Below are 106,363 nucleotides of genomic sequence, written 5' to 3' on the forward strand. Positions count from 1 at the left end.
CTTCAATTCATGTTTAAGCTCGTGACAAACTCCAATTTTGTAATTCCTGCTTATCCAATAAATCGATTTCCTTTTATTAAATTCACTTTGTCAAGTTTTAAACATCTTCAAACAATATTCAGTGACTTATAGAAATTGTACAAAAAATTGTACTACTATCTCTTTATTGATTAGCACACGAAATACATGTGGATTTACACTTTGCAATACAAAAGAGGTTTTTCAGAAATTTCATCCTTTAATGGAAAAATATTTTAATTTCAAAATTCTTTCTTTTTATACTAATAGTGGTGGAGAATTTTAGAGCCTTGACTCATACCTCAATTCACAAGGAATTGAACATCTCCTTGCTCCTTCATGTATACCACAATCATCATATAATTACTTGTTACCATACTATATATTTAATTAATCGTCTTCCAATATCAACTTTACAAATTTCAAAAATTATTTCAAGAAAAACTCAACTACCACTATTTAAAAATTAAATTTTTGGATGCTTATATTACCCATGGCTCAAGTCATATTCCAAAACTAAGCTTGACCCAAGATCTTCCCTTGCGTATATTTGGATTTATCTTTAACACATCATTGTCACCAATGTTATGACCCATTAGATAAAGAATATTTCTGTCTCATGATGTCAAATTTGTTGAAAATGTGTTCCCTTTTAAAACAATTTTCCAGACTCTTTTCGCAATACATAAGACTACAATGGGATCACTTATTGCAAGATCACTAAGCTCTCCCAACACAACAAGTCTAACCTTTCGCTCAAAGCCCCAACACCAACTTACCCACACCAGTATATATTCCTCTAACACACAATGACACAAATAATCCAAACATCAGCCCCCTCCTCCTTCAGCCCACCCAATACCACTGTTACTAATCCTCTCCAGCCCATGCCCATTGGACCACTTTGCCACTCAAGCCAAACACCAATGGTCGATGCACCTTCTGTTCCACCACCTATTTTACCTTTAGCTCCTCACTGAATGACTATCCATTCACAAAACTAGATTTATAAGCCTAAACAAATTTTTGATTACATGGCCCAAGTCTCTCCCCCTCTCACTCCCCAGGCATAGAAAAGCTTCAACAACGGTAGAGGAGGTGCGCTCTTCGGCGTCCCAATCGCACCTTCCGAGCCATCGCTATACGAGCTGCAACCACCCAATCATCATCTGCTTGAACAACCAGAAGCGCACAACCAAGAGTCTTCCTCAGCATGCAAAGAAAAACACATACCCACAAGCAAAACACAAGAAAATTTGACATATCTGAAAAGAGGTCTATTTCCACTGAATCTGTCCAAGCTTCAACAACACAGAAAAAAAAAACAGATTTATGAATATCCTCTCCAAACTCCACAAGATCTGCTTCAAAAGCAACAAAAGTATATACACCATCCCCCGATATGGGGAAGAAATATGGGAAGAAGACCCACTCTCCAAGTAGAGGACGACAAAAGGGGAAAGCCGACTCTGAACGGCAAAAAAGGATAAGAGTTACTCCCAAAAACCCTCTCCCTGTTCAAAAAAAATAAAAATAAAAAAACCTCTAGATCAACCCAAAACCAAAATCTCAAATTATAGAAAAAACCAAAATTTTGATTTCTGTAACAGGAGCCAAAAACTAAAATAATAATAATAATAATAATAATAACAATGGAGGCAATATTAACAACCATTTTTTGAATTATTATTACTCATTACTACAATTGTTCTAATAAAAAATATAATGGCAATATTAGTAACAACTGAAAGTGTAGAAGTGTTCATGGAAGAGGAAGATTGTTCCACGTAAAGTATTTGTATGTCTTTAACTGGAAATATTTCAACTAAAATAAAATTAATTGCCTCTTTCAGCAGCAGCTTAGACTATAAGTCTTCCAAAACTTTGATTAAATATGTACCAACTCTTTCTTTGTATAGTCGGTCTAAACGAGGTCTCAATACTGGCAAGAAATGGATAGCAGCTCAAAAATGTTGGATGATGAGCTAAATACAGGTGATGTGGATCCTCATGGAAGCTTTGGCCTATTGGAAGGCAGATCTTACCCTACAATACAAAATGGTCATACTGCCTAATGCAGTGAACTAAAAATCAGTCCTTTTGAGATCTCAAGTGTGCAACTCCGTACCAATGAATGGCCGATTCATAGAACCATTCTAATCGGCTACCACTAGGCCTCTGAATTTCTACGTATTTTTTTATTCTTTTTGTCCTGTATACGATATCTCTCCCGTCGTTCTTCTCTCTGGCGCTTTCTTGACAATTGCTCGTCCTTGGCTTTCTCTGCTTCGTATTCTTTTCTCTTCTGCTCTTCCTTGAGCTTTCGCTTCTTCATCTGCAAAACCACATATTAGGCGTCAGCAAACTGAGAGTGCACTTAGGAAGGAAACAACCACTGTCCCAGACAAAATATAATCCAAAAAAACAAGTAAAAAATGAAGCTATATATATCACATATTTTTCTTTAATAGATTGTAAAATCCATGTAAATATACATTTTATCATTTACATCCCTTGTTATTTTCCAGCACAAGAGATGCAAAAATTTGTTTTTTTTAATTGTTTCCAATTGTTTTTGGACAACTAACGATGCACTTCGAGTGGGTTATTTTCAACCTTACTGGAAAAGAAACAAGCATTTTTTGGGACTTGGCCGAAGCTACCACATATCTGATTTTCTGATTCCAAGTACATACCTTCTCCTGTCCAATCATATGAAATTGCTGAACAAGAGTATGAAGTCTTTTCTGTCGAGCATCCATGACAACAGCTCTTCTATTTTCAAGACGTGGCCGTTTTCGACTTGGTATATCTTTTAGTTTGGATTCAAATGGAAGTGCTGCCTGTAATGATTTGGGTGGCACTAATGGGTTGAACTTCCTTGGCTTTCTTTCAATAGGCTGTCAGAGAAAACAAACAAAACATTACTAAACAAAATCAGAAATAGCAAACAATTGAATCTTTAACTGAAGGGAAAAAGGTGGATTGTAAACACCACCACCTTCAAAAGAACAATTACCTTGTACAGCGAATCCTTGTTAATAGGAACAGGAAGATTGTGTTCTCTCCTTAATTCAGCCACTGTTTTCATTCCTTGCCAGGTCTTATCACGAGGTTGCAATGAAGTGGTCAATGGGTTATAGAACTGAGGTACTTCAACTTGAGTCCATGCACGCAGAAAAACAATGTCACTCATCAAAATCCTGTCCTCAAACGTGCACCGGGCAATTCCTTCTCTTGGTGCCCCTCCCTTCTTTTTGGGTTGGTTACCTATCTCATCTTTTGCAGCCTGCCCATATTGAAATCAGTCAGAAATTACTTCAACCTATACGAAAGACTTGCACATTCACAGCATCACTTGTAAACACGAATTGTGTATAAAAGATGCTGGTCAACATGTTACAAAAATACACCAAGACATTCTTTTTTGACAACAGATAAAAAAGTATACATTATCAATTCAAGTAACTGCAGATATGGATATAAGATCAAAAGAACATATTATCTGCATATAAGATCAAAAGAACATATTTACCTTTTTCACCTGCCCCCGGATTCCACTGACAGTTCGAACAGAAGCACCTTCAAACCGAGCTACTTCAAGATCTGAAGTAAACATATTTGTGATCAATGCAGTCTTCTTGAATATTTTACATGGATAACCAACCAGTTTGACTTTCTTCATTATCTTTGCTGCATGATTGAACTCAAGTACAACTGCAGTCGCAGTTATCCGAAAGGCTGCCTGAAATTCAAACAAAAGCAATAACTAGAGTAATGAAGAGAAAAAAGGAAAAAAAGGGGAGAGCGAGAGAGAGCAAAAGCAGCAGAAGAAGCAACCAAAAATAACACCCAATAAACGGACCATTTTCAACATTAAGCAAACAGTTGAGTCCTAAAAGAAATATAAATAAGCACAAATCTAGAAATCAACTGACAAATATCACTAACTTTAGTTTAAGGAGTCTCTAACAAAGTCTCATAGCTTGATGAGAGATTCCTTAAAACATGTCAAACAATAAAGTTTACCATATTATAGCAACATCTTCCTCTCTTATCTTAATCACACTATCAACTTTAGGTTGTTTAATGACTTGTTTTAACTTGCTCACCATATTTAGTTTCCTGTCTTACTACCTTCGTTCCACAATAACTGTCGGTTTTGAGAAATTTTTATCTAAAATTATATGTCACTTTGAGAATTTCAAGGTAACACTAATTTTTATTTTCCATATATACCCTTACTAGTCTTCAAGTTACTTAACACTAATATGCGAAAAAAAAATAACCATCTAAAGGGTATTTTAGACAAATTATTATAATTTTTTCTAAAATTAAGGCTATTAATTAGTCTTACTAGTTTGGGTGTATAAACCTTAAACGACAGATAAATTGGGATGGAGGTATTATTTAAGAAAAACAATATATTGTATATAATACACACACACATGCATACTCTATATACTATACATGCGCACAAACATGTATAAGAGATAGATATTTTTATCTTACTTCTGTTCCACAAATATTTGCAATGTAATGCTCAAGATTTGTTTAAATAAAAGACAAAAGGTCTTTTTAAAACAATGTAAATGAAGAATATTTACAATATATTTATATATCATAAACATAATTTTTCCTGAAAGTAAAGAATGAATCAACCATATATATTTCATGCAACTCGTTTTCAATTCAGATGAGCATCCATTACAATTAAAGAATGCACAAATCCAGGTGAAAGATCAAGGGTGTTTCCCCTCTCAAGTTCTCTAATTACAAATGGAAATCCCTAAAGATATTGTAAACTGATATTCTTCAAAATTTAAAACACCAATATATCCAAAACCTGGTAAGCCAAGCAATCCATACCCTTCAATTAAAAAGGGTAAACTACCCTCTCAACATGCAAAATTGTATGCATCAAGAAAATAAAGAGACAAATAGTAACCTGATCGTTAGATAAATTCTGGACAGCAACTACCCCTGTGTTGGGAGGGGCAAGAGGACCCCAGAACATCGCAAGACAATGCATGTGTTCTGGAGTGTACTTGAGCATGCGATGCCTTCCATTGCGATCTTCAATTGCATAGACAGGTGTAGTTTGGTAACGCCTCCAACCAATAGACACAATTATAGGATCTCTGGTCTTCAAAACCTTCCTATGCCATCTGTGCCGTTTTAACCTTGCCTAGAAGAAAGAATTAGGCATTTATGGCATGTAAGTGGAATTAGAAAGACAACCATCAAAATTAAGGTACGATGAACATTTCTTTTTTGAAGAAAAGAAATAAAATTTCCTTCCAAAATAAACTTGTATTTACTATATAACAAGGATCAACATAATACATGTTGCACCTCTCAAAGACGATTAATTTAACTGGAAAAGAATATCATGAACTTTCAATTTTAAAACATAAAATTTTCACCTGATTCCAACTATTATTTGTTGAGCAGTTTAGGTGATTAGTTATTTTCCTAGCTATTGCATAACTACTTCCCCCTCATTTCCAAGGAAAAGAAGAATAGAAAATCCATCATTAATTTTATTTATTCCAAATTTCAGCATTATTGTGTAACACATCATATTTGGGAATTTGAACAATTAAATCATCAATATTTAATTCCTAAATTGGCAATCCAACCAATTGCAGGACCCTCTCCTTGAACAAGCATTAATTTCCACCAAGAGTGGGGAAAAAAGTATCTAACACTAATATATCACCCAACTGTTGTGAAAATGATTCCATAAAAAACAGGAAGGCAGGAAATAAATAAAAATAAAAGTAAGAACTAGTATTTTCTAACCTGCATATATCCAACATTCTCTTCGGCAAAACCAATTCCTCCAACCAGAATTGGGTGGCATGGATCAAAATGTTCAACCATCTCAAAAGGAACATCATGAACCTCTAATCTTAGATAGGTCCCTGTTTGGAAGCCCTCAATGTCTAATCTAGTTTCCTCATCAAGGTCATTGAGTTCAGCAATATTCCTTTGTTTACGGAGTTCAATCTCCTCCTTCAACTGGAAGAAACAAGAAAGATAACATGCATAAGTTACCATTTACAACCTTAATAAGAATATCATAACTCCAACATGCTCCAGAACACTCACCTTGTCAAAAAATCCACTTTCATTGACTTGGTCCCGATGAAACTTGGCTCCTTGTTTCTCATCAACCTCCTCAGGTGGTTCAGATCCATCATACGTAAAATCAAAATTAAGGTCACAAATATAATATACTAAACAACATGATAGATACCAACAGAAAATGAACTGTTGACATTAAGCTGAAAAAAAAGAAAGAGAAAAGCGGAGGGGGCAAGGAAAGAAAAAAAGAACTTTTGTCTTTAAAATAAGAGTGAAATATTTGCAACAATTACAGTATAAAGATATTTAAATAAAGGATATTGAGCATCAAATTTGGCACGAAGTGCCAGCTTTTTCAGTCGCCGTTCCTCTGCTGCATGATCCTCTTCATTCTCAACAGGCTGACTGCCAGATTCATATCTCTCACCCGTTTCCAAATCTTCAAAGTCACCATAGATATCATCTTCTTCTTCAGTGTTTGTCACAGAGGATTGATTTCTTTGGGCAGCTTTTGACCAGTCACCCGTGACAAAACGATCACGAATACTTTCATAAATCTCTTCCTCCTTCCAGTTTTTACGACCAGCATACTTTGTAAATTTGGAGCAATCCTCAGTGTTGATGTTTATACCATCCGATCCCTCTTTCAATTTCTGCAGTACATAAGCCAAGAAGCATAATGTTGATCAATTTTAATAGGAAAATGCACCTAATTATCCTCATTATAGGGAAAATTTTATTTAAAAGAAGAATACGAATCTGAAATGCTTAGGCCTCAAGTAATATTTCAAACCTTATTCCCTTCGCCTTTCAGCTTAAAAAAGTCGTCTCCATCACTTTCCTCATCATCAATACTGTCCTGCTTTTCAATAATGGCAGCATTTGGTGCAGAAGTCCCATACACAAGTTGCATGAGATTAATATTTTTTCTCAAGGTAGTCCGCTCAACCAATGACTCTTTCCACTTTGATACATTGCCCAGGCCATCTTCTAAGAGAGTTAAATAAAAGATATTAGAAATTTAAGGAAACTCACAGGAGACAAAACAAATCACCAAATTACTAAATTGTTTTCATAATCAATAACTCTTTAAATTCAGTAAAATCCTTTTATGCTCCAATAAATATGCATATTACCCATCACCAACTGTTCTCAAAATAAAGTAAACTGCAGTTCACAGCACATGCATAAATAGTAGTCTTTTCTTAACATGTGTTCCACATTGTTTATACTTCTTGTACATATTTATAATTTAATTTTGATAAATAATTTTCTAGTAATTATTACTTATTATGTAATATTATTATATTTATTCTCAATTCAATTAAAATTAGCCCTTCATGATCATAATGTTTAAGTACTATAAAGTTATTACTAAAAAAATTTATGTACACATGCCTTACCCATTTTTATTTTTTATTCTTTAATAATTCTATGTGCTTAAAATATACTAGTCCTTAAAAATCCAATTAAATTTAATTATATATTATTATTATAATATAAATTATTATGAACACTTCAGTTTATCTCACTATTAATTAACCCTTCTCACTTTGATAAATATGAGATTAAAGATTATTAGAGCTCTAATCTAATTCCATTAATATTCGAAAATACTAATAATAAATTGTCTTGACATTAATCATTCCAATTTTCTCGGAGCCTTTTTTGTTGTTATTTAAAAATTTATGTTATAATTATATCAATTATCCAACACTTTTTATTTGTAAATGCACATCATTAAATTACCATCAACTCAATCTTAATTTCAGTACATGTTTATTTAAATAATTTCATTGCCAATTTTAAGTTCATGTGCTTATTTCATCCATTCATCCAAATAAAAATCAATATAAATGTAGTTCTTTTAACATAGTTCATTTAAATTACAAGTTATCATTTGAACAATATTCAACTTGTATTAAATGTATAATTATATTTATTAAAACACTTTTTAAATGATAATAAAAGGTAATCTTGACATTATTTTATTATTGTCACTAAATAATAATTTAATTGCAATTTTAAATGTTAGTAATTTTTCAAATTCAATACTTACCACCACAATAAAGAAGTAAATTTCATAAATTTTTAAAAAATAATAATAATAGATATTTATCTGATTTTTACTTATATTATAAATTCTTTTACTGTAAATAAATATAATAAAGCATAAACAAATTGAAAATGAATATTAAATAAATTAATTTTATAATAGTTAACATCATATATTATAAAATAATATCAACAAAAGCTTATACATAGAAATTCTTAATTGTAGCATTATTAATAATGCTATAGAAATTTTAATTGTCCGTAACTCTATTAATAATGTAATTTATATTATTTTTTATTACTTAAATTTATATAATAAAACAAATAAACAATTTTTTTTATTTTTAAAAGTGAAAAACAATACTCATAATTGAAGAAATATATGTTTAGAGTTTTAATTATACAAGATTCTTTTTTAATAATAAAGTTATATTGTTAATTTAATGCAAATTATATTTTTTTCCATAAAATTTATATTCAAATAGGAAAAAAACTCTAATTAATTAAATTAAAATTTTTTCTAGTAATAATAAATTCTTCTATTTCTTTTTCAACCAATCAAAATAAATAGCTAATTGTAATTATCAAATTTAAATGTCTATTATTCGAAATCTCAATATTCCACCCTCCCCTCTCTTCTACTTTTATATATATTATAGATAAAGCTAGAAATAATTCTGAGCATTTGCAGAGACATGAGAAAAATGGTACCATCTGTTCCTTCATCCACTCCATCCTCCTCTGAAACATCTGAATCAGAATATTGATTATCCTCATCATCATCTTCACTCCCATCATCAGAGGCCTAAAGTGATGATATAATTAGAATCTATGAGAAGTAAACAAAAGGGTTTTGCATTCTGCACAACTAATGCAGCAACAAGCAATGTATCAATAATGCTAAGAGAAAAGAGGAAATTGTCCTAAGGCATCTAGTAAGCGGGATACTATCTGAAAATTGAACAGATAGTTTCACTTGGAAAAAAAAATACTGAGCTATATTTGGTTTCTTCTCCAACAGGAAAACACTCCACAAAATTGCAAATGAGCTTTTAATACAGAAAACATATAAACCAAGCAAAAAAACAGGTACAAAGACATTTGGGGGAAAAATTGCCTCAGAAAGTAACTTGGATTAGTAAAACTCAAAAGAAGAGAAATGAGCAAATAACATCAGCACAGTCATATAATACTATAGCACAAAACAGCAGTATTACATGTTAGTAGTAAAAATGTTCATATTCTCAAAGCGTATAAATGTCGTTATATAAATAAATATAGATGTTGCACAAAAGAAACAATTCAAATGCAGTGAGAGGGAAAAAAAAAACATTTTATTAGCCCATCCTCAGTTGGATCATAGTTCTTCCTAGAAATGTAAATAAGTAACAGCAATGATTACCATCAGATCCTGATCATCCATGTCATCCCCAAACGTAGCTTTTCTTCTCAATCTCCCATCATGAAACTCCACTTGTTCCTTCAACCGGTCTTTGAGGCTAGTTTGATGGTTTGATGCATTAACATTCCCTCCATCAGAATCTCCATCTTCCCCATTTATCATAGCATCTCTTTGAGTAAATTCATCTTCATCAAAAGACTCTGAACCTTCCGAATATTCAGTATCACTTTCTTCTCCAGACCGATCAGGTTCAATTTGATTCTCAAGCTCATTCAGCTCAAAAGGCTTTGTATCATCTCTCTGCTCTTCATTACTATCACTTACATAAGTCTGAGTATCAGATGCAACAGGAGGATTCCTGCTGAAAAGGGTAATAAAGCTATTCTCCAATTTCTCATCAATTGAATACTTTGTGTTCTGCAGTGATTTAACCAAAACCTCACCTACATCTTGGTCCTTTCCTGCAAGAAAGAAGCACAGACTCTCTCAGAAGTGCAACTTGGAAAAGAAGAACATACATGTTGCTTATTATTATTTCCAAGAGGCAGTATCACTCAAGCATAAATAAGATAAATGTCCCCAAAATGATGAGAGGCATGTCAAAAAGAAAAATGTAACAGAATATCAACTCAACTGAATAAACAATTTGACACAGCTTCAACCAACAAAACTGAAAAGACAATAATATAGTAACAGATTATGGACCTTTGCGTTTTGTTCCCCCATTTTCATCATCAACTTTAGAGAATTGAACAAAGTGGTCATTTATGTTTATATACACAGCATCCTTGTCATACAGCAGATCCCCAAGCCCAGACATGGGTGCATAAAATAGTTTTTCCTTGTCTCTCAATCCCTTCTTTTTGGCAGCTGATGGTAAAGGACAAGGGTCAGCCAAGGCTGTTACACCAGCCAAACTGTAATCACCAACACCAGCAATATGCACCTGATTCACAAATTGTTTATTAGATTATGATGTGAAACTTGAGAAGAAAAATAGAGACAAACACATTGTACCAATATATTTAACTTAAGACACAAGAAGTTATCATTGTTTTCCTACACTGCCAAATTAGTTGTTCCACCCAGCTGAAGTAATTTAATCCAAAAACAAATTTCAAAGCTTAATCCCAGCTTCACTAGCCTCCTGAGATTGGCTAATAGACATTCAACTGCATATATTATTCAAGACCATAATCAAAATTTTTCAAGATCCACTCTACCATGAACTAGTCTTTACAAATCCAAAAGCATAGTAGAAGCATAGCGGACTTATTATGTCTTAACCAACACAAGTCATTTTAACAGTCGGCAGCTCTCTTTCCCTAATTCTGGAAGTCACAGCTTCAAAATTTCCATTCAATCTTCTTCAACATCCTGCCTTATATTCCCATCAAGTTTTAATATCCTAAATTTCAGATAAGGGAAAGCCTCTCTCTATCCCTCCAGAATATGCAGATCCATGTTTGATTATGCATATAAACTGTTTTATATAGAGGAATTATTCAGGTCATAAATTGCAGTTACAGCTTCTCGAATCAGTATCTGGCCAATGGTCAAATCTCCAAAATCACACTAATAGAGCACTCTTGTATTTAAATTATATTCTGTTTTCACCTTTAGCCCCTAAAACTTTAAACTCCGCAATTAAGAGAAAAAAAGTGCAGAAAGGAAAATACCTTAGTCCCCTTCTTCAAGTTACAACCCCGTAAATAACCATAAAGAGTGACATTCCTATCACATTTATTGTTCATATGCACTCTTTCAGGAGGAGTCACATCTTCAAAGCGATCTACTAAAACATATGGGTGAGAAGTTCGCCAAGATAATGGATGAAACTTCATAACAGAAATAAAGCGAGCAAGATTTTTAATCTCGGTCGTAGAGTACCTGTTCATTCAGAACAACAAAGACCAGGAAAGGGAATAATCAGCTTCATAATACCTAATGGAGGCGATGTTAATTTTCACAAAGCAGTATTGCACAATCCAAAAACTGCAGCACAATTGGAAACACTTACTTCCCATTATTAAGACCAGATAAATAGAACAATTTTGCCCCATCATATATTTCTGTCCAGAAACGATGCTTGAGCCTCTGCTTTGTTTTCTTAAGTTTCTTCACATCCTTGAATTTATCAAGGTGAGTAAGGACTCCCATGACCTTTGGGAATCCATGAACTTGCAAAATATTAAGAAATTCAAAAGTCTCCTACAGCAGAAAATAGATACACGTAATCAAAATCCTTACTTTTTGATAGGTCATAGATAAAGCATGCTTCATCTTGTTCACAAAATGATACATAATAAGGTGAAGGAGATGGCAGAAACTGAGAATCTACACCAGAAAATCATAAGCAAGCAAAATCACAATCTCAAAACATAGTAAAATCAAAACAACTCTAGTATTATTCAGTGTCTAAATATGCTGTTTGCCTATTTCATCTGTTTACTCAAGCCAACAACTGAAGTAAATCTCGGAAACAACTTCAGCATTGAAATGTTTGTCACGGACTAAGTATCTCACCATTTCAAAGCCATAGCTTCCATCTATCAACAGCAAAGCTAGATCTGCAAATTTAGCAGCATCAATCATGCCATTGATGTCATTTGGACACTCCACAAACTGAACCCTCCTTTGCTTACCTAGACATTCATAAATTTCACATGTTAGCAAAACAAAGTAATCTTCAAACAGAAATACTTTTAAAGAACCCTTCCAAGTTTCACTCAAGCAATTATTGATAAGCAAAAAAAAACACCTGAGACTACGGTAATGGGGCCTCGAACCTCAGGTAAATTTTGCTTCGTATAATGCTTCATAAGACCTTTTATCAATAGAGACTTGCCAACCTGCCACCAAAAGTTGCACCAAAATGGCATCATCCAAAAAAATATAAAATATAATATTATGTAAAATTAGATATGTGGATTATGATAAGAGACCAACAATTTCATTTCTCCTCCCTAGAGCCTATCAACAATTGCAATCATGCAAATCAAAATACCCCACGACACAACACTTCTTTTCTAAAATAAAAAGGCAACTTACAACAAACGATGAAATCAACCATCACCATTTCCTCCCTCCCCAACACTCTTCAAAAGAAAGAAGAGAAATTGTAAAGTTCACAACAATTGCATCAAAATCAACACTTGATGACTTGCTATGACATTGTCTACAAATCATAACCAACATTTTGATTTCTATGACACCAAGAGTAAGAATAGTTAATCTATCAATCAGCATAATTTTTCTACTAACACTATCACACGTAGTTCATAGGCCATAATCATATACCTGGGGCGGTCCATGAACAAGAACAACAAATGGAGGTGGTTCACCATAAGCCCTATCAATAGTTGGCACATGAAGCCTGCGCTGCTCCTTTTCTACAGCTCGTGACTGCAACCGCTTAGCTTTCACAGTAGAAGTAAAAGCAAATGCCTAAACAAAACATGCATCAAATTAATTAACATACTATTCCCCTGTCAAGTTTTGCAGTGCCTTAGTAAGAAAATTACGGACTTGAAAAAAAAAAGAAAAAAGAAAAAAGAAACAACCTTAGGGTTTTGCTTCTTTTCCTCGGTTGAGAGCTTCTTCTTATCAGATTTGGCCTTCTTCTTTGGACCTGCTTGACGAGACCGATGAGCCTTATGCTCCTGGTCCTTGCTACCACCATCTTCGGCCATAGTAGCAGCTCAACAAAGAAAAGAAACCACTAATGTAGCCTAAAATGAATAAAGGAAAAAGAAGCAAGTGGTTAGTAAGAGAAAGAGAAAAAAAGTGTATCCATACAAATCAATCAATGTAGTGGTGTGTGGTTGCTGGTCGGCAAGGGCATTCTGCGGCAGAGACAACGAACGTGAAACAAAAAGGAAAGGATAACGATTAACCGAAGTTTGCCGCCGGGCTACACCCGAGAAAAAAGGCGGTGATGATGACAGCACGAGCACAATAGATAGAGAGGAAAGACACAGAGAGAGAGGAAACCTAGTTCTGAAGCTCAGTGTAACTGGAAAAAAGAAGCATAAGCAATTAAAAAGATAACATGGAGATAGTGTTGGTAGTGGCGGCAGCTATAGTGTGGACATCAAAAGATAGAGTGTGAATAATCAAATCCGCAAAGGTAATGGTAGGAGCACCAAGAGCACATCACCATTTAGTAATGGCACCGATTAGGATACTCGGGAAATTCAGATACCCAAAGCCAACCAAAGCCAACCCATCCACACAAATCCAGATGAAACCAAATGAAAAACCACAACCCCAAATCTCGACCACAGAGACTTCCCACACTAACCCAAACGAAACCACAAACCTGCGTTGTGACCGTGGGAGACGTAAGCAGCGGCGAACGAGGAGGAGGAGCAGCAGCGGCGAGGCAAGAGCAGTGTCGAGAGAAAGCAACGGCGGCAAGAGACAAGCAGTAGCAGCGAAACTGGAGCAGCGTGACTGAGGAGGAGCAGCAGCAGCGCCCACGGCAAGCGAACGAGAATTTGCGACTTTAGGTTAGTTTTATTCTCCTGTAATTCTAAATACGTTTGCGTAATAACCAAAAACTTTTCAATTTATTTGACTAAATTAAGGTATTGTTTGGGTGGAATGCATTTTCGAGAATTAATTTAATTAGGTCTAAGAGAATTAACTTAATTTTCCCTTCATAGTTCCTTAAGAAGTTATAAGAAAAAAAAATCTTTATTGCTCCTATTTAATTTGAGTTGTTAAGAATTACAACTCATATGATCATTAAATTTAATAAATTTTAAATACTTAAGTCTTTCAATTATCATTTATAAAACATATTTCAATCTTTAACAAAATAACAACCATAATATTAACTATGTTCTGAATTATCAATCTAAATTATCAATAATATAAAATTATTCAGTGCTAGTATTTTCTCTATTCAGTGCTAATATTTTCTCTACTCAATCGCTTATAGAGAGCCCATCTTTTCCAATATATTTCTTATCTTTATATTTAGGGCGAACAGTATTCGATTTAAATCGAAATAATTGACCGAATCGATTAATTTCGAAAATTTAGTTCAGTTTTATTTTTTATTTGATTTGGTTTGGGTTTAAATTTTTAAAAAATCGGTAATTTCAATTCGGTTCGATTTTAGACAAAAAAATTTCAATTAAACCGAACCGAACCGAATTCACTTATACTACATCGTTTTCAATAATTCCCTTATTTGCCATAAATCTAAAAGTTGTTTGCCACAGAGGTTCACGCGCAATCACACTATCCATTCCATGCTGCCTCACCTCACAGTGCCTGTGCCTCTAACTTAGAGCTCCATCCACCACTTCTAGCGGTGCTTCCACTGTCCACCATCCAACCTCCACTCTCACTCTCCTCCCGGCGGCATTGACTCGGCTAACTCGGCTAACTCGACTTGTCGCTCTTCACTACGTTGCGGCTGCATGACTCAGTGATGCCGACTCCTCCTCACCTCAATCCTCTGTCGCTCTCTAGTCTCTCTCTCCATGCAATCGTCGGCGCCGCGTCGGCCATCGCTGCTGTCATGCACTACCGTGTGTTGTTGTGTCGTACATCTGCGTCGCTGTCGTGCACTGCCGTGTGATGTTGTATCGTACATCTCTCTCGCCCCCAGCCCTTGGTTGTGTCGTACATCGCTGTTGTTGTGCACTGCCATGTGCTGTTGAACTTGAGACAACTGTAGAAGGTAAGTAAATATTTTTTTTCAAAAGTGTATTGAGTCACTATTGAGAAAACTGTCGTGTTGGTTGTATAACTTCCTTGTTTAAGGTAGCTTGTTAGATGTCCTAGCTTTGTTCTTGTCAGATTTGATTTTATTAGATTTCCTAGCTTTGCTCTTGTTTGAGGTAGCTTGTTAGATGTCCTAGCTTTTTTTACTAATCTGTTAAAGAGAGGGTTAATAAAGTTTCAAGCTTTTAAATTTAACATCAACAGTTTATAGTCACCATCAATATTCATAGAGTTGCATTCATGACTATCCCAACTTAACCCACATTAAGGTTCTTGGCTGGCTCACTAACGTTAGGAGTACATTTCTGCAATATGATTGAAAATATAAGGAAAAGTTATACATTGTGCATAGAATAGCTCCAATAGATGCAAGGAATTCATATACAAGTATCACAAGGTTTTTGAAAAAAAGAAGTTACGATGTAACAAGAGTTATTTCCCAAAGTTTAGATGAAACAATCATGAAATCCTTATTCCTTAGTTTATTTTAGCACTAGAGAAGATTTGCTTTGCTTCTACATTTTTCTGAATAAAAATTCTTTTATTTAGATTGATTCAAAATGCACTTTAAAAGGCACATTATGCACTTTATATTGTCAATTCATATTTGGAGAACATGATTTGGAATTGCTTCAGAATATCCTGAAATGAAATTCTAAACCTTATTTCATCATCTTTTACAGATAGTACTGCAATGGCTATACGCATAAAGCATGAGCATTAATGCCCATAGAAATACAACAAATGATTAAACAAATAAAATTATTATTACCATTTGAAATCCTCATAGCTAGCCCAAAATTTGAAAGCTTCATTTGCCCAGATGTTGTTAGGAGGATATTTTTAGGCTTTATGTCTCGATGTACAACACCCACATCATGGCAATATTTGATAACTGAAATCAGCTCCCTTAGTACTAGCGGCATGATGCTTTGAATATTACCCTTCCCTAGCCATCTAGTCAAGCAACCGCCCTCCAGAACAAAGCTCCATCACAAGATAAAAGGATTTTTGAATCCTCATATGCTGCCTTCAAGGTTACAATGCCTAGATGACCCAAAAGGTGCTGCATCATTTCCACTTCTCGATGCACAAGATCCTCACCCTTGCGCAAAATTTTGCATGCAAAGTCTTCTCCAGTCACTTTTCTTGTACACAAAACTACATATCCAAACTTTCCTTTCCCAATTGTTGTTGCACCCAAATCATACTGTTGCTCAATTTTACAAATGGATTAACATCTCAAGTTAACATCCAAACTGCATTATATAGTCTTAGGTTAACATCTCAACTTATTTTCTTCAATCCACATCTTATGTGTACATTAGATTTCATTTAGTGTTATAATTGACTAAGATTTATAATTTATTTATTTATAGATGGATCAACGAGAACCATCAAATCCTACATCACAACTTGCAGTTGCTTCGAGTAATATTGAAGCTGCCGAGACAACATTCAAAATGAAGAGGAAGAGTATGAAGCCAAAATCAGTTATATGGGACCACTTCACTAAATTTACTGATGATACGGGAACTCAAAAAGGCAAGTGTAACTATTGTAAAAATGAGTTTTATTGTGATCCAAAAAAAATAGCATATTTGCACTTAGACATTACATTTCTGCATGCATAAAAAACCCTCAGAGTGTGACTACTAGACAATCACAATTTTCTTTATAATCACTTTCTTCTAGTACACAAGAGAGAGGGGGAAATTATCAATTAGGCACGTTAAGTAGTTGACATTTTGATCAAGATGTAGCTAGACTTAAGTTAGCTAAAATGACAATTATTGATGAGCTGCCATTTATGTTTGCAGAAGGGGAAGGGTTTAAGGAATGGGTTGAATGCATACAACTCAGGTTTCGAATTCCATCCCATTAGACTGTTTCAAGGGATTGTTATGACTTATATTTAGAGGAGAGGAAGAAATTAAAGAGTTACTTTCAAAAATCTAGTCAGAGAATTTGCATTACCACAGACACATGGATTTCATTGTAAAAAATTAATTATATGTGTATCACTGCACACTATATTAATGATAATTGGATACTTCATAAAAAAATTCTTAATTTTTGTCCAATTGAAAGTCATAAGGGTGATGATATTGGCATGGCTGTTGAGAGTTGTTTACTTAATTGGGGAATTAAGAGAGTATTTACAGTGACTGTGGATAATACTAGTTCAAATAATGTGGTTGTTACATATTTAAAAAAGAAAAATAATTGTTGGGGATTTGGGATTTTAAATTGCAAATATCTTCATATGAGATGTATTGCCCACATAATTCATTTAGTTGTGGTTGATGGATTGAAAGAAAATATTGAAGTAGTAAAAAGGGTTAGAGAAGCAGTGAGATATGTGTGACAATCTCTTGCTAGATTGCAAAAGTTCAAATCATATTGTGAAATGGAGGGGATTCAAAGTAAATGTCATTTATCTTTGGATGTTTCCACTAGATGGAATTCCACCTATTTGATGTTGAGAACTGCGAAAAAATTTGAAATTACATTTGATAGATTTGGAACTATTGATCCATGTTATAAGCTTGATCTTGTGTCTGATAAATAATATGATGGTGTGCCTAATAGTTTGAATTGGGACTATATTAGAAAAATTATAGATTTCTTGGGTCATTTTTATGATTTTACATTAAATATTTCATGTTCTAGATATATCTGTAACGGCCCGGAAATCGGACTGCTACCGGCGCTAGGATCCAGATCGGCTTAAGGCCGCCGGGACCCGTAGCAAGCCTAACATATCTCCTGAATACCTGATAAATCTCATACATGATCATACATATACATAAAAATTTAAACTTTTTCTTTCATTTACCAAGCTTAACCTGTGCATGCACAACTCATAATCATAAACCCCACACTGGAGCCCTCATCAAATGCTCCGATGGGTGACATATCATACATTAAGCTTGGTTTACATAAACATCATTAAAACGTTTCATTAAAAAGATCATGTACCAAAAGGGGATTAACATACATTAGGGCCAAGCACAATTCTATCTTCAATACAATTCTTTACATTACATCATATTATAATATTTTACAATACATGTCCACATTTAGCTATTATATAAAACATGACTTCTAATCATGGTGACTTCCTGGTCTAGCCCGTACCTGCAAACCTGGGGGATTAAGGGAAAGGGGTGAGCTACTAGAGCCTAGTGAGCAGAACTAAAAACTGTTAAGTAAAACATGCCATCATGAAATGCATCACATCACAGCAAATCACATTAAGGATGGACTTGTCACCTATAGCCCTCTACACATCTAATAGTGCCAGAACGTAGAATGGGTCCTGGTCTTTCACTTAAACATAACATTCCAAGGTGCCAAAACGTAGAATGGGTCATGGTCTTTCTCTTATACTGTGCCAGCGAACGTAGAATGGGTCCCACTGGACTTTCATACCGTATCATATCATATCATGTCATCTCATCTCATATTGAGGGCTAAGGAGCATCCAATATCCATCCACATCATCATCATATTATGCAATGCAACATATTCGTGAATTCTAATGCAACAACCTATAATAACATGGCATTCGTGATGCATGATCATGCTAAAAGTTTCATTAATTTAAAAGCATAGTTCTGTTCTACTCACCTTAGACTGACTCTGGAGAAGCTAATCTCTCTGCTGGGGGCCTCGGTTCCTCGGGTCCGAACCTACACAGGTGGACTCAAATGAGGGACCAAACATAGACTAACATGACTCTAAACAACTCCCCAAAAACCCTTAAAACACCACAAAGTCATGCACCTTCGGCAGCCGAACCTTCCTCCAGATCCGAAAGTCATGCACCTTTGGCGGTAGGTTCGGCGGCCGAAACTCCCATCCAGAGCCGAAAGTCCAACTTTCGAGGGCAGGGTTCGGCAGCCGAAACATGCTACCACAGGCAGGTTCGGGGGCCGAAAGTTCCTTCGGCTGCCGAACCTGAGTTCTCCCAAAGTGGCAGAACTCAGCCATTCTATGCACATTGCCTCCTAAACTCTTCCAATCATGCATTTAGCTATTCTACAACATGCATACACATGCAAACAAGCATAGAGGGGTCTCAAACTATCCTAAACCCCAACAACAACACATATAACATACATTATCCACAAACTCAACATAAATCCTATCAACAACCAACCAACCCCAACATGCATCTCTACCCCCTAAACCATCATAAAACTTGCTTAAAACATACAAGAATGGTAGGATCTAAGCTTACCTCTTGAAGATCGAGAGGAGAAACGATCATTAACTTTGAGGTAGGAGAAATCTAGCTCCTTGGGTCTCCAAGTTCCACAATTTGATCTTAGTTCCAAAAACTTCAAAAACCAAGTAAACACTTGTTAAAACTTGAAAGATTTGAGGAAAATCATCAAAACCAACCACAGGAGAGCATGAACTCACCTCTAGCCGGAAATGGGGAAGAAACTCGCCCATTTTCGGCCATGGGGCTTCTTATAGGGGCTGGCCAGGCCACCTTCGGAAGCCAAAGATGCCTCCAAAACTCATGCATGTTCGGGGCCGAACCTGGGTTTCCCTCTATGGTCGTTTTTATTCAAAACTCAATTTCTTTCTTACTTAAAATCATAAAATACATGGAAATATTTTATAAAAACATGATTTTACCCTTCTAAAGGTTTCCGACATCCGAAATTCCACCGGACGGTAGGAATTCTGATACCGGAGTTTAGCCGGGTATTACATGTCACTTCCAATATTTTTTTGATGAGATTAATTCAGTTGATTGTTTATTACAAGAGTGAAAAATTAGTGATGACCTAACTTTATCGAATATGGGTGAGAAGATGAAAGTGAAGTTTGATAAATATTGGGGGGATCTTGATAAAATGAATAAACTTATTTATATTGCGGTTGTGATGGATTCTGGATATAAGATGAAATTTATGAGTTTTGCACTCTCTGCTATGTATAGGAATGAAAAGGGTTTGAATTTAACACAAAATAAAATCAGTTGTGTATGAGTTGTTTGATGAATACAAGAGAATATTTGCTAATGAAAATGCAAACATAAATGATGGTCATGCACATTCAATTGCAATTGAAAACTTGGATGAGAAAGGATTAAAAAAGAGATCAATGATGAATTTAGGTAGTCAATTTTTGAAACATAAAATTAAGATTAGAGAAACTAAAAATAAGTCAGATCTAGATTGCTATCTTAACGAGAGTATTCAAGTGGTGGATGAGAATGATGAATTTGATATATTACTTTGGTGAAATCTTAATTCTAATAGATTCTCTATCTTTTTCCATATAGTTAGAGATATTTTAGCAGTTTCTATCTCTACTATTACATCAAAATCAACTTTTAGTACTGGGAGTAGAGTATTTGACCCTTTTAGGAGTTATTTGACTCCTAAAGTTGTTGAAACTTTAATATGTGCACAAAATTAGCTTTGAAAATCTCATTGTCGTAAGTCCTTTAAATAACAAATAACATATATGAAAAGACTTGAAGAAGATATGTAGAATCTTATTTAATTTCTTATATTATTATTGGCTTAAATATTTCATACTTGATAAATATTAAATTTTTTCTCTTATCTTTTTAGTGTTTGCAAATTGTGAGGTAAGTAGCAGAACTAATGAAAACAGTCAAAATACCGTCAATTTGGATGGTTGATATAAAATGAAATGATTTTAAGGTAGATCTTTTTTTTTCTTGTTATTATTAAATTGATTCTGACAACTTTTTATAACTATTCTAATATTTTTTATTCTTGCAAGTGAAATATCAGTTCAAATTTGAAGAATATGGTGGTTGAAGACTTGATCGCAAAAATGAAGATGTCTTTGTTGTTTAATTTTATGCTCGTTCAGTCATTTGGATCATGTAAGTTTGGACTTTTAGATTATATAACTTTCTTTATATTTATATTGGACTATAAACTATATTTTATATCATGTGTAGAGCGAATTATTATAGTAGTAGACTAGAGATGTTAAATTTTAGTTTTTATATTGTTTTATGATTATTATTGATTTTTTATTTGTAAAAGTTAAGATTAAAACACTCCAATTGAATCTTATAATACTAAAAATCAATGATAAAAAAATAATGAAAAGTTTAAAAATCGTTCAACCGATCGAACCGATTGAATCAGATTAATTCGATTTAGTTATCCTTCTTATTCGGTTTGGTTCGATTTATATAAAATTCTTCAATTTGATTTTCGGTTATTTCGATTCGATTTGATTTTAAACTGAATTGACCAAATGCTCGCTTCTAATTATTATCATTAATCAATTTGATTTAATTTTACTGATTTTTTTTATCAAAATTAAACTGAATAAAAAATAATCGAAATTTTTAAAAATAAAAATCGAATCAAAAAAAATAAAAAATTAAATTAAAATTTTAAATTAATTTAATTCGATCGATTTTTTCAATTTAAACCGAATACTACTACTCATCCTTATTTTTACTTATTTTATGTTAGAAGTTTATTTGTACTATTATAAAATTTAAAGGATTATTTATCCTCAAGAGTTTATTTAATATAATTTTTAAAAAGTAAACGGCTCAATTGATATGTTTTAATAGTTAAAAGACTTATTTAAATTTTGAAAAAAAAATTAAGAACATGCATTAATATTGACTTATACCACTATAGGTTGAACATACACTTAAACTCATATACTAATTGAAATTAGTCCATTGAAAATCTAAATTAAAACACTAATTTATTGGACAATTGACAAATAAAAATTAATTATATATAATTAAAATTAATTACACATATTAACTTCCATTTGTTTGCATAAAAAAAACTGTGATTTATCAGTCACAAAGACTTTTATATTACTTAAATTAAAGTTGGAGTTGGAGTTTTTTATTATAATTTAAACTTTATGTATCATATTGTTACATACATTTAAGTTGATGTACCATAATTGTAATTTACCCTTTCAGCTCCTTTTATGCTATGTGTTTAGCTGCTCCATCCTCATATATATGTGATTTCTTTCTCATTTTCTTACAAAACCAAAAACTTAGAACTTGTAAACTGATATGCTGAAATTCAGAAAATATAGGATTTTACAATGTATGTGTGAGATTGATTGGGGAAGATCACGTTCCTTCCTTTTTATACCTTTTCCTCTTGTCTGCTAGTGATGTCTAATTGATTTTTTGCTACAGTGACACCTGTGTCTATCACTCAGACCCGTACGTATGACGCGTCAGAGCACCCTTTCATGTCAGGCGGCCATTTAATTTCTCTCGGTGTGCATGCTGTTAAAACTGTGAAATGACTGTGCCAGTTATTCTCCCTCACGTCACATCTCCGGACTGGATTATTTCCTGTTGAGTCTGCGCTCATAATCTTTTCGGCCTGCCCCATGTGTCCGGACTAGGACTTGTAGTAGTGGGTCAGACTCTTTAAGACTGGCCAGCTCGACCTCAACCCCAATATAAGAAACCTGGCGGTTATCACAAACCATACATTTTTTCCTTTTTTCCCTCCTCTACTTGAATAATATCTTCTCCATAAAACAAAGCTTCAATCTACAAAGAAATTAGCAAAGGTAAACTAAATAAAAAATAAAAAAAAATCTTTACTTGCACTACATTTCAAATATTTAAATTAATCATTTTATAAAAAAATCAATTTAATTGATTTATTTTTATTAATTTTTTTATTTAAAATGAGAGAAATCCTTTTTTTTATTTTAAAAAATGTATTTTAAAATAAATTGAAATTATACTTAATTTTGTATGAATTTTTTTTAATTGTAAAATGAATAGTTTCAAGTGAAATGGTCAAGGGTTTTAAAATAACAAATTAACCCCAATTAAAATTTGAGGACTTAACCGATTACAATTAAAAATCAATGGCTTTATTTTGACTTTTGAACTAATTTATTTATTCAAATTTAATTTATTAATTTTCAACACTGTTAGTTAGCGCCATTAATTTTAAATATATTTGACTAAAATTAGAAATTGAGTAATTCTCAATCTCGAGCTTGGTCAGTTGGCTGCCATGCCGTGGTTTTAGCCGGTCATGAAGGCCTGTTTGGTCCTGAGGTGGCGGTGACACTAGGTTAACACTAGGTGGCGGTGACACTAGGTTAACACTAGGTAAGCAAGGGAAAATTTTTGTTTGGATGAATAGAAAATTGAGAGAAAAGAAAATATTCAAAAGAAAATAAGGTTTACAATTCATTCCCATACGTGTAATATGCCTTTAATGCAATTGAAATTAGATTTAATTTATTATAATTTTTTATTTAGTTTGACTTTTTTAAAATTTCTAATTAAAAAAAATGAATCCACCCATTCCATTTTATCTCTTGGAGATATAATTTATATTTTTTAAGTTATATAGTAAGTATTTTTTTTATTACAATTTAGAAAGAAACTTACTTTAATTAATGACAACGTTTTGGTAACTTGACCCAAATTTCTCTTCGCGGTCTTTTCCTCTTCCTTAAACCTAATTTCTTTTTTTTCCATCCCATGGAAGATGATATGCGACTATCGAGAAAGAAAAAAATGTTGTTATATCTATTAAGAAATCTAGAGATATTCCGATCGTCACTTATGATTTCTATATGGTGGAATGTTTCTCACATAAAATCCAATCAATTTTTAGAATATACAGACATATTTGGCAGATTTATGGCGTCAATTCTCGAACAATTATTGCATTGAAAGATTTGGTTTATAGTTACAAGCCGAACATTTTATTTTTGATGGAAACAAAAGCTTTTAGTTCTCGTATAAAATTTTTTCGTAATTTTTTATATTTTGATGGTTGTTTCTCATTTAATAGACAATGATTGGGAGGAAACCTTTCATTAATATGGAAGAGTCATGGATCTGTTTCTGTGATTGGCTTTTCTTCAAATTTTATTGATTTGGTTATTTCGGAAGGTAATGTTCAATGAAAGTTTACTAGTTATTATGGGTTTCTGGAATCGTAACGACGACGTCAGTCTTGAAACCTTATTCGAGTTTTATTTCGTAGAAGTTCTCTTCCGTGGTTTTATTCGGCAGACGTTAAGGATTTATGCTCGAGAGATGAAAAAGAATGAGGAGTATCTTTACGAAATTATCTTATGCAAGGGTTTAGATAGACACTTGATGAACATCTTTGCTAAATTATCTTATACAATGATTTAATTTTGAATAATTGTAAATTTTATAGAACTGATATTTCTGTTAGATGGATTCGTCGTAATACTACTCTAATTGCTCATACTTTGACTAGAGAATCTATCACGTATAATTGTTTCTCTGTTTCAGATGATATTCCTCTTTGTTTGATAGAATTTTATTAATACAATCAGTAGTTTTGCTTTCAAAAAAAAAAAGAAACTTACTTTCTAAATGAATTAATTTATATTATAAACATATTTATACTAAATTCAATTTCTTAAAATATTTTTTAAAAAATAGTATTCGATCGATTCGATTCGGTTCGAAAACTAAAATTTTAGTATTTATAAAAATCGAATTGAATTGATTTTGATCAGAAATCAAATCGAATCGAATCGATTTGATTCAGTTCTATTCGATTCGGTTTGATCAGTTTGAATTTTTAATAATTTTTTTTATTTTTTATACTTTATTTTTAGCATTTTAAAATTTAATTGAAATATTTTAACTTTAATATATTTTTAATATATTATTATCACTAATCAGTTCGATTCAGTTTGATTTTTTTATTAAAATCAAATTGAACGAAATAATAAAAAATTTTAAAATTAAAAACTGAACCGAATCGAAATGAATAAAAAATTAAATTAAAATTTTAAATTAATTTGATTTGATAATTTTTTCAATTTAAACATAATATGAACTACAAATAAGGGATAAATGGAAATGATTTCATCTCTAATGCCCTTTCTACTTGGAAAATGTCATTAAGCTAAAAGCAATAAGCAAATCTTTGTTAAACTAATAATAGAAGTGAAGACAATAGAATAGATTTAAAGGTAATCTTATGTTATCCAGCTCAGAAGAAATAGATAGTTCGTAGTCAACAAATTGGAGACATCTAAGAAATAAAATAATGAGGAAGAAAGAAGAGGAGAAAAATGAAAAGGAACAAAAGGGTTCCATACCCAACAAAGGCAAGTCAAACTTCAAAGGGGAAATAAACAAAGACATTGGTAGCTCAGTTTCTTAACTGCTTACAAATGGTTTCACATAACATCAATACTTGAAACAAACAAAAACATTTAATAAAAAAAGTAAAAGAAATAAAGAAAAATTACTATTCAACCAGTAACCCACTACATCCATCTTCGTTTTTGGGGATCAGTAAGGACAGGCTGGAAGGATCCAAAACCTCTATAACCCCACTTCCATTATTATTTGGAGAGCTACAAGATCAACCCACTAGTATTTCTCTCTCTTTATGCTCTCTACACTACAAATTTTGCACAAAAAACAAACCATTAACATACAATTCTTCTTTTTTCTTCTCAAGGGGAGAGAAAAGAAAAAAGAAATTCAAGTAAATAAATAAAGGTTGTAAAAAGCAGGAAAAGGAAGCAGCCTTGTTCTTCTCTTTCTTTTTCTTTTTGTGGTTTGTATAATGTATGTATATTTTTTCAATTGGTTTCCCCTTTTCTTGTGGCCACTGCTAAGCATCTTTTCTCCACTATTCCTGTGATTTTGTCTCCTCATCTCTCTCCAATTCTTTCCTTGTTGGAATAGAAATTCCCCTGTTGTTATTCTTGCTTTGGCTTCGTTCTTCTTCTTCTTCTTCTATCTCTTACTGTTCTTCACCTATGGTTTGCTTCTTATTTGCTGCCTATCTTCTTTTCTAACCATTTGGGCCTATGATCAGTAAAGTCTAAGTTCATTTTTCTTTTGTTGGGCGGGGAGGGTTTCTTTTTGTTTCCTTTGATTTTTAATTTAAAATTTCTCCCTTTACAACCTGGAATTTTGCTGCAATATCATTTTCTTGGGAATTTACAGTGCTAATCATTTCTGGGTTGCGTTGATCATACTGTAGAATTCAGTTTTTTTTTCTCAGTTACCTCTCAAGACTGGGAAAATTTCTTCATATCCTTGAATTCAGTTTATCTCTTGTTTCTTGTCTGTCATATTCTTTAACAGGACCTGCTTCTTCTTGATTCTCGTTTCCAGCAAATTTCCTGTGGACATTTTTCTTCTTCTGTCTCAAGTTGTTGAATTTGCTGTTCCATGTTAATATTGTTATTAACAATTTTAAAATTCACTTCAAATAGTCTAAATTCCTTTACTTTTCTGTGATTTCTTGTTCCTTCTTCAGTTTTCTTGATTTTATAGTGATTTCTTGAATTATTTTTTTCCTTGGCTTTTTGTTTCAATGGGAATCTGTCATGGAAAACCTACTGAGTCCCATCAACACGAATCCAACAACGCTACACTCTCCTTTGAAACCGACTCAGAGCCCCCAAATTCCCACACCAGCAAAACCTCTAACCCTTTCTACAGTCCAAGTCCCTTGAGAAGCCTCTTCAAGAACTCACCGGGAATATCAAGTGTAAGTTCCACTCCTTTGCGCATTTTCAAGAGGCCCTTTCCACCTCCTTCTCCTGCAAAGCACATTCGTGCATTGCTTGCTCGAAGGCATGGCTCTGTTAAGCCCAATGAGGCCCCTATCCCTGAGGATAATGATAGTGATATTGCTCTAGACAAGAATTTTGGGTTCTCCAAGCAGTTTGCGAGCCATTATGTGCTTTTTGAGGAGGTGGGGCGTGGCCATTTTGGTTACACTTGCTCTGCCAAGGCCAAGAAAGGCAGCATGAAAGGCCAGGATGTGGCTGTCAAACTTATTCCTAAGTCTAAGGTTCAGTTCTCAACTTCTTATTCCCTGTGATCTTTTTAAAGCAAGTACTTTTTTTGCAAAAGAAATATTGGATTCTGCTTTTATTGATTAATTGGAAATTTTGGAGTCTTGAATGATTTATATTTTTTAACATATCCAGAGATTTAGGTAACATAAAAGGTTTCCTTTGTTTCTGCTAAGATGCCTGTTTCAGTTAATCGCCTTTAGGTTTGATCTGGAAGGCTTACACTGTTATTTATCTCAGAAGTCCTTAATTTTCCAACAATACATTTAACCATTTACAACTTGTATGTCTTCGTGATTGATTGACTTTCTTTAACATGAAAGGCAATAATGTATTGTTGGATGATTGGTTTCATGTGAATACAATTGTCTGAAGTCAACATATGATGAACGGGAATCCATGCTCTCAGTTAGTCATATGTCTATGATTTGTTTTCAGCTTAGCTTGTATATAAATGACTTGGGAAAACAAAAACTGTTTGTTTTGTTCTCATGGAAATGAATAATTTTTTGCAGATGACCACTTCAATTGCTATTGAGGATGTAAGGCGAGAAGTGCAAATATTACGAGCTCTAAATGGACATAAGAACCTGGTACAGTTCTATGATGCCTATGAAGACGATGATAATGTCTATGTTGTGATGGAGTAAGTTTTGCCTCAATTTCTTTTCCCTTAAAAGGAATCTTCTTGTGTTATTCTTGCATTGATATTACAATCAATATGTTAACTTTCAAGTTATGATGTAGTCTTGGATTAAATTCGTTCATTTGCTATGTATATTCACAGTAAGATGCATGTGATTACCAGTTGAATCTTTGTATATATGCATATGACATGTCAAATACTCAAGCTGACTCAGTTATGAGTTTTTGTCAAAATTATTTTTGAGGGAAAATCTACTTAACATAGCTTGGTCAATGATACTACTATCAGTATATAATTTTTGTGGAAGAGAACAAGCCACCCAAATGGTTTATGATTGGTCAAATTATAGATTCTACAGGCTTATAATATTCATAGGAACAATTTCTTTTTAGGGGAACCTGCAAAGGTCTTTGGATTACCTGGTTGTTTTACTGTCTGTGCATGTTCGGTATGATGCAATTGAACATAGCATAATGAAAAGAAATGTATCTTAGTTCATTTCTATTGAATTTTTGTTTGATTACATTCATTTCTTTCCTAAGATGCACTTCTTCAATTCTTTTGGCATCTGTTATCTTTTGAAGTTGTAAAGTACATCAACTAGTTTGATGGGTTTTTAAATTGACCATAGCATGATTTAGAAGATAAAATTTGGAGCTTATCAACTATCTGGTTTATAATTTTTTAGGTTGTGCAAAGGTGGTGAACTATTGGATAGGATACTAGCAAGGTAATTTGCTTGAAATACATTTTTCTTTATTTTATACCTTCTGCTTGTTCTCTGATGTTCTAACTTGCTGTCTTTAACTCATGTTCCAGGGGTGGAAAATACTCCGAAGATGATGCAAAGACTGTTATGGTTCAGATATTAAGTGCAGTTGCCTACTGTCATCTCCAAGGCGTGGTTCACCGTGATTTGAAGCCAGAGGTAATTAGTTCATAGAAATAATTGTTTTTGTATGGTACCTTAACTAAGAAATTAAGCTTTTAATCATTTTTTTCTCCTCGGATTTTGCATGAAAATGATGATACATGGAATTTATTGGCTATCAGCATGGAAAATAATTTACAAATTCAAAATGTATTACAGATGTAGAAAGGTAGGAAAATCTTATGATGACATATTCTAGTAGAATAATTCATAATAAATAGTTTGGGTGGGAAGTGAAGAATTACATCGTTTTTCACTATAAATTTGACAACTTTGAATGCAATTGGTAAAATATCCCATTGTATTGGATCTTTAGTGATCCTATTACATTATGTACCCCTGAGAGGTTTTGACTTTTGACATTGATGTCTTGTGTCCTGGACCTCACACAACTTTCCTGCTGAAGTCAGAATTTTTTTTCCCTTAGTGTAGCTACGCCTGTCCTCGATGCCACTTGTCTTCCTCCTTCCTCTTAGTATATAGCTTAGCTACTTTCTCAATTCTATATATGAAAAAGGTTTCCATACGTTCCCGTAATTTAAACTCATGACATCTAGGCCACAATAGAGCAAGCTTACTATTACCTCAGGATTACCCCTTTTTTCACTTTTCTGAATCAAGAACTAGATGCATTAATCACTTCACCAATATAGCTCGTGTACTTAAACTAATGATAGTATATCAAAAGTTCTCAACTATTATTCCACCAAATTGCTTTTTCTCTTGCACGGGCACATTCCTATTTCTTCTAATGGTTATGTCATGTGTGCTGTGTTTTGCATCAGAATTTTTTGTTCACTACTAAGGATGAGAATTGCACATTGAAGGCCATTGATTTTGGGCTCTCTGACTATGTAAAGCCAGGTAAGAAATGCTACTTTGAGCCCTTCCCCTACCTCTGGCCCTTCCTTCTCTTGCTCACCTTTTTGGTTGCAAAGTGAATTGGAGCTTAATTGTTAGATTCTTTTTGCAGATGAAAGGTTGAATGATATTGTAGGAAGTGCATATTATGTAGCTCCTGAAGTTCTCCATCGATCATATGGGACTGAAGCAGACATGTGGAGCGTTGGTGTAATCGCTTATATTCTACTATGTGGCAGTAGACCCTTTTGGGCACGAACAGAATCTGGCATCTTTCGAGCTGTCCTCAAAGCGGATCCAATTTTTGATGATGCTCCTTGGACTTCTTTATCCCCTGAAGCAATAGATTTTGTGAAGAGGTTGTTAAACAAGGATTATCGTAAGAGACCGACTGCTGCTCAGGCCCTAAGTAAGTGCAGAAATCAAATTTTTGTTTCAAGTCCTGATTTAATCACCAATTACATGATTAAATAGAATATAAATTTCAACAATATTTAAAAATTCTAATGTTGCGTGAATTTTTGTGTTAGGTCATCCATGGTTAGCCGATCATCATGACATGAAAATCCCATTGGATATGATAGTTTACAAGCTTGTAAAAGCTTATATCAGCTCGTCTTCTCTAAGGAAGTCTGCGCTGGGGGTAAGTTGTCTATTATAGTGAACAAATAATTCAAAGAAGACTTGTAGTGACTGATTATCAAAAATGGACTTGCTCATACTGAAAATACTAAAATTATTCATGACATTAAAAGAGTTATATGCATGCATAGGCTATTAATGGTCTGGGCTCTCGAGGTAATCCAGATGCATCCATTTCCGGTCGTGATAGGTTTGTACTATTGTACAGATACCCATAAAGCAATGACTAAAATCAAGTGAAGTTTGTTAACGTTATAAATTATTAGTTCATTTAATGCTAACCTTCGGAGTAGAGAAGCGCTGTTGTGTGTTGCATTAATTTCCTTGATGTAAAACTCTGATCTTCAAAACAATGACTATGCTAACTATGATTACCATGACAGGCGCTGGCGAAGACATTGACTGTAAACCAGCTAGCTTACCTCCGAGAACAATTCATGCTGCTAGGGCCGAGCAAAAATGGGTTCATTTCTATGTCAAATTTTAAGACGGTGCACTCTCTTTCTCTCCATCTTTTGGGCTTTGCCACTCGGCAGATGTATTTTAGGCATTGTCTCATGTCATTCTGAATAATGTTGGAATTAACAGGCAGTAATAAGGAATTCCACAGATGCAGTGAAGGATTCAAGGGTTCTTGATTATGTTAGCATGGTAGTGCTTCAAAAATACTATTTGTTAATTTAAATATTTATGGCTCAACTTTTTGAACCTTTCTATGGTCTAACAGTCTATTATTGTCCATTTTCAGGTTAGTTCACTTCAATATAAAAAATTGGATTTTGAAGAATTTTGTGCAGCTGCCATTAGTGTTCATCAACTAGAAGGAATGGATTGTTGGGAGCAACATGCAAGGCTTGCCTATGAGATGTTTGAGAAAAATGGCAACAGACCTATTATGATAGAGGAACTTGCCTCAGTATGCTCTGTCTCTCCTCTTTCTTTTCTTTTGGTGTAGTTCTTTGTCTCTAAAATTTGTTCTTTTACATCACTTTGTACCTTAAATTTCTATCAACATGGGCAAATGATTAACGGGAAGTAGTGAATTGTCTATACATATTGGTGCAAGTCATCACCAGAAGAACGAGAAATGGCTGAGGATGGAAATAATTATTAAATCTAAATTGCCCCAGTTTTGACTGTCATCTGATAGGAATTGTTTGATTTAGATAGTTGAGTTGCAAGTCATCCTTGTAAAATAAGGTTGATCAGTAAAGGACTTTGGCTTAAAGTTTCTGATCATGCACACTCTTACATCTTCCAAACATACAGCACTGCTAGTGATCCATGATTGAACAGCCAAAAATGAATGTCATCTTCAGTTTCTATACAGTTTCTATACAAGTTCCAAAGATTATTATTATTATTATTATTTTTCGTCTGCATTACAGGAGCTTGGTCTTAGCCCATCCGTACCGGTTCATGTAGTTCTCCAAGACTGGATAAGACGTGAAGATGGCAAGCTAAGTTTCTTGGGGTTTGTCAGGCTTCTTCACGGGGTTTCTTCCCGCACATTTCAGAAAGGTTGAAATACCACCTATACAGAACATTTTATTTTTTCCATTGCCTTGGAGCTCCTTGACCTGAAAAATTGCAAAGGGGCTGCAATGGCATGCCCAGTTTTACCCAAAACAAGCCTGTGTTATGTTGACAACTATTGAGGGTTTCTGCAAGTTAAAAGCATTAGCAGTTGTGGCATGCCTTTGCAAAATGGAATCATTTTTGACATGGTCTCATGTCAAGTATGTTTTTCCTCCATTTTGTCCTTACATATATAAGGTTTTCGTTTTTCCTTTTGGTATGGTGGTTGTCACTGGGATTGGAATATTGTACAGAGGAGAGCAGATCAAAATGTGTTTTTAGATTTAGCAAAGGAGAACTGAATGGAGTCTTTTTCTGGGTTTTGGTTTATCCCTCGTGTATCCAGTCGCACTACTTTTTAGTAAGTTTTGGTCTGTTCTGCATACTTGAAATTATCAATTAATCTATATTCTGAATTTCTTGTGATTCAATTCTTGTTTTCATGTTCTGCACTCATTTACAGTAGGAATTTTTTTTTTTTTTTTGAATTCTATTTATAGGAAAGGGCATATATCACTCTCTTTCGCTTAAGATTATATGATTACACGCCTGACATTTTGTACATGACAATTCTGTTACGATTTTCTCAACTTATTGAGAATTGAACTTTCAACAAGTCATCGATGAGCTTTTTTTTTTTTTTTTTTATCTATACCAATTAAATTACAAACAAATATATATAACAATCTTTTGAGAAAATTATCTAAAATTCTAAATTTTATTAAAAAAATTTTTTGATACGGTCTGAATTATTTAAAAATATAATTAAAATGATTTTTTAATATTAATACAAGATTACTATTTGAGATTGTGATATCTTGATTTTATTTTTAAATAATTTAGATAATAAAATATTTTTAAAATTCATGATACAATAAACTTTTTTGGTAAAATTCAGGCCTAAATTATTTACCATTTAAAATTTGAAATCATGTTCATTTCTTATGAAACACAAACAGGAGAGAAAAGACCCATGACTATGAGACAAAAGCAACCGCGATCTAGGCCAATTAGAAAAGTGAAAAACAATTGCACGTACCAAAACAGTTAGTCACACGTGCAAAGCCCCCCTTGTGTATAAGATTGCTGACTGAAATCAGCAATGAGAAGATAAAAGCAGCAGTCACAGACTCAAAGAGAGGCAGATTCTATCGCTGGAATATTCCATTTTCTTCTCAGGTCAGACTTATTTTTCCCTGATTTTCTCGGAAGTTATCCAAATGAAGTAGTGAACGTCTTTAATTTTCATTTATGCTTGATTTATTTTTGGAAGCAATCTAGCTGTGCTAAAAACGTTTTATGCTTTTGGATAATTAATCGAGTATTATTGTGATTCTATTTTCTCGGGAAACAATCATGACATTGGCAGTTTTCTGGATTTTTTTCTTGTTGATCATTAATAGTAGCTTAAAAAATGAATTATTTTTTGACATTTCGCAGGTGAAAAAACGCTTGGAATTTGAAAAAAAAAAGAGTAAAAGAATAAAGCCTTTGATTGAGAATTGTGATGCCGTCCCGTGTCCGGGAGAATCTGTTCATCGGAAACATCAGTGACGCGGCGGAGATTCTCCAAAATGGTAGCGCTGAAATCACGCATGTTCTCTCAGTGTTGAGCTCTCCATCCATCTCCTTTTTCACGGAATGGCGCAGTAGTCTTACCATTCCTGCTAAGGAGATTAAGAAGGTATATGCTGGTGATTTAGAGAATGATTTAGGTGATGGGTCAAAGAGAGCTCTGTCGCCTGATAAGCTTTTGTACTCGTTGGAGTATGCTGGCAAGGATTTGAAGCTAGTAAGGATGGCTGTGCCCATTAGAGATATGGAGAGCGAGGATTTGTTAGATTACTTGGATGCTTGTTTGGATTTCATTGATCAGAGTAGAAAAGAGGGTTCTGTTTTGGTGCATTGCTTTGCTGGTGTGTCGAGAAGGTATAACATGAATGTGTGTGGAGCTTTTGTTCAACTGAATAACATAGAATGCTTTTAATGGGGTTATTTTGTGATTAGGTTAATTTTTAGATTGCAATTTTTGTGATTTTCTCTAGTAAAAGCTAATATGTATGATCACTGATGTGAAGTGATTCCTCAAATAGAGTTTCTGTCGAGTTGTTGTGACAGTACTACTGATTCTTTCGGTATTGATCAGTAGAACCAAAGTGGAGAGAACCTAGAATATCTAATTGTCATGCTAACAGTAAACATATTTTTAGTGTTCCTGTATGCTACTTAGTGTATAGGCACAATAACTACTGCAATATAAGAGAACAAACCCTAATAGAAGTAAGAAACAGTTCATTAGACAATTTGTAAATAAATTCCCTAATTGCAAAGTTTAGGTTAAAAAGTAAGTCAAATCATTGTGTTGTTGTCCCCTATCAAAATCTTAAGAATGCACAGGTTAGCTATCTAAGTGTGTATGAAGTGAAACATTTGATGAGTTTGCTTATATCCAATTCACCTCCTCTGTTATTTATTTATTTATTTTATTTTTTGCTTTTTGAAGTTCTTTTTAGAGAACCTTCTATTCAAACACTTGTAGAGCTACTTGTTCGTTTTGCAACAAAAGAAAATCAGGGAAATGAAGTTGATGACTGAGATTTGGTTTTATTTAGAGCAAGAATTTCGGTCTAAGTGCTTGATTCTTTCCTATTACATCCCAATGAGTCTCCATATATACCAACAAAAGTGTTGATTTTCTTTCTCAAAGAGTATTGGCAGTTTAGAGGAAGAAGATCTTTTACCTGGCTATTTGAGTTTTCATGTACAAATATATTTCATATTATTTTCTTTTTGAAGAACAATGTAAATCATTTTTTTCTATGATCTTTAACTACATTAAACTAGGGAAAGAAGTAAACTTTTCCAGTTTCATGACTTGTCAAGTCCTAAGCGTTCACTCCCTTCTTTGCATGTGTTTGTTGCAGTGCTGCTATCATTACAGCATATTTGATGAGAACCGAACAACTATCCCAAGAAGGTTTGAACAATTCCATTTTATTGCATTTTGGGTCCGCAAGTTGGTATATTCCCATGGCTTTTGTTATTTCTACCCTGAAAACTATTGGCTTGCTTCTCTGATAAAAATGACATATTCAACACCTTATTTCTCCCTTTCTATTTTCTCTTTCCATTTCTGCAGATGCTCTTGAATCCCTAAAGGAAAGCTGTGAGTTTGTTTGCCCCAACGATGGCTTTCTAGACCAGGTGATGCAAGACATTCTAATGCATCTATGTTATTTGAAGGCAGCTTGGCAATTCTTAGGATTACTTTCATGCATCTTTAAACTATCATCAAGTTATTAATTATTTTTTTCCTTTTTGCAGTTAAAAATGTTTGAGGAAATGGGCTTCAAGGTTGATCATGCAAGTCCAATATACAAGCGATTTCGTCTGAAAGTATTGGGTATGTGTTCTTTTCTTTCCCCCAAACCCTCCTCCCCCCTCCCCCCACACACGCACTCAACAAACACTTCCCCTTCCTCTGTGTTGCTGGCCCACATGCAAAATGTGTCGATGATATGAAAACGTACATAGAGGGAACACATATCCACAAATAATGAATGAAATTGCTTTTGAGACATTCAGTCCAAGTCTAGCAACAAGACTCATACACTATGTTGCTCTTAAAACTTGGTCTGGTACACATGAGCTTAGCATACATAACTGATGTATTTGATGCTTTGCCTACTTGTAAATTATGGTAGTTCTCATTCCTTAATTTCTTATGACAATGAGCATTGTAGTGAATTTAAAGCTTTGTACTTTTCTTTTATGTTCATTACTTAACACTTATCTTGTTAATTTCAACTTCCATGACTACAAAATATTGATTTACAATTTATCAGTGATGATCAATGTATTAGTATCACTTCTAATAAGGATTATGCAAGCCATACTCTTAGGTGATTCTTATAACCGTGGGGAGAAGATAGACAGTTCTAAATTTGGGGCTGATCCTGGTGTGCTTACTGGTGTTTCCTCTGAGATTTCACCGTCTTCAAATCGTGAAAACAAGCGTACAACTGCATACCGCTGCAAGAAATGCCGGAGAGTTGTTGCATTGCAGGAGAATGTGGTGGATCACATTCCAGGAGAGGGCGAGACATCTTTTGCATGGAACAAGAGGAGAAGTGGCAATCCCTTCAATAAGTCTGATGAGCCTGAATGTTCATCTATTTTTGTTGAGCCTTTACGGTGGATGTCCGCAGGTATACAAACTTGTTTTTAAACAATGTGGATGCCTTTGGACTGCTATTTTCATTTACTGCAAGATATTAGACTGCAGAACAAGCTGTAACTTTATTGGTTAGTTTCGACTTATTAGTGTTTTAGGTGTTAGAAATTCCTTGTTCCTTTCATTTGGTCTTCTTAATAAACAGTGTAGAGATAAGCTTATAACTTCTTCACTGGTTCAATTGAGGTCTTTGCACTATTGTAATCAATTTCCTTTGACCTATTAAATGGTTCCATTTTTCTTATTAGAAATTCCTTGTCCCTTTCATTTGGTTTTCTTAATAAACAGTGTACAGATAAGCTTATAACTTCTTCACTGGTTCAATTGAGGTCTCTGCACTATTGTAATCAATTTCCTTTGACCTATTAAATGGTTCCATTTTTCTTATCAAACATCTACAGTTCGGAATTAGGAACCTATTTGGATTAGAGAATATATTTTTCAAATGTGGAAGTTGTTCTGCTCCGAACTATTTTATGTTTTTACTTGTTCTGTACATGTTCTAATGTTCTTCCTCCTTTTGCAACATGCCCTATGCATTCTAGGACAATCTTCAACTTTTCATTTGGAAAACTGTCTTTATCAAATGTAAATTTCAAAAGCCTTGTGTCATGAAGCAGTACTGACCAAATAGAATATGATAGCCTTTTTTGGAAATACACGCAATGTTGGATAAAATTGGAGAATTTGAATTATGAGCTTTGATAACCAACTTGGGCACTTAAAGCCAAAATGAAATACTTTTGTTCTATTGATTTTAAGGACATTGTTTACATCCAAGACAAGGGATTAGAAGAGAAACAGTTGGCATTACTCAAAAGCATATTGGCCATGCAGTTTACTGTCATTTGTTCTGTGACTATGAATCATGGATGTAACTTGATAAGAAAATCTGAAGAACTTGGATGCACTATGATTTTACTAAGGAACAGTTCTTTGTGTAAGGAACTTAACTTTCCAAGTTTCTTTGTTTCTGCAAATGGAATTCCTCTGATTACCAAATCATCTAGAAATAACTATGCTGACTTGTTTTAGGTACTATAATTTGTATGCCTTCAGAAGAATTGATTTAACTTTTGACAATAATTTTTCCTTGTCAACCAGTTGAGGAAGGTGCATTAGAAGGGAAGCTGTTATGTGCTCATTGTGAAGCTCGCTTGGGTTACTTTAATTGGTCTGGTATCCAATGCAGTTGCGGAAGTTGGATTACCCCAGCTTTTCAGCTCCACAAGAGCCGAGTGGACATCAGCTTTGTCTAGCACGCCTCGAGGCAAAAGATGTTGCCAACCTATCAGCTATAGTACACAAATGGTCAGCAAGCTGAATAAAAAGGATACCAAGCGAACAAAGAATATTATGTCCTGGTCATCTGCACTGGGCAATGGAAAATCTTAAAAACTTTCAGAAGCTGAGCTGTAGATTTGTAGCTTGAGGTAAATGTTGTTTTGTATTTTTAGTTTACAATGATTTGATAATACGAAAGGAGCAATTTGCTTGATATATCAAATTAAATGTTGTCTTGAAGGCTGTGCAATTTCTTTTCTGGAACTAAAATGTCTTTTTAAGAGAGATTACGAGGCTGAAAATGGATGGGTGGAAAGGTTAAGCCGTTCAATTTATATTCTTTCTTCATTGTTTGAATGCTCTTGATTTCATTATTAGTCAGGCTCTTAAGGGTTTCTTATTTCTCGTTTCCAAGTCACCACCATCTTTTTATTTTTTTTTTCCTTCATTGGTTTGATGGAACCTGCTGAGCGTTAGGTTTATTAATTATAAACCCAAAACATAATCTAATTCTTTTTTTTTTTCCTAGTGAAACATAATCTAATTGTTGGTTACGTACTTTATTACTATATATTAGTATTATCGTAATTGATGAATGGAAAACATAAGGTATGATAGAAGTTAATGAGATTCTTTTAAGCTAGTGATTTTCAAAATTCAATTTTTCGGTTATAGGTTTTATCAACTCTAAAATAATAGGAGTTTATTAGTGTTGATAAAGAAGCAGGTATGAAGTTGCAATAAGGAAGAAGGAATATGAAGTTGTAATAAGGAAGAAGAAAGTAGTAAAGAGGAAGGCTTTGAGGAGAGAGAAATGAGTTGTGGGAAGCAATATTCAGACATAGTTAAGCATGATAAAGCTTGCGAGGAAGGTGTTTTATGAATTTGGAGCAATGAAAATGATTATTATGAAAGTGATGAGCATGCCGGTGGAAATGGACAGTTGTAGCTTTGTTTGGTGACGAAGTGCTGTTTTTCACTTTGACCATAGAGAGTTGGGCCATCTTTTCCAACAACAAGAGGACTTCGATGGTGACTCTGGAGGTTTTGATAGTTGCTTGCTCCTCCACCGCTTTGCTTCACGACGGGTCGGAATGTTGAGATTTATTGGACACGTGTCATGACCTTGTTATTTTGCTGAATGCTCGGCTTTACTAAGCTATTTACATATAAATAATTAGAAATTATGAAATGTAAAAAAAATAAAATAATATAATTATAAATGATAAAGTAAAAAAATAATATTAATGATGTTGTAAATGTTTTTTCGTGTCACATGAACGTCCCCTTTTTTCATTTGAACGTTAGAACTCTCCTTTTATATAGACGTCAAGTTTTACGTAGTTGGCGGTTACTGCTTATATTTTTATTTTTAGAGTCATGAGAATATTAAAATTAGAAGTCACTGATTTCGGATCTTGATCAGAGGAGCCACTGACCTCAGATTATGTTGTAGTATAATGTGATAGTAAAAAGATATCATCAAAGTGGAGTACTGTTGCCCCAATGTATATTGTATAAAATTGTCAAAAAATGGTTGTGCTTCTAGGTTAGATAAAGGAATATTCACAAAACGTTACATCAAAAGTACTACCTATCGGGGTTTGCATCTAAAATGGATTATCTGGAATACCTGTTGCAAGGACCACTGCATCGGGGTTATATGAGGTGATGACATATAACTATCATGTATCCATATAGTATATTGTAATCCACCATCTTGTGGAACACTAGGTCCTGCGGATGGCTGTCCAATCTCACCAAATGATCGATGACTATGGAATAAAACGGATACTGAAATTATGACATTTGTCGGGACAGTAGTACGTGCATCAATATCAGTTTCTTGACGTGAGCTACGTCTACGCCTATGTCTCCTCGGCGGGTCAACAGGCTCATCAGGGTCATTTAGCATAGACTGCGCCCGAAGTGCTGGCTATGGTGGAGGTATTTCTATTATTCGTTTCTCTTACTTCATGGCATAGATAATGGTTATTTGTCTTTTAATAAGATCTGTGCTCGGATTAGAAATATATTCTTGGTACCATCCACCTGATTATATTATAATAATTAAATATTAATATTTTAAATAAAAATAACATATTAAAATTTATTAAATAATAAAATATTACCACTATACCAATAGCTGCACCACAATGCGATATCTATCGACGAGAAACTCTTTTATACCATTCGAGATATTATGAATGATAATGCAGTGGCCCATCTAATAGTACTGTTTCAATCAATATCTGTCATCTATCTTTTCATATGACAATTCAAATAATCTAATTACTATCAAATGATAATAGATATATATTGTGAAGATCAGCTGGCTGACATGGTGAATTTGGTATTGGTTGTTGCATATCGAATTGGCGTGACAATCTATCTGATTGATGCCATTAAGCAGATCAAGGGGATCACTCTAAATGTCACGTCCTTGCATACAATATAACAGTAATGATGCAAAAAGTTTATTGGAATATAGCTCTCGTACCATTTAAAAAAAAATTTTATTATAAATTTTTAAAAAATATTATAATAATTAAAGTACAATTCCCTATATAACATAAACCGAATCCCAACTATACATGCTCTGTGTAAATTAGCCATAAAAGGTAAAAATATTAAGTTAACCTACTCGGATTCGTGAATAGGTAACCTCACGCGGACCTACAGTGATTTTCAATATTGAATATATTAATAATGATTAATAAAATTTACAATTTAAAAAGATAATTTAATCTACAAAATTTCATTCTACAAATATGATAATTTTTCTATTAAAATTTAATGTCAAATTACAATAATTTAATAATTTGCATTTAACTTTTTAAAACAATTAAATTTTTATTTAAAAAAATATAATAATTTAATCATATAATTTTAATATTTATAACAATTTAATTCCTACCATTTTAATTAACTTTTTTAATTTATATTTGACTAAAAGTAAATTTAACAGAATGACCATTTTATACTAAAAGTTATTAACAAAATGAAAAACCAAATAGAGTATTTACTATTACAAAATCAAATTGTGAATTTTGCCAATTCTCAAAAACTATAATGTAAATTAACCTTGTCAAAAAAGTCCAGAAGAGATCAATTGCTGACCAGGCTGCATCATGATGAAGGCAACTATGTACTTGCATTACCATGGAAATGTTTTCCAACACTATGTAAACAATGGTTCGGGCTCCTAGGTTTTCGTCATACTAGTGTATGAATTCTAAACTTCTTGTAAGAATAACAAATCAAAATTAACATGGACGGAAGTAAACAGAAAAATATGCTTCAACATGATGATGGGAACAGCTTGATTAGCTTTGGAAAAGATTCATCAGCCTGGTTATCATTGGGTTTATCTGTTTGGTCACCATGTCTAGGAATTTATGGATGTTTCACTTTCTGACTCAGCCAATCCCAGTTTCATTTCACCACATTAACTTGCATGAATCAGCATCACTGCGATTCGATAAGGATGTTTGTTGCTGCATTTATATCATTTCTGGCCTGCACAAGTGCCTGTCTAGCTGCGTTCCTGTCAAAACCCATGGAAACCAATGTGGCAATAGAGTCCTCCGGTGGCTCCATAGGAGGAACTATGGGAGTTGGGTAGGTTCTCTGCAAACACCACGCGAAATCAGTTGTTAAGGACAATTTACTTGCAAATGATGGAATGTCATTTAGAAAAGTTACAACAGAAACAATTACTTCACATGATGTCAGTTGCATGTGGAAATCAAATCAGATGAATAAACTGTTTATTGCCTTCTAAATATTTTGGAGAAAATTAGGCTGTTTACTAGAAAAACAGACCAAGTCCATGCAAACAAAAACCCAATTTCCTAGCCATAAAGAAAAAAGCTGGTTGCCTTGCTTGGCTTGGTCCGTTGGCTGAAGGCATAACACTCAACCAAGCAGAATGAGGTCCAAGTCCTCGATCCCCCAATCCCCCTAATAATGAAAAAATATAATATAAAAGAAAAGAAAGAAAATGCAGTGACAAGAAAAGAAGATGATGCTGGAATCATCCGTCTAGATAAGTGCAATTGAAGGGCACATTAATTACTTGACTAACCCATGCTCTAAGACATGATTAAGATCACAAAATAGATTTGAATAATCCAATAGAGGACTACTGAGATTGCTTTCTGCAGCTGAAGAGTCTGACAACATCATCATCAATAAAATGACTACTCAAGAAAATTTTAATAAATTGTTAGTAATGATCCACAGAAGGTTCAGTAAGAAAGATTTAGAAAAATACTCACGCCCACTTGGCGACCTGGATGGGATGGTACACTTCCTGCAATATTCCTTGTTGTTGCTCCACGTGGACTCCCCGTAGATGGCCAAGAAAGACGTGAGAAGAATGAAGTTATGAACTCTGGAAACTGCAAGAGTAAAGGACAGTAAGTATCATTTTATGTAACGTTACAGTTAGCTTCAAACCCCAAGAGGTGGACAAAAGTTGATGCTATAAAATTGACTCTCCAAATAGTTTGAAATGATTCGCATGCAAACCAACTAAAATTGCAAACAGAAATCATGGGGAGAAAAGTATACAACTGTTGAGCAGTCATAAATATGAACCAAGTTAACCCACTTTAACTCAACAGAGGAAATTTCTAGAGCAACTTGTGAATATACAAAAGTAGTTCCAAATATTTTTAATTTCAATTCATTAACTGTCATCTTGACTTCTAAAGTATATAACAATATAAGATGAAATTCAACAGATGAAGCCTGCCTGAAAGGAATTCATCTATAGAATGCTAGAACAGAAGTCCATGCTACATCACTTGTTGACGTGTAGTTATGTAGGTATTAAGAGAAAAAAATAAATTAACGAGCTATTATAATTCAAACAAATAACTGATAAGGTCAAACAAGCAACCTTGGCTTTCCGAATGCGAAAAATATTAAGACGATATAATGATCCAGCAAAGATGCCACACATCCCTGGCAAGAGGGATCTTTTCCAGGATGATAGAAGAAGCTGAAAAAATCCAAACTTTGATGTGTTATGTCTTCTGAAGATTTTTTTCAAAAAAAAAAGCAAGTGATCATAAGATGGAGGGAAAAAGGAATGCGAAACAAATATACAGCCCTGCACAGAAATTTACAAGTACCTGAAGACCAGCTAGATATATGAAGGACTTATCAGAGAAGTGGACGCCAAAGACACGAAACCGTGTCGATACAGGAATGTCAAAATAAAATGGTACAAATGAAGCAAATATAACACCATAAGGTCCAGTTGTGACTAAGTTTGGCGTGGGATCTACAAAAAAACAAACAAGTGAATGTCTCACTAAATTGTCATCAACAAGGGACAACGTACTAACTATAATAATAATAATCTACAAAATTTATGAAAATATGGATAGGGTAAAATTTCAAGGTGGAGAAAAGGGAGAGTTGAATTTAATATATGGATAAAAAGGGACTTATTTTAATTCTGATATTCATAAATCTAGATGAATTCCTGGTTGAATTAAATCTGAAATGATCCCATTATATTATATATACACACAGAACTGAAATTTGTGAAATTTGTGATAGTGTTGAGAGTAGGCCTGTGCAGATTTCGGTTTAAACCGAAAAACCGAACCGAACCGATTAATTTCGGTTTTTCGGTTCGGTTAATCGGGATGATCGGTTTGGTTCGGTTAGTATATTTGAAATTATTCGGTTTTCGGTTCGGTTCGGTTTAAACGTGTTAAATAACCGATCAAACCGAAATAACCGATTTCGGTTCTAATCCCAATCCCAAGCCCTCCCCCTCCCCCTCCCCCTCCCCCTCCCCCTCTGATACCCAACATATTTCGGTGGGTATCAGGATCAGTAGCATTAGACTAAAGAGAAAAAGAAACACAAAACCCACCTAATCAAACCAGTGAATTCCACGAATAGCTCATATTCACAGCCAAAGAACGCCTCCACCTTCTCTTTCAACCTCTCTATCCTCGAAAAGAAAAAAGTAAAAGTAAAAGAAAGAGAGAGAGAGAGAGAGAGAGAGAGAGAGAGAGAGAGAGACCAATGTATGAAGGAAACTAACAGACCAAGAAAACAAAAGGAAAGAAAAATAACCTCGGATGGGAAGGAAAGGGATGATAAAATGGGGACAATTTGTAGCGATGAGATGAGAGAGAGTGGTGGAGAAGACGTTGGGACGATATCCAACAGTGCTGCTACTCTTATGAATGAATTGCAATTCCTTGCATTCGTCGAGGGAAAGGAATTCATGGAGGATGAGACGGGGGTGCTTCGCGTCTTCCATAGTTTTTATTTCTCAATCTACCGGTTAACTTCGCTTGTGTGAGTTCTGCCTTAAAAGGAAAATATATATATATATGGAATAAAACTTAATTGCAGATTTCGGTTTGAATCGAACCGAACCGAACCGATTTATCGGTTCGGTTCGGTTCGGTTATATCATCATAATCGGTTTTTTCGGTTTTTAAAATTTTAACATTTCGGTTTTCGGTTTTTTCGGTTCGGTTCGGTTCCGAACCGAACCGACCGATTGCACAGGCCTAGTTGAGAGGAACAGTGTCCAACTTTTTTTATTATTATTTTTTTATTGTTTTATGTTTCTTAAAATTTATTTACTTTTTTTTACAAGATTATCACTCTATCTAATACCTTATCCACAAGTTCACTATGCGCTCCAATCCTCCTAAACCTCCTTTTTCTTCTTTCTTTTCTTGTTTTTTTTAGTTTAATAATAACTACAACACTGTATAAACATTTTCTTAGTTGGTATTATCCGAAATTCAATATTATTATTTCTAAATCATAACCTAGAAATTGAGAGTTGAATTGAGTCATGTGATTAATTAAATATTCATACATATACATGTAAGTCATATAATATAATAAATTATATTGGCAGTTACATCTAGCATAAAGAATTTAGTATTATTACAAATTGAACACCATTCTTTAAAACACTGTAATATCAAACTTGAGCTTTATAAATAAATGCAATACACAATTATTCTACACAAATAATTTCATTTATGACTGTTTATTACACTAAATCAATTTGTCAAAAAAAATATGACGCAATTTAACAAAGAAAAAAAATCAAACTACTTTCTCTTTTAAATTTTTGGGTTTGCCAAGAAAGTAGAAGGTGAACATCAACTAGAGATACCTAAGTCAAGTTGCATCTACCACCATGCTAAGTCTGCCCAACATATACACAATTTCATTTGATCAACATGAAGAATTCTTATTTTCTTTTGATTTCAATTCAAAATATTGAGAGATAATTTATAGGCTTTTTTTCCAAAAAGAAAATAATAGGAAAAAAAAAAGAGTGGGGAAAGGGGGATTAAGTTTGGGAATATAAACTCATCAGGTCAGACTGGATCAGGATTGGATCCAATGGGGAAGGAATCAATGAACAAGACTTATTCAAATTTACTCATGGTTAAGCTCACCTCCACCTCTAGCCTGCCTTATCCTGACCCACTCAAGCATATAATGGACATACCCTGATTGTTAGAAGCCATCATATCAAACTATCGTAGGTATTCAAATCTTAGCATCCATAAAGGCGAAAATTTTAAGCTTTAGGATGTTTGTGTAACTGAAATGTTGGATATCATTTATGCTAGAAGAAATGCAGGCTTCAGATTTGAGGATATTAGTAATCCACACACCAACTAAATTGCAATTCCTTATTCTGTATTTATTGATTGAGCAATTAAGAGAGAAGGTTTGGATTAGAGCAAATTCTTTGCAAGCTGGTCAGGTCAGCGAAGCAACGGAAATGAATAAGTCAACCTGTGCATAACATTTCAAAATGAATAAATATTTAAAAATAAATATAAGAAAAATCTAGAGCGAATCAAGTATTCTTTCTAATTTAAAAAATTCAACTAATTGAAAAGAAATCAAAAATGAAATAAAAAATAAAGTTTTTTAATAACAAAATAAAAAGTTTGCAAAATAAAGGCACAAAAAATAAGCAAATGCAATAGGGTAAAATATGATGAAAACATAATTGTTTAAATAGTGAATTATTTTTATTTCAAATAAAATTATTTCAACGAAATAAAATTTATTTAAGAAGATAACAGAAATAATTGATGTAAATTTAATATTAAATAATTTTTTTAGAAAAAGACAAAAAATCTGAAATTATATATAAACATTTAAGTTTTAAAAAGTTAAATGTATAAAAAAAATTAAAAAAATAAAATTTTAAAAGGGATTCAAATTTTTTAATATGCAAAATTCAACTATTTTAAAAGAAAAAAGAAATGGGTTAGCATGTCATAAAGTTTCAATATTTATCATGTAAAAAAGAGAAGAAAGTCTTTAGTTTTAAATAAAAATAAAAATTTTAACATAGATATACTGTAAATTAAAGAACCGCAACATAGTAAAATGATTGTAATACTATTATTAGAATATTGAATTACATTTTATTACAAAAATAATTATTTCAATAATATAATAATAATAATAACAACTAAACAATTTAAGAGCAAGTGAAATTAAAGTAACAAAATTGAAATGAAAAAAAAAAAAATTTAATTAATATAAAATTAGAATAGGTTTAGTATATTTTTACAAATTGCACATTTGGACATAGTTACAATATAACAATATTTTATTCACATAATTTAAAGTTAATTTAAATATAGACTTTTATCATAAATTTATTTCTTATTAATAATTTTATTTTATTATTAAGTATTATTTTCAATTAACTAATATATTTACATTTAATAATAAAAATTTAAAAAAAAATTAGGCAAGAACCTAAAAGTCTACAACAAAACTGCACCAGGTCCATTTTATTGTTGTGCACATATATTGAAGTGGTCCAATGACTAGTGATGGCCCACTCTTTTTGCTTGATGCAAATTAAATAAGATGATATACTGAGTAAACAAAAATAAAGGAACACATAAAATAATTTATAGAAAAAGAAAAGCAGGGGCAAGGGAGAAAACAGTAAAAGTGCTTCCTCTTTTAGTAATAAATAATAATGGGCAATAACACACCAACTAATATATATACATTCATACAATACATATATATATATATATATATATATATTCTTTGAGCATGTTTTTTTGCTGAAAAAATTAGTTAAACTTTTATGTTAGACTGTGTGTGGATATATAGACATATATGTAAATATTTTGGCTTTGGTGCCTCATTTTAAAAAGGCCCTCGCCTTGCCTCACCTCTCTCGCCTAAGAGCACAAGGTATTTGTCGCCTTAGTGTCATCTCATGCCCTAATAACACTAGTCAAGGCTAATTCCTACAGAATGTCATCTCATGCCCCAATTTTAGAGACATGAAAAATTGCAAAGGCACTAATGGGAAGAAGGTTTAGAAAATAGAATAGAATAACACAAAATAATACATAGAGCACATACCTCTTAGGAGCCTTAGGGCGAGGACCTCAAACAGTAATGAAAAGATTATAGAGAACAAAATGAAGACCTGCACCATTGAGCCAAATATTTGATATCTAAAGGAGTAAAAACGGCATATATTTGAATCACAAAACAAACATTTCTTTTCCTTTTATTTTGACCCTTCGATTGTTATACAAAGCAAAACAGAAATTAAATCATTTACTAATCATTAGAGAAAAAAGGGTTAAAAAATAAACAAGATCGTCTCTGAGTCCAGTTAATATCTTTTAAAAAATCAGAATGAGTACAAAATTACAAAGTATGCAGATTCTCCATAAAGTAAGAACCAACAGTGTACCCAAAATTTATAGCTCACCAATGTGTCACAAGATGCAAATACAAAATCCAAAAGAACTCATGACAACTTTAGCTGGACATGAACTCACCGAGTATTTATTGGAACCTATCTGTCTTTCAAAGACCCTGAAGTAATATAGAAGATAAAGTCCAAACAGAAGTTCCGGTGTAGATGAAAAGGAAAAAACTGACATAATAAGTTTCCAAAAACGTGGCTTCACAAAAATATCCTGCAACAAGGGGAAAAACAAACCAGGTTAGCTGCATCCTAGTTTTAAACTTTGAGGAATTCAGAAAATTAGATTTTATGCATTTGAACTCACCAAGATTCCAGTACACAGACTTGGATATCAAGCATATGACCGAGGGAATGTAAACAACGAATTTGTTTACTGTTATTCGTTAATTCTACCTTCAAATCAGTTACTCTTAACCAAAATCAGTTGCTAACAAATATTTTAATACATTGTAATTTCTCTAGGTCTAAACCATGAATATTATGGATTTAATTTTGTAAAGAAACGCTTATTACAGATCCAACTGTTGCAGATTTTTTTCATTATGGCTTGGATAGACCATATACTGACAGTCTCACACCCAGGTAAATGAAAAGCTATGTAGAAGTGATGAAAGGCATAAAAATTTGTCACATCTCATGGTATATATACAAATAGAGGTAACTTTGTGGTGTACTCCACCACCATCACACTGCACTGACACATGGATTTGATGAAAAACAAAAGCATCCTACAAGTGATTTGCCACGTCACTGCCTGGATATGGTTTTAGCAAAGGATGTGGATAAAGAAGCTAGTCCATGAGCTAGAATGTGGTTATAAGAAATAAGGTGTATTGCCAGTTGCCACCAGGATGTGATGGTGTCGACTATTTTACAAAATCTTAGAGATTTGGTTACTGATTTAATTGCTGGATTTTAGGTCCCAACTTGTAGCTAATTTATTTGTTGCCTTTTGTATAAACTTCCTAGTTAGATTTAATTCTTTGTGCATAAATATGTGATTATATTTAAAAGTTACTGAGAATAAATAAAACTTAGAATTTCCCAAAAATCATTATGGTATCAGAGCTATGCCAACATTATTTGGCATAAAGATTTGGGTTACTGTTTACAAAGTTAGAGTTTTTTTAAAGTCAAGCTTCTAGGCGACTCTATAGTGGGAGTTGATAGACACCACCCATACCAGGAGAAAACCCCTTGGCTTTCTGGCCTTTTCCCGGCGACTCATCTCTGCTCCAGCCACGCACATGAGCTCACATGCCACCACAGCTTCATAGTCCTTTTCCACACGCCAGCGCGTGGGTCATTCTCTGGATTTTTTTTTCCGATGGCGCTCCTTTCCAGCCAGCTGCCCTTCACGTTGCTCCTCTAACTAGCACCGACCCAGACCTGTAGCCTCTATTTCTCCTTTTTTGGGGCTTGACAAGTAGCTTTTTCCCTTTTCTTGAAATGGCAGACAAAAAAGTGACTAATAGGAGTATTTTAACTTTAAGTGCTTTTGATAATGCTTTTATTTCATCTCTTGATACTACTCTATGGATTATTGATTCTGGAACAAATAGGCACATATAAACTCTTCTAAAAGCTTCCTTAATTACCCTCCATATCTAAACAATGACATTGTCAGAATAGCAATAGTTCTTTCACTCCTGTCTCTAGAACCGGTTCATATTCCTCATTTTTCAGTTAATATTTTATCTGTCAGTCGCTTACTAAAGCTCTTAACTATAAAAGTAAATTTTTTTCCCTGATTTTAAACCGGAAAGAGGATGGGCAATGATAGACAGCATGATGGCTTATATATGTTAGATTGAAATTCGGGTTCTAGTTCAGCTCAAGCTCTTTTTGGAGAGAATAAAGATATCAACCAGAAAATCATACAGTGGCATAGACAATTAGGACAAATTTGATGCTAAAATAAAAGTTCTTAGAACTGCTAATGGCACAAAGTACGTGGATAGTCCATTCTCTGCTTATCTAGAGTCTAATAGGATAATGCATCAAACTAGTTGTCCTTACACCCATAGATATCTATTGGAAATAACTAGATTTCTTCTTTACACCATGAATCTTTCAAAAACCTATTAGAGAGAAACAGTCTTAGCCACAACTTATCTCATTAATAGAATATCTCTCAAAACTCTTGCCTTTAAAGTCTCTTAAAGGTCCACCAAGCAAAAAATACTTGTATTGTTCCACCAAAAGTGTTTGGGTGTATTTGTTTGTTCATATTAGGACAGCTAGAAAATTAGATCCAATGGCACTTAAACGTGTGTTTGTTGAGTATTCTCCTACAAAAGAGTTACAAGTATTATCACTCTCCATCTAAAAAATATTTTGTCAATATAGAAGTTACATTTAGAACAATTGAGTCTTACTTCAATGTCACCCAATCACCTCTTCAGGGAAAAAGCATTGAGAGAGAAGATGTGATTTCTAGTTCTCTGACCCTAGAAAATTTTACCAAGGGAGGGAGTTCTAATAGTGGACAGTGGGAGTGAGAGACTATTGTTGATCAGGGAGAGATAATTGAGTGTTTAGATAAACAAGATCTAAAGAGATATTCAAGAAGAGACAAAATAGAAATGGAAAAGGCCATTGTGTTGCCTACTTAGTGTCAAGAATCTTCCTCTTCTCTATTTGATGAGTTATTTCAGTCTTGCACTAAACACTTTATTTCTAACTTTCTCTCTTATAATTGCCTGTCTTCCTCCTATAGGGCTTTTGCCCTATTTATGTTTTTTTGTGTCTATTCTAGAGGACTGGAAGGAAGCTGTCAAAGATCCTAAGTGGAAAAGGGAGAAGAAATGGAAGTGTTGACTAAGAATGAAACCAGGGAGCTGGTTTCCCCTCCACCTTGAAAGAAACTTGTTGGCTGCAAATTGGTATTCACTAAAAAAACGAAGTTGATGGATCAATTAAAGGTTCAAAGCCAGTTTAGTTAATGAGGGATTCACTCAAACTTATAGAGTGGATTACTAGGAGACATTCGCTTCGGTTGCTAAAATAAACTCAATTACAATCCTGCTATCCTGCCTAGCCAACCTTTATTCGGATTTATAGCAGTTTGATGTGAAAAAATGCATTTCTCCATGAGATTTAGAAGACAGGTGTATACAGATTTAGACTGAAGAAGGCCTTGCATGAACTGATACAGTCTCCTAGAGCATGGCTCGACAAATTTAGCAGAGCTATAATTTCTTTTGGCTATAAACAAATTAATGATCATCATACCTTATTTATCAGACATCACAAGGATAAAAAAAAATTATGTTTATAGTTTATGTTGATAATATAGTGATTATAGGAGATGACAAAGAGATGGCTCGATTGAAAAAACTTTTGGCTCAGAAATTTGAGATCAAAGTTCTAGAAAAGCTACAATATCTCCTAGCAATTGAAGTTGTCATATTAGAGAAGGGAATCTTTATTTCTCAGAGGAAGTATATTCAGAATCTTTTGGAAGACACCGATTTATTGGATTGCAAACCAGTAGAATCTCATATCGAGAACAATCAGCTTAGTAGGGCAACTAATTTATCAAATATTGGCAGATATCATATATTGGTAGGGAAACTAATTTATCTCTCACACAATAGACCAGACATAATATATGCAGTCAACCACTTTATGCATAATCCTTGTGAGCTCGATATACAAGTTGCTTTTCGCATTCTATGATATCTGAAGTCTGCCCTAGCAAAAGGTCTCCTTTTGATGAATGGTCACCTCCAAATAAAAATATTTACAAATGTTGATTAGGCTGGATCTCCATATGACAGGAGATCAACCTTTACTTATTGCACACTTATGGGAGAAAACCTTGTTACTTGAAGCAAGAAACATAGTATTATTGCTCGATCAAGTGTAGAAACTGATTATAGAGCTATGGCTCAAGGAGTTTGCAAATTTTTGTGATTAGGACAAAGTAACCTTGTATTGTGATAAGCAATTATTAGTATAGCTCAAAATTCAGTTCAATATGATTGTATGAAACAAACAAAAATTGATTGGCACTTTATTAAGGAGAAACTGACAGATGGTGTCTTGAGCTTAGTTCATGTGACCTCTGACAAGTAGTTGGCCAATGTGTTCACTAAAGAGTTTAATAACAAGACCTATCACATCTTGATTTGCAAGCTGGGCATGTTTGATATCTATGCACTAACTTGAGAGGGAGTATTGATTATTTTAGAAAACCTTAGAGATTTGATTATTGATTTGATTGTTGGATTTTAGGTCCCAAATTGTAGCTAACTTATTTATTGCCTTTTGTATAAAATTCCTAGTTAGATTCATGTCTTTGTGTATAAATAGGTGCTTACATTATATATAAAAGAATCTTCAAATGGCAATGTGACACCACCTTAAACAAAGACACAAAGGTAAAGAAACTAGTCCATAAGAGCTGGATCCGCTCATAGTTATTAGAGGCTCAAAGAGCAAAAAATAGTGCCTAGGCACAAGGCGCAAGCATGGTACTAAATGAATTGAGGCACAAAAAAAAAACATAAATTTAATAAAAAAGCAATTTTAGATAATCAAGAGGCAGTTAAAATGAGAAAGATAATAAAAGAATATTGAAAACAGTGTATAAAGAGAGAAAATAAGCGAATCACAAGTGATGCTAATCCAGAAAACTTCTTAGTCATCAACATTGGAATCAAGTCAAAAGAATTTTTTGATAGAAGTACATGCCATATGTGAAAATAAAATCGCACTTTCCTTCCAAGCGCACATATAGGCTCTTAAGGTGTTAGGATTGGAGCCTGGTGAACCTTGAGCTTGAGACACGCCTTTAATAACTACACATCCACTATGGCATATGATACACTAGGCACATATAGGGAGGGTAGAAATAATCAATAGAAAAGTTAATATTGCATGCTTTGAATAAAAAGAATGAACATGATAAAAAAAAAGCAAGGAGTTTAGGAATATAGACCGTATATTGTGGTAAACAAAAGAATCTCAATGGAAAGCTAGAAGCTAGGAGGAAGAAGCGATATGTATAAAGAAAACACAAGATAGGAGTATTATGGTTAAGCAAATTCTTGGAAGAGAAACAATAGATCTAATTAGGTCTTGTGACCTTTGACACTCCAACTCTTCATTTTGCCATACCGTATCCATGTCGATACGACACAAAATGGAACACATGGATATGTGTCCGACACATATTACAAATATCTCTAAAGATGAATAGTGTCAGGGTCATAGAGTTTTCAGGGACCAAAACTGTAATTTTCCAATATTAGAATTCCCAAGAAGCAATATTGGGATAAATTAGTAGAAAGATAAGGGCCGAGATAATTTGTTGTAATTCATTTCCATGTATTTATTTTAGAGGGGTGTCAATGTGTCATATGAGACATGTTGATGTCTCCTCCGGCCACAAACCTAGTTGTTTCTAAGACTCTTTAGGGGGGAGTGACTAGTCGACCACCAGCAAGAGCTGAACTCGGTTGGCTATCGTAGGCCTACAGAGATCCTGAGTTATGCCTTCACTGCTTGTAGACCGTCCCCTGTCTACAAGGGAGGTGAGAATAATTGTAATAGTCGAGTCAATGATAATGTATAATTACTATTTTGCCCATGGAATAAAATAAGTAGCCTGTTTATGAATTCTCATGTTCAGTTCTTATCTATTGAGTCTATGGTGAGGCTTCTGATTGAATGCGGCCTGTTGGCTTCGTTATTTGTTTATATAACCTTGACTCACCAAGTTGTTCATATTTACAGAATATCGGGCGATCCTAAAGGCTGACTTGGCTTAAAGGTGTTCAAACCAAGTGCCACACGGTTCCAGACGATCGCTAAAATCTAAAACCGTAACAAATAGCATAGTTAATAGAGCACCCTTTTCTCTCAAGGTAGGGTATGGATAACAAAACATTGTTTTTCTTCTTAGCTATAAAATAGTTATTTAATTGTACCTTAGATGATGCTTTTATTGTGATTGATGACCTATTTATGTAATACTTAATATTACATAATGTCATACTTTTTATTCTATTTTTTTTATATAACAAACGTATCCAAGTGTCCATATCTAAATTTAGATCCACATCCTTATATTTTCTATTCAAAAAGTTGACAAGTCAAACACAAGGACATATACCATTTTTTGACACTTGTATTTGAGTTCGAGTAACATAGCTTTTGACGTACAAGTTATATTAACAACAGCAGTAAGCAAGTTGGAATATATGGATGAAGTCATATAGATTAAAGGATATGAAAGGGTTTATGAAAGTCATTGTTCTTGAAATAGAAATGAGAAAGGAAAAAAAAAATATTTTGGGCTGTATTTTGCTTACAACCTATTCCTAGTAAACAACTTTGTATAAAGAGAGAATAGCAATCTATGCAAATAGACTTTTCCCTTATGAGAAAGTTAACCAATGTTTACATAAGGATTGGGAAGTTCTAAAAGGAAAGGCCTTACCACAAATTGCTTGTCTTGCATATAAATATTAAAGGATGGCAAAGGGATCAAGGAACATTGTACACGAGAAATCATACAATTTAAAAAAGAAAGAGAAGTGACATTCAAGTTTGACCTCTTAATGGAACTTTTACATGAGGCAATTAAGATAGCAGATAAGCTACCAAAAATAGATGTGAAAGTTATGTAAGTTAAAAAATCAAGGAAATTGGCCACTTTTAAAAGTGATGATGCAAAAGCCAATCAAGATACTTATGGTCAATACAAGGCACCTAAAAAGGAAACTATGAAGGCTATTGGAATTGCAAAAATTTTCCCTTAATTCAAAGAATATGCTTATGAGAAAATCATATAAATGATTCATAAATTCAGTGGCCCAATCATTACTCGATTATTTTTTGTATTAATGAGTATTTAAGGAAAGCCATATAAATTTTGTATCTTCCATCAAGGACTCTTATGTATTATGATTATCTAAAAGACAAAATTTCAGGTTTTCTATCTATGGACACAGTCTCTTGATAGCCAAACCACGTAAATTCTTCTCTTGTTATTTTCTCCCATATTTTCTATCATTCTAAACTTAATACGGCTTCAGAGCCTAAGGTTTGAGTCCCAAAACTATTATCTTTCCCATATTCTCCTTCATTTTAGTATAAGGTTTGAATCCAATAGCTATTTTCTCTTATAGTATCCTCCTTCATTTAACCTAGGATTTGAGTTTCAAACCTATTTCTCCAAAATTTCTCCTTTTTGACATAGTATCCAGCTTATAAAAACTCAACCAAAGAAAAGGACACAGAGAAAAGGAAGCTTGATGATGGAACCATGACACCATAACTTCAGCAAAAAATCTAACCAAGGAAAAGTTTTCAAAGTGATAGATTTCCCTTAGTTCATCAGATATAATTATGACAAAATCATGTGAACATTAGCAAATTCATTGGCTTCATTATTGACTCGATTAATGCTTGTATAAAGAAGTGATTCATGGGATGCCTCTTATGTATTATCTAAAAGGCGCAAAGTGAATAAAATGTAAACCTTTGAGGTTTTACGCTAATGGACATAGGCTCTCGGTAGCAGCATAATCCTTCTACTATTATTTTCTCTTAGCTTTGCCATCATTCTAAATTTCAAGAAAGTTAATTAAGGTCAAAGAAAAGTCCTTAAAAATATTGATGAAAAGCTTGGTACAAGAGGATTAGAACATTAAAGGTCAAGTAAGCTCTATTTAAGATGAGTATGAGTAAAGTATGTAGGCTAGATAAGCTTGTATTATGGAACAAAATGGCTAAGTAGTGGACCGCATGCTATACTTAAGAATAGAGGAGATATTCAAAGCTGTTCAAACTTGGAGGAAATGGCGAATGAGTTACACAATGAGGCTTTCAAAGAAAGTAACTGAACACAAATTAAAAAGTGAAACAATGATACCTAGAATGTGGTTTTATGCCAAGAACATCTACTATAAAGTTTAATCTAGAAGAGCAATATGATAGTCTGCAGCAATGTTCTATGGTACATTATGATAGTCTAAAGCAATGTTCTATGGTACATCTTGAAAATAAAATGAACATTTATTAGATACATAAAAATGTTGAAGAATATATATAAAGGAGCAATAACTAGTGACCAGTATATATACAATCAATAAGATGAAATCTTTTATTACATCAAGAATCAGCCTCTAAGCCTTGTCTTTTTGTTGTGGTCACAAATGAGTTGACAAAGCACATGCAAAAGATCTTCCATAGTCTATGATGTTTGAAATACATAGTCTTAACAGATGAAATATGAATTGTTGTCAATCAAGAGATGAAGCCTAAAGGTGAATAGAAACACACTAGAGTCCAAAGGTTCAAATTTAGTAGTGGTAAAAACACATACTGAAATTTAAGCATTAGAAGGGGAAATAAGCAATTCAAAATAGATCAAACCTACATGACATAGATGTCCTCTGAAGCACACATTTCAAACACTTGATCTTCTGAGGAAAAGTTGCATTCAAAGGAAGGTGAAAGCATCAACATTTGAGGATAGATTAAAATGATTTAAACATATGCATCCCACACCAATGAATGCACTAAAAGAAGAAAAAAAAAAGAAAAGGAAAAGAAGGTTTAACATATTGAGGTTGTACGAAATAGGAAAGTGAAGAGCATTTTTAAGACGACCTATAGGGAAAATAATGGGCAAGGGTTTAGTAGCTCTAAACTTTCTAAAGCTATAGCCCAAAATCAAGTGAAGAAAAGGAAAAGGATCCATACTCCATAAAAGTAGCCCTAACTAATTTGCTGTTAAGGCTTAGTTGAGTTGACTATCCTTGAACCATAGGAATACATCTGCACATTATAAAAGAGATTTATTTTCGTTTTCGAAGTTTCATTGACATCCTTTTTATTTGCCTCTCCCCTACACCATGGATATGAAACCAATTTGCCACACAAAATTCATAAATAAAGAAAACAGACTAAGGGTTAGGTGAAAAATTTTAGTAATGTGGTTTGCATTATCGTACAAGCTCAAGTTCAGGTAACTTCATCCAGCATATATTTGAATATAACTGAATGATTTTATTAGTTATTCTGATTTGAATTATCCTTTAAGAGTTGATTCGTCCCATAAATGTGGATAATGTTTGAAGCATGAGAAAATCTATCTTCTGTCCTAAAAACTCTTTCAGCAGTATAAAACATTTAGAAAGGATGTGATTGGCTAGAGCCCCATTCAGTGAACTTCAAATCAGAGAACAAATTCCTCAGCCAGATAAATTTCTATTTTCAGCAATTAAAAGATAATCCATCTCCTAAGTTTCTCATCAAGAATCAATATGCCACTGACAACACTGGAAGCCAATTAAAACATCACCAACAAGAAGCATGATATTGGTTGGCCTAACAATAACATCCTATAATTTCAAACCTACTCAGTCAATCTTCCACAAGCTCCACCACCTTACTTTTCTCCAGCGGCTATGTACAATTTATTTGATCCTAATTTAGTCTTCCACTAAAATAATATAATCCTCTTTTCTACCCATCCCACAATCTCCAACTCTAACCTTTATTATTACTAGAACACATCAAGCTTAAAGCCAAATTCAAGCTTCCAAAATGCTAATGCAAAAGCTAGCACAACCAATTCAGAAATCCCAGAAATAATTCATGATCTTGATTTCAAGGATCACTGCTCGAGTAAAAACGACAAGAAAAAAGATAAAAAGAATACCTGATACGACAATCCAAGCTTGGTAAAGCCGCCTTGGATCCCAAAGAACAGGGTAAAAAGGGCACAAGCAATAACGAAAGTTCTCGTGACTGGTGCATTGTCTACGACCCAAGAAGGGCAAAGAAAAAAATGAAATTGAATAAAAATAATCAACTGAAAAGTTTATGGGAAGAAAGAAATCAATATAAGTATTGAGGAAACTCACTGAAACCGGAGGGGCCGCCGTTCATCTTTCTCGTCTTCTCAGTCAAGGAGGAGCCGAACTCACGACCTGAGCTTTCCCTTCTTTCTTTTCCACTAAATTATTGGATTTTTTTTTTCCTTTTCAAATTCTTCAGTCTTGTGTTTCTTTCCTCCACCGGTACCCGTATCCGACCCGACGAAAAAATCCGCATGTCAATAAGCCTGAACTTAGATTTATATAATTACACATAATATACAAAATATTTCTTTCAAGTCAAAATTATTTTGCTAAATGTAATATTTAATTATTTTTTACTATTAAACATATAAATTTTCTATCATCTAATAAATATCCCAACTTTATAAAAAATTAATTTTTAAGTACAAATTATTTTTTAAATTCGAGTGAACACATATACAAAATTATAATAAATCAATAATAAATAAATATAATATAATATAAAATGTAATATTAGTTGGAGTCGGGCATGGGGCTAAATAAAATTATAGACTCTGAAAATTTTAAAATTTTTAAAAATATATAGATAATTTTTTTCTCAATTTACTTAGATAATTATGATTTCTTAGTGATCACTATATTTTTTTATATATATAGCATAAAAATTACGATAAATTAATATTATAATGAGGTTTTTATAAGTTGGTGCTATGATTAATTTTTATAAATAACTCTTATCCTATATATGTGGGAAGTATATGAAATATGAAGATAATTGTATGTTATTTATCAGTTTGGAGTTGTTAGATTTCGACGAAATTTGCACTCCAAGGCTTAGTCTGGTGGAAAGTGCATCCTGTAGTCTTAAAATATCTAAGGTTCGACTCCCCCAACCCTCTATTTCAAAAAAAAAAAAAAAAGATTTCGACGAAATTTTTAAATTGTATTATAGACATATTGGCAAGACGAACAAGAATAATTATTGTTAAAAGTTTTAAAAGAGTTTTGAGTCTTATGAGACTCACAAATTTTTTATAGAACATTTCGACATTAATTTTGGAAATATGAAATGTTATGAAGTGAATATTTAATATAGAAAATGAAGAGTTTGGTAAGGTAGATCTACTACAATAAATTCTATGGGTTTTTCAATAGATTAATAATTCGTTAAAATTAAAAAAAGAATTATGAAAAAAACAACATATTAGCAATTAAGACTATGATTGTTTCAAAAAATAATTTGTATTTAGAAAATAATTTATTTTTTATTATTTAATTTTAATTTTAAAAAATAAAATTTATTTAAAAATACAGATAGAGGTCTTAATAAAAATGTCAAGTTGCAAAAAATAAAATTTTTTTAAAAATACTAAAGGGGAAGTCATTTTTATTGAAATGATTTACTTTTTCTTTTTATTAGAAAAATATTTTTTGTTGATTTAATTTTTTAAGTGTTTTAAATATAAAGAAATATGAAAAATATTTTTTAAAAAAATAATTTTTGAAATAAACAAACCCTAATACCATATTAAGATTCTTTGTGAAGGACAAAGCAACATTTCAGCAATTAATACTATATTAGAGTTCTTTTAATAGATATGTAATGAATTAATAACGAAATAAGTTATTCACGTTAATTTGTGAAAAATCTTTCACACTTTATTTAAATAATATATGAGAATGGAAGGAAAATAAAAAGAAAAAAAAAATTTTCTCCTTTTATATTTGGATTAGTGCAAAGTAACTGAGACGAAGGGTTTGGAAAAGTAGAAAAATAAAAAGATAAAAGAAATTTATAGTTAATTTATAATTTTATCATATATAATTTTTTTTAAAAAAATTTAAAGAGCCAATATTGTAATTTTCATATATATATATAACACTTCCTCCTCATAATTTGTTATTTTCTCACTAAATTAAATACAAAATAACAAAGAAAAAATAAAACTTATTTTCATTTTTTATTTCGCCCTTATGTATCCACATAAAGGCTTAATTACGATGATGCTCAAATTGAATATTTATGAATATTTAATTTATATAAATTTTAATAAAATATATTTAAATATTTTTTACACGGATCTAAATAAGTTTGGGTTAGTAAATCTTTAATTTATAATATAATTCTATTAATTTTAAATTTTTTAAAAAATATTTTATATTTAAATTAAAATTTTTCACAATATAAATATTAAAAAATTTATAATTATTTTATATAAAATTTTTTATTTTTTTACATAATTTATTTAAATAAACTATTTTTATAACACTAAATTTTTCCCATAACTACTAAGTGAAGTTTAAATTTTCTTTATAACTGTAATGTAATTTTTAAGTCTTGTCCATAAGTATTGTGTATGGCCTCAACCGTTTTAAATTCCCCTCCCTAAGTATTGTGTATGGACTAAATTTCGTTAGCGATTAATTTGTTATAATTTTAAAATATTAAATAAAAATATTATTATTAATTATAATAATTAAAAATTTTATAAATATGATATAATTATTTAATTAAATTATTAATCTCTTAAAAATTAATAAATTAAAAACTAATCAATAAAAAAATTAACAATCTTATAAACTAAAATTTCTAAAATAACTTAATTTAAATTTATAAATGAATTAATTTAATCTAAATAATTTTCGGTCCGTCAATAAATTTTTGACCGGATGCAATTTAGGTCTAATTGTAGCTGACTAATTGAGTTGTGACTAATTTTATTTTAATAGTAATTGCCATCAAATTATATAATTGTAATTATAAAAATAATAATTATTTTTTTAAAATGATTTTTTTTAAAAAAAAAATTTGATTATGGCTCATATTTTAAATTAATAATATCATTGTGAATTGTTGAGAACCCTAATTAATTACTTTCGTCAATTATTAAACATGCTTTATAGTTTTTTTTTTTTTTTAAATAAGGATCGAGATTAGAATTATGGAATCTGAAATTTTTTAAATTTATTAAAATGTATTTACTATGAGATTAAGTCTATAAATGTATGTTTTATAGTTAAAAGTATTATTTTTTAGAGAAATTGAAAAACATTATATATTAGATAATTTTTTTATTATAAATTTAAAATTTATTTGATTTAACTGCTAAATATTTATTGTAATCTTAAAATTTATTTAATTTAATTGTTAAATATAATTAATAGTTACTGATATATAGTTAATTATTAATTATAATTAAAATATCAAAATTTTTAGTAATTCATATATAATTATTTGCTGTTTATAAGTAAAATAATGAATAAAGAGATATATAATATAATTTATTTATTATTAAAAATATATATAAAATTAATAATTTATCATATAATATATTTTATTATTGAAATATTAGAGTTTTACTCCCTAAAATTTTAGGATTCTATCAGGATGGATCCACTAAATCTGACGGGTTTGAACCGACCCAAAGCAATAAACTGGTTGAATCAAATTATCCTGTCAATTTGAATATTTAATTCAGATCCTTTCTTTGTCCTTTGTAAGAAAAACCATTTAGACCCAGTATCACATTCTAACGCTCACCATTCTTTCTCGCTTCTCTGTCAATTTGACTTCTTTTTCTTGTTGGAGCTTCGCACATTCTATCCCTAACAATTGTATCTCTCTTCTCTGTGGTTTTACACATTCTAGTCCTAACCATCGACCCGATCCTCACATTCTAGCCCCCTAACAACTGTATCTTTCTTCTCTGTTATTTCACATACCACCGTCGACTTCAAGCAGCATAGTTTTCCGTAGACGGTAAAAACTTCAGAGACTTCAAGGTATGCTTGTCGTTCCGTATCATTTTCTTCTTTTCTGTTCTTTTCTTTTGTGGGTTTTATTTTGTTGACTTGGCTGCATTTAGTGATTTTTTATTTGTGGTGATTGAATTTATTGGGTGTTTTAATTTTAATTGCAGTGTCAGGGCCTACTTCTTTACCATCGCCTTTGCATTTCAAGGTAGGCTTGGGTGTTCATTCAAGTGCTAACTATTGTATCTTACTGAATTTTGGAGGCTCTTTGTTTTTTCAGTTTTATTCAAGTGGTACTGATTCTGAACTCTGAAATTGGATAGTTGAATTTGATGAGATAGTGTAGGCAACATTCGGATTTGCAGGGTTTATAAGTTAATTGAATTGAGGGGGGTATTGAATAATTTATCAACATAACTTGAATTTATGAATGTATAAGTTAATTGAGTTGTTAGCATTACTCAGTAGTGAGGGTAATTGCTATCAGCAATCAACATCCATCTTCTTTAGTCTTTATTTTGTTTCCGTGAGTTGATTGGCAGTTGGACATTGTTGTAAATGTAGGCAAGTTGAGTTCTGGACTTGGCTTTACTTTGCAGGGAAAATGCAGACTGTTACCTTTTTTTAAAGGGAACTGCAAGTGTGGGATTTTAGTAAAAGAGTTCTCTTTTGGCTGTCTAGAATTTTACAGAAGTGCTTAATTCCATGGAACTACTTTCTTTTAATTATTCCAAGTCAAATAAGCATCTGTCCAGATTAATTAGGATCAAGCATGGGAATGACAATATTTTCTTCCTCATTATTTTGATAACTACAAAAGCATCAGTATACAAGAACTTTATATCTTTTTCGGTTAGCACAACACTTCTTTGTGCATTAAATCCATATGCGCAACAATGCAGTAAGCTTTGTGTTTCTCAGTAAATATTATTCAGAACACAGGATAAATGCAAATTTACATGTTGTATCTTCTGCTAAACTTTTTGTATTATGTAGTTCTCTTTGATTCATTTCCTGCAAGTCCTTGCTCTGTTTACGCTGATCAATTAGCAGATTTCCCTCATATGCTTTGACCAGAAACTGAAGAAGTCCAGGGGGAACAAAAGAGAACTTCTCAAATAAGATTTTTTAACACATATATGTGTGTGTGTGCCCATATATATACACACGTAGAATAGGAATAGCAAATGTCCACTGGAGATGGAGCAGAAGGAGAATAGCAAATTTCTTGAGCCATCTGTTTCTAGCATTTGATTTTAATATAATTTTTCTTCAAATTGCTTTTGATCCCAAATAATTCAAGTTTCAGTCCATTTCCAGCCATATTCTTTACTGCCCTGTTCTATTGGCATCTCATTGCTTCAGTTCTTAGCTTATTCAATTTGTTTTGTCATTCTTTCTTGTGTAAACAATTCCTTTGAGAAGAAGCAATTGTAAGTGACATCAATTCAATGGAGGAGATATCTCCAGCAGTTGCTGTTCCTTTTAACATAGACAAAATGATGTGCAGTAAGTCACTATAACAGCCCACATGGAAATTTCTGGGCTAAAGCGTATGGCAGATAAAGCAACCTTGATACCAAACACTGTAAGGATTCCAAATTCACCTTTTGAGTCTGGTTCTTACAAGAATGATAGTGGACTTTCCCAGGTAGAAATAGCTGATGATGTGAGTTCTAGGAAAACCTTTAATGAGCGATGCAAGGGCTTTGATCACCAATTACCAAAAATTTTATGTTCTTAATCTGTGGATTTGGATGCTAATTCCAATAGGGATTCGATGAATGTTGAGAAGGGGATTGGTAATTTTGAAATGACAGCAAAATCCCATGTGAGAGAACTGGATGTTGAATTGTCTGATCCAAAATTATAAGCTGTGTCTCCTCTGGTGCCGGAAGAAAAGAAGATCACTATGATAGGCAGCCTGGGTGCCTTTGAATTGGATAGAATGCCACTTTGAAAGTGTGGTGCATGGAGATGGAGCAAATGATTTAGTATACTGTTGATAACTCTAATTTTAGTTATACTGTTGGAGTATTGGTTAATCATTTATCTAATATGTATATATATTCTTTTTTTTTTTTAATTTCAGTTTCCAGAGTTATGTCAGCCAACAATTAGAGAATAGTGATATGCAAAATTTAAAAGTGTTGAACTTATAATATTAATTAGATTTCACTCGTATTTTTATTAATTGGACAATGTAGTTTATAAATTCAATTATTTTTTATTTTAATTATGATAATTTCAAGAATTAATTGTATTATTATTTTTTATTTTATTACAAAATATTTTTAATCTGAGTTCTCCATGTATTCAATTATTTATGAATTATTTAAAAATTAAATAAAAAACATTAAGTAGGATGGACAAATCATGTGTCCAAACTGACCAACCCATTTGCACAAATTTCTTATTGGGTTGGTTGGTTTATGGATCCATAATTAACAATCTGGATGGGATCAGTTTGGAGGAAAATCTCCTCCAAATTGATCAATGAACAACCCAAGAAGGTAAGAAAATAAGTGTACGAATGCAGGGGGTATAATTTTCTGAAATTACCCTATATGCCATAAAAGTGCTAATGTGTCAAAATTCGACTGGTTATGGAAGGGATGATACCGTGCAGCTCAGCCGAATTGTCCTTCTTCCATAGCTTTATTTACTTTCAGGATCAGTAAAGACTGGCTCAAGGCCTTTGAGAGTTGAGCGAGCAAGTGAGAGTGACACTTCTTTAATTTTCAAAGCCTTATACTTTCCCGCTTTTTCTTGCTTCCCAAACACACGTATCACTCATCAAGTCAGTACTTCATTACAACCACTTAGTGTCACAATTCGCCAATTCAATTGGTTTGCTTTTCTTGAACATTATAGATGAGATTTATTTTTGCTTAGTATTATGTTTCTTTACATTTTCCGTTGTCAGGATCGAATGGCGTTGTTGATATTTGCTTGTTTCCTCACTTTTTTTTTTTTTGTTTTTGTATTTTTTTTTAGCATGATATGGCTATGTTGAATTTGAAGAAGTTAGTCTAAGAGCTAGGTTTCTTTTGCAACTGAGATAGATCTCTCAAATTTCAGAGTTTATGGAAGAGTGAAAAATGATTTGTCAGTTTTCTGTAACTTCAGTGGCTTTTCCTTCCTTCCATCGTCCTGTAAAATTTTGGCAATCACACTTTTGTGAGATCTATTGTTAATTGGTGGTCTGCTAATTTTTCTGCTGCAGATGGAAGCTCTGTATGCAAAGCTTTACAACAAGTATGATGCTCTAAAGGTGTTTTATTTATTTTTCTCTTGTAGTTTCACTATTGTTTCATTCTCATTCCCCTAATTTCCTGTGATTTTAATGGATTATTCTTTTTATTCTTACTCATAGTTAACCTTTGGGTTCCCAGTAGTAAAATGTATTTTGGTAGCTTGTCCTCATATCTATGATGTGTTTTTACAGAAGAAAAGAATTTCTGAGTTAGATGAGATCAACAAAGATCAAGAATTAAAGTTTTTGAATTATGTAACAGGTTCGCACTCCTCATCTTGTAGTTATGATGATCTTGTGTATGGTTGAATAACTGCCCTCTTCAGTTTTCTCTTTGCTTCCTGCATTTGTATCATTGTTGCCTTCTTTTAAATTCTTATAGTATATATATTTTTTAAATTTGCCATAAAAGCAGCCATCACACTGTATCTAAACTTCTAATTATGTTATTCTATGGCATTTAACTGTATGCTTTGCTGTTATTGCAGCTGCAGAAGAGCTGATACAACACTTGAAAGTTGAAAATGACATGTTGCAGGAACAAGTTAGTGAATTGAGAAACCAAGTTGCTTCAATCAGGCATGGATTTTCAAGTTTTTGTTGCTGTATTTGTTCCTTTTTCATATATTTATTTTATTTGTTATTGTGTCTAAATTGCAGAATTCAAGAATAGTACTTGTCATTTTGCCTGCAGGTCTACCAAGGACAATGAATGTGCACAATGCCAAAAGCTGTTAATGGAAGAGAACCAAAAGAGTAGGGAACCCAAATTGGATTCATATCACCAAAGATTTTGTCTTTTATCAATCATGTCAAGTTATGCCAATTATCTTCTGAGGTTGTTGCTTTGCACATGTTGCAAACTCTTATAGTTAAAATGCAGTATCTTGTTAGAAAAAATTATGATAGTAGTGAGCTATATTTCAAAAATTCATTTATGAATTAATGTGTTAAATGACATATTTGTTACCCCCTTTTTTGACTCGCTATTGGGGCCTCATTTGTTTCACACAATAGCATGAGATAAGATAGATATAGGATGGTATTTTATGTGGAATAGCTTTGGGTCAACTTTTAAATGTGGAACAATTATTACATGTAATAATTTTAGTTAAAGTTTTATTTGTGCGATAATTATTAGTGAAAATTATTATTTAATTCATGTGGTGTGGGAAACTAAACTAACTGGTTAGTCTCTGTGTTTTTAAAACTGCATCAAATAGTATTTATGGTTTTGAACATTCAACTAAAAGTTCACTCCCATTAAATTTTAGCATTGTTAATGTTAGTTCTATACTGTTTTACTGTAACTAAGGATAAGAAAGTTAAAACATAGGGGAGGATCTTTTACTTGAGTTTTCAAAATTACTGGGACTATTTAATATATATTTAAAAGAACACAGTGATTCATTGAGTAGTTTCACTATACCATATGGACTAAATAGTAATTTTCTCTAATTATGATATAGAGTAGATATTTTTCAAATTTATGGAATAAAAATTGCATATATAGTTGCTGTGCTAATATATCCAGCGTATTTTACTTTTTGATTGAACATTTGTTTCTCTAGTTCATTATGGTGGTTTTGGTTTTACTTTTGGTAGATGAAAAGCTTGTTAAGGAAGTTGAGAGGCTTCAAAAGCTTCAAGAGCAACTTTTTTCCAGTTCAAAGGATTACAATAATGAGAGTGTGCAGCACAATATGCTTGAAACTCCTCAAGTTTCACTAGGAGAGGTTATCAGTGACTCAATAAGATCAAGAAGAAAGCGCAGTCGAGAAGACGGAACTCAGATGGAAAATGTTACTACTCCTGGTCATCAAGATGATTTATCCTTAAGGGAATCAGCACAGGATTCATCTAGGGAAACTTTGTCCATTGTAGATCTGGAAAATGAGCAGCAGGTTACTCTGTAATTTATGATTTTAATGAAAGAGAGATTTATTTCCTTTCTTTTCTCTGACTATTTTAATGTGATTCTCCAGCCTGAATGTTGTAAAAGAACTGTTTGCAGATCAGGTATGTTCAAAAGTTAAATTCCTGACATTTTCTTGGTTTTGGTGCTGCATAGTAAATTTATTCTTTTATATATGATTTTCTTTTTCTTTTTCTTTTTCTTTTTAGCCAATGGAGTCATGAATGATGGTAGTTATGCTACTTGCCAGTTTCAAGCTCTTATTGAATGCTTAATGGGCATGAAATTTTCTAGTGTGAACCAAACTGAAGGAATATGCATTTCAGCTCTACATCAATCAAGTGGTAATTCCTGTTACGCCCATTTATATATATGCATATTTTTGCCTTGACATCTGGTCTTTCTGTTTTGTTTCACTTCTGAATATTTATTTTACACTAAAATTTGATGTTGGCTCAAGCTTTCAAAAAGATGCATTTATTGGTTCGCTAATGCTTGAGTTTCAATTGTACAATGTTAACTTAAAAGTATAATTCTTGTTTTCGGCTGTAACAGGTTACGCGTTCAGTCTAACATGGATAAAGAAGGATGGTGGAGAAGAGCCAGAGCTGCTATACCGGGTGTCAACGTTGGGGACATTTGAGAGGGTAGCGCCAGAGTGGATGAGATCGGTACTGATGTTCAGCACAAGCATGTGCCCAATCTTCTTTGAAAGGGTGGCCCGCGTTATCAAAATGCATCATTGATGGTTCTTTCTTATGCTTAGTATATCTATTGATTTTCTTAACATTGTAAATGGGCAGTTTTATGCATGGGACTTGCACCATGGATTCAGCTCATTCATTATTGTGTCTCATGGAATGTAATTTCACCATTTGTAACATTCAGCCTGTAAGTTTTGAGCATACTTGCGCTCTGTTGGAATACTTTTTGAATGCAAATGTCGAGGTTTGAGCGTTGCTAAAGTACTACTTTATAGGGAGCCATTTGGGCTTTTGGGTTTTGATGCTAGAACAAAAAAATATAACTTTTTGGGTTTGACCCAAACATATTTACTAACAAGAGAATCGGCTATGGCAGATAAATTCTACAGGTGGGGACTATTTAATAGGCATTCTTTTTTTTTTTTTTTTCCCCTTCTTACATCAACAAAGCCTACTGGCTTTGTTGATTTAGCCTGCTGCCTGCCTTCAAAGTCTGCAGCATAACGCTTCAGTTTAAAAAAAAAAAATTTAATTATATTATATTAATTTAATAGTATTATTTATAATATAATTTTTTATATTAATAAATATTTTTATTTATTTTTTATAATATATTTTATTTTTTAATATATTAATATAGTAATTCTGTAATTAAATAGTATTGATTATAAATTTATAGACAAACAGTTATCATATGCTTTTAATTAGAGGGTATAAAATTAATATTATATTTTTATTAAATATGTACAGCTACATGAGAGCGGTTCAACAAAAATTAAATTTAATTTAATTTTTATAATTTTTAAATATTTATATTAATTAATTAATTAATTAATTTTTAATACATTATAAATAATATAGTGATATCGGTCTAATTGCAGTGTAATATATTTTATAAAAATAACTCAGTGATATTATACAGATTTATTCGGTGATAAATATTTTTAATTATTTTTTATAATATATTTTATTATTTTTTAATATATTAATATAATAATATTTAATTAAATAATATTAATTATAAATTTATTATAGATATTTAAACTCATTATTAAAATATGATCAGATCATATACCTAAAAATACTTTACCAGTTGGCATTTATATTTATGATTTCTCTTTCTTTTAATTTTAAGCATGTTAAATGAGTTTTTCAACTAAAAAATTTAATTATAAGTATGTTAAATGAGTTTTTTAACGTAAGTTGGGATACCAAGGATGAAATTTAGTTGATAATAATATTCCAATTATCAAATAAGTGACTTATATTGCTGACAACTCCATTTAAAGCATATTCATGCACCTGCTTTCTTATCACATCATAGATGGGATTCTTCTGTTCTTCACCATTATGGAGCTAAGAATAATAATAATAACCAGTACAATGGACTTGAAAAATGTGGTTCTTATGAATTTAAAATTCATATAGGGAGAAACTATTTGCATGCTTTAAATGCCTTTGCAATCCCACAAAGGAAAAGGAAAAGAAAAAGAAAAAGAAAAAGAAAAGAGAAGAAAAGAAAAGCAAAGTAAAAGAAAAAGAAAAGAAAAGGAAAGGAAGTGTATTGAAGCCTAATGCTCATCTTTGCACAAGCATCAATATCTGCATTTCTCTGTAAGACTGCTAATCTGTATACTCTAAATGTTTCTCCATTACAAAATTAGAATACATATAAATCTCTGAGAGATTAACAAAATCTTATGCAGCCTAACGAAAACCACCTCTCTAGAAAAGCAATTTATGACTCTAAAAAGAGGACTATTTACAGAGAGAAATGAGTGAAAATGCAATAATAATAATAATAATATAATTATCATACTATTCAAAGACTTGGTTAGGCCAAAGCTTCTTCCAAGTTGAGATTTCTTCTTGCTTGTAAAGTTTTCTAATTCCTCCATAAAACCCATCAGCTTCATTTCCTTCTTCCCTGTGCTCCTTCCTGTTTACTGTGGTTCTTCTCCATCTAGACCCTGGGGGATATTGGTTGAAATCCAATGCCACCATATCTGTCAACAAGACAACATGCTTGTTTCTCAGGAAAATTTAGCCACTAAAGATAATACCACTTGACATTACAATGTGCAAGTAAACTTCCTAGCTGGTAAGAACGAAACTTCTAACTATTTTCCCAACATGGGTAGAACAAGGAGGACCTATTTCAAGATTTTTCAACAGTTTGCATCCAGAAACTAGAACATCCTTTTTAATACCATAATCAAATATGAAAAATAAGTTATTTTCTTTAAAAATATTTTTGGAAATAAATATTTTCCATTTACAGCTTAGTTATATTTTCAATTTTTTTATGGATGAATACCTAGTAGCCACTTATAACCTAAAAAATTCAGCAATTAGAATCTCAATATCTAAATAGGATTTAAATCCCGACAACCTTTGTTGTTAACCTAATAAGAATGGAAACATATACTTCACAGAGAATTAGTAGCTAGCTATTGATTCCTACAACGTTCTTGTATTGAAAAATCAGCAATAAAATTTCACATATATCTCAAGATTCACAAAAAGAATGAGGAAGAAGATGAAAATAACTAGAACATAAGAAGATTTTCTCACCATTATATTGACAAGGACAGCGATTTTCATTTCCATCACACGTTTCCACATGACCGACAGTAGCATACCACCATCCTGCAATAAATCATTAAGTCTTTATAAGGCAATTGAATTCAACCCTCCACGTGAAATGAAAGTTACTTTAATTTGCCGATCAATTTTCTATGGTTGAGATTGAGAACATACCATAAGGAAATTCTTTGCTTCTTCTCCATTGAATCTCAATATGATCACCAGGTTTCAAGTCATTTAAACAGTCAGAAATGTGAAGATCATGTGCAGGAGTATCAACAGGTGGTGCTCTTAGCCTATCCCAGTGTATGCTTTCTTCTATCATTCGCCGCCCGTAAGGAGAGTACCTGCAAATCAATATCAGCAGAGGACTCTGCTTAACATATGTGATCTTCAACACCAATTTTGTTTTCTGGTTTTACATATGCAATCAAAAATTATATGAAGAAAGTAATTTCTTTTTGTATACCTTGCCTGAAATGTGTCTGTCCTGGAATCATAACTTATTTGAGCATCATAACAGGAGAGCAAAAACCCGACATGTCCATTCTGCAACCAAAAATACAAGAACCCATTAATTTCTCAGATAAAGGAAGAGTAATATAGCTAAAGAAAGCTAAGAATAAAATCATTATAGTGAAGAGTAATATGATCAGAACTGCTATTGTGCAGCAAATTACCTCACGGTTATAGACCTGAGCTGGGAACCAGAATTTGCCTCTTTCAAGAGAGAGATACATAGCCATGATTGAATCAACTGGTAAAGCAGTTCTTGGGTGGTTTCTAGTTTCAAACTTGGGTTTAATCCAAGAAAATGACCAAACAGTACCAAGAGATTTAAAAAAATTCTTGTGATTCCTTTGATCCACAAGGCTAGGCCTCTTGCTTGAAGCTATGTGACATTGCCATTCCTTAAAAGCAGCATCACCGATTAGTCCACCCCATTTCTGCTTCAGGTGTCTCTTCCATAGATGATCACTTGTGCACCTGTCTCGCAAAGCGCTGCAAACTCCGGCCATGCTACATAACCCAGATGGTGAAAGCCTCTCAAGAATGCTCTCCAAGGTTAATTCAGGCAAATCCAGAAGAGAAGGGCTCTCTTCCTCCACATATTCTGCCGGTTTTAAACCAAGATTGATCTTCTTCAGTGGCATTTTCATGGGAACTTGGTGGACACCAATAGAAAGCCAATTTTTATGAAACCAAGACAGTAAAAATCTTGAAAGCTCCTCCCAAAACAAAGGTGACAACAACAATCTCCACTCACTCTTCATTGGTGGGGGTGGCTTGAAAGAGAATGAATTAAAGAAGAAAATAAAAGAAAACAAGAAAATCCACAAGAAAAGCATCAGAAGATTAAAAATGATCAAGTGGGTTTGGTTCAAAGCTAGCAAAAAAGAGTAAAGAAGGGAAAGAAAAAAAGAACAAAGGAGAAGCTAGCTAACCAATTGCTATTGTAATTGAATCAATGACTCATAGGAAGAGGAGTATATAAGCAAAGTAAATATCTATTAAATTTTTATTTTCATTTTGAACCACCAATGAGACAGTTGCCAGTTTGGCAAAATCCAGACATTTATTGAACGTGAGACACCACAGCCGACAAGCTTTGATAGTTGGTAGTTACAACGCCACAACATATTTCAAAAATAAAAAAAAGAAAAAAGCTTTCTTCTTAAAAATTGCGGATGAAGTAAGAAGGTTTTGGCATCCACATACAGTGAATTCCTACACCACTGGGGAGAGAACCGAATGGCAGCGGCAGGGCCAGTGGGGGACAGCTGGCAAATAAAGGCCGAAGATTTTTGAGAAATTCTTTAAAAAATTATAGAATAAAATCTAATCTAAAACAAAAGATTTGTAACCAGTAAAACAAATACTTTTTGGTGGTTATGTTTGTCGATCTATTATAGGTTAGATTTCTTCCCATTTAATAAAGTTTTAAGTTAATTCTGTTAATATGATAAAGAGAGAGGATTGATAAATTTTCCCTTCTCGGCAAATCAAACCAGAAATCAAATCGAATAATTTCAAATTAAAATTAAGCTACTCACCTCTATCTATCTGAAGAAAACTTAAAGCCAAATAGACCATCATTGTCGCTACTGCTATACTACCATTCATGCTAAATTTGAAACAAACACTGCTATCATCTAAAATAATAACTAAAATAGGCTCATTCGAACAATAGAAATTACGATCGAAAAAAACTTTAGACTTTATATACATCGATTAGAAGACTAAAGTCCTAAAAAGCCAAACACCCGTGTAGAGAAAATGACTCATTGCTGGAGAGAAAAAAAATCAAAATAAAAAAAAAATATATAGACAAATAAAAAAATAGTGGAGACTAAAAGTTTGACTAAATATATAGAAATTTTGCTTTTTAGAATTCTAGAAAGAGAATGCGTCCATTTATTAGTTTGTTACCTTAGGTTAATCAAATAAGTGATTTTGATTTCTATGATTAAAGATTGATTGGAAAAGAGACCCACATTTCGCAATCCATGAATTTGGGGGCAAGAAGCAAAAGCCTACAGAAGAAATGACCAAGAAAGAATACGTGTACATTTGTTGACAGTTGGGTAATGGACCACCCAATTAGGTGAGAAATGGCAACCTTGCAAGAGCTGTCAAAACTAGTAACCTACCTCGTAGCTTTTTATCCAAAACAGAATTATACTATATATAGAAAAATATTTTTCAACTAGATAAATTAATTTTAATTTTTATTAAAAAAATATTTGATTAATTTAAATATTAAAAAATAATAATTTTTAAAATTTATTTCCCAGTAAAAAAGGTAAGCATGAATTTATGTATAGGGGGATAATGGATATGAAGTGGGTCCAAGAGAGGAGTAAAATGATGGGCAATAAAAAGGGTAAGTTGTTTTTGTGAATTGAGATATAATTTGGCCTAACTTCCACCAAACTCTCAACACCTCACAGCCACATATCACCTAAAATAAACATACTCCACGACTTCATTCAAATCAGCATCTTTTTAATTGGAGATCGAACTGGAGAATTAAAATCTCTCAAATTTATTTAAATATACTTACTCTTAAATTTTGAATTTGAAAAATTATATTCCCTAGTGAGAGAAAAATAAAATAAAATTAAAAAAAATAGTGGAATTAATAAAATATTTTGCCTTGTTAATGTATGATGGTTCCAAAGGCATTAGAAATTGTGTTTTGTGATAGTAGGTTATGTGGCTATTGGGCTATGACAGTCTACGAATTCCATTCATTTGTTGTCTTCCATTAATAATGTTTTTTGAAGAAATGGTGATTCTGATGTTTTTTGGTTGTATGTTGTGGAATACAACTTTACTTTTTATTAAGCCTACTAAACAACGGTTAATGTGCTTCACACGTATATTTCCATTATTTTAATTATTTGCTGCTTAGGATAAATCGAAGACTTTCTATGGTGCTTTGAAATTGTAAAATATAAATTATCTTTTTTTTTCATAATTTTTATTATCATTTTTATATTTTAAAAAGTTAACACCAATCGTTTGATCCTTATAGTAAAAAATATAATTAAATCAATATTGTTAGATTATTTATTTAAAGACTAATTTGCTTTATTTATTTCAATTACAAAATTAAATTATTATAATGTATAAAAATATATGAAATTGTAAAGTAAAATAAAGAAATTTTAGTTGTATTTCTTAGAGATTAATTATTTTTCTATTAATTATTTTTCTTTTCATTCCATGCTTACAAGGAGCAGGACTAGACGTCTGAAAACGCGTGTATTGTGACGTCCTACTCAAAAGTTGTTGTTGATGAGATTTGCTGAGCAGCTATGCACGCTGAAATTCATCCTATATGTGAACAAATACATGTCTTTTGTTTTTTTAGCGTAATTATATATATTTTTTAAATTTATTAGATTGAAATTAAATTTTATTCACACTAAATTAATTTTTTAGGAGATAATATGATCCCAACGAGTATTTACTTTATTTATGAATATAAAAATAAAATACCATACTTCACTTAAAGAAAAAGGGTGTCGAACTTTTTATCTCAACATTCGTTTTAAAACAAAAAATTCACAGCAATGATTTACTAAGCTTAAATATTCTCTTCGTTACTTCCAGATTAGATCGTCTACTGTTGATATCATATTATTTCATTTCAAATTTGGTAATGTTCACATTCTCTGTATTGTTTATAGAGATGGCAACATTGTTACTAGGTCTTCTCACAGTGCTGTTTAGAATGTGATTAATTATTTGCAAAAATAATTCATGCTTAAAGATCTTGCTCTCTTGATTATTTTCTTAAACTTGGGGCCAATCATATTTTGGATGGAATATTGTTGACTCGAAGTAAACAAATTTCAGATTCACTATAGAAGGTAAAAATGTCAAATTGCAATATTGTTAGTACTCTAGTTTGACTAAAACGAAACTAAATCTTCAAGATAGCTCTCCAATTGATGATTCTCAATTATGTCGTTTGTAGGTAACCTATAATACCTTTCTTTCACTCACCCGAATATATCATTTTCAATTGTAAAACAGATCCTTCACTATTTAAAGAGAACACGGAATATGGTATTTTTTTGTCCAAGTTCTTGTCTGGTGAACTGATTGCTTATGTTAATGTTGACTGGTGATGTTCTGGGATCCAGAGAAAATAGGGTTTACAATAGTTGAGTAAGCTTGCTCCTTGTCGAAGGCTTCCCCCTCCCTCTTATTCCCTTTCTCTTGCTTTCTAGTGTCGTCTAACAACTTTTCCACTACAGTGACGCTCATCCCTGTCAGACAGGTCCGTACATGCAAAAGTGTCAGTTTTCTCACCTACGTCAGACGGCCATTTAATTTTCTTCCGTGCGCATGCAAAAAAGGGCTGCGGAAAGACTGGACCAGTTTATTTATCATCATGTGCTCAAATGTGACCCGGCCCGCCCAAGTCTGGGCTGACGGGCATGCCTGCCTAAGGTCGTTCTGAGTTCTGAGCCTGATCTATTCTTGTAGGCCCTGGCTGGGCCCAAGGGAGGGTGAGAGGGCCAGCGGTTATTAACTGGTAAGTGATCCGGTCGGTTAAAAATTAATAAGTGATTATATTATTTATATGGGTAGAAATCTAATCTTTTGGCACCAAAAAGCAAGCCATAGTTGCCAAGTCCATTATAGAAGTAGAATATGAGTCGTAGGAGTTGATACCACAAAGTTGCTTTGGTTCCAATCTTTGCTTGAAGACATAGGCCATAGGCTTTTCATCTTCCAATAGTCAAATTCTGTGGTGCAATAATGTAGGAACCACATATTTATCAGTCAATCCAATTTTTTATCCTTGCACTAAGCACATTGAAGTAGAGTTTCATTTTGTATTACAGGATTCAAATAATCAAAATTAATTCAAGATTATTCTAGAAGGACATTTTTATTTATTTTATTTTTTAGTCAGCTACTTTCTTGAGTTGTATATATATGGGTTTGTCCCAAGATATTTAGTATGAAAAAGAGTTTTATTTTTCTCTTTCATCAAATCAATATGGTATCGGAGTAATAATTTTTTCCTTTACTCAAGGTTTTCTTTTCAACCTTTCTCGAGGCTCTCTCTTTAGCCTTTCTTGAGACTTTCCTTTTAGTCCTCTCACGTGTATCTTTTCTTCTCCTTTCTTTTCTCCTCTTCTTTTTTCTTCTTTCATTTCTTTGCTTTCAATAAGGTGATATGTTTTGTAATTCTTATTTACAAGAAGAGATTTATGGTTTTAAACAAGGTGATTTGTTAGTTATCGATTATTTTACTCACTTCAAAACTATTTGGGATGAATTAGACGATTTTAGACCTATGCCACAGTATGTCTGCTTAAATCCTTGTAGTTGTGGTGCTTTTAAAACTGTGAGCACACATAAATAGAATGACTATGTCATCTATTTCTTAAAAGGTCTCAATAACTTTTTAGCAATGTTAAATCTCAAATAAGAATGATGGATCCTTTGCCATGTATCAACAAGGCTTTCTCTCTTGTGGTAAAATAGAAGAGATAACTTAATCTAGGATTAATTACTGAGCCTAAGGCTCTTGTAGCCAAGTCTCCTCAAGATTTTTCACAATTATCTTCTTATGAAAGAGGAACATTTTTTTCCTTTAATCCTGATCATAAACGATTTGCTTCTCAATCTAATATCAAGGTACAAGGTTTGTACCTTTTGTGATAGAATGAGACATACTGAAGAAACATGTTATTATAAGCATGGTTTTCCTCTTGGTTTCAAATTTAGGAATAACACTATTGCTAGTATTAATAATATTTGTACAGAAAGGTTGAACCTTCCCCTGGTGTTGGTTCTCTTTAGTCTAATCTTGAAAACGTAGTACCTACATTCACAACTGATCAGTATCAACGATTACTTGCCTTAATTCATCCTGCTAAGATCCAACAGGAAGTGCACAATACAAATCAAATTAGTACATCTGATGCAGTTGGATCATACACTCTTCATTTTATAACTTTTTGTTCCAATTCATCAGATAATTCTTTAATTTTGTCTTGTGTTTCACATACTAATGAGTGGATCTTGGATACTAGAGCTATTATTTATGTGTGTTCTCCCCTTAGCCATTTTATGACGTACAAGAAAGTTAAACCTATTCATATTAAATTGCCAAATGGTGACACTGTTTCTATAAATATCTTAGGAACAGTTTATTTTTCAGAATATATCATTTTATCTGAAGTTTTGTTCATTCCATAGTTCACTTTCAAATTTATTTCAGTAACCAAATTGACCTTTTCTCTTCGATGTATATTTGTTTTTCACCATGATAAATGTATTATACAAGAGAAGAATACATTAAAGAGGATTGATTAACTGAGGTTAGAAATAGCTTGTATATCTTAACAGATCCTATTTTGTCTCCTAATAATACTGTTTTGCTCTCTGATAGTAACTGTGGCTTGCATTCTCCTTGTAATACTTTTGATATGTGGCATTTTAGGTTAAGACATCATTCTGTTTCTATTATGCGTATTATTTAACATAAACATTCCTTTATGACAATTCTAGATAATAAAGTTTGTGATATTTGTCAGTTTGCTAAACAAAAAAGGCTACATTTTCCCATTAGTCACACAAAGTCTTCTGCCGTATTTGATTTGGTTTATGCTGATATTTGGGGATCTTTTAAGGTCATGTCGGTCTACGGATACAGATATTTTTTTAATTATGATAGATGATTTTTCTAGACATACTAAAATTTTTTTTTATGAAACACAAATCTGAAGCACCATTTTTAATTCAATCTTTTGTTAACCTTGTAGAAACATAATTTAGTACTAAGCTTAAGGTTCTTAGAAGTGACAATGGTTCTAAATTTAATATGGTTCAATTTTTTGCTTCCAAATGTATTATTCATCAAACTAGTTATGTGGAAACTCCACAGTAAAATTTTATAGTTGAAAGAAAACATCAATACATTTTAAATGTAGCTAGAAGTTTACTCTTCCATGCTCAGTTGCAAAAAATGTTAGACCTATACTGTTTCTCATTCTGTTTTTCTTATTATATAAATTGCCTACACCTCTCCTTGCTAATAAATCACCTTATGAGCTGCTCTTGATTTATCTTTCCTAAAAAATTTTGGTTCTCCATGCTTTGCTTCTATTCTTACTACAGGTAAAACCAAATTTATTCCTAGAGCAAGGAAAAGTATTTTTTTGGGTTATAAAACTATTGTCAAAGGCTTTGTTCTGTTTGAATTGACTTCCAGAGAAATTTTCATTTCTATAAATGTCATATTCTATGAATATATTTTTTCCTATGTTTCTCGTACTTCCAAAATTTCTTCACAATATGAAGTGGTGTTACCTCAAGATTGTACTATTCATGATTCCTCTATTTGCTTTTCAACTGAGTTCTTTAATCCTGAGTCTTCTTTTTTTTTTTGGCATGCTTCAATTCCTACTGTTCCTGTTAACTCTCTTCCTGCTATCTTCAGACAGTCCACTAGACATAAAAAACCTTCCTATTTGCAGGATTACCACTGCAATTTACTCAAATCTTTTTCTCTTATAGTTTCTTATAGTGTTTTTTTATCATATCTCTCAAGTTCTTCCATGTGATTATCTTTCACCATCCTTTAAGTACTCTATTCTTTATGCCTCTATTGTGATAGAACCCAAACATTACCATCAAGTAATTAAGTTTGCTTTCTAGAGAGAGGCTATGCAAGCTGAGATACTTGTACTTGAACATAATAAGACTTGAATGCTTATTGATTTACCACTAGGAAAGGAACTCATTGTTTGCAGATGGCTTTACAAAGTAAAACTCAAAGTTTATGGCACTATTGAGAGATATAAGACAAGACTTGTAGCCAAAGGCTACATTCAAACTGAAGGTATTAATTTCTTTGATACTTTTTCACATGTGGCTAAAATGACTACAGTAAGGCTTTTGCTTGCTTTGGCTGCTATATATAATTGATATCTTCATCAATTAGATGTTAATAATACTTTCTTGCATGGGGAATCTCAATGAGGAAGTTTACATGATTTTTCCCCTGGTTTTCACACAACAACACCTAATGAAGTCTGTAAACTTCTCAAGTCCTTATATGGCTTGAAAAAGCTAGCAGACAATGGTTCTCCAAACTTTTTATTGCTTTAATTGATTTTAGATATTCTCAAAGTAAATTAGATTACTCTTTGTTTATCAAAACATCTCCCTCTTCCTTTACTACTTTGGTCTATGTGGATGATATTATTCTTGCAAGCAATAGTATGGAAGAAATACAATATATAAAAATCTTTCTTGATACTTCCTTCAAGATAAAAGATCTTAGAGTGCTTAAATTTTTTCTAGGCTTGGAAATTGCTAGATCTTTAAAAGGTATTGTGCTTAATCAGAGAAAATATACTTTGGGTATTCTCTCTGATGTGGGTTATCTTGCTTCCAAACCTGTTCAAACTCCCATGAGTGGTGTTCTCAAACTTCAGAAAGATAAAGGCACTTTATTGTCTAATCTTTCTATCTATAAAAGGCTTGTTGGTTGTTTACTATATCTTACTATTACTAGACCTGATCTTACTTTTGTTGTTCAACAATTAAGTCAATATTTATCTCAAGCTACTAACCTATATTTGCATATATCCCATAGAGTCTTACTATACATTAAAGTTCTCCTGGTTCTAGTATTTTTTTAACTGTCTTTGATATTCAATTAAAGATTTTTAGTGACTCTGATTGGGCTTGATGCATTGATACTCACAGATTCGTGGCTGGTTTCTATGCTTTTCTTGGATCTTTCTTAATCTCTTGGAAATCAAAGAAACAACACACAGTCTCCCATTCTTCCTCTAAGGCTGAGTATAGAGCTCTTGTTGCTCTCACTTGTGAATTATAATGGCTAATTTATTTGCTTCATGATTTTCATGTTTCCTATAAATCACCTGCTTTGGTTTTTTGTGATAATCAGAATGCCTTATACATTTTTGCTAATCCTATGTTTCATGAGCGCACAAAACACATAGAGCTTAAGTATCACCTTGTTCACGAGAAAGTCCAGGTTGGTGTTTTCCAACTTTTTCTTATCTCCACATCTGCTCAACTTGCACATATCCTCACTAAGCCCTTAGCGTTTCTCATCTTCACCACATTGAAGCTCAAGCTAGGAATGATTGATATTTATTTTCTAGCTTGTGAAGGGAGGAAAGGGTTATTACTCGATTTAGAGATTCAAAATTAATTCAAAATTATTCTACAGAGATCTTTTTATTTCTTTTATTTTTCGATCAGCTACTTTCCTGAGTTATATATATATGGATTTCTCCCAATATATTTAATATAAAAAAGAGTTGTATTTTTCTCTCTCAGAAAATCAATATTTTGTTCGTGATCTTATGAACAAGAAACAACTTCAAATAAGATATATTTTCTCAAAGGAATAAATTGCAAATATTTTGACAAAGTTTGTTATAAGAGATTGACATTGCTTCTGTAGATTTATTAACAATCCAATCCAATCCAAGTTTGGATTGAAAGGAGGTAATAAGATTTATCATAAGTATCTAATTATAGATTAGATAAAGTCCATCTCTTAACTCTATCTCTCATCTTTATCAACTTAGTTACTCTACAATTTTCGGTGTGTATATATATACACTCATTTGATTAATATAATTATTTATTTTATGGGTTTTATTAAATAAAAAAAAGATTATAATTTACCTAAAATAAAATAATTATTAAAATTACAAATATATTTCTTCAATTATAAGATACTTATTCCCTTACTCTATATTTAAACTTGCATTGTGTTATTGATAAAGGGAATAAGTTAAAGTTGATAGTGAGGTTGTGGCAAACCTTCCATAGTTAGCTTGTAATGAAGCTATTTGAAATTTTTGTTCACCTTAAAGCATTATTTGGCAGAGTCAAAATTTGCTCTTTTTTTTTTAAAAAAAAAATATATTTTAAATATTAAAATAAATAATTAAAAATTATTTTATTATTTTAATATATTTATCATTAAAATGCATCAAATTTATTTGTATAATTAAAATATATCAATTAAAGTTATTTTAATACTCTCAAATTAATATATTTATTATTTTTTTTCAAATAATATTAATGCTAAACAAATATTCTAGTACTTCTTATATGTTTGTCAAGCAAACTATTGATACGGTACAAAAGAGAATTAATGTCGACATTCTCCACCATATCTTTCATGTTAGGAACCTAATCCATAAAATAAGTGTTTATCCTTTTTCCTTTTTAAAAAAAACAAAAGGAATATATCGATACACTGCTACAAAATATATATATTTTAACCCAAATTATAGATTAATAGCAAATAATTATTATATTTGCTTTCACTACTAAATATAAAATAGTGATTTAATTATTTTTTCATAACTGACAAAAAATACGACTAAATGATTTTACATATTAAAAAAAAAATTCTTTATAATAATTTTAAACTGCTGTTAAATTATTGATTTTATAATCACTGTAAAGATACCGTTGCTTAAACCCTATAAATATTAAAATAATTACTATTTTTTGTTGCATGCAATGTGACTTGCATTAAAGCCTAAATTGAAGAAAATTTACAAGACTCACGATAAGAGGAGATAAAAGAAAATATCTAGTCCAATTAGCACAGAAGTTCAAAAAGCCCAACAACCATTCCACAGGTTTCAAGAAACAACTTTTCTACTCCACCAGCACCATTGGCCATTGGGGAAGCTAGAGAAAGAAGCCTAATCAAGCATAGAGCTCCTTTCATAGTAAGAAATTCAGTCCAAGACACCAAAGCACAAACAAATATGCCCAAAGCTCTACCTTTAATGCGAGAAGACTAAGAACAATTACAGAGGTAGAGGAAAAAACTACTCTACCTTTGGTGACCAGAGGAGAAACCATAGCCATCATAATTTCATTCTTTGATAGTCATGCAGGGGCCATTATGAGACAAACCTCCAGTTTCTATTCCATTGGTTCACAACCATTACCAACTAACATCTATCCAAGCTAGATAATCAAAGACATTGCCATCTGTAGAGATGTGCGGTTTTGGTTTCGGACAGTTCGTTGTAGGAATCGAAATAGAAATTAAAAGTCAGTTTTTTGAATTTTTTGAAATCAAAATCAAAATTTAATATAGTTTCAATATAGATCTATGTGTTTTCGATTCCAGTTCAGTTTTAGTATTTTTTGTTTCGGTTTCTGTTCTGATACAGTTCTCAATTCCTATAATAAAATTTAAATTTGAACAAAATAATTAAACACTTCTAACTTAATAATAATATTATTTATATCAAATTAACAAATTCTCACATTTAAACTTTAAAATAATATCAAATAACCACAATATCATATTAAAATATATCAAAATACTAAATAACTAAATATAATATAATCTTCCAATTACAATTTTTAAACTCTTAAAGAACGAGGAAAAGGTAAAAGAAAACTCTCAATATAGCTTTCAAAAACTTTGCTGCAATATTTCTACAAGAAATAAACTTAAACTAGACAAGTTTTTATCATTCATTTGATATCTTGTAAATTTGTTTAGTTTCTTTTATTTTTTATAACAAAATTATTTAATTTTATCTAAAATTATGTAGTATCTAAAATTACATAGTTTAACTTAATATTATTTTTTAAAATAGTCACAATTATTTTAATTTAATTTATTTCTAATTTTATCAAATTATATTTTATTAATATATATAATCTAATTAATGATTATATATATATATATAGGAGTAATAATGTACATATACATGTGATTGATTTTAATAATTTATATTCTATTAGTATAAATTTTATTCATACGGAGATAATATATAATATAATCTATTTAAATAGACTGAAATATAAATAATAAATTAAATTAGTTAAATTATACTCTTATAAATATTTAATAATTAATTAGTGACTAAAAACCATAATAATTATATATATATATATATAGCTACTAATAACAATTCTAAGTACATATACCTATATATATATTAATATATAATTATTTTAGTAATTTATATTTTATTAGTATAAGTTTATTAATATTGAGATAGTGTATATATATAATCTATTTAGATAGGATAAACTTTAATTAACTAATTAAATTAGTTAAATTATACTATTATAAATATTTAATAAATGATTAATGAGTAAAAGGTATAATAATTTTATATCGTTATTATATATATAGATAATAATAATTATTATTATAAGTGCATACTTATATTTATAATTATTTTAATAATTTATATTCTAATAGTATAATTCTATTAGTGTATATTATATATATATATATATATATATATATAATCTATTTAATAGAACAAATTATAATAAACTAACTAAATTGGATAAATAAAATGATAAGAGATATTTAATAATTAAATAATATTGTAATTGTATGTGTGTAATTTTATTGAAATTACATGATATATAAATATATTATTGAAATTATATATTAGAATTATAATATCACTATAAATTATTTAAATATATATATATAAATTGATTTTTTAGTATAGTTCTGGTTCGATTTCGATATGGTTCTTGATAAAGAATCATAATCAAATATCTAAATAAATTCGATTTGATACGGTTCAGTTCTTATACCATCAATTATTTTTTTATTCCGATTCAGTTTGGTTCTATACAATTCTTCGATTTGTTTCGAGACCCCTAAGAACCATGCATAGCCCTAATCACCTATACAAACACTTGAAAAACATATCCAATAGAGAGCTCAATGTATCGTAGAAACTATATCTACAAACATAGCAAAGCTATACGCCACCAATTGAAGAGGAAGCGTTGAGGCCTAAGCCTCCTCTCTATCCGTCACCCATACCAAATTCCTTTGACAAAACCCTCTTTCTCTCTAAGTTATCGTGAGGTTCCTGCAAAATAATTACTATTTCATTTACAATAGTTTCATTCATATGATTTATTTTTCAACAACATAATTCGTCTATTTGGAATGAAAATTTTCGTAATAATTGAATTTAATTGATTTTTTTATTTGAAATGAAAGGATTTTGAAAAATAAATTATTTAAAAAAAAAGAAATCATGTATTTTTTTTAAATTTATTTAAATTATTTTCTTGTAAAATGAATCATTCTAAACAAGCCGACATAAAATCATTCCAAATAAGGAGTATTTTAGATTTTATAAGAGGCCTGTTATCTCTATCTTAATAATATGTATATTTAACGCGCTTCTCTCATAACTAACACCAAGTACTTAATCATTTTAAGAAAATGGGTGAGGTTTAATTCACTCTACAAGCTAGCTTAATAAAAAGAATATGAAATAATGTAGATACTGATTGCATGTACCTAGGCTATACACTCGGCCAATAATAAAATAATATACCAAGCAAAATCATAATGTATTTTACGTTCAAATTTAAATTAATAATATTCTATTGAGTAGATGTATATACATCTAGTACGTGTAAGAAATTTTTATGTGGATATTTAATACAATTTGTTCATACTCAAAGCCAAATACTTGAATTTGTATATTAGTTGTGATAAAGCCTTAGGATGGATGAGTTTACTGGTTTCTTCTTCAAGAAAGCATGGAATGTTATTGGTAGATATGTAATTGATGTTATCAAGGAATTTTTAGCCATCGATATTGATTTTGTAAAAGGTTTGAAGGTGGAACTGAGGTATTTTAAGTAGGTTTCAAAGCTGCTATTAAATTATTCTAATAGTCAAAGTGTTATTTTTTAAGGTTCAAGAGCAAATAATATTCAAACCTTGCATTTTAAGGAGGGGACATTTCTTGTAAACTATCTTCAAATTCGACATTCTCTAATTTAATATAGAGTGATAAATCTTATCTCAATCACATAAATACCGTCATACAGTTCCTAATATATCAAATTCATCTTTATTAATTTGTTACTCATGACCTAAATAACGTGTAAGATGAAACAAAATATAAAAAGTCTCTATATAAGATTATTTATTGATTTTAAGTCAAAGGATAACTTTAACAACCATCACTTGAGTAATCCGTAGGCACATGTTATTTTCCATATGAATTTCTCAGACTGATTAGTTTATTGCACTTATTTATAAAATAAATATCTACATATTAATTCTAAATATCTCAATTTATGAAATCAGTTGTTTTCTCTGAAAGAAAATGATATAATATGTATAAGTCTCAACAGTTCTAATCAATGTCCAATAATGATAAGGATATCGATTAGGAACATTTGGAGATATTACTTAAATGCAATAAGAATCTCACAATTATAACCACATTATAGTCTCCTTTACTATAGTTTCATGGACTTTATTTTTATTTAAAATTTAATTAAATTAATATTAAAGATAAATAACAACCTTTGTATTTAAATACTTAAAATACATGAAAAATAATATTTAATTACAACCAACAGATTGGTTATAGGGCATATTACTAACAAAATTTTCTTCTTAAAGAGAAAAAATACAAGTTTCTTAAGTAAAATAGAGTATTGATTCATTTCCTAATGAGAGAAGGTTTTCTAAGCTTGCTAAACAAGAATCCCATGATTTGAGGTTGAAATAAACGCCTTTTAATGAGAAATTTCGAATTCATCATGTCAATTGCATCTCTGCTGCTGTTTGGAGACTTATCTAGAGCCTTGAGCAAGTTTTTAGCCAAGTTTGTTCAGCCAACATATATAATCAATTTCTTTTCTCTTTAATTTTGACTTATGTTTACTATTCTTTCATTACTATATAAAATTCATAAAAATGGTCTAAAATAAATAATATTCGAATCTTATTTGATTAAATATTTAATTAAAATATATGTTCAATATATATATTATCCTATATGTCAATAGTTAAAGAAACTGATAGAAGTTGTATAAATTTTCTAATGGAGAGGAGTATGGGAGAGAGAGAGAGAATAGATACCAGTTGCTAGGGATAAAATATGCAAACCAAAAAGAGGGGGATTCCTTTGGAATTGTGCTACTATTGGAAAGCTACTTGGCAGTCTATGCTTGCAATGGTGTAGATACTTGCATTTGTAGCAAATGTTTACTTTCTCTAGAGAGAAAGAAATACCCTAATCTTTAATAAAGCTGGAGCAGACCCAATAAAAATCATGCAAAGTGTTAGTATAAATATCAAACTGAAGCTAATGAATAAGGGAATTGTAAATGTAAATAGTAGAGTGGATTGGAATAGCCGGTTTAAACCAGACTTTCTGCTGGTTTTTGCTTCTTTTTGAGTGCTATGCCTGGGTTGATGTGGTTGCCTTGTTGTAGAAATTATGATTCTTTTGTTCTTAGCAATAAAATGATTTTATTGAAAAAAAAATATTTATAAGCTTTAATTTAATAATACTAGAATTAAATAATTCTAAAAATAATAAGATTTTGAATTAAAAAATAAATTAAAATTTTAAAATATATAGGAATTAAATCTATGCTCCCCAGCATAGCACATATCATGATAATAAAGAAAAAAAAAAGAAAAAAGAAAAAAGATGTAGGCCCCACATGATCCTAAAATGCAAACCTCTTTCCATCTGCATATATCCATATTATTTATTTAATAAAGGTTACTTATTTAAATGTGATTGATTGATGCTAAAGCTCCACTTAACTGTCTTCAGAAGAAACACTTGATTTATGGCCCTTCCTTTTTTCTTGTTTGTGGATTCCATTCAATAATGTTGACATCACACTTATTCCATACCATATAGTGGTGGGTTTCTGATACTTGTACATAGCTGCTTTACTTCTTTTTGTGGTTTCTTAGTGAATCACAAGATTTGCACATCAAGATCAGTTTGATTTTTTGAATTAAAAAAAAGTTAATTTCATTTTTTGTTTGACCAACTCTCCAATAACAATTTTTTTTTTCTTCTTAAGTAATTGGGGAATGATAGAATCAAATTTGAATTACCCGAAATTATATATCTTTAACTATTGCAATGGATCAAACTAAATTAAACAATTTTATTTATATTTTTATTGAAAATTTTAGAAATTATAATTTAAAAAATTTATAAATTAAAATAATCAAGAAAAGTAAAAAATAATTATCACGTTTTATTGATAAATGACCGGTAACTTAATGATCAATATTTCAAAATCGGTAACTTAATGATCAATATTTCAAAATGGTAGTTAAAAGGTAGCTAATTCCATTAAATACCTTGCTAAACACCAGTGTTGAAATCCTAATTTTCTGACGAAATTCTCATTGGAATCCGAAATCTCAGAACCAAAAACTTTTGAGTAGTAAAATGAGTTTTTATAATATGAATTTTAATCATTTAATGTGTTAAAAAAGGAGATCTTTTCAAATTATCAAGATTCGGCCGTCGAATACAAGCTGACAGACCAACTATAAAAGGTCCCAACTCAATTTTGAGAGGAGTTTTTCTCTCTCTCTTTTCAAGCAGAGGTGAGCCTAAAATCTCTTGATGATTTTCGCTTTGAGTTTTTTTATAAATCTATTAGAAATTCATGAGTTTTACCTTTGTTTTGAAGAATCAAGTTGAATTTTCGAGGTTTTTGGCCATCAAACCCTTCGAGCTTGTCTCTTTCTCCTCCACAACTTTCTTCTTATTGTGTTGTACCTTCTCTGAAGAAGTGAATTGGATCTTTATTTTCCTTTCGGTTTTGAGAAGTTCATAAATTGTTTTAAGTGTTGAGAATTGAGTTTAAAGAAAAAGCTTGAGTGTGGGATGAGTTTTCTTGATTTGATGGTTTTGTTGAATGCATGTTTAAGTTTAGATTAGTTTTAAGTGGTTCTTAGTGTGTTGACTTGTATATGTATGCTTTGAGCGGTTGCATGTGGGTTTAATCACGTTTTGATGGCTGTTGGTTGAGGCAGAATCTGGCTTCGTATTCAGAAGTACCCAAGTTCTACCACTAAAGCCAGGTTCGGCCATCGAAACCAAGTTCAGTCGTCGAACCTACCTGTGAAGGTTGCCTTTTGGCCGCTTATCCTGCCTCTGAATGTCTAACCTACGAATCTGTAAGGGGACTTTAAACCGTCAAACCTACTGCCAAAACTCCCTTGTCTAGCCGTGTTCAGTCCGTTTTTCATATGTTTTCTTATATGTTTTCAAGGGTTTCTTGGGGTAGTGTCAAGTGTTATAAAAGTTCTGTTTGGTCTCTCATTAAAGTCCATTTGTGTATGATTAAATTTGAGAGACCTAGAGACCAATAGTGAGATAACTACTTCAGAGCTAGGCTTGCATTAGCCAGATGTGAGTAGAACTACACTAAATTATTATTTTAAAGAAATCAAACATTTTAAGCATGCTCATGCACCACAAATGCCATGTATATATGATTAAGTTGTTTTGCATTAGAGTTCATGAATATGATATATTGTATAAGTAATTGTTGAGGTGGATAGATGTTGGATGACCCACTAGCCCTCGAGCGTGCGTGTTATGATATGTTATGATGGATATGAAAAGACAAGAGTTGTTCATTCTACGTCCCTGACATTGTGTAAGGGAAAGACCATGATGTTCATTCTATGCCCCTAACACTATAAATACTAGTTAGGGCATCCGTTAGGGCAGAGGCGCCTTGCCGCACGTGTCACTTTTAACAATACTAGTTATCTAGTATTGCGCTGCGTGGATCAAATCGAAAAACAAACCGAATTAAAATTTTAATTTGATTTATTAAAAATTTCGATTCGATTCTAATTTTTTTAAAAATTAATTTAATCGATTCAATTTTAATTTTTAAAAAAATTAATTTAATCAATTCAATCAACTCGAATTAACCAAATTGAACCGATATATTTAATAATCATTAAATAAATTATTAATGCTTGCCTAGCATAGGCAATTTATTTTAGACTTTGAAAGGTCTAAGTTTCAAACTTGCATATTATAATTTTTTTTATAACTTAATAACAAAATATTCTAACCGTCCATTCTAATTGAAAGCATTTAAGCCATTCAACAAGGTACTATAAATTCATAGCATAAACTAAAAAATCCTTGCTTTCCTCCACCTTCTTTCGTTGTTGTCGTTTTCACTCTCATTCTCGCTCTCTCACCTTCAAATTTCAATCTCCCTCTCACCATTGCTTCTCACCTTCACTCTCCCTCTTGCCTTCAAATTTCAATCTCCCTCTCACCATTGCTTCTCACCTTCACTCTCCCTCTTGCCGTCACTCTCATTTTCACCCATTGCATCTTCATCCCGAGTAACAATTTAATTTAATTCAGTTTGGTTTTCATAATTGTAATACATTCGATTTACGATTTTAAACTAAACCGACTAAATACTCGCTCCTAACCCTAAATACTATCGAGAATAGCTTTATTGAGACGACGTCAAGTGAAGGCCAAAAGGCCAAACACTTCATCATGGCTTTCAATTGAGGAGAATAAGGGCGAAGGCATGACAAGCATCGTAATTGAAGCATCAAAGGCAAGGGCTAAGGGCTAGAACCGAGCAAACAATGAAGGTTAGGTGAAGGCAGGAAAATGAAAGAACGTAATGAAAGAAGAAATGGAGATTAGGCATAGGTAGTTTGGAATGGATTTACTTAGGAGCATGGAGGCTTAAACGGGCTGTAGGATATATGAGCCCCAGAGTCTCAAAGGAAGGATTGGGATTAGTAATTTATTAATTTTCTCTGGTTTATACAATTTTAACTGAAAAAAAAAATAATAAAAAAACCCCAAATTAAACGGCTCACCCATAAAAACAATCAGCCAAACCTAGCCCACGGAGTAGCAACAAATATAGAACTGACAGAAAATCATCATATGCAAACCTAAATATTTTTAATACTTGAACTCGTCCTAAACCTAACTATAATAATTCTAAATTACCCGAACGTGTTCTAGACCCAATTAGTTACCCAAAAATATCCTCACTTTAGCTTAAATATTTTAATTAATAAACACAAAATATGCTTCTTAATGATAATTGATATTTCAAAATTTTAATATTTCTACAAAGTATTTAAATTGTATTGATTTATATATATAAATATATATATATATAAATATATATATATATATGCACATATATAAACAAGTTCGATAACAAGTACCCAGCAAATAAATCCTGAACCCAACATGATTGTTATTTTCTAAACTTAAATATATTTCAAAACTAATGACATACTACCAAAATCCATCAATTCAATCATTGGATACCAGCAATTTCAGATTGGTTGCTTTAAAATCTTGCCTAGACCAAAGTCTATGACCAACTAAAGCACACATTATATGTGATAACCACCTATGGTCAAAGCAACAATGAGCATCACTAATCATTAGAAATATTTCACATGCACATCGGACAACTTCAGCTACAACAAACAAACCATTTAGCAGAAGTACGGTATGTCCAGAAATAGATTGCATGTTCTCTCCAACATTACAAAAGCACAAAACCATGAGTCTAGAAAAAGAGTACGACAAAAAGTCAGAAAGCTTTGTTGTAAGAGTACAAAATGATCTTACATAATTGCTCAGAGACCCAATCCAACAGTACGACCATCTCTTCGTCGAAGACCAGCAGTGTATTGCTTCTCTAAATCCATCTGTACTTCCTTCTGCTTCTCTGCCTCTAGACGACCATTGCCATCTTCGTTGATGGTTTGCTCTACCTTCCCTTCGCCCTTCACTCCCTACAATTGGCCATAGGTACCAAGGCAACCTCAGACTCTAAAACTGTGTTAGTAGGTGAACTTAACTGAGAGAATAGTTCATGCATAATCATGCAACAATGGCTTCTCCTTCATTTTTCATTCTCAAGTAATTCGACAACTGAACTAATGACAACGGAGAAAGAACTGAGGTTAAAGGAAACAAGATTTACCATGAGTTTGTTGAACTTTTCTTGTCTTTCCCGGTCACCAAACAGAGCAGTGTCCCATCGGTGTCCAGACTGTAAAACAGGAAAAAGGAAGTCAAGATCATTATATAGAAGGACACTAATATTGGCACCAGAAAGGATCTATAGGCTAAACTACAAAGAGATTATCAGAAATACCTCTTCTGAATCTGCGCTCTTTTTGTTCCCCCAGAGTAGCTTCTTCTTCTGTTCAGTTGACATAAAACCCACCCCAACGAGGTTCCTGTTAACTGAATTATGCACAGAACTTAGAATTAAGAACATTTTCCAGGATGTTTAAGATTATCACTAATTTATTTCACATAATTTCAACAATATTCCGGGCTTCAATTTGAAATAGAACTATCAACTTATTCCCACAGGTTTTGAGGAATATCATCCTCTGCACTACAATGCATGCCAAAAGATATTCAGGGTGAGAGGATCACTAGTCATAGTTCACATGTTCAAATTCTATCCTGGTATTAGACAAGTCATGGTTGAATTTCCATCATCTCTTATCCAATGAAACCTTCCCTGGTATATTTGCATTTCCAAGGCAGTCAAAAGCGAAAAGCACATTCAATACAATGTCTTCTTACTGCTTGAAGTGCAAAGCACCATAAATAAATAAATAAAAGGAGGTTTTAAAATTAACTCACTAAAAAATATTATTAAAAAAAAATACTATTACAATTACTATTACTTAATAATAAATAATTAGTAATTATATTTGACAGTAGATAAAGTAGGAAACATGTGTAAAAGATAAGGGGAAAATTCATAACCAAATTTGAAAGCTGAAAAGAATGATAAATGTTAATAGGATATTGCAAAGAAGTTATTTTGACTGATTCAGGAATGAAATTGAGTTCTGTTAAAAAGAAGTAACATAAAATAAGTCAAAAAAAGAAACAGCAGATGAGGAAAAGAGAGAGGGGGTGGGGGGCAAAAGCAGCGGATCCCTTTTGTGCTGTACTTAGTGCACCTGGCAATTTTAACTACACTGCATTTCTCAGGATGTGTAATTACAACATTCTATATTCAATCTTACATCATTATGAAGAGACTAAATCAGAACAAAAATTAGCTAAAGACAAACTTGGTTTCCAGCTTTCTATTAGTATCATGGTTTTAAATAAAGGCAGTACGTTACATTGCGTAAAGGCCGTTATCTATAGGTTTCTGGCCCTCCCGTTACCGTTACACCTGTTATTTAAAGGGCAAAAAAAAATTTGTTCCTGTTACGGCCGATATTTACCATTAAGTAATGGTATCAGCCCATTACCTTTTCTTTTCAAAGCCATATGAGGCAAAACTCAATTTCCTTTCCTTAGATTGAGAAGTTTTATACCGTTATATCTCACTTTTCTCAAATTAAGCAATGGTATCACCCCATTACTATCTTCTACAAATGTCTCACTTCTTTTCTCTTAATGTGTCTAATTCATACATTTATATCTTAATACCTTATAAATTTTGAATTATTTATCTTTATTTTACTTATTTGTTAAAGAAAATAATATTGAATGTCAAGTTCTTTTTGTCAAATTTGAAGTATAAAGAATTATTTTTTACTATCCATGATATATATATTTTATTTTAGCTATAAATTAATTATTGCTAAAGATGTCTAATAATGAAGGATTGGATATCTTTATTTGATGTGGTAATGCGGCTATTATACGCCTGTTTCTATCACAATTACATTACAGCTGTTACAGGCCTATTTCCGTCCATTACCTGTGACCTGACTGCGGCCACGAATTTATGAATTTAGTATCTTCTAAATCTCCCTCATATATAGCATTATTATGACGACATACATATCCACACCACAAAATCAGTATCTTGTAATTAGTGATGTTCAAATTAGCTTTAGAATAAGCCCATCCCAACAGTCCCCTTATCATAAATCATAATCATTTCCCACACCATGTTTACAAATTCCAAGAACATTTGACATCCTCTACTAAGAGGCAACCACTGGGTGATTGTGTTTTCATGTTACTAAATCCAAGGTATATGATACTAGGTTTTGGCCTGGATGATTTGAGTCGCCAACTTTTAAAAATGGGGTCTGATGTAATTTGTAAACAACCAATCCAAGTTCCTGTTACACAGAGAAAATCCAATACTACTTTTTAAAGCATAAATCTCATGCCAAGCACATAGATTATCAGTACTAAAATTGAAAATCAGCTACCTAAGTTGAGGTAATTGACAATTTGATGTATGTTATACAACACTGTAAAAGCTCATAGCTATTTTTTTCTAACAGAAACAATAAAATAAATATTTCACCTGCACAGAACTTCTAACCATCTAAAAGTACATAGCAGTAAAAATCCTTTAGTTGAAAGGAGACCCCCACCCCACCCACCACACACAAAAAAAAAAGCAACTTTAGACCAATACAATTCCAGACAAAATAAATTGCTACTTTCTTAGATCATAGAAGAATATAAAACTACTAATAGGCCTCCATATGCCATACAGCAATGCATATGTTTCAAATCCCAATTTATCAAGTAGAACACAATTTAATTGCCTTATTTCACATCATGGTGCAAAAGATACATGTAAATAGAACATTAGGGCAGTTGCATGGTTGCATCGATATGAGCATCAAATGGAGACAGAATCAGGTACCTAATTCAGCAGCTTTCATCGCAGCAACTTTTGCTGCATTTAGGTCATTTGCAACCTCCGAGTTATTCACATGGGCCTGTCCTCCAGTGACTTTAGTATCAGCCTCCACTTGCTTCAAAGATTGTTTTTCATTGCCTACAATTGTAGATGACTTTGTAACTAACCGATCTAAATAAAATATCCTAGTAAAACACCAATAGGAATAACCAAATGATTACCATCCTTATAGTTAGGATCCCTTTCAGAGCTAAATAACTTTGGCTTTTTAGCTAAAGATTCTAGATTTTCACCCCCAAAAACTGGTTTATCTTCATTCTGCTCCTGTGATTCTCTATTATATCTATCCTTGACCCTGTTAGCATCGCAGTCATCATATTTCTTCTTTTCCTTTTGCTCATCCTTATAGGAATCCCTATGCAGATGCTCATCATGACCCCTTCCTGAATCATTTTGGTTTGCCCTGGATTCTTCATAGTAGGGAGCATGATCATTTCTGTAGTCCCCAGAACTCCTACGATAATCCCTTTTCTCATCCCAACCATCTCTGCCCCGCCTTTGTCGATCCCTATCCTTATCTTCATAGCCTGTGAGAGAATGTTTCCTACCAGAACCAGCTCTGTCAGGAGATGCATCTTTATCCCTAAATTTCTGACGGTCTCGGGAGTCTCTCTCTTTATCCTTGCTTCTATGCCCTGAATTATCATATCTATCACGAGAGTGTTTGTCAACATTGCGCACATAGTCCCTTAACCTACCACGTTCACTTTCTTCTCTGGTATGATCAGAGTGACTAGCACGCCTAGATTCCAGACCAGAACGAGATGATGTCTGGTAATGTCGCTCTTCATCATCTGCAAGCTTTTCATGTCTGCTGTACTCATCATGCCTAGAATAACCATGGGAATTCCTAGAGGAATACCGATCAAAATGCCTATATGAATCTTTGCCATACTGACTCCGACCAGAATCCCTATCTTCTCTCTCATCCTTCCTTGTATGTTGACGCTCAGAAACTTTTCCAGGATCTCCCCTGGAAGAGAATGGACTAGTGTCCCTTTCTATCTTAGGACTCCCTGTGAATGCATCCAAAATAAGTACCAAAAAAACAATGAGAAAACGTGAAATGTCTTCAAGCAGACTTAAGCAGCAATAAACCATTAGCATCCAAAAGGATTTCATATCAGACTTAGCTAAATGTTTAAGAGATGAATGAACAAAATATCATTTAGAAAATTATCAGTACTTCCAAACTATCAATGCAACCTATCAAAATCAATCCAAACTGATAAGATAACTTAAAAGTTGTCTTCAAGTAAGGTGTACATGCATACATACATACATATATACATATGTGTGCGCGCGCGCGTGTATATATATATATATATATATATAAAGCAACACATGTGAAACAAGTGTGTAATTCTGTCTGCATAACATGTCGCAAAATGGTAACTGTAAATTATAGTTGTCAAACCAAGAATCAAAATCCTTATTTTCTGAGTTGAGAATCTAATTGAACTGTAGGATTGGGTAAAACTTTTTAGACCAATTGAAAATAACAAGTTGTAGGTACATCTATTAATTTTATCAAAATATATTAGAATTCAATTGCAAATAATGCATTATGTAAATTTCAATTCTAAATGATGTTTAGTACACAAAATCAAAGAGATGGCTCTTCTCAATTTTTTTCCTTGTTCTCTTTTTCAAGTAACCAAATATGTAAGGAGGTCCTTCTTCTATTAGGGTGATTTGCATTTCCTCTTTTTATCTTTCGTTGGCTGTCCTTTTCCATCGTGTATTAGGTTGCATATTTTGAGTCTACCAATTCATTATGATTCCTACAATTCTCATTCTATTTAATAGATTCACATCCAACTCTAGAATAATTATAGCGAATTGTAGGATTCTAATAACACTGCTGTAAATTCATAGTAAATTAATACACTACAGTACATTCAGTTACAAATATCTGCTGCTAGTTGCTATTTGCATTAAAACACTATCCATTTAACGCTTTTGAGCTTATGCAATCCATCCAATATTAACATCATTATTTGTTTGTAGAAGAGAAATTTGTTAATGAGGGAAAACAAAGAAATGATAAAAATGTAAAGGACAAAATAAAAGAGAAATTTGTTAATTAAAGGACAATGACATGATAACAATGTAAAGAACAATGTATGTTTTCCTAATGTAACAATCAAAGATGAGCTAAAAAGGGCAAAAAGGTCCAAAAAAAAGAGAAGGTAAGTTCTTTCCCTAAATGTAACAAAAATGACAAGTTAAAAAATTGAAGGTAAGTTCTCTACCCATTACGGAAAATAAGATATTCCCCTAAAGGACACTCGAAATGAAGATAATAATTTTGGCATACAATAAATACAAAGACATCCTTGATCTTCAAAAACCCAAGCATTCTTCTCCAGCCAAAATACACAAGACAACAGCAGATTAGCACAAACCCCTAGGGATGTGCAATTGGTCAAACTGAGCTGAAAAGACTGAATAACCAAACTGCCAAAAAGTATAAACCAACACAATCCCGAATCAAACGAATAGAAAAAATTGCTAAACCAAGACCGAACCCTCGGGTATTGTGATTCGCTAGTACCTTGGGCTGCTCCACCTTGTCTCACACGGGTAGCCCTTTCCTCGCAAATCCATTAGCTCCGCACAATTTGTCTGACCCAGGGTGGTGGGTGGTGGCTCTGATACCATGTAAAATGATAATATTTTGTTGTATTTCACAATAGATATTACAACCTATTTATACATGAGAGACGGTATCTAAAAAAGAAGGAAAATCAAGTCCATGATTATACAATCCTAAGATTAAGCAACTGATTCATCTACCAATATTTACTTCCTATATTAATATATTTACTTCCTATAACCTCCAACATACCAAATTTACCTTCTTTTCACATCAAGGGCTTTGAGCTTCAGAGCTGTTGAGAGCATTGTCATATCTTTGCATTGCTTTTCAAAGTAAATGATAGAAGTAAGAAAACCCAATTGAACCACTTGCAGAGAAGATTTGATCTAGAAATATTATATTACAGCTATAAAAAATTCATCTTGATCTCTTTGGCCACACATGAAATCATGTATCCTCACCAACCAGCTTGTTGTAGATATGATGCCAAATGAAGAATTCACTCTAAAGGGAGGAATGGAGATCTCAGAGAAATCTTGAGTGCTCGACTGGAGGGAGAAATGGGGTTTTGAGACAAAAAAAGGTCTAAATATGAAATAGTTTTGGTTTTTTACACATAATAGAACTCTTCAATTTTCTGGCACCGGCATAGAACTCAAACAACACTCACCAACCTAATAAAAATTCTAAACATTTTTACGAACCCCAATGCCGACAAAATAGGCAGCAACTACTAAGGTATTAGACCAGAGCCCACAAGAGAAAGCCCAATGGAATGCCTGGAAAGTTTAATCTAGAAGGATGAAGGATCCATAATAGAAGGAATAATTGGGGGCAAATTCTCTTACAGAAGAGCCACGTGCTACAGACAACAAGGAAGTTATACAAGGGGTAGAGGCATGAAGTTGTTGTGGAATTTCCTTATACGCCATCCAGCTATTAGCTAGGGATAGGAATGAGTGTATGGCAACCGCATTGTGGGTGGGATTCCTTGTATTTCTCTGCTTTCTTTCTTTGGGTGTATTCATTGTGGGTGGGATTCCTTGTATTTCTCTGCTTTCTTTCTTTGGGTGTATTCATTGGAATCTGCCATTCCAGCAATAGAAGTCCATCCATTTACCCAAATATCAGGGTTATTCTCTTTGTTATTTTTAATTTGATTCTAATTAGATTCCTTACTCTATAAACACGTGATATTAGTTTGGATGGATTCGTTTAACACCCCCCCCAAAAAAAACAGAAAAAAGAAAGAGAGAGAAGAGAAATCAACCCTACTGCTAGACAAAGTGCCAAATCCAATTTTCCTATTATCAGCTAAAATTCACACCATCTATCTCCATATAAATACAAGTCAACCAAATGGATACCGTCATCAGCATGACATAGACATTGGACCTCATAACAAGCACACAACTACATAATCAACAATCGGGCTCCACATAACTCCAAAAACCATTCAAGGTGTGTGGCACTTAGCTCAATCCGTCGACCTAAGTAAGCCTTACCCTCAAGATACGCAACGGAAGACAAATAAAAGGGTTGTCTCAAGCACACGACAGAAAACACTCAGGACCTTGGGCAATTGGGACATCAAGGTGTTGTGGAAGCCAAACACACAAACAAAAAAAAAAAACAAAGGAAGCTAAGTAAAAAAGTAAGCAAGATGGCAAGAGTATTTGGGGCTAAGCACCATCTATCTCCATATAAATACAAGTCAACCAAATGGATACCGTCATCAGCATGACATAGCAATGGGACCTCATAACAAGCACACAACTACATAATCAACAATCGGGCTCCACATAACTCCAAAAACCATTCAAGGTGTGTGGCACTTAGCTCAATCCGTCGACCTAAGTAAGCCTTACCCTCAAGATACGCAACAGAAGACAAATAAAAGGGTTGTCTCAAGCACACGGCAGAAAACACTCAGGACCTTGGGCAATTGGGACATCAAGGTGTTGTGGAAGCCAAACACACAAAAAAAAAAAAAAAAAAACAAAGGAAGCTAAGTAAACAAGTAAGCAAGATGGCAAGAGTATTTGGGGCTAAGAGACCACTAAGTAATGGAAAATTACAATGGAGGTTAATACAATTGCCCAGCAGAATTTTGGTGTCTAAAAGACTACAAATGAACCTCATATGGGGGTATTAATAGGCTGCCACATCCCCAACTTGTGGCTGTAATTGGAAGCTTCTTGGGCACGCTTTATCATAAAATAATCCCTTAGATATCTCTAGAATTCGTGGACCCCAAGCTGCTTCCTGGAGAAGCCTCTTTTGGCTCTATTCTGGCCCCATTCTGCTGCCTTCGATGTCTCCCAGCGATTCTTGGACGTTCTAAAAATTTTTGCCCAGTTTGAACCTCATCTGGGCATGTCTGGCGGGCCTGGGAATGCACCAGCCCAGCTTCACGCACGCCTTGTTGCTTTCTGCGCACTTAACCTCGTTTGGACGCTACGCTGCGCGCCTATGAACATCATCTGCATGCTGGGCCATGCGCACTGAACCTCCAGCAAGCCTGTCTCACACCGCGCCTCCACTGCAGCCATGAACCTCGTTTCTACAGTGCTAGGCCCGTACCTGTTTCTTCCCAGCGGCTTGCCACGCCCCAGTTGGACCCTGTCTTGCCCCCAGCAGCCTACCACTGCCCCAGTGGCCCAAAAAATACGTCCAGCAGCCATGCTAATGCTTGACTCTATATAGCCAACCATTGGCCAATTCCAGTAAAAAAACATTGGCAACATTAGGTTCTATTATCCCAAGCTACATTCACTCTGCATGCATTGGATTACAACTGAGAACCAAGTGCCTTAGCCCAGTTCCAGTAAACATATTTTTTGGTGTATGACTTTGTATTTGATTTTTTATTATACATACATTCCCAATAACACTTTCAGCAGTAGCACACATTCATTTGTACAAAAACAAAAACAAATTGTCACAACTAATGGAAATTCAACCATAAATACAGCTAAATAGAGAAAACTGATCCAAATACTTTAACTAAATTGGAATAGATTCTTAGTAAGGCTAAATAATCAAACATTAATCCGCAGCAAATCAGGTATCCCACATACTAAACCAAGCAATAAGCGCAACAAGGACTATTGTACAACATGAACACATAGGAACCAAATTCAACCATCTAACCTTCAGATGAAGATGACCCATTAACAGGAGATCTGCGACGGTACTTCCTATTGCCTACATGATTTGAAGGTTTACGGAATGCTGCTTTTGTCTCAACATTGTCTGGGGTTGGAGACTGCATGTTGGAATCCATGAAGTCTAGCACCTGGAAGAGCAAATATTAAGTATTAGGAACAGCACCATAATCCTCCCAGGCTGTAAATTAAAACAACAACCCCCCACTGAAAAACCTTCGTTTTATTTCTAGTCCTAAATGCTGTCAGAGAGCCAAGACCATTTGAAAAGTAGTTCCATGGTAAGCATGAATAATTGACATTAAAAAAGAGACCAAAAGAAAAAGAACCTGATAAAACATAAATTCACAGTTTTCAGAGGATGAATTAGATTTAACTAATAAAAATTTATATTTTTAACAATAAAAATTAACAGCAAAGGAAAGTTGTAAAGGTTTATGTGGAAGAACTGAAACAACAATAAAAACCCATTTTAGATTTATTCAGACGCCAAACAATTAAATTAATTCAGGAAGAAGAAGAAGAAGATGATGATGACGACGACGATGATGATGATCATGAAGAAGAAATAACGCAAAGCCCGACAATGAATTTTTCCGCAACCAAACAGGAAAAAAGGGGATAAAGGAATCTAGGGCTCAAAAAGTATAAAATGTATAAGCGAAATGCTAAAAATCAAAGCATGATGGAGAGATGAACCTGTAAGATACCTTTTCGGGATCTGATAGCCGATACACGACTAGGTGATACACTGCAATTAGGGTTTGTATCGAGTTAATTTCTGATTCTTTGCGAGCTTTCTGTGTTTGCTACATGAAGCTTTTGGGCATTTTATGAGACTGCCAAAATAAGGAGCCCACTGGTAATCAGGGACGTTTGAGTACAGATGAGCTCATTACGTGTTAGTATCTCATTTGTTGAAAGCTAGATTTTTAAAGATAGATATTTATTTTTGCTTAATTGGCAAAATAAAAAATGGTTCCACCTTTTAAATGTTTGCAATTTTATCCTTTGACAAGAATCAATTTCTCCCAAAAAAACAATCCAATTTTATTTGAAGCCTAAAAATAGACCCAAATCGGAAATCAACCTGATATTAGCTAAAGTCAGTTCGATTAAATGATTTATAAAAAATTATTCTATTAAAATAGTTAATATTTACTCTCAATAGAGCATAAATGTCTTAATATATTGAAATCTCTCAAAATACTCTTAAAAATATAAAAAAATATAAAAAATATTTTATTTTATAATATATAAAAATATAAAAAAATAAAATCCTTCAAATATTTGATTCATCATGCCTCCTATAATATTTAATCGAAGAAAATAATATTCAGCATAGTTCAAATTAGAATCATCATTCGCTCGATTAGATTCAACATCGAATCGAATCGAATAAATTAAAAATTAAAATTTTAGTATTTATGAAAATCAAATCGAATTGATTTTAGTCAGAAATTAAATCGAATCAAATCGATCTGATTCGATTTGATTGGTTTTGATTTTTAATAAATTTTTTATTTTTTTACACTTTATTTTTAGTATTTTAAAATTTAATTAAAATATTTTAATATTAATATGATTTAATTTCTCTATATTATTAAAAAAATCATATTATTTCTTTAATCCGTGGGAGGTTAAATTCAGATTTCTCTTCCATTTCGATTTATTTTTTTTGATTTTTTTTTATCAAAATCGAATCAAATCAAAATAATTAAAATTTCTAAAATTAAAAATCAAATCGAATCGAAATGAATAAAAAACCAAATTAAAATTTTAAATTAATTCAGTTCGATCGATTTTTTCAGTTTGAATCCAACACTGTTCATCCATGGTTTGTATAATCCATTGATACGATTTATTATTTATTATAAAATTAATTTTTAATTAGTATATTATTTTAGTATATTATATATCTATATATAAGTAAAATACTAGTTTGATTTTGAGAATAATCGATAAAAAATTGATTATTGTTAATAATGAAAAAATATTTGAAATATTTTTAATTAAATCATTAAATTAAATTAACTATTAAAATTAGTTTAATTCAATAACTAAAAAGTATATATAACTCACTTTGTAGATTTAGATTTAAGTTTTTACACTCCTAATCTTCTATTAAAGAGTTAATTATTAAAATAAATATAAATAAAATTTAATGATTTAAAGTGATAAAATTAAAAAAAAAAGTAATTTAAACTGAAAATGATATAAAAACTTGGATTTTTTTTCAGCATTTTACCAAATTTAAACTATAGGATGAAATAAGGTATTTGCTGAAGAAAAAAAGGGTTAAATGTTCACTTTAATTTATATATTTTTTGAAAATATTTTATTTAATTCATTTTCAATTTATTTCCCAAATTATTCAAGAAATTTCATCTAATTTAACCTAAAAATCAGAATTTTTATGTTAAATTTATTGAATTGTTAATTTAAATGAAAAATTAAGAAGTTTAATTTCTTAGTTTAGTTAAATTTTAAATTTATCCCATAATAAAAAAACATAATTTGTTGATTTTTTTAAAAAATTTGAAGCAAATTAAACTCAAATTGAAACTTCTGAATTATTTTGGATAAAATTTGAAAATAATTAAATTTAACTTTTCACATTAAGCCAATTAAAATGTGTACGTAAAGGGGCAATTCTGGAAATAGAATTATTCATTCAGACGCAACCCTAGAGGTTATAACCAGCGGATTGGCATAAAAGCCCAAAACCCTAAATACGCAGACGAGAAAGGGTTTTAGAGGGTTTAAGGACTGAGGCTTCAATACTTTCTTAGTTCTCATTTCCATTTCCTTTCAACTTGGTATTCATCCAAACCATCATTCACCATGTGGGCTGTTCTTCGATCTTCCAATCCTCTCAAGTAAGTTGCCTGTACTCGTCTCTCTCTCTCTCTCTCTCTCTCTCTACAAGTATTACTCTGTCTGATGCTTTTCTTTACTTATTTGTAGTGGTTTTTCTTTGATTGGTCTTGATTCCATAACTGAAGAGTAAAGGGAAATGTTTCCCTGGAAACTCTTGGATTGAATTAGGGATGTTCAGGGTAGCTTTTTTAATTATACGAGTAAAAATGTATAGAAAGTAGAGCAGATTGCAACAATTAGTTATAGTGCAGTAAATTATTGTAATTGGCTTGTCCTTTTTCTGTAAGCTTTTTTTTTTTTTGTTTTAAACTTTTTGGTGTTGATTTCCAGTAAGAAAAAAGAAAAAAGTTGGACTGGTTTGCAGGCAGGGACCCAATAAAAGTAGGGAAGGTTTAAATCTCAATTCTCTTTGATGCACAGCTGAATGTGAAAAACATATCTGAGGAATGTGATGGTGAATTCTGATAACATGTAGGAAGTTTGGAACTTCGTTATGAATGGTTCCTATATGAGAAATGGATACATTTAGGTCTTCCTTGGTAAACATGCTTTGTTTTGCCTCTTTGTGAAATCATATTTTTTGGTTGGCTTATCTTTGATTTCTTAATGAGTTTTAATGATAGTTTTAACATATTTCTTCTATTTTCAGGTTCCGAGGATTGAGCGTGGTAGTTTCTCGAGTTTGTTGTGCTAAATCAGAAATATTTTCTAATAACCTTGAAGCCAATTCTGCCATTTATGAGTCTTCTCAAGTGCCATCAGTCAGATGCCTATTTTACCACACTGAAGCTAATTTTTCAAAGTTCTATATTCTAAGCCAAAGTATGTCTTCACAAGCAGGTGCAGAAAGTAGCGAATCAGAAGACTTGGAGGATGGGTTTTCTGAACTCGAAACACCAGCTAGTGTTGATTCAAATGAAGAGAGCAGTGCAGTAGATGGGAATGAAGATGAGTTAGTTTCTGAACCTGAGCTTTCTGATGATGGTGGTGAACACTCTGCAATGGAATTATTAGATACTGAAGCAGATACAGGTGAGAAAGCATCATCAAAGAAAAAACTTGCCTCAGAACTGTTTCGAGCCATTGTTAATGCTCCAGGTTTGTCTATCCATGGGGTTCTTGATAAGTGGGTGGAAGAAGGAAAGGATTTGGGTAGGGCAGAGATCTCACTGGTTATGATCGATCTTCGTAAACGCCGAATGTTTGGGAGGGCCCTGCAGGTGATTCTCTAGATTCTCTTTTACTCCCTGAAACCTGTCTCATGTAGGTGTTATTACCAATTGTTTGAGGGTTTCAATGCAACCAAATATCTATTTAGCATAATTATTAGTTAGCTATTCATGTGTCTTTATTTGTGCCAACAGTTATGCAAGTTTCATTTGAAAAATACTACTAATACTTGTTACTGATCCAGTTCAATAATTTGATGAAAGATTCAAAATGAGATGTCACATTCATCCGTCTCATATTTCTGCTTCCTGGATATTCATGCCTGATACATTAGATCTAAACTGATTTCCTATATTATTTCAATGATTTTTTTCTTATATCTTGATTGGATATCAACTTTAAGAAGAAATACATGCAGTGGGAAATTGATTTTTTTTTTCCTAATGTACTTTATGGAACAGAGATCAAGTCTGAGTTTGTCGAATATTTGAAATTTGGGTAGGCTTGCAAGTCATGAGCCTGGTATTACTTCTATGTTTTCTCAAAATATATGCTGGGACAAGATGCAAGATTTACCAGTGTGCTAGTGATAGCATGAGTTTCTGGTCATTGCAAGTGTTAATGGAGTGCATTGCACTTATAAGCATTTTTCTTTTTATCTTGTCTTATTTCTGCAGCTCTCAGAGTGGTTGGAGGCCAATAACAGACAGGACTTTGTTGAGAGAGATTATGCTTCTCGTGTTGATTTGATTGCAAAGGTGCGTGGCCTCCACAAGGCAGAGAACTATATTGAGAAGATCCCAAAATCACTTAGAGGGGAAGTTATCTACCGAACTTTGTTGGCCAACTGTGTTGCTGCAAGTAATGTGAAGAAAGCAGAGGAAGTATTCAACAAAATAAAGGATCTTCAGTTTCCAATCACAACTTTTGCGTGTAACCAGCTGCTTCTCCTCTACAAAAGGGTTGACAAGAAGAAGATAGCTGATGTTTTGTTATTAATGGAGAAAGAAAATGTCAAGCCTTCACTCTTCTCGTACAAAATCTTAATAGACGTCAAGGGCCAATCCAATGACTTGACAGGGATGGATCAAATTGTAGAAACCATGAAGGGTGAAGGCATTAAACCTGATGTCGACACCCAAGCAATTATTGCTAGGCACTATGCTTCAGGTGGTCTCACAGAAAAAGCTGAGGCTATTTTGAAAGAAATGGAAGGAGGAAACTTAAAAGAGCATCGATGGGCTTGTAGGGCTTTGCTTCCCCTGTATGCTTCACTTGGAAAAGCTGATGAAGTTGGGAGAATTTGGAAGGTCTGTGAGTCGAGTCCCCGGCTAGAGGAGTGCATAGCTGCCATTGAAGCTTGGGGAAGGCTGAAGAAAGTTGATGAAGCTGAGGCAGTTTTTGATAGGATGCTTACGACTTGGAAGAAGCTATCTTCAAGACACTATGCTGCGCTTTTGAAGGTTTATGCAAACCATAAGATGCTAGGCAAGGGGAAAGATTTGGTCAAGCAAATGTCGGATAGTGGGTGCCGCATCGGTCCATTGACTTGGGATGCTCTAGTTAAGCTTTATGTTCAAGCAGGGGAAGTTGAAAAGGCTGACTCTATACTGCAAAAGGCTGCTCAGCAGAACCAGTTGAAGCCAATGTTTAGTTCTTACTTGGCTATCATGGATCAGTATGCGAAAAAGGGTGATGTACATAATGCAGAAAAAATGTTTCACAGAATGAAACAGGTAGGATATGTGGCTCGACTTAGGCAATTCCAGACTCTACTCCAGGCTTATGTAAATGCGAAGGCCCCAGCTTATGGGATGAGGGAGAGGATGAAGGCAGATAACTTATTCCCAACCAAGGGTTTGGCTGCCCAACTGGCGCAGGTTGATGCATTTAGGAAGACACCAGTGTCGGATTTACTTGACTGAAGATCTAGGTTGTTTCTTATTCTGCAGTTATTAATTTCAACTACTTATCTATGTGCAGTTATCTTCCATTTTTAGTGGGGGTGAAACCATTTTGGTGCTTTATAGACCTTTTGCAGCAAATTGTATTGGCATTTCTTCGATACCTTTTAGCTCATATGCTTGTTTCTTTTGCTCCTTTTAAATACTAAATTCCAATATTGCTATTCTACTGAACAGAAAATTGTCAAGAAAATATTTGACCTTGAATCCTTTCTGAGCTACCATGACTATGGACCTGTTTTGGCTGGAAGTAATAGTTTTGATTCGTGAGTGAAGCAGCCCCTCAACGACTTTAGGATATGGATTTGTGTCTGTTGGAAATAACGCAATTCAATTTTTTTTTTTTATTTATTCTTTTAAATCTCGGATTGAATTGGATTATACCATTTCTGGTCGATTATGTTGATTGATTATCGAATTGGATTATACCAGAGATCGACCCAATAATTCAGTTTGGGTTTGGAAGGCGCATTAGTAACCGCTCAGCGGCTCCTCGGGTCTAGTCTCGCACTTTGACCAAGCCGGTTCAGCTCTGGTTTCAGTTCAAAAGTGATCCGTGCATGACCCGATTATTTCTTTAGATGAGGCTCGAGCTTTTCTAATGAGGGGATTTTTACAAAAAATACTTTCAAGCCATATCTATAGATTCAAATGAAAAAGGGGATGTAGGCAAAGCTGGGTCTAAGCCTGCGTCTATCCTTTGGCCTTTCGCTCTAAAATAAATAAGGTCAATTACAATTATCGAGGACTCCTAAAGGTTGAGATAGATCACCTAGAGTGTCTAGACTGTGCATCATAACCTGGATTATATTCATAATTATTTAATAAAAAAAATTATTTTTAATTTATAGCATAATTAATGGAAATTCTACATCCATTATGTAGAATTTAATCTCCTGGATTAAATTTATAGCATAATTTTCACTGTCGTGCAATATGAAGCCATCCTAGAACAAGTATTTAAAGTCAAAACTATGAAATTCTACATCCATCGCACACCAATATGAAAATATAAAAGGAAACATGTAGCTCTATTCATAGTCAATGATTGCAGGTTGCAGCGACGGTGTCCACAAACACACGAATCCTTGTTAGTGTTGCCGAGAGAAATATCCACCAGATAAGACTCCTACTATGATGTCGTTATTTGCTCGAGAAGGGTAGAGGGTGGTGACACAGTTGTAATTCGCCAGTTGGTTGTCCCTTTACCAACAAGGCTGTAGCTCATAACGTGGCGCTCGACGTCCAGGATATCAAGATGCTCCGCACTGGTAGTTGCAGGGAAGTCCAGAGACGATGTGAAACTCTCGGAGGGTGCTCATGTAGCCATGGCGCTCGTCATCCAAATCTCGAGACACTCCATGCTGGTAACTTCAGGGAGTCCAGAGACGACGTGAACCCTCTCGAAGGGTGCCCATGTCGCCATCTCCGACAATAACATCACAATTCTTGACTAAGTGCTGGTAAGCTTGAGGGTTATTGAATCATTAGATTATGGACCATACAATGGAGACAGGACAACAATATGTTGTACCGTAGTGGAATAACACTGCTTGGAGCCTACTACATGGGTGTGGTAACATTTAATGGTTTATGGGATTGGGTGGCGCATGATAAAGGGGACCACCGCTTCTGATAGGCTACTATGATGGTGGTGGTGGTGATTGATGCGATGGTATTAATCAGATGAGAGGATTTAGGAGGATTAGTAAGCATTTTTCTATGGTAATGTATAGGGAGATGGTTTTAGGCTTGAGTTGAGAGAGAGAACCACACCATTGTTGCAACTACAAAGAGATGAACAGAGGTGAAAGAGTGAAAATTAACTCTTATGTCGATAAGATGTTTACTTATATTATTAATTTGCTTAGCTCAATTTTTTACTCTCAATGTATTATCAAATCTGTAAGTCAGTTTAAATACTACAAAATTTCTAAACTGATCCATTCTTTGCATTAAATCCAAGTTTCAAACTCATTTATAATAAAAGAAAGTAAGTTTCGATACACATATAAAATCAAAACTGAAATTTTTAATACAGTTCACATATTTATATATACCTGCCATCTATTTCAAAATTTATATAATTGTAAAATCAATAACCCTAGAAATTTTGTTGATGTAACTCTAGTGGATAGCATATCACTATCTCCTTTTGCAAACAATTGTCTTAAATTTGCGTTGCTTAGTGATGCTCACTTAATATTAAACAAGTCATAATATCTTATTTAATAAAAGCATGCTTGACAATAACATAGTATAAGTTTACATTAAAATTGAAGAAAATTAAATTATATTTAGTTTCTATATCAGTTATGTCACAACATTTATCAAGTAGTAAAGCAATAACAAGTAAATGCAAACTCTACGACTGCTAAAATATATGATATG

The 106,363-nt window shown here is 32.6% G+C and overlaps 8 protein-coding genes across 20 annotated transcripts; 4 read left to right on the plus strand and 4 right to left on the minus strand.

Moving 5' to 3' along the window:
* Nucleotides 1-1,682: 1,682 nt before the first annotated feature.
* LOC110622061 (ribosome biogenesis protein BMS1 homolog) lies at nt 1,683-14,108 on the minus strand. 5 transcript variants are annotated; one of them, XM_021766425.2, is made up of 20 exons: nt 13,887-14,108; nt 13,129-13,296; nt 12,866-13,012; nt 12,327-12,417; nt 12,092-12,210; nt 11,586-11,776; nt 11,245-11,455; nt 10,271-10,511; nt 9,566-10,026; nt 8,875-8,968; nt 6,902-7,098; nt 6,430-6,761; nt 6,133-6,226; nt 5,824-6,042; nt 4,967-5,206; nt 3,554-3,763; nt 3,038-3,307; nt 2,715-2,918; nt 2,147-2,353; nt 1,683-2,064 (listed from the first exon to the last, which is right to left on the minus strand). In XM_021766425.2, the coding sequence occupies exons 2-19, from the start codon at nt 13,255-13,257 to the stop codon at nt 2,189-2,191; spliced, it is 3,615 nt and encodes a 1,204-aa protein (XP_021622117.1). In that variant the 5' UTR covers nt 13,258-13,296; nt 13,887-14,108; the 3' UTR covers nt 1,683-2,064; nt 2,147-2,188. The 5 variants fall into 5 exon arrangements, with proteins under 5 accessions (XP_021622117.1, XP_021622118.1, XP_021622115.1 ...); XM_021766426.2 differs by having other exon boundaries at nt 1,683-2,353; nt 6,902-7,095; XM_021766423.2 differs by having other exon boundaries at nt 1,683-2,353.
* An 11,581-nt stretch (nt 14,109-25,689) lies between these two features.
* On the plus strand, nt 25,690-32,234 carry LOC110623154 (CDPK-related kinase 1). The gene is made up of 11 exons (XM_021768073.2): nt 25,690-27,141; nt 27,661-27,791; nt 28,480-28,521; nt 28,611-28,719; nt 29,508-29,586; nt 29,696-29,992; nt 30,114-30,226; nt 30,609-30,716; nt 30,814-30,876; nt 30,974-31,141; nt 31,614-32,234. Exons 1-11 carry the CDS (start codon nt 26,659-26,661, stop codon nt 31,749-31,751), a joined length of 1,731 nt encoding a protein of 576 aa, XP_021623765.1. The 5' UTR covers nt 25,690-26,658; the 3' UTR covers nt 31,752-32,234.
* Nucleotides 32,235-32,825: 591 nt separating this feature from the next.
* On the plus strand, nt 32,826-37,561 carry LOC110623524 (dual specificity protein phosphatase 12). 2 transcript variants are annotated; one of them, XM_043960411.1, is made up of 7 exons: nt 32,826-32,982; nt 33,244-33,732; nt 34,728-34,780; nt 34,943-35,007; nt 35,128-35,206; nt 35,649-36,011; nt 37,142-37,561. In XM_043960411.1, the coding sequence occupies exons 2-7, from the start codon at nt 33,311-33,313 to the stop codon at nt 37,294-37,296; spliced, it is 1,137 nt and encodes a 378-aa protein (XP_043816346.1). In that variant the 5' UTR covers nt 32,826-32,982; nt 33,244-33,310; the 3' UTR covers nt 37,297-37,561. The 2 variants fall into 2 exon arrangements, with proteins under 2 accessions (XP_043816346.1, XP_021624197.1); XM_021768505.2 differs by having other exon boundaries at nt 35,706-36,011.
* A 2,716-nt stretch (nt 37,562-40,277) lies between these two features.
* Nucleotides 40,278-57,166, minus strand: LOC110623721 (rhomboid-like protein 20). Its single transcript, XM_021768740.2, has 8 exons — nt 56,981-57,166; nt 56,776-56,876; nt 47,167-47,307; nt 46,739-46,805; nt 42,463-42,614; nt 42,228-42,329; nt 41,602-41,724; nt 40,278-40,951 (listed from the first exon to the last, which is right to left on the minus strand). Exons 1-8 carry the CDS (start codon nt 57,003-57,005, stop codon nt 40,790-40,792), a joined length of 873 nt encoding a protein of 290 aa, XP_021624432.1. The 5' UTR covers nt 57,006-57,166; the 3' UTR covers nt 40,278-40,789.
* A 3,248-nt stretch (nt 57,167-60,414) lies between these two features.
* Nucleotides 60,415-66,806, plus strand: LOC110622036. Of its 6 annotated transcripts, none has more exons than XM_021766383.2 (11): nt 60,415-60,700; nt 60,838-60,878; nt 63,668-63,778; nt 63,897-63,944; nt 64,119-64,188; nt 64,415-64,505; nt 64,621-64,682; nt 65,532-65,830; nt 65,912-65,945; nt 66,051-66,185; nt 66,397-66,806. In XM_021766383.2, exons 4-11 carry the CDS (start codon nt 63,897-63,899, stop codon nt 66,585-66,587), a joined length of 930 nt encoding a protein of 309 aa, XP_021622075.1. In that variant the 5' UTR covers nt 60,415-60,700; nt 60,838-60,878; nt 63,668-63,778; the 3' UTR covers nt 66,588-66,806. The 6 variants fall into 6 exon arrangements, with proteins under 6 accessions (XP_021622075.1, XP_043816388.1, XP_043816387.1 ...); XM_043960453.1 differs by having other exon boundaries at nt 63,897-63,928; XM_021766382.2 differs by lacking the exon at nt 63,668-63,778 and having other exon boundaries at nt 60,416-60,700.
* Nucleotides 66,807-68,085: 1,279 nt separating this feature from the next.
* Nucleotides 68,086-70,791, minus strand: LOC110621889 (F-box protein At2g26850). Its single transcript, XM_021766167.2, has 5 exons — nt 69,812-70,791; nt 69,601-69,680; nt 69,306-69,478; nt 69,120-69,194; nt 68,086-68,551 (listed from the first exon to the last, which is right to left on the minus strand). Exons 1-5 carry the CDS (start codon nt 70,478-70,480, stop codon nt 68,364-68,366), a joined length of 1,185 nt encoding a protein of 394 aa, XP_021621859.1. The 5' UTR covers nt 70,481-70,791; the 3' UTR covers nt 68,086-68,363.
* A 17,420-nt stretch (nt 70,792-88,211) lies between these two features.
* LOC110622962 (arginine/serine-rich coiled-coil protein 2) lies at nt 88,212-98,824 on the minus strand. 3 transcript variants are annotated; one of them, XM_021767731.2, is made up of 7 exons: nt 98,669-98,824; nt 97,945-98,089; nt 92,351-93,205; nt 92,133-92,267; nt 89,640-89,731; nt 89,466-89,534; nt 88,212-89,311 (listed from the first exon to the last, which is right to left on the minus strand). In XM_021767731.2, exons 2-7 carry the CDS (start codon nt 98,075-98,077, stop codon nt 88,784-88,786), a joined length of 1,812 nt encoding a protein of 603 aa, XP_021623423.1. In that variant the 5' UTR covers nt 98,078-98,089; nt 98,669-98,824; the 3' UTR covers nt 88,212-88,783. The 3 variants fall into 3 exon arrangements, with proteins under 3 accessions (XP_021623423.1, XP_021623424.1, XP_021623425.1); XM_021767732.2 differs by having other exon boundaries at nt 98,658-98,800; XM_021767733.2 differs by having other exon boundaries at nt 88,887-89,274.
* A 1,850-nt stretch (nt 98,825-100,674) lies between these two features.
* LOC110622860 (pentatricopeptide repeat-containing protein At1g80270, mitochondrial) lies at nt 100,675-104,073 on the plus strand. Its single transcript, XM_021767545.2, has 3 exons — nt 100,675-100,837; nt 101,488-102,058; nt 102,686-104,073. Exons 1-3 carry the CDS (start codon nt 100,803-100,805, stop codon nt 103,931-103,933), a joined length of 1,854 nt encoding a protein of 617 aa, XP_021623237.1. The 5' UTR covers nt 100,675-100,802; the 3' UTR covers nt 103,934-104,073.
* Nucleotides 104,074-106,363: the final 2,290 nt, after the last annotated feature.

Source organism: Manihot esculenta, chromosome 9 (genome assembly GCF_001659605.2).
Source record: "Manihot esculenta cultivar AM560-2 chromosome 9, M.esculenta_v8, whole genome shotgun sequence".
Lineage (NCBI taxonomy): Eukaryota > Viridiplantae > Streptophyta > Magnoliopsida > Malpighiales > Euphorbiaceae > Manihot > Manihot esculenta.

What these genes read in the sequence shown, in the direction of transcription:
- LOC110622061 (XM_021766425.2), bottom strand. Translation starts at nt 13,257, where the DNA reads ATGGCCGAAGATGGTGGTAGCAAGGACCAGGAGCATAAGGCTCATCGG. An exon ending in CGTGCCAAATTTGATGCTCA is followed by an intron (nt 6,227 to 6,429) that starts ATATCCTTTATT and finishes TTTTGATTTTAC; the next exon opens with GTATGATGGATCTGAACCAC. An exon ending in TCCGGGGGCAGGTGAAAAAG is followed by an intron (nt 3,308 to 3,553) that starts GTAAATATGTTC and finishes CAATATGGGCAG; the next exon opens with GCTGCAAAAGATGAGATAGG.
- LOC110623154 (XM_021768073.2), top strand. Translation starts at nt 26,659, where the DNA reads ATGGGAATCTGTCATGGAAAACCTACTGAGTCCCATCAACACGAATCC. An exon ending in CTCTGACTATGTAAAGCCAG is followed by an intron (nt 29,587 to 29,695) that starts GTAAGAAATGCT and finishes TTCTTTTTGCAG; the next exon opens with ATGAAAGGTTGAATGATATT. An exon ending in TGATAGAGGAACTTGCCTCA is followed by an intron (nt 31,142 to 31,613) that starts GTATGCTCTGTC and finishes TCTGCATTACAG; the next exon opens with GAGCTTGGTCTTAGCCCATC.
- LOC110623524 (XM_043960411.1), top strand. Translation starts at nt 33,311, where the DNA reads ATGCCGTCCCGTGTCCGGGAGAATCTGTTCATCGGAAACATCAGTGAC. An exon ending in TTTGCTGGTGTGTCGAGAAG is followed by an intron (nt 33,733 to 34,727) that starts GTATAACATGAA and finishes TGTTTGTTGCAG; the next exon opens with TGCTGCTATCATTACAGCAT. An exon ending in CGAACAACTATCCCAAGAAG is followed by an intron (nt 34,781 to 34,942) that starts GTTTGAACAATT and finishes CCATTTCTGCAG; the next exon opens with ATGCTCTTGAATCCCTAAAG.
- LOC110623721 (XM_021768740.2), bottom strand. Translation starts at nt 57,005, where the DNA reads ATGAACGGCGGCCCCTCCGGTTTCA. An exon ending in CGGCGGCCCCTCCGGTTTCA is followed by an intron (nt 56,877 to 56,980) that starts GTGAGTTTCCTC and finishes CTTGGGTCGTAG; the next exon opens with ACAATGCACCAGTCACGAGA. An exon ending in TATATCTAGCTGGTCTTCAG is followed by an intron (nt 42,330 to 42,462) that starts GTACTTGTAAAT and finishes GGATTTTTTCAG; the next exon opens with CTTCTTCTATCATCCTGGAA.
- LOC110622036 (XM_021766383.2), top strand. Translation starts at nt 63,897, where the DNA reads ATGGAAGCTCTGTATGCAAAGCTTTACAACAAGTATGATGCTCTAAAG. An exon ending in ATCTGGAAAATGAGCAGCAG is followed by an intron (nt 65,831 to 65,911) that starts GTTACTCTGTAA and finishes GTGATTCTCCAG; the next exon opens with CCTGAATGTTGTAAAAGAAC. An exon ending in AGCTCTACATCAATCAAGTG is followed by an intron (nt 66,186 to 66,396) that starts GTAATTCCTGTT and finishes CGGCTGTAACAG; the next exon opens with GTTACGCGTTCAGTCTAACA.
- LOC110621889 (XM_021766167.2), bottom strand. Translation starts at nt 70,480, where the DNA reads ATGCTTTTCTTGTGGATTTTCTTGTTTTCTTTTATTTTCTTCTTTAAT. An exon ending in CTCAGGTCTATAACCGTGAG is followed by an intron (nt 69,681 to 69,811) that starts GTAATTTGCTGC and finishes TTTTGGTTGCAG; the next exon opens with AATGGACATGTCGGGTTTTT. An exon ending in CTGTCCTTGTCAATATAATG is followed by an intron (nt 68,552 to 69,119) that starts GTGAGAAAATCT and finishes TCTTGTTGACAG; the next exon opens with ATATGGTGGCATTGGATTTC.
- LOC110622962 (XM_021767731.2), bottom strand. Translation starts at nt 98,077, where the DNA reads ATGGATTCCAACATGCAGTCTCCAACCCCAGACAATGTTGAGACAAAA. An exon ending in GGATCCTAACTATAAGGATG is followed by an intron (nt 92,268 to 92,350) that starts GTAATCATTTGG and finishes CTACAATTGTAG; the next exon opens with GCAATGAAAAACAATCTTTG. An exon ending in AAAAGTTCAACAAACTCATG is followed by an intron (nt 89,312 to 89,465) that starts GTAAATCTTGTT and finishes ACACAGTTTTAG; the next exon opens with AGTCTGAGGTTGCCTTGGTA.
- LOC110622860 (XM_021767545.2), top strand. Translation starts at nt 100,803, where the DNA reads ATGTGGGCTGTTCTTCGATCTTCCAATCCTCTCAA. An exon ending in CGATCTTCCAATCCTCTCAA is followed by an intron (nt 100,838 to 101,487) that starts GTAAGTTGCCTG and finishes TTCTATTTTCAG; the next exon opens with GTTCCGAGGATTGAGCGTGG. An exon ending in TGTTTGGGAGGGCCCTGCAG is followed by an intron (nt 102,059 to 102,685) that starts GTGATTCTCTAG and finishes TTATTTCTGCAG; the next exon opens with CTCTCAGAGTGGTTGGAGGC.